The 144,179-nt window shown below is 29.0% G+C and overlaps 1 protein-coding gene across 4 annotated transcripts; it reads left to right on the top strand.

Moving 5' to 3' along the window:
• Positions 1-50,985: 50,985 nt before the first annotated feature.
• LOC129960662 (dendritic arbor reduction protein 1-like) lies at positions 50,986-124,248 on the top strand. Of its 4 annotated transcripts, none has more exons than XM_056074212.1 (4): positions 50,986-51,674; positions 93,805-95,320; positions 104,714-104,773; positions 120,342-124,248. In XM_056074212.1, exons 1-4 carry the CDS (start codon positions 51,537-51,539, stop codon positions 120,551-120,553), a joined length of 1,926 nt encoding a protein of 641 aa, XP_055930187.1. In that variant the 5' UTR covers positions 50,986-51,536; the 3' UTR covers positions 120,554-124,248. The 4 variants fall into 4 exon arrangements, with proteins under 4 accessions (XP_055930187.1, XP_055930188.1, XP_055930191.1 ...); XM_056074213.1 differs by lacking the exon at positions 50,986-51,674 and adding an exon at positions 69,281-69,340; XM_056074216.1 differs by lacking the exon at positions 50,986-51,674 and adding an exon at positions 80,913-80,981.
• Positions 124,249-144,179: the final 19,931 nt, after the last annotated feature.

Genomic DNA, 144,179 nt, shown 5'->3' with positions numbered 1-144,179 from the left:
ACATATACGTGGTTTAATTTTTTTTTTTTTTTAGTTTAGTTATATTACCGTCCCATTTTAAAGCAACGGACCTTTTTATTTTAGGACAGACCTCGTAATTTTGAACCGGGGTCAGATGACGAGGACGACACCTGAGCTGTCACGCCCTCACCAAGCTTCCACACCACACCAGCTGGAGGCTATTTGGCCACTATTGTTTTAAGGAGCACCAGACCCACTTACACGACGTTTCTTTGGTGGAATCGGGTCTGGAACTTGAACCTTCCGGCTCCGAAGCCGAGACCTTACCACCAGGCCACCGTGACCCTGCATATACGTGCCTCATTTTGTTCCAAATTCGTGAAAGGGAAGATTGCATATTTGTTTGTCTGTCTGTCTGTGCTTAAGTGAATACAGCAATTTAAAAAAATCATAAAAAGTAAGAAAAATGAAATCTGGTATCAAATTTCATGATATCTGGATATCTTGACAGCTAAATTGTACATTCATGTCAAATTTGAAATCACTCTGTTTAATGAAAGATGTACAAACTCATACTTCATTTTCAAATAGATTAGTTAACAAATTTTTTCTGGTGGGACTAAACAAACATCCTCTTTATTTCAATTACCGGTGTTCTGGTATTTCAATATCGATGTGATAAGCCTCTAAGAGATCTGGAGGGTATCCTCGCTCTCCTGAATAGCAGTACTGAAAGTAATATTTTTAGCTCCGCAGCAAGAAAACGTCCTTTACCTATATACATACATTCCGGAAATACGGAAAGTTGCATCAAAATGTACTATTAATTGAAATGTTTAAATTCCTTTTGAAAAAGAAGTGTACTATTAATTAGTTTAAAAGGTCTTTTATGCCCTTGACGCTTTACTTTTGTAGCATTTTCAAAGCGTTTTTAGATTGAAGTAATAACGTAACTGTATGTTTGTCCCTTTTTCATCTAAAACTATTATTATTTTTGAAAAATTTCTGTTTATTTTCAAGCTTTCTGATTTGCAATGTATTTTCTCAATATGTCCAAAATTTTATTCAGATTTATTTGAGAGTCAATGGCATGGTAAAATACCGAAAACTTTGTTGAATATTGCCCAAATGGATGCTGTGTAGCTTTATGAACCTTCTATGTATTATGAATATTTTGTATGTCATACAAATGGGAAAAGATTTATTGTATCCCAAACTTAATTTTGATGCCAAAAAAGAAAGATAAATAAACTGTCTATATTCAAGTAGTCCGTTCTCTTCCAGAGAAATAATATATTTTATTAATTTGCCTTCTGAATTATTTTTTCACGGTGGATGTATTAAATGTAAAGCAAATAAGGTGATTAAGTGTGAACTCTATTGTCTTGTATGAATGTTAAAATAACACAAAATTATTTAAAGACAGATTTCAATCTTTTATTCTTGTGGTATGAATATTTTAAGAGTCTCCACTTTCTGTCATCTTTTTATAATACAAAATAAAGAATTCATCATCCTTGAAAGAAAACATTTCCAACCTCCCTCGTTCATCCTTTTCCGCAAATAAAGAATTCATAATCCTAGAAAGAAAACATTTCCAACCTCCCTCGATCATTCTTTTCCGCCGTTGTGGCCTTTGTGTATTGAGGAGAGACATTTTCACACATGATTTCAGAAAGATTCACCTTGTATATGGACCTGGTGCACATTAAATCTATGGAAGAACAAACATCCTTCCCTTGGTACTATGAGGAGGATTCTAGATGGAGGTTCCTTCATCCCAGGATCGCCATCATGTAGTTTGAAAACGAGACATTAATCTAAATGAACGAAATCCTTAACACTTGTCTCTTTAATACCAACTACACTATGAATAACGAATTGCTGGACAGCGATAAACTAGAGGCAGAGTTTTAGCTACTTGGACGAATAATTGCCAGTTCAAGACCCTACTATGCACAAGATCAGTCACATATGTAGATCGAGGGTGCATTAAACCTGTTGAGTGGTGTGGAATCTTGGATAATAATTCCGAGTTTAGATGTGTTTCTTATCATCCGAGTGTAGTTCAAGCAGTACCATAAAAATACCTTGCTTAGCTTCAAGGCATCACATCAATTTATCAGGCTAAATCTCTAAGATGAGTATTGAAAATTTATGCTTGTTTTACAATAGTATGAAAATAGTTCGAAGATATCAAGTTTTAATTTGAAAATATTCTTTTGAAAGTTTTAGAGGACTGATTTGCACAGTTTTTAAGGAACAAGGTTTGTATGAATTACTACTATTTTTTTTTAGATTTCTTCTCTTGAGGCAGCGATTCCTTAAAAATTTTAACTGGCGTTTAACGAACACTTTTATTAAGCAAAATGATTTTGCTTTATAATCTTTATCAGAATCTAAAATTTTAAAACAGAGTGGAATTCCTGTTATTTTATAAATCTGTTATCATTTATTTGTTTAAATTCCATTTCAGAAAGTAAAATTATAGATTGCTTAATTTAAATAAATGTTCAGTTGTTTATTACTTACATCAAATTATATAAACATAAGTCTGCATTATTGCAAATTGAGTCTGCAATTTTACGTGTGGATTAATCCATTCTAGACATTTATAAAAGAATAAAGCAAAGATTAACGAGTCATATTAAGATACTATTCTATTGATATCTTGACTTGCTCTTTACAGGTATAATTTGTCCTTTTCCCACCTTTATAAAATTTATCCAATGCATTTAGTGAAATGTTATGAAATTTCAATCATTTTATATTTTCTCGTGAGGCAAAGAATGATAATAAAAGATATAGAGATAAGTTTAAATTAATTAAAAAATTTTTAAGGGTTTGTTAAGAGATATAAATAAAAAAAAAATGAAATGATAAAAAAAAAGTTGTAGTTTCTCAAAATGTGATTAAAAAAAAAGAATATAAAGCATTTATTTCCTTACGCAGTTAAAAGCTTCATCAATCTTTTAATGGAGAAGAATATTATGAGCCTTAATTTTAATAGGTGAAAATTTAAAATTATATATTGGATTACATCTTCACTTTTAAATATGAGCAGAAATTGAAAAAGAATTTGAAGAATAGAATATTATCTCAGTATTCTGTTCTTCAATTTTGAAAAATAGAGCTACTTAAATATTCTACTGAGTTGACAAGCAGGAGAGTCGCTTCAAATTCTTCTGAACTTTTTGAGAGACAAAATATAGCACCAGAATGAGTCTATCTGTCCTATACCTGATCAAAACGAGTTAGTGAAACTGAATAATTCATACCTGCATCAGGTGGAGAATGAAGGAATTTTCTTTATTTAAAAACATATTTAGATCAGCGTTAGGTTTTGCAATTAGCATTAAAGCATGACATTTTCACAGATTCTTGTCCCTAATAGAATATTAAATCAATTCAAATTTTTTCCCTGCATTTATTTTCGATTACTTTCTCGGAGGAATTATAAAAATAGCGACTAGAAAGAATATTTTTGTCACGGGCTGAGCTGTCATCAAAGAAGTGAAATATTCTCGTTCGAGTCGCAATTAAAGTTATGTTTCAAGACAATGTAAGGAATAGACTATACAAATCTGATTCGGGGTAGGATTTCTTTGACTTTCGTATGTTTTTTTCGTTCTTGGACTTCATATACTGGACTACGGTGAAAGAGTCGTTGCTTCAGGATCGAAAAAACCCGCGTTTAAGAACCTGTTCCACAAAAAAGAACCAGTATGTATATGAACTCGGTACTCTTTAAATTCATCGGAGATCGAGAAACACGGGAGTACGGTGGTAAGGTCTTTGCTTCATTGCTGGAGGGTGCAACGTTCGAAACCCTATTCTACATAAGACCCATCTTCTATATACTCTTGGTGTACATCAAATCTGATACCGAAAGTCTAAAGTCCTCTTTCAAGTCCAATTCATTTTCGTTACCTATACATGGTTCAAAATTATGAGGTTTGTCCTAATATAGCCCACGTGTTGCTAAAAGAAATGAATGTTAAAGCACCGTAAACTGAGACAACTTTGCCACGTGGGACTACTTTGCAAGTTTTTGAAAGAAAAAATGATGTTTGGTTTCCTATTAAGTTCCTGAACCAAGCAATAAAGATGGCAATGATTTAGGTTAGACAGAGCATTTTAACATACAAAGAAGGCATTTAACGATAGCGTTTTTGTCCGTTTTCACTCTTCTAAGTTGTTTAAAAGTTTCAATCAGCGTTTTTATTTTCAAATTAAGTGTTTCGAGCAATCCATTCATTCAAACGTAAGTAAAAACTACTTATTTTGATGAATTAATTCCATTTAATAATAAATAACTCCATTTAAGAATCACTTAAGTTTCAATTTCTATTAAATTCCACTCCATTTAAGTTACATTTATTTGTGTGGGGCTTTTCCGTTCAATAATATTATTTGATAAAGTTACGCCAGAAATCTGGGGAAATATGGGAGAATGCCATTCTAGGATTTTGTCTTTTTCTCAAATATTTGTATGCGTTTTATGACTCGTGTTTTTCATATTTTTTCACAAGAATTTCAAATGCCAAGACGGATTGAACTAAGTTGAGAAGCCGCAGGTATACAAATTATGCTGATGCTACACTGCAGTTTGTTGTCTCTACTAATGACCAGTAGAAATGCATCTGAAATTTGTATTAACAAAGAATCATTGGGTATAAATGTTATCTTCATCTGAAAAAGCTAAGACGTCAGTCTTTATTCAGTAGTGTTAAGGAAGAGGGAATCTTCATACAAGTCCTTAAGGCAGATTCCATAATTTTACTATTAATATGAAGAGCACATTCCCTTCCAAGTACTTCTACCGGAAATACAGTTGGGGGGGGGCAGGGGTCTCTTAAATAGAAGAACAGTTAGAGTACTGACTATAACCACAGAGATGAATCTAGCAGTGCATTTTCTTTATATGATACATCTGACGATCATGATGGAAAGTTGAAAGTCAAAGCGACCCAGGAGATTGAAGTATGGTTCTTTAAAATCAAAGCTTGGAATAATTATCATGACAAAGTTCTTGAGGAAAAGATTGTCAATCATATGTTGATAAACTCACGTAATTGTGTGAAGAAAGGGAATTTCAGATATCATTGTACAAACGACAGAAAGAAAGTCTTTTACTACCAAATGTGCAGGAGGAAGCTTTACTGAATGTACAAAGTTTCGTGTACATAATTGACTCTCCTTATAATGAAAATCGAGTAAAATTATCTTTTCTGATAAAATTAAAAACTCTTTTTTATGCCTTAAATTTATGAATTTTGAGTATTCCAATTTTTAATTTTTGAACATTTTCCCATATTTTCATTTATAATAAAGAGTTAATATTAATGCGTAAAGTTTCACTGTTTTTTTTAAACCTTTCTTACATTTATGGAGGATTTCAAATAGTTTCAACACAATTGGCAAAGTTACTGTTTTTCCAGGTAACTTTGTTGTTGTTTTCGTTTTATAAATTTTTTTAATATACATAATTTTTACTTAAATTTTCACGTTTCTTTAGAATGTAAAATTGGTGATCGAGACTAATGGTTTATGGGGGTTTTGAAATACTTTTACATATTGCTGGTTTATAAAACTGTTGAAAGAAAAGAAGGGGGAAACCCCCGACAAAGTGCTTCCAGTTTACGAAAGCTAAATTAAAATGTCTTGGCACAAATACCTTCAAGTTAATGTGGTATGGAAGTATAGTCTGTAGACCGGTCTGTCATCTAGTTAAAATTTAAAATTCTGAGATTCGTTCAGAAATTGAACTGCTTGAAAACTGATATTAATGAAATTCGGAGGAATAAAAACATCTTTGTGCGAAGTGCCCCGGTGAAAGCCGTTGCAACACTTGCTTTCTCATTTTGTTATTAATTTACTTGCAATTCTTGCTTATGTATTGAATAAAATAAAATAGCAAACATTATAAAAGTCGTTTAAAAATTTCCAAATCTTTTTGCAAAGACCATATATATGCTGTGAAGTTATATTGTATATTTAGGTGCAAAGAAAAGATTTGAATGCTATTATTGGTCGTGAAGTTGATCTTACATCGTTTCGGATAATACCCACTCCCAGATGTCTTGTCATCAGCGACTTGATCAGATGTCACAGTGCATTTAAATGCAGCATGTATTGCACAGTTGCCAAAAGATACTGAGTTACAAAAGTCGTGACACAAGCTGTCATCAAGATAGTCACTCTTTGGCGTGATTCGACAGGTGATCGCGAACCTCGGCAACCCTAGTCTCGATTGGCCAGTTCGATCCTAGTAAACTGTCTCACCACCAGAGGGAGTGGCCATTTTTACTATCCGTGTCGAAAAGCTTTTTCGTTCTCGTTTTTTAAGCTTACGGTGCAACCTAAAAGTTCAGGAACTTTTGGTTCTTTTTTTAACCTCCCCTATAATTTTTTTCTTTCTATTTTGACGAAATCTCTTTTAAGCATCTCAATGCTCATAACCTTTTTTTATGCATCTCTATATTAGCAGTAAATGTTACCAGGACCTTTTATCAAACTTTTCACGGCTATTAAGTCTAATAGGGGGATTCCGATATTCGTTTATTGTTGGAAAAGGAGGGAAAGCAGAGTTGGGAACCCTCCTGGTGCACAATAGGAATTGTTCAAGGTTAGTACTAAATATGAAAGTTAAACTTTACAACGTTGATTTTTTTAAGTGGGGAATCATTGAAGCGAGCTATCAGTTGAGCAGGTAACAATCTGAATTTGTCATCGGCATCAAGTTGTCTGCGTTCTACTTTAGTAGGCAAAAAATACCCGCAGTTCCTTTTCTGCGTATGATTCGACGTAGGAACTTTTTTTTTTTTGTCATGTCAGTCTATGCGTATTTAACATCGAGTTATATGGCACTAGAGGAAATTTGCTTATATCCTTGGGTGTAACAGGAAGACACGTTTATGGGTTTTACGCGTTTTGTGTTATAAGATATTTTATGAATAGATTTTAAGCTCGGAAACAAATACCCAGATGTATTGGAAAAGCTAGAGTTAAACGTCCAATACATAAAGACAGATCTCTTTATAAGAACATCCGGACATAAGACCAACCTGGTACGGCCGGTTTCTAAAAAATTCCCGCCAAAATTGTATGAATTCAAACTTATAGTTTAGTATGGTTAGGGTAAGTTACTAGAACTTAATAAAAAAATTATTAAAATGAATGAAAAACTTACATGAAATGTAAAAACAGAATTTTACAAAATAAATAAATAAATTTATGTTTACACTAATAAAATTAGTAAGTACTTCCACGTACTATTTTAGATTAATTTTAATTAATTTCTAAAATATTACTTTTTGAAATTAAAAAGTGTTTCTCCAAAAGTGAAAATATGAATTAAAATTTGACTTGCATTATTACTGCAAGAATATTAGCATTACAGTAATGAAGTAAACACATATTCAGAAGATTAATTTCTTCAATGAAAAACTTCAAATTTTGTTTGAAAGAGTTTTCTAATTGACAGATAAGTACTATTTAATAAGGGTATTAAAAAGTGTCTTATTCTTTCTAGAACTTCCGGCAGATTTTCGTTATACTCAGTGATTAAAAAAAACAACCCTCCAATTCAATTTTCATAGCAACTTAATTTGCAACGATTACCATATTTCATATAATCTATTTTTCTATTTTGAAAAATTCTGTGAAAGAGACATTTTTTCAAGTATTATTGACTATCCTGGACTTCAAATGGGAAAAAAATTTTTTACATCGACTACAACTTCAAATGGGGGAAAAAATAAAAATAAAAAAAATAACACATGTAGAAATTCATAATTTTATTGGTCTTAAAAGATGTAAAAACTAATTTTTTACCCATTTCTCAGACATTTTTCGATTCCAGTTCTTATAATTTTGATTTGGTTTCGTATTTAATAACAATACCGCGCCAAATCAATGCCTAAGCTATACTTTGAGATACTAAATTTAATATATAGGCTGTATCGTACCAAGCAGGTTCTATCTCTTCTCCAAGATTTAACAGAAAATAGTTTCAAGTAAAATTGGGCAAAGGTCTTTGATAAAGTAGCGATAAAAATACAAAAGTTAGTTTGAATTAAAGTTAAAATGAATCCGACAGATTTTAAAAAGTCAAAAAGATTAGCAAACAGGTCTTTGCCAGGCAACATTTACAATGCCTCTGCTGATGTTTGGAAGGGAAGCAAGTATAGGTCATTAAAATATGGACATTCAAGAAGGACGTGAAAAGCTGCTGTGCTACAAATTTAGATCACAGGCATTTGTTCATGAAGTAATGGATATTCATAGATGAATCTTGTGTGACAGATTCGTAGATGGGCTTAAATGGTCTAATGTTTCCGCTTATAAAGAAGGACAGTTTTCTATGTTAAGTTTACGTGTATGCTGTTTGAGTTTCCAAATCTCATTGGGTTTGCAATTAGACTCAAAAACTATTCTTTGTTTGTTTATTCAAATCAAATACAGGTATGGAAGTCTCTAGAAGAAAGGGGCTGATATTGCTTTCTTATCAGTCTGCTCATTTCCACTTATTCCCACATGAAAGAACAATAGATAAATATGTAAAATTCTAGAAGAAAAATCTATAATAAAATTCTAAAAGCTCAAGAATAATTTGATGATTACGCCAATGAAAAAAATTACACTTTAAAATGCTAAATGAATCAATGTAAATAATGCAGCATCCATCAAGTCTATTTAAAATCTCTAACAAAACTTGCAAAACTACGGTAATATCAGTTAGAAAAATAGAAGGAGAAGTAATACTTTGCTTTTGTTTGTACTGATGAATCTAAAGAACTGATAATGGGATAATCTAAAGAACTGATAATAGGATAATCTAAAGAAATGATTAATTGAAGTATTCAAAGGATTTTAAAAATATAATTGTGTTTATTCTGGTAATAAAAAAAAACTGCAAAAGATTTTCTAATTTCCTGAAAAAGGAATAGAAAATAGTGGAGTTTAAAGTCATAATATGATTTGTGAGTCATAATATATAATCTAAAATAATAATTCTGCAAGAACATTTGTCTTCTAATATTTAAATCTGACATGCCATTTAACATATAAACTCTTTGAGAGAAGTGTGAAAAGTTTCAAAATGTGCTCAAAGGCAAATGTAATGAACATGGTCTAATTTTTAGTGTATGCTCTTTTTGGCTGAGCCCTAAGCTATGGATTAATTATATAGGATTATCAATTTATCGTCGAAAATAATTCCAAGAAACGAATTTCATTAAGTAATGGAATTGGGTGATCATCTAACAAAGCTTCAGAGTCCAAATAAAGATTTTTTTTCGGAAAAAAAATGTACATCCTTTGATTTGATTGTTGGAAAATTGAGAAATTATTTCTCTATTAAACGCATATGTACAAAAAGGTGTACAGGTTGCCTGTATAAATATATCTTCTGACATATCGCGGAAGCTGGTTTAAAATATTGTTGACTTTTAAAATGCAAATTGGGGTACTTAAGATACTGTTGTACGGAATATCTTCGGAGATTCAGTCATATCACTGAATCTCCGACTCGCCCGAAGGCATACGGATAAATAATACTGAATGATCGGACCGCCGTAACAGCAACACTATCCGGAACTGTAGTTGAGTACTATGGGCTATCACCGGCCACGGTTCAACCGTTCCTTAAGGAAGTACGTCCCGTCATTGATGGGAGGAACCAGATCCCCACCTTTGCGTGTCCCCTCCAGGGTGGCGAGATCCAACCACCATGCTGGAAGCATATCATCCTCATTTCGCGGTACCCTCGGAGGAATCTTCTTGGGTAAAAAAAAAAAAAAAAGACGGAAAATTAAAGAATCCTAAGCGACTAGCAGTGCAATTCTACCTGAAATTCTATTACTGATATGATATTTGCAATGGGCAATATATTTTGGTATACGAATGTTATTGATGCTTTTTGATAGGTTTCTTGCAAACCGATGCAAGCAGATTTATAAGTATTGATGACGTTTTAGAAATCAGAAATTTTATCCTTTTAACCATGGCAATTCCAAGGTATTAAAGATGACATAATATAAAAAATTCACAAAAAAGGGAGGAACTTATAACTTCTTTAGAGAAAGTATCGAGATCTAAACCACTAAAATGCATATCGTCTTCGGGAGGGTGAGCACTCAACATAGGATCAGCATCAAAGTCTTTGTCTTTTTTGTATTTTCTTTTAAAAAATCTTCTCTCGTTAAAGAATGTTATGCGAAAGTGACGCATTCCGTTCTGAAGTGAGGCCTTGACCAGTCTCTTTGGCAGTTTCTTTTGGTCTGTGTGCTCAACAAACATCTCGCCAAGTTTATCAGTTTCAGAACCCTTAGTCTGCTATATTTGGCCACTTTTTTTTATTTTCAACTTTCAGTTTAGTATTTGGCTTAAATTTCAAAGATTCAGAAAATGCAGAAAAAGCTTCTCATGGAAAGCAGGCTCACTTGTCATCATGAGAAGGAAAAATTAATTAGAAAGCAGAATTTCAAGAAGAGAGTAAACTAGTACTTAGGGGTTTGTACATCCGAAATCACAAAAAGAAAGTAAATTCCTGAAAAATGTGACTCAAAATATTCCTTTATTGCAGTTTCTAGATCCTTCTCATTATTAATACTTTTGTCGCCAAAAAATATTGCAGCGATCTAAGCAGCACCAGACTGAACCGAGAATATTATATTTGGAAAAAATTGTGGACATGGAAAAAGTTGCAGTAGACACTTTTTAATCGTGCCTTACATTATCGAGAATTATTGTGCTAAAAGATTACCACCTATTGACTAATGAATAATTGTTTGGTGCCAGAAGCTTTTTCAATTTATCTAGCTGATGTCAAAGATATCTCCAGTAACATTATATATTTTCTAACAGTTTCTAACACACTATAACTTCCATATTCTATCATATATAGAAGCGAATGACTTTCCTGTTTTTCATATATAATACTCATTACAGAGGAAATATTTTCAATTTTGGACATGTTTATTGTCCTAATAATTTAACACGAACATGAAGAATCCATTTTTCATCATCAGTCAAAACTTTCTTTATAAGAAGTTATTTCGTTTTCTACAATGAATGAAATGTAAAGTTAAAATTGGTACAGATGGGTTTGAGCTCAGGGTTCATGCGAGTCTTATAAATCAGCACAAGAGGTGCCTATTTATTTCAAATGCTCCACCGTTGTTGATTGTACAGAACAGAGCCTCTTAACTTCTTCGATACTAATAGCATGTGGACCTGACTCGACCATTGTCCTCAATTCATCATCATCAATTTACCCAGGTCACCCAAATTTAGGCTTGTCTTCGAAGCTGAAGCTTCTCTCTTGAAGCTTTTTAAACATTAACGTTCTCTACTAGTGTTTGGACATGACGGGAAAATGTTTAAAGCCGCTTCTAAAACATTTCCATAAAGACAAGAATCATTTAGCCTCATATGGAGCATATGCAGTTTGCCCTTAGATATAATTTTCTGTATCTGTAAAAGGAATTACGTAAATGATAAGGTAAAAAGAGAAAAGGAATGAACTCACGAATATAACAATTATAAATTTTGGTAATAAAATCAGTTAAACGAATTGTTACACGCTTAAATTTTGCTAAGCTAAATCCTCATTACTACCTAATCAGCATCTTATTTAATATTAGAACCTTTTTCAGTCATTATTATTGTTATTGGATGTTTCAATGAGCAATTTATGTAGAATAGTTTGAATGCTTTTGAGATTAGTTATCAGAAACTCTAACTTAAGTTTGGAAATTTTTGCTTCGAGCTTTGGTGAAATTTGTGTGTAGAAGCTAATTCATCAGCCTTAATCTCAATCATCCCTTTCGAGGAATATATACTGTGTTAAAGAGATTTCGTCACCATGAGGTGTTTGTTTTAAGGCTTTAATGCAATGAAAGATTGTAGTTAAGGTGTAGTAGCTTTAGGTTTAGCATAAGAAGCCTATCTGTTCGAGAACTAATTTCATTGAGACTTGTATCGGAGACTAGCACTTATTTATCGTAGATCGAGATACTGTATTAAGTGTCGTCCTCGTTGTCTGATCATAGTTTAGAATTTAAAGCACCGTCCCAAACAGAATTTGTTTGGCTCCAAAATGAAATGTAAATGTAAAGAATCAAATTCCTCTTAGTGAATAAACGCGAATAATTAATCCGCCGCTGTTAAGCCTTTTATACTTTTATAGCTTAATTACTTGTTATTAATAATTTTACTTGTGTATTTTTACTTGTTAATTAAACTTATCAGTTGATTTGTTATTTATCGGTTTAGTTTTGATAAATTTCCTTGTAGAAATTCCTGTTTGTTTTTTTCTTCTGTAGTTTGTTAAATCGGCGTCCCAATTTGAAGCAACTGAAAAGCCTGTAATTTTAATTGATGATCAGATGACGAAGGCAGCAATCTGCTTCCCACTCTCCTTAAAAATACTCTCACTCAGCAAAATGAGAAAGCTCAAGACTCAGCAAATAGCAAAACTAAGATTATACCATCAATTAGATCTCCATAGGTATTTTAACCTATTCTAATATTCTATAGGAAATATAGAGTAAATTATACGTAAAACGCAATAAATTCACATGTAAAGAAAAAGAAATTATATTTTAATCAAATGCTCGCAAAATGGAGACTATTCCGCAATTACTTTTTTCATAAAAATGAATAATTATGAGGATGGTGTTAAAAATCAAACTATATTATAGATGAAGCAGAAACCGAAGAAAATTTCTGCTTTGCAATTTAGTTTTCCGTTTTACAGAATCTCATTTTATATTAATATATGCTTCTATATGTAGAATCAGAATAATATTTTTTGTAACTTTTTAAACAGCATTGGTTAATACAGCGGGAAGTATTTGATATTCCTTTTTCAAAATTCCTGATTTGCAGAGTAGTTTTTGCTTTTTCTTAGCCAAATGTCTGCTTATCCTTTGAACGATAACTCTATGATTAATGTAATTAATGCACTTACTAAAAGGTAATAAAAAGAATTCAGGGAATCCTGATTTCATTTTAGTAGAAACCATACTGATGTAGCACAGATATTAACATGTATGACAAAAAGGCTTATGAATGTTTTACGAACGTTCGGTTCGACAGAATCTGCAGCGCTGATTTGTTGGGAGATTTAAATATATATACGATGATGTGTTAAAAAAATGAAGGTTGTTCAAATAAATATTATTAAATGCTTAATATTTATTAACACAAAAACTATTAATATATCTTTTTGGTGCACATAATTATTTTATTTCTGTAATTTTGTTGAATTCCGTCTTAAACTTTAAAAAAGGTGATATAAAAAAATAAACGTACGCCCCCTTAAAAGCGATATTTATTATTTTTATTTAGACTTCCCACAGCTATGATAATTGACTCTCCTTCATAGAAAATCGTTTTCAATTCATAAAAAAGTAAAATTCAATTTACTCTAGTACGCATTTAATAAAACGTGGCGAAATGCGATGTGATGAGTTAGCAGCTCTATTCCGGAAAAAAAATCGGATGGATTTGACTTTAATAAAAAAAAAAAAAAAAATTCAAAATGGATCTAAAATGAGATTTCAAACGCATTAAAAAAAAATGTGGCGAAACGCGATGAGGTTGGTTAACAACTCTATTTCGGAGAAAATCGGATGAATTTGACTTGAATAAAAAGAAAATGGATCTAAAATGAGATTTCAGTTAATGCTTTTAACTTAATAATAATTTATTGCAAACATTATTAATTATTTTAAAATAGTGTTTACAAGGTGATAGATCAAAGATTGCAAATCAAGAAAGTTTCAATAAATATCCCGTAATTCCATCTATTGAAAAACAGAACATTTAGATTGAATCACAGTAATCCGATATATCCGACAAGAAATAGTGATAAATTTCTGTCAAACACGATGTCAACTAACTGTTAAATATCTTTTAAAAAGAAACATTTTAATTATCAGCTCATTTCCTATCAAAACAATAATTAAAAACATCACAAATGCAAGATACGACTGAGTCGTTTTTACAGATGCTTTGTTGTTTGAAAAGAACTTTACCTTTCAAGGTGTGGTCAGTCGTGTGATAAATAGTATGCTTCGTTTTTCCCCTCCGAATCCATCCAGGAGATGCGTCTATCGCTACTGAATACTAATAAGGCGAGCAGAAAAGAATTCTTGCACGTGTTATCTTTTCCTTTTATGGATAGTGTCAATATCTATCTTGGCATCCAATCTAATAAGAAAATCCTGATTTACAGTATTTGTAATTCAAGTAGTTAAAATTGTTGCCGACCTTCTTTATAAACATTCGAAACATTTGATGGATTTATGCATTCATTACTTCATTTCTTGTCATCTATTAATATAGATGGAATTGACAATTTTGAAATTCTGTAGCTATCGATTTACTTGAAAGCAATTTTGTCTTAGTAATACATTTTGAATATATGTGGAATCGAAAACACGAACTATGCAAAATTAATCATCAACGTTTTCTTTGAATTTGTCAACATTCAAAAGCAATTCAGAAAAATTTTTGATTGAAAAGATTTTGTTAAAATTTTCCGAATAAGTAAATTTAAGATAATTTATCTTTCATTTTTCATTCATTTATGTTTCTTTAATTTATTTGTTTTCCTAATATTAGAACTCCTTGAATCGCGAATATATATTTCATGCATGCAATTCCAGTAAATTTCTGTAAATGAAAAAGGATTCTGAAAACGAAAAGAGGTAAGAAATCTGAACTTAATATATATATTTAAGAAGCAAAATAAGAAAAAATGACATTTAGGTATTTTTCCCTAAATTACAAATAAAATATTCCTAAATCTCTCCATATATTCCAAAATTTTTCCTTAAATCATCAACGTTAATGATAGTTTTATTAACGTTGATGATTTAAGGAATAATTTTTCAATTACAATTTTTGCTTCATCAAAAGCCAGCCATATAAAAAAAAAGTTCTTCCTGACTGTTCAATATAGGCTAGCACATCTTGTGCTGAAAAATTATAACTGAAATTGATTTTTACTTGCCAAAAGTCACTTTTATTACATTTTAAGTCCTTATTTGGTATTTCCTTTTTAAATTTACTTTTAGAAAAGTTTTTTGCAATCAAAACTGTCAACTATTTGAACCCTATTTATGAATATCGTTTTCGAATATATTTATGTTTTTAAATTAATACGGCTGTTATGACCTAAAAATTGGATGGAAATTTATTTCCCCCTCTTACGCATAGCTGCACGTATTAAAAATTTCCTCTTTCGGACCTTTCATGTCTTGGGGTCTAAAATTGTTCAGTTTTGCTATCGTAATGTTTCATTGGTCAAATCTGTTTCCTTTACAAACTCCTTTTTCAGGGAAATCATTTTGTGAGAGCCACTCAATAATTTGAACCTGACTGTTTAAAAGGAGATTGGAAATTCTACTCTAATCGTTATAATTTGAAGCCTGACCCCTTCGACACCTGCATCTTGAGTATGATGTCGTAATTGTTAAACTGCGGTTGGATAAAGACAGTTTTTTTTTTCTGGTGACATTTTGACCTCTTCTTTCAATTAGCTTTTCATTAATTTTAGTGAACCAAACAGTTTCGACCTAAACCTGGCTAAGTTAGCGAAATTTAAGTTTTAGAGGAAGATTATTGACATTTCATGTGATGTTTGTGGCTAAATATGTTCGGTCGTTAACAATATTTTTTGACACACGGAAAGAAGGAGGTATTTTGACTGATTAAGACGATTTTCATGATTGTGAATGATAGAATGTAGTATCATGCTTCATGGAAAGAGAACTTTGGGACCTTAAAACTGAAAGAGAAGAGACAGTGACAAAAATTATAAAACTTCTAAAAGTTCTTAGGTCTTCTGCTGAGAAGTTACGCGTCCTCCGAATTATTGGGAGCTGATGGGAGAATAGGCAAGCCTTTAATGCAGCTGTTAATGATTCTTAACGCGATGATCAAGCCTCGGGAGCTAAATCTTTGTCTGTACTGACCAAAAAAAAAAAAAAAAAAAAAAAAAAAAACGTTGTCATCTTTGGCCTCACCATCTAAAACCTAAGAAAACTCCTGTCCAGTGTTGTGTACAAACAGAACTTCCATTCCACTCCAAGGAGATCCGCTATAAGAAATGCTGCTGAAGAAACTTTGCCAGTCAAACGGCTGTTTTCCATACACTGAGAATTTTCTTTGCGATCGACAACACTTCCAAGCCTGGGTTGTACCTTCATAAAGCTAAGTGTATCCAACGGTTTTAGATTTCTGCTTACCTGAAAAATGTAAAACTATACTTAAAATTTAAACTTAGTTTTACCCAACCTTATTTACGAATTTTTTATTTTATTTATTTATCACTTGGTTTCTTTAAAACATTTTCCTCATATTGCATATCTTTATAATGAATATTATGAAATTAGTAAAATACTTAAAAAATTTTCAAATATTGCAAGATAATAATAATACAGTGTCTTTCTTTTGGTTATTTGCACGTAATTGTGTAACTTCCATCATAAATATTTAATAAGTTATGTCGAACGATATTGTGTGCTTGTCAATAAGCTGTTTAAAAAATACCAGTTACCTAAATTAATTTCTAAAAATATTGAGGTATCAAGAAGGTTCAGGTATATAAATTTACACACGATTTAACATAGTAATGTCAGCTTAGAAATTCAATTTTTCCCCCTTTTTAAAAAAAAAAAAAAAATATAGTAGTTTAAGTGGCCAACAACAGGAGCCAAAAATGTCCTTGATGTTGTGTACGGAATAAATCACATTTGTAGTTATTTATATGGTATTCATTTTTCTGTTTGTGATGATCAACATTGTCTATCAAAATTAATGAAACTTAAAGATCCCACGTCTAGAATTTCTCGTTGGCTTTTAACCCCTCACAGTATTCGTACACAATTATATGTAATCCAGGTAGATTAAATCTAATGGCAGAAAACCTATCCAGAATTTCTATTGCATCATATAAACAGACAAAACACAAAAATATACAAGAAATATATAATCTAAATACAGAATATGATTTTTTTTTAATTTTGCTACTTTGCCTGTTTAAAAATTGATTGTTAAGTAAAATGTAGATCCATATTGTTTATCCATCCATATCCATCCACACTGTTACGTCAAGTCTAAGCTCCCCCCCCCCCCGCATTTGAGGATAAACTATTTGAATTTTTGGGTTTCACCACAATTATTGCCGTCTAGCGACATGTTTCAGACGTCCTATAACCATATCGTCTTCATCAAGTTTTATTGTTATATTTATCTATTTTTGAGGTCCGAAAATGTTATTTTTAGTTCTTAAAAGCTCTTAACTCCATGTTTTTTAGAGATTTCTCTGATGGCGTACCGCATGAGATTAAAACCGGTCTAGAACTTAGTGCTATGACAGTTCTCTATATTTCCAAACCCTATTTCGACTGAGAGAGGACGAGAATTTATCTATTCTTTTCCTTTCTTTTCATGTTTTCCGTTCCTCCCCCTTTCCCTTAAATCATTTTCAGCATTCTTGAGATTTTTTTTTGGCCCATTTTTGATTTCATCTTGCGGAAACAAAAGCGGGAACCGAAAAATCTACATTACAGGCTGATACATTTCTATTGTGATGATTCTAATTCGATGCATTTGTAATTTTAAAATAGAATCGTTTTATGCAATTTTTACGAAGCAAGTGACAAAGCTATGTTACTAGAAAAATTTTTAAAGTGATTTTGTCTACTTCATTTGAAACCACGAAAACTCTAAAGCCTCTTCTTTTTTTTCCCTCAATATATTTTAACATAAATGAATAAGATTTCATCTTGATTTAAAATATTAAATTGAAATTAGTTGCATTATCTTAAATCAGTTTATTACATTTACTATCGAATAATGCAAATCTTGTCATTAAATCAATTTTAGAGATAGCGACTAAGTCATTTCGACTAAAAGGAATTCTCGAAAATTCATCTTCACTTACAGTACACTCCGGAGTATCCAGTTCACGACTATCTGTCTTCTGTACTATTCGGCCTATTTTTCTTTTATCGGAATTAAATGAGGAAGGCAAGGCGACTATTAAGGATATCTATTAAGTCTTCTATTAAGGACTTTTTCAAAACCTAAAAACTGTAAGTTTTGACTCTTATCTTAGGGTTACGTTTTCATATCTGTGTAATCATTTATCATGGAAAAATAAAATCAATTTGTGCCAATTTTCTTAAGAACTAGGCCTATGATTTACGTTAATGTTTTGTTTATGCTTCCTACATTTAAGTTAGGCATTACAGAATTTATGTTAAAAGGTGAACCGTTTTTATGCTTTAACTTACTTTTTCTCTAATTCTTGGAACTTGCAGTGCAGTATATAAATATATATAAACTACCAGTACAGAGCCTTCTGTTTTAACTCAACAAGTTACTGGCAACTGCTTCTATGATTCACCGGGCCCCAGCCGTGTTCACATTCTACGTGGCTTAAGATAAGTGGAGGACATAGAACTCAATGAAAAGTGACAAAATACGTATTATAATAGTGAGCTTTCCTATAAAAACTTTGTTTTCTGGTATTGGTGGCCAAACAAATGAATTTAAAGAACTCCGGCCTATCCGGATTTTTTGTTATCCGGCGAGTCTTTTCGCCACATTAGACCCGATACTCGGGAGTGTACTGTATTACATTAAGTTTAATTGCATCATTCTAAATCCGTTTATTGCATTTACTATAGAATAATTCTGATCTTGTCATCAAATCTCTGTTTTAGAGGTAGCAACTAAGTCATTTGGTCAAAAATAAACTCTCGAAAAATCCTTTCTTCCCCCCCCCCCGAAAAAAAAACAAAGAAGATAAATGGAGGGCATAAATAAAGAATCGCGAATGGAAAAGTTTAAAATCTCTGCGCAAGACGTTTTTTCCCGCTTGGAAAGTTTCATTTATTGAAACTACTTAACTTCATAATATCAAATTTTTTCGTTTTGTTTATTCATATTCCCGTTTTGCATTCTATTTCTTCAAAATAAAATAAACATTTTAACTTATTGGGTAGCAAAAGAAATTATTTATGCAAATTGACATCGGCTTTGCGTTAACAAGCTTCATCTGCATCACTTTTAACAGCATGTATTCAAAAGAGAACTACTGCAGATTCTTTTTTTTAGAGTAGGCGTAGCTATCAATCAAAGCTTTAAAATTATTTATTTTTGGTGTCCATGAAAGATGAATAGATGTTATTGATATAGAAATTGTAATTGATGGAGGGGAAAAAAAAACTTTCATCAGTGTTTTAATATTGCTGGTAAGACTGGTTTTCATCACTCCTTGAAGTTGAGAAATACATCACTCCTTGATGTATACAAAATAGATTATTCATCCGACATTTACTGCAAATAATTAGCTATAAAATTAATGATTGATTAAATTTTTTACAATTTCTTACGTGTAGTGGAGTCAATTCACACCTACGAGATCGTACATTTCGTACAAATTCAATCTTAGAATCATTACATATATATATCAAGAAGAAAAAAGACGTGGCGATACGGCACAAAGTAAGACAACGTGAAGTTAAATGCTTGATAAAATACGCAGTCATATTTGCCATGTGACTGTGAGTCTTATGAATTGACTCCGTTTTCACTAAATTCGGAATTATCTCAAAAGGATTAAGTTTCATTATTTATTGAATTTGAATAGAAATGGCTAATTTTACAAGATAATATGCATTATAGAACCCATTACATTACTCGGATAAATTAACTGATATTAATAAGGGATAAAAGTATAACATTATTTCTACTGAGGCTATCTCGCAGTAAATTTCTTAAAGATAAATTCGTAAATGTATATACGTGATACATTCGTTGGTAAAAACTTTGCATAGTAAAAAAAAAAAACAAATTTTAATGTACTTTAAAATTTTGCTAAAAAATTCATCTGAAAACTTTTAGGTTTATTTTTGTTCAGTTATTGAAGCATAATTTAGTTTTAGAAATATGAACAGTCTTTTTGTGATTGCATAATCCAATAAAAAATTAAAACGATTTCAAATTTATAACACAGAGTAATGAGTAATAAACATTAGAAATTACTCATAAGAAAACCAATCAGTTTTATTTAACCTGACATAAAAGTTCCCTAAATGATATGGTGTAATGTGCGAAAACGTTACTTAACAGATCGTAACATCAATTTTTCAGATACATGCATAATTTTGGATGAAATCTATTGACAGGAATTCTATCTATCTGCCCGTTTATGTGTTATTTATGTGCTATGTTATGTTAAAATTTTGCTAAAAAACTCATCTGAAAACTTTTGTTTATTTTTGTTCAGTTGTTGAAGCAGAATTTAGTTTTAGAAATATGATAACTGTTTTCTTTTGTAAGTAATTGCGTAATCCAATAATAAAATTAAAACGTTTTCATATTTATGAAACTTATACAGAATAATGAGTAGTGATCATTAGAAATTATTCAGAGATAATTAAGATAGAAAGAGATTAAATAAGAGAATCAATCAGTTTTATTTAACCTGACATAACAATACTGAAACTATATGGTGTAATGTGCGAAAACGTTACTTTAACTCTCCAGCTGCGTATCCCGCTATTTACTCGGGTTGGCAATCAGTCCATTTTCTGTTGCATCCCGCGTTTAAATTGTTTATTTTTACGATTGCAGATTTTTATTATATTATACTATTATCGTGTAACATAGAGTATCAGTTCACTTTCTTTGAAAAAATATTTGAATTTTTTTTTCAAACATCGCATCTAAATAGTTATTTTAAAGAGTTACGCAGCCAGAGGGTTAACAGGTCTTAACATTAAACTTTCAGATACTTGTCAAATTCTGGATGAAATCCATCGACAGGAATTTTGTCTATCTGCCCGTTTATGTGCAAGTGAATACGATAACTCAAAAACACAACGATCTAAATGAATGAAATTAGACATACGATTTTGTATTACATCTAAAATTCTCTGTCAAGTTTTGGACTAAATCTCCCAAAGAGGTGAGTGCCAGTCCGGTTTTTTATTTTTTTATTCGGCATGCACGCACAAGAAATAACTCAAAAATATAATCACTTAGCATACTAAGTTTTCTTTTCCTGTTTTCTTACCAGAACTAGAACATGTGCCCTTTTAGACGGGCTACGATCCTGTTAACAGTTAAGTGCTTTCAACATCTATACACGTCAATATAAATCTTCATTTATTACTCAATAAAAATGAAATTTTATTCGCTTTATTATGAGTTTTTGCAAAATATGCAATGCTACCATTTGTATTCGTTCGACGTGAATATCGATTGACTTTAAAAAGGGGGTTTGAGGGACTTTAAAAAATAAATTTCAGAGCTAGCAATGCCTCAGGTATGATTGTCACAGATTAACAAAAGAAAGCTGTTGTAGAAAATATCATGCGCATTAGCAGAGAGCTTAAGAAATTAAGAAATATATATAATATAATCTACTGAACACTTTAAATGTAAATATATAATAACATTAGAAACTTAGTTTCGTTGCAATAGAATCGTCTCTACTCATAAAATTATTGAATTCTCAAGTCAAAACGAATCACTAAAATTGGGTTAAAACAAACTGATCCACTAGCAGAAAAAAAAAAAGTGTAATTGCCGAATACAATATAAAAAAAGTGCTAAGAGAATAAATTGCAATAAACTTCAGTTTAGTCCGTGAAGGGAGAATATAAAGAAACAGCATAAATTTAAAATAATAAAAATTCCAGAAGTCAGCTCTTCTACTTTTGCTATTTATTTATAATTCAAGTTTATTCGCATACCCATAAATCAGTGAATTTAAATATTAAAAAAAATCTGTTTCAGTTGCTAACCGTTAAAACAGAATTGGGTTTCCTATCAGATAATGATGCAAACCAAAATGACGGAGATATTTTAACTCCACCTAGAGTTACAGACAGCAGTGGACGATTATATGTATTGATTGCAAATCTGCGTAAATTTTTAAGAAATAATCAAATGGAAGACTTCAAAATGCATTCTCACTTTTCTTCACTATATTGGGAAGCACGAAACAATAATTATTGTGTATTATACGTGCTTAATAAATACGTGCAAATATGCAATGGCAATATTAGAAAAAAATTGCCTATGGTTAACACTTGAAATGAATATTTGACTTGAATGTGTTATTACACTTGAAATGTTGTGTTTTACACTTGAATGTTGAACACTTGAAATGTTTTATTTACATAAATATAATATGAAAAATGATAAAATTACACTTCTTTTTTAATGTGTAAATATCTTGTGCTTTATTATAACCTACACGCTCATTGAATTTCACGTATATATTTATGCTATAAAAATGTATTGCAAACAAAGCGAAATAATATTCTTACTCCATTTAATACCAAAAATACAATTTAAGGTTAGAAATAAATTCATTTACCTGTGTAATATGCTAAAATTTCGAAATTATATGACTAAATAAAAATACGTAGGTCTGCGAAAAATATTTTATTTGTATTATTTATTATCCTTATATTAACACATTAAATCCATTTTCATATAAACTGTCTTCAATCACCTTAACAAGGCATGAGACATATATGTAAAATAAATTGAAAACAATTTTTAAACAAAATAATTTTTACTTTTGATAGGAGTTAAATTATAAGAATTGAACTTTTCAGGATTTTTTTTCAGAAATTTTATTTATAGATAAAATTATATTTAATTCTTTTTTTATAAAATATTACTCTCAATCGAAATAACTGTAGATTTTCCAATCTCTCTTGATTGAAAATAGATATCGGATAATTTTTCATCATCTTCTGTTTTGAATAGTTTCCCGATGTATACGTAATAGTTTCCCGATGGTTCACGTAAAAACCATCGCAAAAACCACGTAGAGCTCTAGCATTAGTTATTTAATCTTATACTAATGCTAGAGTTCTAGAAATATGATCATACTTATTCTCAAAACTAGGATGAATTGCAATTTGTTCTTAATGACATAAGAAAAACGCTATATGAAAGCACTGTTTACAAAATACAAGCTCCATGTTCCTTGAGCTCGAGTAATACAATGCTCGAAAATTGTTTAATTTATTTAGTAAAATATTACACACATATCCTAGGGAAAAGATATATATTTGAGATTTTAATGATGCCAAGGTCTGTCATTTTTTAGCAATATTTGTAGTTATTTTGATAAATATTGCATTTTTCCTACTGATGTTCATTAAATTTTCCTGGAAAATCCTGTGTTCATAGTGGCTTAAATTTCTTAATAAACTTCCGCGTTCACTTAGGTCCATCCCAAAATAGCCCTCGTTTTTCTTTCAGATGAGAATTTAACGATAATCTCTCAACTAAGCAGAGAAATTGTACTTTGTTTCAAAACAGTTAAGAGTATTTATGCTTTTTCATAATAAAAGATGAGTTAATAAGTTACATTAATGAAATTCAAATTAAATCTTTTTATTGGCATTTTGTTAATATAAGTTTTTAGAACGATTTCTTAGAAAAAATTGTGGTGAGAATATATGTGAATTTTGAAAGAATACTCTTTATGATCGAGAAAGTTTCTGCTGATTTTGGTTTTAAAATTATTTATCCTTTTTTCAATTATTTAATGATAATTAAAGTTTTTATTTTATTAAAGATGAGAACATTCTGCTTTATTACATAATTTTGATGTAATAAAAGTAGCTTTATCTGTTTAATATCTCATTACTCATTATTATTCATTATTACTCATTAATGTGTCATTATTTATATGTTTAAATATTTTACAATATGCTTGATAATGTGGGAAGTAATTCATTTGTAATATAAAAAAGAACTGTAAGAAATTAAATAAAAAAAAGTATTTTTTTTGTGATTTGGAATTTTTATAAATAACTATATAATTATTAGCAAAAAATGCGCGAAATTTTTTTAATCAAACGTCAATCTATTAATCTAGATCATTTTTATTTGATAAATTAATAATCTATTGAAATTGATTTGTTAATCTCAACGTTCTATTAGCAGATATTTACTAATGGAGCACTCAGTTAATAATGAAGGGATTAATCAATAATATTAGATGGTTAGGATTTGGAAAATAGAAATGATAAGAGTCGAATGAAAAATAAAAAAAAGATAAATTAGGAAGCGAAAAAAAAAATCCAATTGCAGAAATTTAGTTTTTATACAAGTCAACGTCAGAACTTGACTGACTTACTTCGGAATCTTTATACTAAAAATATAATTCCGTAAAAAATGCGAGACACTATATTAATCAAAACATTGATCTATTAAACTAGTAATTTCATTTGACCTATTAACAATCTATTAAAATTTATCTATCAATATAAACGTTCTATCAGTAGACATTATCTACTAATGGAGTGCTTAGTTAATAATGCAATAATTAATTAGTAAAATTAAATGGTTAGGAGTTTGAAGCCAGAAAGGAAAGGAGTCGATTGAAAAAAAAAAAAAATAGAAGACGGGAAACCCAGTTACCGAAATTTAGTTTTTCTACAAGTCAACGTGAGAACTTGATTGACTAGACCGAGAACCTCACCTAACCTGTCTCCAACGGACAGCGAATATCGGCATTTACTTGACTGTAACCTTTGAAACCACAAATATTAATTTTGTATTTCTTCAAAACAGTCTTTAATATATGCTAATACAGATGCTTTTTTTTTCTTGACCTTACTAAGCAATGAAAAAAGGCATTTGATTTTTGAACAATATACATGCAAGAGTTTAATTATAATTTTCATTTTTTTAAAAAAATTTAATCCTGATTTACTTTCTGAAAGACAGAGAAAAAACTGAACCAAAATACGTTGCTTCAAAGTTAATTAGATTTCTGGTGATAATTTGAAGGTGAAAACCGAAGTTTAAACTTGAAAGTTCCTATAAAATCTTTGGCTGAACTTATTTTTGTAAGTATAAATATAAGATAAAATACTTTGCAATTTATGACATTTTCCTTCCCAGTGGGGTCATCTGGCATCACCTGAGTAATTTGCTTTTGATCATCAACGGATAGCGTCACTTGCACAAATGCCTAATGAAAAGATAATTTTAATTAATTGAAATAGATAACTTTAAACATAAAATATTTCTAAAATGTTTTTTTTTCCTATATTTAAAATTTTTTTACTTACAAATAATAGAGGCTGAAATTTGAAGAGAATATATATATTATAAGTCACAAAATTTTTATTTAAATCACATTTAAAAATTACAAGATTTATCAGATTTTAATTCCTATTGCAGTGAAGTATGATTTGTCATATGCAAATCATATCATGCTATCATGTTTTAGGTTGCTTGCTATCATGTTTTAGATTATAAAACTTAAATAATGGACTTGAATCTATTAAAAATCTATCATTTGGGTATTTCCAGTTAAATGTAGGCTAATAACTAGAAATTATAATATATTTGTTGGATTTAATGCATTACAGTGTTATAGCGCTTTTAAGTACACTTGATTTTTTTGAATATACTTCTTTTAGTATATAAATGAACTTTAAATTGTTTAAAGTCTTTCTTACTTTAAATTAAAAATTCTTTTATAAAATCATTTGTGTTAGAAAGCAAAAAAGGAAGACATTTTAAAATTTGAATGATGTAAATATTGGGAAGTAACAAATATTAATAGAAAAACTAGAGAGTTCTTTTAACTTTATTCTCTTGTTAGTGAAAATTTTTGAGACTGTACTTTATTACTCATAAAGAATAATTGTTTAATAATCAATCACGAAGACCCAATTTTATAGAACTTATGACACATTTTTAATGTTTCAAGCAATTGATTTAATATTTTTCTTTACTACCTAAACATATCTTTCTTAATTTTAAAATTTATAAGTTTGAATTTCTTTATTACTATTCCACAGTTTTTATTCCTAGCGTCACAATTGATTTGGAATGAGATATTGGCGTAGCAAGGATAAATGGCACTTGAGGCATACTATCTTTCATTCGCCCCTTCACATCGGATTTAGTAATAAAAATGCTTTTTCTTAACTACCATTTTACCCTGCAATGTCCGCAAAATTGCATCCGAGGCATTTGTATCCGTTGTCCTTTTCACCGCTATCACTTATCACTGGTTATCTGAGTGTGTACTGTTAAGAAATAAAAATTCAGATTATAACGAATACGCACTGAAATGAATAAACATTCGTACAAGTGAATAATAATTAAACAAAAAAAATAATAAATAAATCTATGAAGCTATGAGGGCTATAAAAGTATTTTTTTTCAGAGTCTAGTGTTCATATTTTGAATTCATTTTAAATGAAGAATTTAGAAAATTCATGAAGATAGCACACTAGATTTCATTTTCAACAAGTATTTTTTTTTAATTTAAGTTTTTTACGGAAAAAGTTTTCTTTTATTTATACTCCACCTTTTAATTATGTATCTGATTTGTAAATGAATGGATAAAAATTTGTTTTATGTATCTTATTAATGTTCACGATTGTAAGTACGTAACAATATCATTTTTTCATTATACTTACATAATGTTTTTTTTTTGTAATATTAGTTACTACGGCACATGATTAATTTTTCCTTAATTACCTTTTTTAACATTTAATTCTTTTTTTTTACACATAAAAAATTTGTGTTCACATTCCTTATTATTTGATACAGCCAAAAAACTAATTTTTTATTTGAGAATCTATTTTTATTAATGCTTTGTAAATTTTGTTTTAAAATATTTCTCAAAAATAATTTTTCCGTGAATATTGCTTCTAGGATTTTTCTGAGCAAAAAATTTGAAGAAAATTAAATTAAAACGAATGGATAACTTATCCATTTGTTTTCAGCACTTCATTCGTGTTCTTTTTCCTTCAGGGATGAAGAGAGAGTCATTTCAACTGAATTATCATGATGAGATTAGAGGTGATCACTTGTCTCAGCAGTTGAATGTTGTATAGCACTTTTTGCTTCAGATTTGCAATCAATTGATCTACTTATAAAACGTATTCATTGTTCAAATTGAAATTATTTAGCGTTTTCTATAATTAAAATGTCATATTTAATGTTACATGTTATGAAATATTCTCCTCATTAATATCCTAGCAATTAATATCAGCTCTCACAATTTCTCTCAATTCCCTGCAACTTAAATTATTATCTGTCATGAAAAAAATTAAAAATTAAAATTCCTTTATATTTAAAATGGCTTATTTCAGCAGTTTAATTAATTAAAATTATTCTATATTAATTTGCATCCAGATCTTGTCATCTAGGAGCATCTAAGTGCAATCTGAATGAATGCAATGACATCTTTGATTATTAAAAGCAAATTATTCCGGTGATGTATTATAACATCACTGGATAGGAAAGAGTAAATAGCACTTAGAAAAACATCATAAACGAGATAATGATCTAATAAGAGAGTCTGCTTATTTCGTGTGAACCTTTAGAAGGGAAATCCAAGCAATTCTTAATTAATATAGAAATCATATGGCTCAGCAAACCTACAATTTAAATTTCTTTATAAATCGTTTAATTGAAAGCTCATTCATTTAACGATTCATTTTATATTCTAAGAACATTCCAAAAAGGCATTTTTTGGCGTTTATTTATCATTTCTAGACTAACATTAAACTGAACATTACTCGAATCAGCCAATCAGCTCATTCCTCGTAGGTCCATAAGGAAGTATTTCAATACGTTTTTAATTTTGGCCTGAAATCTGATAGTTCTAGAATCCTATAATTCATATTTTTGTACTTTCCATTATTTAAAACTTATATATTGCATTTAAAATTCTTATTTTATCCTATAATTAAAATTTTTGCTCTATGCTATAAATGAAATTTCTATATTACGATTGTAATTTCTACTCTATAAATAAAATTTCTAATTTCTAATTCAATTTTCATGCATAAAATAATATAATAATTCATATTATTAAGAAATGTCGTATATTCTAAGATTGTTCCAAAATAATATTCCGGACGATCTGATGCTCACTTCTTTGATCACAAATCAGATATTGATCTAATAAGCAGTTATGCCCATTTCATGTAGACTTAAGAGAATATTTCAAGCAATTTTGAATTTGCCTAGAAATCTAAAATTTTTTGCAGTTCTAAAATTAAAATTCCTGCCCTATATTATTCTACAGTTAAAATATCATGCTTTTAATTATACATATTGTTAAATATACCACGTGCGTATTATGAAAGTACCAAATACATATTATGAAAAGTACCACATGCATTTTATGAATAGTAACACATGCATTTTATGAATCATTATGCATTTTATGCATCATTCAAATACATATAATGAAATGTACCACATACATATAATGAAATGTACCACACGCATATTACGAAATGTACCACATACGTATTACAAAATGTACCGCATACATATTACAAACTGTACCACATGCATATTACGAACTGTACACATACATATTACGAACTGTACTACATTCATATTATAAAATGTACCATATATTCTTAAAAAAATTAGAAATGAAATTATTTGCAATCTACTGTTCATTTCTTTTAATATCTGTAATACAGAATCTTTAACAAGAAGTTAATCTAATCAGCCAATCACCTCATTTCACATAGATTCGAATGAAATATTTCAATCATTTTTCAAATGTTTCGAAATCCTATTTTTTGCAATCATTTCCTAGTTGATGCTTAAGGGAGCCAAACTTAGTTTAATCCCAGGATTCACTCCGTTTCTTTTATCGTTGTTCCGAAGAACAAGACTTAGAGAGAGATAATAACTGTGTGCGACACGTGTAACTTACTGATAAAAATATTTCCTAGAACAGATAGAGACAGGAAATCCAGTGGTTTTTGATCGGACAAGCATTTGTCCAGTAGAGACACACAAACAGGACAGTCTGGAGATTCAAGCTTCAAAACAACACAACAAAACTGAATCGAGTATCTTCTCCAGGAAATTTACTAATTTTTCTTTAAGAATATGATGTATATGACAGCTTCTCCTTCATCCAAAAGGAAATTTCTTCCGTAAAGGAGTTTATCAGTTTCGGTCATGTATAATGAGATCTTGATTGATATTATAGTAGCATAAGGCACACGCAGTCAGACAATGTTCAAATGCCTCTTCGTATTTACCGTCCGTTATTACCATCAGGAAACAAAATTAGGAATAATGTTCAAAACCTGATAGTGTCGTTCAATTTCACACAATCATATTTATAGGAAAGTTGATATTAAGAAAATTGGATTTTGGATCTTTTGGACCGTTTTGGATCTTTTTCAGTAAGCTAATGCATACAAAATTCGATACAAATCTATAATTTTGATGTCAAGGCTGCATATCAAATTTCATTTAATATAGTTTGTGTTTTGCTGTTATTACGTTCACATACATGCGATAAACAAACGGATGATTCTTTGACGGATCTAGACCCAGGTTAAACACGGAATTTCAATTATGATGTAACACTCATATATATATATATTTATAGATTTACATAAGTTTACAATTCTTACAGTAAAACCATATGCCAAACTTCGCTTATCCAGCTAGTTGCGTTACAGAGTTGTCGTGTTCACATGCACACAGATGGACAGACGGATTTTATCCGGACAAATCTTTGGCGGATTTTGTCCAAAATTTGAAGTATGCAATATTTTCATAAGAACCACATTCTAAATTTCATCTATCTAGCTAGTTGCGTAAATGAATTATTGTATCCGCATACAGACCGGGGATACACATAATTTCAATATTTTTTCCGGACATTCGGAGCCCTAAAATCCAATTCAATAAAATCTAGAGCTCAAATTTCCTGATGATTACAACATTTTTTTTCGTATGTGAATCAAAATTACCCATCAAATTCTCATCAAGTAAGTTTTTAGGGGAATCACATAAGTAACTTATGTGATTCCCCTAACTGCTCCTTCTTAACAGCATTAAAAAAAAAGTTACCCATTTTCAATGTTTGCATCCTTAGAAAGATGGAATTCTGTAATCTATTTTTCACGCACTTCCTAATGCACTGCTCTGAAATTTTACCCATTTGTATTCTCTCGAAGACAAAAAATTGTTTTATATTTCAGAATTTGCATAACAATTAATTGGTTAGTTTTAAATTTACTTTCTTCCAATCCTAGAGGTTCCATTTGATAGTGAATTTAAGAAAAAATTATTTAGCAGATTCTTTAATAATTCTAATTATGAATTTTTAAATAAAGTAAACACTAAAAAGTAGAAATAAAAAACAGTTCAAGGTAAATCGCAATTTCAGAAATATTCTTAACATACAGAAATCATATTACTGCATGCTTTTTACATTTGGCAGAAATTCATATTTCGGCTTTCAATTTCACTTAATCTAGTAGACAGTTTAACTCCATACAACCTTAAAATTCCACATTAGTGCTTAACTCATTTGCAGTTAATGTTTCACATAAATATAATGTCCCTATTTCCTTACTTGGAAACAACGTCACAATAGATGGCGGATGTTCATTATCAGGTTATCATAATAATTCGTATCAATTTGTTCCTCATGCAGATGTGTTATGTCATAAAATAATAAAATTTATTTTTAATTTTCAACTGCAGATAATTTTTTTAACCAGTGAAAGTGGTTTTTCCAAAAGCTTCTTGCTTACTCTTTAATAAAAGTCTTATCTCTTCCTCCACATAAAATTGTGGACCTTGAATACGGCATCAAATACCTTGCATGACACTAACGAACGATGGTTATGAAACACAGAGGTTTGGCATGAATCGAGCATTTACGAAACATAGAGGTTTTGCATGAATCGAGCATTTACGAAACATAGAGGTTTGGCAAGAATCGAGCATTTACGAAACATAGAGGTTTGGCATGAATCGAGTATTTACGAAACATAAAGGTTTGGCATGAGTCAAGTATTTACGAAACATAAAGGTTTGGCATGAGTCGAGCATTTTTACAGAATCTGTCGCAAAATATGTATTTGGATATCTTTTAGCTGACCGATTGACATTAAACCTTAATACGAAACAATAATTGTAGTCAAAAGATGGCATATCTGATTTCTTCGATTTAAGCCATTGCGTTTACGTGCATGCGAAAATACAGACCGACAGATAGTCAGCTTTTTGCCGGATTTGGCTCAAAATTTACTAAGTATTTATTTTAGATACTAAATCGGTGTAACAAATTTTATATATCTAACTCTCTGGTTTTGTAGTTTTCGAATTGTATTCGAACACCCAGAATGACTTCCAGTGAATGGATTTCGTTCAAAATTTGATAGAAACCGACAAATTTGATTATAACTCCATATATTAATAAATTTCAACTGATTAACTCAAAGCGTGTTCACAATCAGACATAATTCCAGAAATGTGTTTGTCGGACTCAGAGAGGTCTAAAACGAAGAGATTCGTCAAAATAGAATTTTTTTACGATTACAATACTTTTTATGTACTTCGTATATGAGAAAATAAAAAATAATTTATTTAAAAATAATTTATCATACAAAATTAATGTGTGTTTCACTGATAAAAGTTTTCATTTTGTTTTTCCTTTCCAAATAAAAAGTTGAGGCTGTCATAACGGATTTTCTTCCGCAATCCAAGTCTTATCTAGCACATGCTCAAACAGATCTTAACTTCTGAATTACCTCCGTATTTTAGTTAATATAAAAAATATGCAACAATATCTGCTTAATGAATTTATAATTGAAGCATTTTAATAAAAGCGAAATATAGTTTAATTTACTGAGTCCAAACTTTGAGAAGCTTCGCAAATCTAAATCAATGACAGATCTTCTCGCAAGCATTCATTTCTTGCAAAGGATTTTTTGATTAATGCAATGCAAATAACTCTATAAATGCTAGATGCAAATGGCTCTATTATTTCTTGATAGATAATGCATGAAAATAATCTTGATGTGGAAATCAACTTAAAGAAGGGATTTACTGCCATTGTAAATAATTCTCATAGTGCTCAAAATGTAAATAATTTTACATCTGATTATCCAATACTGCTTTTTGCTCAAATGAAAATTTTAAAAAATATCCCCTCTAACATTGTTTTCTTAACGTTAGCTTCTAGTTCTCAACTGAACAAAGTTTAACGACGAATTTTGCGTTCCATACCCTTTTTTCACACTTTATAGAAGAGTAAAACGAAATTACAAATTTTTTCAAAAATTTTGTAATTAAATATTTTAATTTTATATATTTTTTCTTTTTGTAAATCTTAGGATGATAAATTAGTTATTGCAGACTCATAATTCTTCGAGAGAAAAATATCATTTTAAATCTCAGAACCGAAAATAATTATCTTTGGTATAGATTTTGACTTTTTCTTTCACAAAGATGAAAGCATGTTTTTTTTTTTTGTAAATCTACAATAATTGTAAACATGAAGAATATCACAAATGTTACCAGAACCCCTTGTTAAATTTACACTTCACAAACTAGATTTGTAGAAAATTTTTTAGGATAATTTATATGTTAGAAAATGTTATTCTAGTTAATATTTTGCAACTTGTGTTTGTCTTGATGCAAAATATATGAATATGAACGATGGAGTCATTTGTACATTATTCCTACTTTGTATGAATAACAAACAAAAATTAAAGATGCGTAACTGTTTCGCAACACTAAACAGTTAATTAACATGTTGACACAGCATGCGTCTAAATTTTATGTGGATTTTTTTTTTTTTTGTTGATGTTGGAAAAAGTCAAAAGTGCCTTTTAGCTTAAAACAGATTTGAATAATTAAAACTAGTATCTTAAAGCCGACGACGTTTTGAAAATGATAAAATGAAAAAAATTTCGACTTATAGTGATGTCAGATTCACTGGATCACCGTCACTAGAGTAAGATGGATGACTTTGTAGTAACACAACCTTCCGGAGAATTGCATCGAACAGAAAAAAAAATATATTCAAATCAGCCTTCTGTAGGCGTTTTTAAATTTTTATTCCAATTCCCAGTAGATGAGTAATTTCGAGTCGGAGAACTTGTGCAAAACATTTGCAAAATTTTTTAACATTGTTAAACTTAAATAATCAAAGACACTATACTGATTTAAAACACTGCTTTTAGTTTTGATAGATTAATATCCTGTTTTGAAGATACTCATGAGATATGTTGGACAAACCTTGCCTTTTAAAACGTGGTCAAATAAGGTCAACTTAGCTTCATTCCTTTTCAAAATTTATGCACAACTACAATTGGAGGACAGGTTTAACCCGCACCAGATTAGTCAACAAGTTGATCTCCCATGGAATTAATCGCGAACTCTTTGTCTTGAAACTTAATTTTGCGACTAAATCGTCATGGCAGAATTTAAACAGGAATTCTTAATGTATGGCCCAGTCTCTAAACAAGGTTTGAACGTGAAGATTTTATCTTCACGACACTCTTTCATATTAGGTTTAATTTAAAGAAGTGTGCAAAAACATTGTATAACATTTTGCAATTCAAGTTTTTGGTCCGTAAAGCAGCGACTACAGCACACACAGTCATCATAAACTGCTGCAAAAAAAAGAAAGAAAAGAAAATGTTTGCATAATTGGAGCAACAAACAAAATATGTTTTTTAATTTCTTTTCAAAGCACTAAATGACTAATGACCGATGACTTTCACGCTAAATGACTAATGCAGTCACTGGCAATGTATGTTAAAAAAAAGTTTCTTAATTTTTTACATTGTGAATGAGAGTGATGCAGCTTTCTGCACGCCGCTTTAATTTCTTCAATACTGCTTTAGAAGAATAATTACAAAAACACTTCTGAACTGCAAACATTTCATAAAAACTTATCAACTAACTGTTAAATAAAATTTCGTATTATTTTTCAGTAATCAGTTTATTTGTTTCTTATATTATTTGTTAAGGGTAGGTATATTTGAAATAGGATTATAAATGAAAAAAAGTTTAAGAGGTGCTACTGGGATAACATAATTCGTTTTATGCTTACGAAATCCATTCATATTTCTTACGCACATAGAACTAAAAATTCCGCACGATAGCTGTTTCTCTCAAAATAATATACTATACAGATACTCCTAACCTGCCTTGGCTTTATATTGGCTTGATCGTATTGATATTTGTCAGTACTGAATGCATATCATCGCCATGTGGATCCCCCCCCCCTCCACCTTTTCCGAAGGAGGTACTTCCAGTCATCAGAAAAGTGGCCCAAATAGCTACATTACTATTAATATATCCCCTAAGACCTCAACCTTATCGAATCATACCACTTCTTATCCACATACTTGGGCTGCCCTTCACAGGGAAAGGGGCAATATGCTGTAAATACGCCTGCCACCATCGAAGCTAAAAATAAAAAAAATTAAAAAAGATACTGATAACTGTCACTTGCCTTTCAAATATTTTTATTTTCCCCTTTACCAAAAGCATTTGAACAGTCATTTGTTCATTCTCTCATCTAAACAACAAAAACAGACCGCAAAGTACAATTTTCACTCGACAAATGTGACATCTTACAATCGTAGATGAAGTTCAGGATCAAGAAAACTTTAATAAAGCCTGCGTCTATGAGTTTTATTGTAAATATTTTTTACATCAAATAGCCATACTGATATAAAACGGGATTAAAATATGGTGAAGATTTTAAACAGTGATTACTAGGCAGATTCTGAAATCTCGAAAATTTTGACGAAAATGTACCAAATCACTGTGTTAAACTAATTTTTTAAAAAAATTTTAGTAATTAATCATTTATTTATGTTTTTTTTTAAAAATTTTCATGGATTAATTTATTTAGACCCTGAAGATAAGATAACTGCCGGAATAACTTAAATAAAACATATCAATTGAAATTTTTTACTTTCTCGTATAGAAAATACAGAAATCGTGGAAAAATTCAAACCCGAGATTTTGAAAAATCTCCGCGTTTTAGATCTTCCTGAATTCAAAAAACACATTTTAGGACAATGTAACTCAAAACGCTGTGAGATAGATGGTTGAAATCTGGTAAACAGTCTTTACACCCAATTTGAGGATTTTTACAAATAATTACAGAACGAAGAGAACTCGATAGATAAGATTCGGTACACAAATTAATTATATTGTAGACACGTATCAAAATTTGAGCCAAAACTAACAAAGAGTTGACTGTCTTTCGGTTTTTACTTTCAGAAAAATATAAACGCGATAATTCAAAAACGCACTGTCTTAAATATATCAAATTAGATATGGGATTTTGTGATTACAATTGTAGTAAAATATCAGCAATGTCAAATGTTTGTTTCGATCGGTTGAGAAAAACGCGTCTAAAACACAAATTCGATTCGTGAATACTATTAACCGCATGCCAGGGTTTAGTCGCCAAAATCTCGCCAAGGATGACACGATTAATTCAGTAAAAATGCGAAATTCATGCCAAAAGTTAATATTCGTAACTATTGTACACCAATGTCATGCAAGGCGTTCTCTGGCAAGGCAAGTTTATAAGAGAGTTTGAGAGAAATTTTTAGAGACCACTCCCGATGGTTTAAAAAGAAATAAATTTTTGCATACAGCAAAGAGATTTTAAGCGAATTTTGTTCTTGTCAAAATACTGTGACTATATCCTTCTCAGAAATGTCTGGGGCGTAAGAAAATATCGATAACATAACCCGCTTTTCTACTATTTATATTTTCATTTTGACCAAAAACGGCGCGCATTTAAGAGTTACTGGTTCATTCTCTCTTTCCAACAAAAAAACAGATAACAAAGAGTTGTAGGCCAAGCAATATTTCACTTCACAATTTGCGATTTCCCCAGATACGCCATGTAGGCGAAGGAGTTAAGTTGTAGATTGTTCGACAGATGTTTCTGACCAGGTGTTCTCATGATGGCCGTTGATGAAGCAACATTTTGGTTTTAGTGTCTTCCAATAAGTCGCACTGTATTTTTGGGAGTTCCAATTAATTCCAGTGGACTTTTCATTTATTTTTTCCTTTTATAAAACAGCCATTTATCCTCATCTCGGCATTATAGGAAGCAAATGTCAAAATACAAAATATTGGTTGGGAAGTAAGTGGTAAAGATTAATGAGAATTATTTAATTTAAAAAAACCACCCTTTTGTATTACAAGCAGCGTTATTTTCAAATAATCGTGTACTTATATTGTTTCTCTTTCTGAAAAAAAAATGTCGGGTAATGGTAAATAATTCAAAATAATATATTTTATCATGTCACGTGATTATTCTTACCTAATTCCCTTTTTCCAAGTCTGGTGTTTCGATACAGCTGTACTGAGGGTCAGAAACGGATTTAGACATTTTGAGGCTCTTGTCAGTGCGAAATTTGAGACCCATTCTTTAATAAACTGGCAAATTTATTTTTATTTAAATAATTCGTAAATTGGTATGTTAATAGTTTATTTCAAGTTAACTTATTATTTTAGTAATGTTATGAAAATTATTATGACTCTGTCAGCGCGAAATCCACAGTTGTACGTAATATTATATAAGTAGCTGTACGGTATTTATAAATACAGTAATAACTGCGATTAAGTTATGAAACAGATAAAAACTTGACAATTATACTTGAAAAATGCTCATTATTAAAGTATCGTCTTAATATTTTATAATTCACAGAATTTGTATTTTCGTACGAATTTATTTATTTGGCAACTAGGTCAATAAAATTTTTATCGATCTGGTTCACTCCCGCACCTTTAGCCCCAACGGCCCTAGATGACTGCCTTATTTGCATCGTCAGAAATACGTCAATGTTGAAGATACTCGAACAATTCCTTTAATATATTTAAAAAATAATTGTGATTGAAGCAGAATTTAAATCATATTTATTTTAAATAACTGAAAATTCTAGAATTCTTATTTCACTCTGGAATTTCATTTTTTTAAGTGGAAAATTGTAACCGGATCTATATTACTGATTCAGTGAAGATTATAGTTAAAATCTTAGAGCTATTTCAATGAAGAAGCAGTAATAAAAATCAAACGTATACATGACCTAAATTATATGAATCAGGGAGATGACGACTCGAAATTGATTAATATATGGTTAAAAATGGAAAAAAAAAAAAAAAAAAAACGTCCGTGTCGATTTAGTTTTGGAATCTACTATTTCGCAAATTTCAATAGGAAAAATGACATTATAGCTCACATAGGACAACGTGAAGTAAAACATGCGGGACCACGGTGGCCTGATAGTAAGGTCTGGGCTTCAGAACCGGAGGGTTTAGGTTCGAGAACCGTCGTGTAAGCAGGTCTGGCGCACATTAAATCCGTCGGGCCAAACGCTTCCTGCTGGTGTGGTGTGGGAGCTTGGTGAGAGGGAGGAGTGCCAGCTCAGGTGCCGTCCCCATCATCTGACCGAGGTTAAAATTCATAAGTTCCGTCCCAAAATAGCCTTAGTATTGTTTTAAAAAGGGACGTTAATGTAATTAAACTAAACTAAAACTTGCGATAACACTGGCTGCTCTAGTTATTTAACTGTGATGGCTCGTTAACTAATTCAATTTTTCTGCGTTTTTATTGGGTCCAGACAGAGTACTAGTAATAGCCTATATAATTATAGTCCATCAGAGCGACAAAAGAAATCTTTCCCTGTTCAAAGAGTGGCTTGCAAAATGATTAATTTTTAAATCAATTTAAAAAGTTTTTACTTTGACTTTCAAAATGATTTGCAAAGAATTATTTTAAGTCGTAAAAACTAATCATCTTGTTATGGCAGCTACAATGCTCTTCGGAAGTTACAGGAAATACAAAAGAAAATGATTCATAAAAACCCAAAACGAATTATACGCTGAAAATAGGAAAATATTAATAAAAATCATTTTTAAAACACACTTTTATTAATGCACTAAGAAAAATTTCTACTTTCAATTTTTTTTTTTTTTTTTTTTTTACCTTTTAAACTTTATATTTACTAGATTTAGATTTTTAACTAACCAGATGGTGCTACTCATATGGAATAAAAAATTAACTAAATGAATTGATTAAATGATAATTTATTCTGAAAAAAAATAAAATAATATATTTTCAGTGATAATTTGCAAGTACACAAAATTTAAAAACTCTAGAGCACCAAGAAATAAGCGAAAAATCCAATATAAAATGCCATTTTATGCCATTCGTATGGCATATCCAATATAATATGCCATATGAGAAAATCAAGTTAAATAAAAGAGTATAGTAAATAATATAAAAGCCAGATAAAAAATTTACTTATAATGGCAAATTCTATTTATTTAGTTATTTGGAGAAAAAAAATGAGGAAAATATTGCATTGAAAATCTTCCAGAAAACCAAAATTAATTTTTGACTCATGTATGAGAAGGTTATTATATTAGAAACAAATATATTTCGCAGTAAATTTATTTTTTGTATCATAGATGATGAAAATTGTTCCATTTCAAAATTGATTAATTATCAAAGCATAAATATCTAGATATGCAACAACAACAACAACAAAAAAAATGGTTTTTTTTCGTGTATTTTGACAAAAGAATGTCACTTCAAATATGCACTAAAAAATATTATTGTATATTTAAAATTCAATCAAATGCCGCGATTGATAAGAAAAACATCATAAAGTATATATAATTTAACTTCGTCAGCGATGGGTTGTCAACGTTGTTCTATAATCTTGTAATAACACTGTTTTCTACCGATAACTAGCGAAACCTTTATTTGAATAAGATATTTTTTAACACTATTTTAGAATCCAAAAAATTATTTAGTAATAAATAATAAATCCAACTTTAAAGACGATTTATTATTTTTTTTCTCAATATTGTCAAAAATTAATTTTTACTTTTACCCACAGCAGAACGTACAGAGCCAGTGGAAAAACCGAGTCAGGGACTCAGAGCCAGAAATTTCCTAATGAGGAGGAAAAAATATATCGATTTTTTAAATATGAAAAAGTAAATTTTGCTAACGATATTTATCTTTTCATTTTTCAAACTGAGAATTTATTTATTTAATTAGAAATAAAGTTAATAAAATGGTTAAATATAAAAAAAAACTATTCAGATTACGTCAATCTTGCTACAAATGATTCCCCGGTATAGACCAGTTTAGAAGAAAGGCTTCTAGGTGAATCTAAAGGTTACTAAAAAAAAATTAGTACTCAGGACAGTTTTCTGGTAGAATGCAAGTGAAAAAATAAAATATGCTGTGGATATATTTCATATAACGATCTGTATGGCGTCAAACAACTTCTAAAATCGTATTCTTCTTTTTGCTTACCAGGATTAAACTGGAAAAAAATAACAAAATTAAACCCATTTACGAAGCATATATTGAAAAACTTCACTCAATTTAAATATATAAGGCTAATTCAATTATTAAGAAAATGTTAAAACAATTTTTTAAAGGAGGAAAATGTTCTATCCGGAACATTTTCGTATACTGCCCACTAAAGGTATTATTATCCACTGTGTACTGTGTACCTTGAGCAAAGCCATAAATGCCATGAGGACTCAGATTTTTATTTTCAAAGTCCCACAGAAAATTCGTAGTATAAAAAAAAAAAAAAACTGGTACTTGTGTGTTAACTGAATGCCATTGGTGAGCGATAGTTACAAAAAAGTTAATAAGCGAGCATGTTTAGCATAATTTTTTGGTGATTCATCGCTGGCATGGAGTTGATGCACAAATATCAAAAAATCTAATATGTATATTGGACACCTTTTTTCCGACCTACTGAAAACAAAATTTGGCAATTGTAGTCACAAGATCACATAACAGATTTTGTTTATTTAAATCATTGCATTTTTCAGTTATTTTGTTCACAGGAATGCAAAAGTACAGATCGACAGACGGCGAACCCCTTAATGGGTTTTTTTCCAGATTTAATATGAATCTACGTTTTAGATGCTAAACTTGTATATAAATTTTATCTATCTTTACATTTCGTAGTTATCATGCTCTCTTGTACTCGGACAACTGGACGAACAGACTTCCTCTGAATGGATTTCGTTCAAAATTTGATAGAAATCTACAAATTTTGTGTAAAGGCTCTATACTAAAGTTCATCGTCCTAGTTCAAAGCATATTTAAACTATCATGTTCAGGGACAGACAGATATAATGCCAAAATATGTTTTATATTTCGTAGTTATCATGCTCTCTTGTACTCGGACAACTGGACGAACAGATTTCCTCTGAATGGATTTCGTTCAAAATTTGATAGAAATCTACAAATTTTGTGTAAACGCTCTATACTAAAGTTCATCGTCCTAGTTCAAAGCATATTTGAACTATCGTGTTCAGGGATACTAATACGTTCAGGGAACTGCCCGTTACTAATTACCCTAGTCAGATAGATATAATGCCAAAATGTGTTTTTCGGTCTCGGGGAGATTCGAAAAGTGAAGATTTGTCAAAATCTCGAGTTCATATTTCTGGACGATTACCATACATTCTCTTTGTATTCTTCTTATACAAGAAAGTAGAAAAGAGTTTAAGATCGAGAAAACTTAAAGAGGAGGGTTACATTACCATCTGTTGTTCATTGGTTACAAGTGTCTAGAAACAGCTTAGCAGATTTACATATATTTTTCATTTTAAATGCACTTGAATGCATTTTTTTTCAATCAGCATGAATGATAATGCATATACTAAAATAATCTTTGTAAACAAGGTATATATATATTTTCTTCTTTTGCAGAAAATCACAAAAAAAATCCAGTATTGTAAATCTATTTCTTCCTTCTGAGGGAATGACTGAAGTTTAAGTCAATCTGGTAACAAAGGCCGCGGTGTCCTGGTGGTAAGGTCTCGGCTTCGGAACCGGAGGGTTTCAGGTTCGAGACCCGATTCCACCGAAGAACCGTCGTGTAAGGGGTCTGTTGCACGTTAAATCCGTCATGACCAAACGTCCTCCCGCTGGTGTGGTGTGGTGTGGAGAGGGGGGTGCCAGCTCAGGTGTCGTCCTCGTCATGTGACCGCGGTTCAAAATTATGAGGTCTGTCCCAAAATAGCCCTAGTGTTGCTTCAAATGGGACGTTAATATAACTAAACTAAACTGGTAACAAAGTTTTGAGTTCGAGACTCAAAGGTGATAAATTCAATACCCGATTTTACCAACAATTCGTCATATAAACATTTCTGGCATAAACGGAATGCACTAGAGTCAATTGTTTTTTCACTAGTGAAGTGAAGGTATTTGAAAAGGAGAATACTAGTTTAGCTTTCTGGCTTGTCATCTTTTGACTTAATAATTAAAGATCAGAACAAATGTGATAACGGACTGAAGGCAAGGCCAAAAATGATCTTGTCTTCTGTTCATTACTAGGACTATTATTGGATCTTCTCTTCTGTCCATTACTAGAGTTATTATTAGACCTTGTCTTCTGTCCGTTATTAGGCCTTGCATTCTGCCCGTTATTAGGCTTTGTATTTTGCCCGTTATTAGGCCTTGTATTCTGCCCGTTACTAATTACCCTAGTAACCCAATAGATAATTTAATCGACTAATTACAATGAAAGGATCCAATTTTTTTTCTGGAAAGACTCCCTAATGATCAATTTTTGCTTTTGCTTTGCAATTTTATCAAAACTATTTTATATTGTTCCACAGAGTATAATTCCTTTGAGTAGATATATAAAATGAATGCGTCTATCTAACCAACTCTATCTAGCTGTAGCACTTGTTAGGAAATTATTATTAAGCCATTTTTAAAATAATAATTCTATTATTATGCTTAATGCTATTCATTATTAAACACCAATTACATTTTTTTTTTTTTTTTTTTTTTTTTACTTTCTTGAATTGTGTTATTCAAACAATTCGAATTCGAGATTTTAACGAATCGCCTCGCTAAAAATCTCCCCAAATCTAATGAATCTGTTAGTTTTGTTTCTGTCTATGAAAACAATTAAAAAAATGAAATAACGTATGCCGCCTTTATGCTCAAACTATGATTTTATTTTCAAATTTTTGACGAAATCTGCTAATACAAATAACTAAGCATTCATACATCCATGAGTATTTAAATTCAATAATTCAAAAACGCAACAAGCAAAATGAATGCGTCTTACTAACAAATTCTATCTATCTATAGCACTTGTTAGGGCCGCGGTGGCTTGGTGGTAAGGTCTCGGCTTCGGAACCGGAGGGTTTCAGGTTCGTGACCCGATTCCACCGATGAACCATCTTGTAAGGGGGTCTGTTGCACGTTAAATCCGTCATGACCAAACGTCCTTCCTCTGGTGTGGTGTGGAGAGGGGGGTGCCAGCTCAGGTGTCGTCCTCGTCATCTGACCGCGGTTCATAATTACGAGGTCCGTCCCTAAATAGCCCTAGTGTTGCTTCAAACGGGATGTTAATATAACCAAAAAACTATAGCACTTGTTAGGAAATTAAGTTACTATTAAGCTATTTCTAAAATAATAATTCTATTACTATGCTTAATGCCATTCATTATTAAACACCAATTACATTTTTTTTTTTTTTTTTTTTTTTACTTTCTTGAATACGAATTATACAAAGTATTGTGTTATTCAAACAATTCGAATTCGAGATTTTAACGAATCGCCTCGTTAAAAATCTCTCCAAATATAATGATATCTCTGTTAGTTTAGTTTCAGTTTGTGAAAACAATAAAAAAAAAAAAAAAAAAAAAATCAAATAACGTGTGCAGTCTTTATGCTCAAACTATGATTTTTTTTTCAAATTTTTCACGAAATCTGCTAATACAAATAACTAAGCATTCATACATCCATGAGTATTTAAATTCAATAATTCAAAAACGCAACAAGCAAAATGAATGCGTCTTACTAACAAATTCTATCTATCTATAGCACTTGTTAGGGCCGCGGTGGCTTGGTGGTAAGGTCTCGGCTTCGGAACCGGAGGGTTTCAGGTTCGTGACCCGATTCCACCGATGAACCGTCTTGTAAGGGGGTCTGTTGCACGTTAAATCCGTCATGACCAAACGTCCTTCCTCTGGTGTGGTGTGGAGAGGGGGGTGCCAGCTCAGGTGTCGTCCTCGTCATCTGATCGCGGTTCATAATTACGAGGTCCGTCCCTAAATAGCCCTAGTGTTGCTTCAAACGGGATGTTAATATAACCAAAAAACTATAGCACTTGTTAGGAAATTAAGTTACTATTAAGCTATTTCTAAAATAATAATTCTATTACTATGCTTAATGCCATTCATTATTAAACACCAATTACATTTTTTTTTTTTTTTTTACTTTCTTGAATACGAATTATACAAAGTATTGTGTTATTCAAACAATTCGAATTCGAGATTTTAACGAATCGCCTCGTTAAAAATCTCTCCAAATATAATGATATCTCTGTTAGTTTAGTTTCAGTTTGTGAAAACAATAAAAAAAAAAAAAAAAAAAAAAATCAAATAACGTGTGCAGTCTTTATGCTCAAACTATGATTTTTTTTTTCAAATTTTTCACGAAATCTGCTAATACAAATAACTATGCATTCATGCAACAAGCAAAATGAATGCAATTTTGCCTTTGGTTTTATTACCAGAATTGTAACAAATGTCAAATTTCACACAAAATCGGTTAACTGGTTAAAATATTCAATTTGGCTTTTCTTTGCTTGTGTGAGTGAAAATTAAAACGCACAAAAAAAAACCAAACAAATGAAATATAGTATATGATCTTGGAACCAAAATTATAGATCTCCAATAGGTTTTGGATCTTGTAGGTGAAAGAGTAGAGGTCCAAAATGCTTACTCAATTCTTTTCACTAAACGACAAATCTAGGCATAAAACGCACTCTATTTTGGAAATATACGAGCAAGTCAGGATACCAACATTTCCTCTGGTTCTTTGTCTTACTACGAATGAAAAAAAATCATGGGAAATTATAAATACTTTCTATATATGGTGTAATAATAATATACATAGCCAGCTTATCAAATAGATAATCGCTTAGGAGCCCGATAAAGATAGGAAACAACGAAGTTTCTATTTCTTATGATATCTTTCGAGAAATTTAATTCCTTGCTTTTCTTTGATTTGCCAGGATCGTATGCTCGAATTTATACAAATAAATATTAAGAATTATTTAAATTCCAGAATATTATTCTTATGATTTTTTTTCTTTTGAAACTTATTGATTCTTTAGTCAACAGTTCTTGGAAATATATATTTTTTTTTTATCAGAATGTTTGGATTACATTGAAAAAAAGTATAATTATTTTTTCATTTCGTTAAAAGTTGTATCCTTTTGTTAAAATTCCTTAAATTTTGATTTTCTTTTATGCCGGAGTTACTTAAATGAACTGTCTTGAAAATAACCTGCAATTAATTTTTTTTTATTTATCAGAATATCTATTAGTTAAAAATTGCTTATATAAATCTTAAAAACAATAAAAAACATTTGTTTTAGAAGTTAAGGAAGGGAAAGAGGGCTCCTAAAATTGTTTTGCACTCCTACAAGACTTAATCCACTCTCTTGATAATATTCTAAATGAAAGTCTTCAAATAATCACAATTGATTATTGTATAGCTTAAGGATTTTCAGTGAAAATAATAAGATTTACAAATTTAATGTTCATATTTTTACTCCAAAAATTATTATTCCTCACGAGAAAATAAATGATTATCATTGAAAATAATCCAGCTTAACCGTGAAGAACAAGTACATGGTGCTCTTATGATAAAGTTTTGGATTTGGAAAGCAGAATCGTGGAATCGAAATTCAATTTCATCAAACATCCATCATGCATGTGGATTTGGTGCAATTTAGATGTACCATTGTGGGTTATACTGACGATGGTACGGTATGGAAAGATAGAAGAGATGCCGGCTCTAGTATCTGAAATCCGTCAAGGCAAGTTTAGGTTATTTATATTAACATTCCGTTTTAAAGCATTTACGAGGGTAATTTTGGAAATGACATCTTACTTTTGAACCATAGTCAGATGATGAGGATTGTATCTGAGCTGGCAACCCCTCTCCAAACTGCCACACCATACCAACAGAATATGTTTGACCCAGACGGATTTAACATGCACCAGATGCGCTTACATGGTGGTTCTTCAGTGGAACCGTGTTTTGAATTTGGAAGTCTCCGACTCCGGAGCCCTTAGGCCGCCCTCATAATCTTATAAAATCCATAAAAAAACCCTAAGCTGGCTTGAAAACGGCGCATAAATCTAAGCATCCTAATCTGATGAAAATTTACTCATTGAAAAAGTAATCGCTTGTAAAGTACGTTATATGTTAAGGTATTTTACTTTATGTTGAAAAAGACCTCCTTTATGACCTTGAAATTTCATTTCATTTAAAAGCCGTGTTTCGGATTGAAAAGAAAACACTCACTAATACTTTTCCCGGTGAATGCTGTAAATGCACAAACACTACCAACAATAACTATGCAAATTTCCATATTTTAAGTCATTTCACAGACCTTCAGTGAAGCATTTCTGAAATTTACATAAATATAAAACAATACTATTAATGAAAAGTAGAAAATAAACTCAAAGATCTGATTAAAAATTAAATTTATATTAAAAAAAGTCTCATTCTGTATTTATTTTTTCTAAGAAAATTTGAAAATAATGTACGGAGATAACATCAATTACATGTTTGAAAACATCAAAATTTTCTTAAAATATGAAAATATCTTATTTTTTAAAGAAATACACGCATTAAAATGATAAGTACATTAAAACATATTGTTTCAAAATATCAATCAAGTCTTAATTCTGATACGTTTTAGAACTGATACATACAGTTTGAAGACACTTTAAATGTAACTAATGCTAACAGCTTCTGAATTCGATACTGACTTCCGAGAGTAAAAAAATTGCAAATAAATCATCCTGCCTTCCACGATCAATCATTAAAATGAATCATGCAAAATGTCAATAGATCATTTAATCATCATCAAGAGATCAATTTCATGAAAAGTTTATTTTGATGATCTCAGATAAAAATTAAAACAAAAGATAATTTAAGTATTAATCCTGTCCCGATTCAAAAACAACCCGATTCAAAGAGAAATATTTTAGAATGGACCTCAGCAGTAGTCGAACGACGAGGACGGTATCCCTTCTCCAAATTTCTGCGACACGCCAGCGGGAGGACCTTTGATGTTGGCGTGCACCAGGTCCATATTAAACCCTTTAACTTAACTTCACTTGTTTCATGTTTGTAAGAATTGATTTTTGTATTCCTGATTAGTTGCCAAAAAGTTAAGTGTGTAGTTGCAATATTTGCTGTTTTTCTTATTTGTTTATTTCATTGCACATAATGTAATTTTTCTGTGGCGCATTATTTAAGTTGGTGCAAAAATATTTCTGTTTCTTCTGAGAGTAAGAGCTCTAAGTTTAAAATAACGAATTAACTTTGATCAATGATATATTTTCCATTTTATTCTGTTATTACAACTTGGCAATTTTTTTACAACTTCATGTATCCATCTACATAAAACTTCTAATACTTATCTACAAAAAAACTGATCACGTGCATCCTCATTTTTTCACTGTCATTATGAGCTTTACCATTAAAGAGTTTTGTGGAAATATAAATGAATGATTATTTGATGGCAATAGGTGTGGACTTTGCGATAGATATAACATCACTTCTTAACTGAATTTTAAAATCAGTTCTCTAAAGATGATCATGACCTTTCAGTGTCCCGGAGAAACACGATTCCTTAACGATTTACAAATTCAAAATATTTTTACGATATTGGATTGGTTTAGTAGAATCTCTAGTTTTAATCATTTTTAACAGTACACAATGAAGGCAACTAAACCCAGTATCTTAATAAATCCATCAAACTAAAGGCAGAATATTCTTTTGGAGAATTTCAGCTTTCAATTTGATGCTCGCTTTGTGATTACGATTTCTCCGGAATAAATTGTTATGGCAAACAATTTAATGTTAACTTATTTCAAAAGTTAATAATTTTGATTACGTTATAAATGTAAATAGCAGATTTGGTACTCATTGCTCATTGAGTACTTTCAATTAATGTTCTCACGCACTGTAATATGACGATCCGATTCAATTATGGTAATTATTTAGTAATCCTCAACTTGAATTATCTACCCATCAACATGAATTGTCGATCATTAGTTACCTTTTAATGAAAATCATCAGAAAAATTAAGTTTTCTAAATTAGTTCTGAAAAATGAATCAATTTAATTATTAACATCTTAAACTCAATGTATTTCCTGATTATCAACAGCTTTTTTGCGTTTATAAAAATAGAAAAATAGATTAAAATTCCCTTTTTGTCGCTACTTATTAAGGACAGCATAAGCAATTTTAAATTAAATGAAGCACAATTTGCATTAAAAGTGTAGGATTGAATAATTAAAATCAAATAAATACAATAACCGACAGAAATTTTGCAAACAGTTAACTAAACTATCTTCGGCAAAATCCACAATTGTTCTTTGAACCAATCTCACATATAGAGCTTTTGCAGTTATCACGAGTATATAAAAAAAATTACACACTCATCTGTAAACTCGTAGAAAATTCGTATTTAAAAGAATAGCAATAGTAAATTTTTAATTAAAAATTCTTAGCCGGAAGGGAGATAAAATAGAATTGCACTCGGAACAAAAAACTCCTCGAATTTGGTCTCATTATATTACGTAAGAATCATTACTGAAACTTTTGTCATATACTTAAGCAAAATTGTAATAAAAGAACAATAGAAAATATCGTAAATGTTAAGTTGCAGTGATGCCTGATTGTACTCTGAACTTTTCAGTTAGTGGATCGGAGATCTACTTAAGCCATCAAACATTCATCGTGGATTTAGACTGATAATCTGTTTTCTTGTGTTAAATATCCTCATATTTGTGTGCCTGGAAATTGAGACACTGAATCAGATATAATCTTCATTATCAAATTACGACTGAAAATTATAAGGCTCGATCAAAATATTTTTATTACAGCTTAAAAACGGGATCAAGTTAAAACTGGGGCATGTATAGCAGGATTGTGCATTCCAGAAAGTATTAAATTTAAGATTTAAAAAAATCGGGCTTAGAGTTGAAGTGTTTTTTATAATTGAGGTATTTCCTACATTTGCATTGTTTCTTGGCGAAAGAATTCAGTACTTACGAATACATTCTTCATCACTTAAGGAATACCCTATCTCTAATTTCGCCTATATATTTAATTCCAAAAGTAAGTCCATAGATGAAGATAGACCATAAATTCCATGTATGATGAAGCATGCGTCCGTAGATGAAGACAGACTAAAGATAGTAAGTCCATGTAGATGAAACATTCGTCCTTAGATGAAGATAGACTACATAGTAAATCCATGTATTATGAAACATTCATCCCTAGATGAAGATAGACTATAGATAGTAAGTACATGTATGATGAAACATTATTCCTTAGATGAAGATAGACTATAGATGGTAAGTTCGTGTATGATGAAACTATAAGTATTCTCCCTTCAGTGTTTTGTGCTTCATAGTATATAGAAGGGGAAAAAAAAGATTCTTTGGATGGTCTTTTTTTCGTCTCCTATTGCAACCAAAAAGTGATACAAATCTACAATTTTGATAACAAAACCATATGTCAAATTTCATCTAAGTCTTCATAGACTCGACTATACCGATGGACAGTGCATTTGGTGAAGATCTACAATTATGAAGATAAAATTACATATTAAATTTCATGACCACATGTACCACCGCAAATGTGCATATGGTCATTATTCTTTTTACATGCACATGGACGCACAGACTGATAGACTTTTTTTTTACAAGGATCTCTTTCAAAATTTATTAGAATTATAAAATTTCGGTGTAAGGACTCCTTTCCAAATTTCATCTTTCTAGTTCGTAGGATTTTTGGGTTATTGTAGACGGACAGACATGATTCTAAATTGCTATATCGAAATTAAATAGTTCAAAACGGGAAGATTCGTCAAGATTTCTGGGTCACATTTTTAGAAGATTGCAATACTATCTCTTTATAAATTTCGTATACGAGAAATGAAAAATTATGCAAACTTTTCTGAATTGATTTGCAGGGTTGAAAAATATCTTGTTCCCCCCCCCCTCCTTTAGATTTCCTTGCAATTCTGCATACGATAAGAATGGATGCTAAAATATTTAAATATAAATGCATAAATGCCAAAGTAAGCACCAAACAAGGTGATATTTTTAATTTTTTTTTCTAAAACTTAAATTATTTATTTTACAAATATCAAACACAAATTAAAGTTTCAAATTTAAGAAGAAACGAAACAAATTTTTGAAACAAAAAGTTAAAGATGATGAGTATAATGCTAATAATAATAATAATAATTTAAAATAGAGAAAAGAACATCTGAATTTATTGTAATTTGGAATTTTAGAAAGCAATAGAATATAGATGTAAAACTATCTTAAAAAATCTTTTTCTGCGATAAATGAAACAATACTTTTTTTTTAAATGATGAAAGAAAAAAAAGTAACTTTAGAAATGTTAATGATTTGATAATACCTGATTTATACTGCTAGGAAATAATTATTTATTTTAATAACTTTCTTAAGTACGAGGTAAATTAATGTTTGCTTGAAGTTATTATTATTTTTTTTTCTTCTTCATCACGCACTTGTAATAGTAAAAGCCCATTATACTTTCTTTTCAATGGAATTTCAACAGAGTAAAATATTAATATTTTCCTAAAGTGAAAATCTTTTCATACCCACGAGGTCATCATAGCATATTGTAAAATTGAATGCGATTAAATGTATACGTAGCTACATTTGCAATTGATTATAACATCACGGCATTTTTTTCATAGATATTAAAATAAAAATATGCGATTGGTTCGAATTGAATAATCAAAACAATTTTTAAAAACGCAACATTATTAGTTTACTAAACAGTAAAATTTTCTGTTTTAATGTGTATTTTTAATCTTTTTGTCATTAATTTATAATTCGTCATTAAAAATTTGATTTAATCTTGCGATTAATTTTTCTCATTAATAAATTTAACAACTGATAGCTAAATTCTGAAAATATTAAATTAGTGTATTGTCATCGAGAACACGCAAGAGTACTTTAGTACATCAAGAAATGATCGAAGAATTGATAGTAAAATTCAGTTTCTAGAAGCCTAAAACAATCAAACTAAATAAAAGTGCATAAAAGTAAGTATTGCGTTTAAGTCATCTGATAAGTTATGACTTTTATAATTTTGTATCTTTCTTTTGTCTGAATAATATAAACTTAGTTGCACGTGATCTTGTTATATGTCAGATCTCAGTTTTTTATATACTAGGATTTTTCATTGCTTATTTAACTAAAAATTATTTTGCTTCATTCCTCTAGTTTTTCTTTTTTCTAACAGAGCACAAGTCGATGAGTACAGTTTTTCAACAAAGGTAAAATGATAATAATAATAATTAACAAAAGTGATTTTTATCGTCTTAGTTGATATTTTCAAGGTAAAGAATGCCTTTTTCTCTGACTGGTATTACAGACTCCAGCATTTTCTTTTCATCATCTTACTATGGCTTAAGCATCTTGTCATTCAATTTAGAAGAATAGAGCTTTTAAAAATCAGATTCACAGGTGCAATCATTGCATAAATTTTACTAATAGCATTAAATCCACAATTATTTTTTGTTGGTATAAACATTTAAAAATCTTAAAGTGTATATTTTTTTCCAATTAAATATAATTTAAGCACATAATTATGCTTTTATGCGAAGCTCTGAAATAATTATCACAAGTTTTCATTAAAAACAGAAAATTATTTGAATTTTATAAAACTTATCAGAAACTATAATAGATTTTATATTTTTATATTTTATGAGTCATTTTTTAAATATTGTCATTAATTCACTCTTCGAAAACTTAAAAAAACAACTCGAAAAAAGACTAAAGTTTTATGCTATTATAAATACAGTATCGCAATTTTAGTCGGTAAAGTTCTAACGAAAGAGAAAATTCCAGTACATTTGCAATTAAGCGCCAATTCCGCATAAACGAGCTAAACTAGTGGCCATCTGAGTAGCAACCCTAAATTAAAAGTTTTCGTTTCTCATCCAATGAACAGAGAGCATCAAGATACGTCACTGTCTACGTCACTATCAACCCACCCAGCCGCTGGGCCAAGCCATGATTCGATCCTCAAATCAGCCGCAGAAGAACGCGGTTTGAAGGAAAAGTTGTAAAACTTTTTTTTCTTCCATCCAAAAAATACCCCACCATTAGAAGTTCGAAAATCCCCAAATAGCCTAGTTCGGTATTCGTTACCAGAGGGCGAACATACCTTTTCGCCCATGCCGTACTGTAGCTCTACCACTGCCGAGGCAAATCATCAAGTTGTATTACAGGGCCCATGACGGCCTAGTCTTGGGGGGAATTGATTGCAAGTTTTTAGCGAACGGATCGGCATCAAGACGGCTTTTAACCGGCGTGTTGCTATTGACTTATCGCGGTGTTTGGATTGATTTGACATTACCCTTTCACCACTCGGAGCACATGCTAATGTTGGATTGTTGATTAATTGTGACAGTGGAACGGTGGTCGTCAATGGACACGATTTGTTTTAATTATAGACATTTATAAACATTTTATTAGGTATTCTGTTTCTGACAGACTGGAACCTGATGCCGAACTTTTCAGAATTTAAAAACGACCCTTTGACGGGGTCGTGGGATTGCATTTTGTAGAGCATCCAATAATGGATGCTAGCTTTTATTTTGTGCATCAAGACGACAGCAGTCAAGAATTAGATGACCAGATTGTGCCAAGCTCTAAACTTACTCTTTTCCATGATCAGAATGCAGCTTTGCCATTTATAACAGCCTCTGCAACGAAAGTAAGTAATTTTTGCTTTCATTTCATTTTTTCTAAATAGTGTTATTTTTCAATACAGAGAATAGTGTTTAGTTAATTTCATTTATAAATTATGTAAGATAATTAGAGAAAGCTTCACGAAATAGGAAATGCTGCTATTTAATGCCATTCAATTTGAATGGAAGTAAGATGAATTCGTGTATGTGATTTGCTAATAATTTATAAATAAAAAATCAAGAATCTCTTTTATTAATTCAGGAGAATTTTTTTACTGAATTTTGATAAATCCATTTTTTGGTTGATGTATTACCATTTTGTTTTACCTAAAATTTAAAAATATACATGAAAGTTTAAGAAACATTTTCATTGAATTTAAAGGATTCTAAAAATAGTGAAAAAAAAAAAATACTTTAAAAATTCTGAATAAAAAATTGTTTTTTTAAGAAATTTTTTGTTTGTATTGTTTTTTAAAAAATTTCGTTGCTTTTCTTTCTTTCTTTCTTTTTGTAACGTGATTTTCTGGATGGGTGATATACAAACAAAACAGTTAATCTCAGTTAACAGTTAAACAGCTCACAAATGGTTATCCATTGTTTACACAAAGTAATGAGAATAGCAGTTCAGTTTCAGAAGAATAGTCTCAACAATGCTGACAAAAATTTAAAAAAATGAAACGGAGAGTTGTAATAAAAATAATGAAACTAATGAAAACGAAACAGACAGCGATAATAATGTTGAAAAATATGTTAATGAATTATGTAGGCTTTTAGGTTGCGACTGATAAACTGAAAAAAATAAATAGAAATCTGGAAAAAAGTTAAGAATATGTTAGCTTTTTCTCCAAATTTCGATTTTCTTTTTGTGAACAAGAAATATATTTAGTTGAAGGTACTATTATATAATTGTTTTTCTCCTCTTACTCTCGTTCATTCTGCACAAAGCTATGCAATGATCGGAGAATTAAGAGAAATTTATTTTCCTACAGAAAAATTATTTCAGAATAGTTATCGTATAAAATAACAAAATGAATTCATGCCATTTTGAAAAGATATTTCTTCTTGCTTGAGTATATTATTTCTGATTCATCAGATATTTATTATACTTCATCAGATATTTATTATCATTTAGTTGATATTCCTTATGAAATGACTTTTGATGATGACTCAATGACTTGTCATTTATACTTATGACACTTTATCATATGTAACTTACAGTTTGTATAGATGCTTAAATCTGTGCATGGGAAGTATCAAAGTTATTTTAATGTTTCGTGAGAGGGAAGGGTGATAAATTTGTTCCATTTCTTTTTACAGTGTATATTCTTTTTCAGATAGTTTTATAATACATCAATTTTCAAACTGAGAATTTGATAAGTACTGTACTATAAGTTTAGTGTATACCATATATAATCTCCATTATACATATGAATATTGCCACCTTTCTTATGGTGTGGCTACACTTACTACAGATAAAAAGGGAATGATGTATGAGATATTATCGGTTGCATTCAGATTTCCTGTTTTAATTCCCATTGTGCTTCCAATTTTGTTTTCGAAATGTAATGTTATTACGTTAGCTGTAATCATAAACAATGTTCAACGGTTTGTGATATATAATAACGTTATCATGGAAATTATGTATAATGTTGTGAAAACGATACTGATTTTAATGAATTATTAACCATCTAGAAGGTTACGCATGTCTGGTCTTAGAAGAACAAATGTGAAAAAATTATCACATAGATAAATTTATTCATTTGTTTAGTATATATTAAGGAATTATGAAAATTAAAATGTCTAATGTTCATGTTGATTTATTTAAATTATAACGAAAACAAATAATTCCTTCCATCAGTTTTCCCCTCTCAACGTTTGTCTCTTGTTACCAATTTTAAAAATTTTTAATTGGGAAAAACGAGTAATTAATGATAACAAAATTGAGAAATTAATAATTAATAGACAATGATTGGAGGATTCATGGACATGGCTCCGATATGGAAGAGACAAATGACTTATTTCATTTGCCTTTTCTTTTCATTAGGATTTCTTTTTTTTTTTTTTTGTATATCTGTTATTGTATAATACAACGAACTAAAATTACGTTAATTTATATAATATGTAATAATATCATGCCAAAAAACATAAAATTTCTGTCAGTCATATATAACGAACAAAATTATATTGTAAAAACGATATAAAGTAAATGCCTGCTCTGAAATGAAAAAAAATATATACACTATGTAAAATATAACTGTAATCACCATAAAAAAATTATCGCCGAGTATATTGATTCTAGCTTGGAATTATCGTTGTATTGTTCTAATTTGTTATAAATGCTCCATAACTAGTTACAAGATGGCCGTTAGAAACGGTCTGTAGTCTGTTATCAATGAAAGACCTTGAAATATTTCATGTCAATTATAGTCATTTTTTTCATTGCTTATTTTTTATAAGAAGACTGCAAGCTGATATTTAGCTTTAGAAATCTATTACATTTAACCTCACTGCGAGTTGAGGTTAAAAAAAGGTAATTTTTAAAGAAATTGTAACAATAAATCCGTTTTATTCCACAGGAGAAATAAAATTTGTCTGTTATAAATTAAAGATGGCGCACATTTAAGTTCTTAACTTGTATCCAAAAGTTTTTCTCGAAAGATAAGAATCCTAATTAATGTCAATTTATTCTGAGATTATTCAGAAATAATAGTCTTTTATGAAAAAAATTATATTCTTCAGTTTGAAATCGCATAAATTAAATTTTAATCATACAATAATTCTAAAATTACCTTTCTTTTCCAAAACGATTTTTGAATTTTGATTACAGAATTAAAAATATAGATTTCATTTTAATTTTAAGTCATTCTTCTAAGTCGTAAGTGAAATATTGCTACAAAATAATGACATTTAATTTCGTATTAATATTTGCTAATTATTTTTTATAGCAAGTCCATCTTTTTGTATTAACATCATATTTAAAGTAGAAAAGGTTATGTATATATGTGTGTGTATATATATACATATTTCCCTACACCAGTCGTAAATTTTTAGACATTACAGAAGCTTTTTCTTATCTATAGCATACTTAAAAGTGAGCGTGTTGATGTATATAAATAAATCCATTGAATTAAATTTGATTCACAGAAAAGAAAATTTTAGGAATAACCTTACCTTATAAAATTACCTTTTTTACCTTATAAAATTTCTCTTTATTTTCTACAAATAAAAACTCGTCAAAATAATTTTTAACAATTTTTCTTTTACCGTTCAACAAAAATGTTCCAATATTATTCATAACTTTTATATCAAGCAGCTTATGTTTTGAAAACAGTTTGACGAAAACGAAAATTTTTTACTTCGAGCTTATGAACCAACACATTTTACATTATTTCAAATTCATGTTTAAAAGAAAGCATAGTCATCGATTTATTATAATTAGATTGTTTCTTTTTCATCAGAATTTGCGAATTCATTACAAGCATTTTTTAGTTATGAGCTGGAATTTATAACTATTTACTAATAAGAGTCTTTCAAGATGAATTATATTATTGGGATTAATCAATACATGTTTAATATTTTAAATTCCAAGTTTCAGTAAATGCTGTTGAATTTCCAAAGCATTATTTAAGCTTCATCTGAAACAATTTACTAAAATTTTACTATATATTAAGAATTAATGTTCATAAATATCATATATTATCATTAAATTGGCGATCAGTTATTAGATCGTACAGTATGAAATCGAATGATTTGAACGATTAAAAACGATTATTTTTAATGCTTTCGCATTAAAAATTTCTTTTCTATTTGAATAACCTTAAGGGTTTTACATTTTCAAAAGAAGGCAAATATAAAGTTAAAATAAAGAAAAATCCGTAACGGTAAATATTGTAGAGTATGCGTAATTTATTTTTATGCGTAAACCGATTAAATCTGTATCAACTGGCGCTATACAAAGAAATTAAACTTGTTTACGTTAATTCGACAATAATTGTATAACTATCTCTATTTCTTCGTATAAATCCAGAAAATTGGGTTATCTTGAAGCACTCATACTTTGTTATTCATTTAAGATTGAGTTTTATATACGAAGAAATTTAGCTTCAACATTAAGCACAGTTTCATCATCATTTAAAGAAATTTAAATTCGCCAGAAATTATATCGTGTTTTTATTCAAAATATTTTTTTATTTAAATTTTAGAATTTATTGAAATAACGCTTGTCAATAGATTTTAAAAATTATTTGAATCTCAATGGCTTTCTTGATACATGACTTTGTTAATTACTACACTTTAGAGATTAAGTTTCAAAATACAAATACGCCATCAGCAAATAATTTCTCAAAAGTATTGTTTGGAAAGGTGAATGCTTTTATCTGTATTAAATTTTAAAATAAAAAGAAACAGTTATTCAATGACAACTAATTTCCAACATTTAGTTTTTAGCAGTGAGCAGCTGTTTGGAGACGCTATGTATCTGGAGACCAGCAGCTGTTTCTGTTTTATTTACTTTAACATCAAATGATATCAATGATTACATTTTATTTAACAGATACAATCTTTATTTTTGTGCATGAGAGCTAGTTATGGGGTTTAAGAGTAATTTTGTTGTACTCCAAAGTTTAATTGTTATTTCTAGTGACTTTTTTAGTAAGATTTCCATGTTTAACTAGTATTTGTTCGTAAGCCTAGAAAACATTAAATAGCCACATTAAATATTTACACATTCTTTTTTCGCTAATATGCACGTTAATCAGTGCATTTTAACATTTAACAAAAATCGAAAATTAATTCTGTCATTTATTTAATTAAAAAATTATTTTTGGTTCTTAAAATAAATTTTACTCTTTATATAAGACTTTTTGAATTAAGTACTGCGAAATTGCTGTGCACTGTCAATATAACTAAGCGAAATATTATAATTTAATTTATTGTAGTGATATTTTAAATCGATAACAAATATTAAAAGACGTTTTTTGGTATTTTAATGATAATTTAACCTTTTTCTATTTCCCGTGAGCGATTAGCTTTCAAATTTGTCGTATTCTAATTTTTCTGTTATTTCTTCTTTCTTTTTTTCCTTTCTATATTTATTCTCTCTTGTGTTATAATTTAGTTTTCAATAATTCTCCTTTCGATACAGTCGATTGATTCTTGTTAGTTTTTTTACTATATTTTTGTAACGTTATTAAGAATAGGATTAAACCTCTTCAATAATTCACTTTTATGGTTAATAAACCATTTTTTACATTTAAGGTTTAATGCGAGAATATAGATTACTTACAATAGAAGATTATTCATTTCTTTTAAGTTTGAATTCATTGGTTAACCTTACGTTCACTGCTGTTTAGCATGTGATAAAAGATTTAATACCGCTCGTAACAAGATTATTAAAGTTTTTGATGTTTTTATACTATTGTTAAGCTTTAACACTTTCTTTTCAACAGAGATATGAGTTCTTGTAAAAAGTGCAACTAATGTTAGAATCATCGGGCTCATTTGTTAATTTTTTTCTTTTATTTTTCTATAAGAATGGATGGATCTTTTTTTTTCCCTCACTTATTGTTCATGTTCCTTCAAAGAGTATAATTTTTCCATTTAAATTAACTCGCAAAAGAGTAATAAAAATTAAGTTAAGCGTGTGTGTATTAAAAAGAAAGGCCTTTTGCTCATAATGCAACGGAAATTCTCATATTCTTTGGAAGACAGCAACTGAAAAAAGAAGGAATTTTTAAAATTATGATAAGTAAGAATGTTTAATTGAAATGAAGAAAGAATGATTATTTATATTGATGGTGTGATGAAATTAAATCTAAAAGTAGATATTTTAGGAAGAATTCTTTTTTTTTTACTGCCATAGTCGAAATGGACTTCTTGTTCTGATTTGAAGTTAGTTACACTCGTTGTTTTTTAGCTTTGCATTGTTGCTGATATGCTAAAAAACAGATGCTGCTTAATATAGACTCCCTAGTTATGCCTATTCAATTTTTAGACTGAGAATGATTCAAGTACGATCACATTAAGGTTTTTACTAATTATATTAAGCCGTAATCGTTTGTTTAATTTGAATACAATGCTCATTGTTTCTTAGATACTTCGAAGTTAAGAGACAATTTGCTACGGTGATCATTCTCTACAACTTTCTTTTATGTGATTTCTTTTATGTCACGGTTGAAAATGCAACTTATACTAAGAGACGTTTAAGTAAAAAATCATTCATTTGCGTGTGCTTGCTTCTTTAATTGAATAATACACGCTACCATAATGGTTCAAGACAGAGATGATGAATCATAAATGATCAGTTTTATTACTATCGTTAACGATAGGAAAAAATTGATAACTTTCATAGATAGTTCCTTGAAAAATGTATCACTTTGCGATTTATGATTTGAATCATTTTCATGATGATTTTTTTTCTCACATTCCTTTAAGATGAGTTCATTTTTTCAATATTTCAGTTGAAATAGTTTGCTTATAAAGTTTTGATTAAATAATATAGTAACCTAAACGTTTCTCAACATTTCATGTATAGAAAGTCATAAAGTGACAATTCTGAGTTTATTTCGTTTTTGTAGACCTTTTCAGTTTTATTTAACTTACAAATCACTGGTTTGTAATTAAAAATTTCAATTTATAAAATCTATCAAAAATGACTTTTTTGGAATCCGTTCAGTACTTAACCTTTTGTGCTATGAATTTATTTAACATCTTAATTAGATAACATATCCCATTTGGAACATTTATAGTTATTTCTGTTTTTTTTAACAGAAAAGACACTTGAGATGTAGAAGTTTTTCAAAGTAACTTTTGCGTTTTAAATTACTTAATACTTTCACTTAATTGCAGATTTAAATATTGGAAAAATCAATAATTCGTTGCACATGTCAGACACGTCATTATAGCGCAAGAAGGTAAGAGGACTAGAAAAAGATTTGTGCATTTTTTTTCCTTCTTAAATCGAGCATTAGCACAACGATTTAATGTTATAAATTATAACTATTTGCTCTCTGATTTTATTTATAATTGCATATGCAAGAATGGAGGCTCTAAGTGAAAACATAGGTAAATTATTGATTAGAATTCGGTTCTAGTTTTCCTTCAATGTTGCACTGAATTTATTTCTTTTACAATATTTCAGTAAAAGATAGTATCTGTGGAGTGCTTTTCGCGTAAAAGTACTTGCATTAAATGCCTTAAGAAAGTATTGCTTTATATTTTTCTCACTTTCGGCAGCTGTTTAAGAAGTCAGTGATTTTATAACATTTCATGAATATATATCTTATTAAGTATTTTAAGGAGTATTTATATCTTATAATTTTCTTGAGAAGGGTGAGATTAAATTAAAGGAACAGGACATTTTCAGGCATTGGAAAATAATTATCTTATTCATTATTACACTTATATTTTTGATAATTATATCGTAATTCTACATTTAAATATTTATTTTTACTTATTTTTCTTTCTATATTTTTTAAAACATTTTTCCATTCACAAACACTTTTTAGGATGCATATTTTATAAAAAATAATATTTATGACTATATAGATTATCTACTACCGATGATCTTCTGGAACGAATGTAAGACAGCTGTCATCGCATTTTCAAACCTGAAAGAATAAATGAATGTGTTCGTGAATTTTCTGTTACTGATTTTTTTCAGAAAAATGCCGTTATCGTAGATTATTCGCGTTTGTACCAAAATTATATATCTTTATGTCTGATTTTATTAAATAATAGATTTAAGGAATTCTAATTTTTATACGATTTGGATCCATAATTTGAAAAACACGTATAGATTTCTTATCTTTAATAAGTGAAGGGTGGTCCTTCTAGATATACAGACTGTTTTAAAATGACTTTAGGATAATTTTTTTTTATCGGGCATCATATTGATCTAAAATTCAATACTATCTATTAACTAAATTTGAAGGAAATAAAATTATCCAAAATTTCATTTACTTGCAGTTTTTGAAAAAAAAAATTTAAAGAAATACGTTGAGTTGTCTCAAATATTTTAAATGGATCGTACAAATAGGGCTCGATTGATAAAGATATCCTAAAATTTAGAAGGATACATTTAAATATCAAAGATGCGACTTAAAGGAAAATTTACTATAATCCTTTGTTTTGCATAAAGTTACACTGAAAGTGTTCCGAAATTAGTAAATAAATTCTGTAGAAGAACACTGCAAAAATATTCCTGTCCATTGTAGACGACATTGCTGATTTATTTTTCTTGCATTTACTGTAGATTTTTGCAAGAGTGTTGGACCTATTTGAAAAAAAAAAAGAAATCTGAAAACACAGTATGTCAGTGAATAATTGGTAGCAATTCAAGTACAATATACAAAAATATAAATGGCTTTAAAGGATTGTGCTCATTCTACCGTTCATTGTAGTCGAAAAACTGAATTAGATTCTCTGATGTTATATGCACAGATCAACAAATTCAAAAATTCAGCAAGAGTAATGGTCCTATTTGAGAAAAAAAAAATCTGAAAACACAGTATGTCAGTGAATAATTGGTAGCAATCCATGTACAATATACAAAAATATAAATGGCTTTAAAGGATTGTGCTCATTCTACCGTTCATTGTAGTCGAAAAACTGAATTAGATTCTCTGATGTTATATGCACAGATCAACAAATTCAAAAATTCAGCAAGAGTAATGGTCCTATTTGAGAAAAAAAAAAATCTGAAAACACAGTATGTCAGTGAATAATTGGTAGCAATCCATGTACAATATACAAAAATATAAATGGCTTTAAAGGATTGTGCTCATTCTACCGTTCATTGTAGTCGAAAAACTGAATTAGATTCTCTGATGTTATATGCACAGATCAACAAATTCAAAAATTCAGCAAGAGTGATGGTCCTATTTGAGAAAAAAAAATCTGAAAACGCAGTATGTCAGTGAATAATTGGTAGCAATCCATGTACAATATACGAAAATATAAATGGTTGAAAGGATTGCGCTCATTCTACCGTTCATTGTAGTCGGAAAACCGAATTAGATTCTCTGATGTTATATATACACAGATCAACAAATTCAAAAATTCAGCAAGAGTGTTAGTCCTATTTGAAAGAAAAATCTGGAAACACAGTATGTCAGTGAATAATTGGTACCAATCCATATACAATATACAAAATTATAAATGGCTTTAAAGGATTGCTGTCATTCTGTCGTTCATTGTAGTCGAAAAACTGAATTAGATTCTCTGATGTTATATGCACAGATCAACAAATTCAAAAATTCAGCAAGAGTGATGGTCCTATTTGAGAAAAAAAAAGAAATCTGAAAACACAGTATGTCAGTGAATAATTGGTAGCAATTCAAGTACAATATACAAAAATATAAATGGCTTTAAAGGATTGTGCTCATTCTACCGTTCATTGTAGTCGAAAAACTGAATTAGATTCTCTGATGTTATATGCACAGATCAACAAATTCAAAAATTCAGCAAGAGTAATGGTCCTATTTCAGAAAAAAAAAAATCTGAAAACACAGTATGTCAGTGAATAATTGGTAGCAATCCATGTACAATATACAAAAATATAAATGGCTTTAAAGGATTGTGCTCATTCTACCGTTCATTGTAGTCGAAAAACTGAATTAGATTCTCTGATGTTATATGCACAGATCAACAAATTCAAAAATTCAGCAAGAGTAATGGTCCTATTTGAGAAAAAAAAAATCTGAAAACACAGTATGTCAGTGAATAATTGGTAGCAATCCATGTACAATATACAAAAATATAAATGACTTTAAAGGATTGTGCTCATTCTACCGTTCATTGTAGTCGAAAAACTGAATTAGATTCTCTGATGTTATATGCACAGATCAACAAATTCAAAAATTCAGCAAGAGTGATGGTCCTATTTGAGAAAAAAAAAAGAAATCTGAAAACACAGTATGTCAGTGAATAATTGGTAGCAATCCATGTACAATATACGAAAATATAAATGGTTGAAAGGATTGCGCTCATTCTACCGTTCATTGTAGTCGGCAAACCGAATTAGATTCTCTGATGTTATATATACACAGATCAACAAATTCAAAAATTCAGCAGGAGTGTTAGTCCTATTTGAAAGAAAAATCTGGAAACACAGTATGTCAGTGAATAATTGGTACCAATCCATATACAATATACAAAATTATAAATGGCTTTAAAGGATTGCTGTCATTCTGTCGTTCATTGTAATCAAAAAACTAAATTAGATTCCCTGATGTTATATCTACACAGATCAACAAATTCAAAATTCTTCATGGGTAAACTCCAACTCTCAAAATAATTCTTTTGAAAATCATCAAGAACTTCAATTTCTTCACTTCATAATAGCCATTAGTTACCATCTGATTTTTTTTCCTCTTTTGAGATATTAATTTTGTTTTTATTTCCTTTTGTGGAGAATAATTATTATAATTATTTTTCATGTATACCATTTAGATTTAACATTAACTTGATCTTAAGTAACTTTTTATTTATTATTGAATCTATATGAATATCTACAGGACTCATTTTGTTCATTTCTTATCCTTACAAACTGTATAGACTATATTGATTTTAAAGCTAGATTTCCTGGACTTCTAGAACAGCTTATCGCTTTTAAAGTAATTTTGATCTTAAAGTAATAGTTGTAAAAGCTTGACCTTTTTATTTAAATGAGTTTCCTATATTTAAATGTTTCAAAATAGCTCTTAAAGTGCAGCATCAAAACAAATGTATCACTTACGTTATTTCGATGTCTCGCTCTCTTTATATGGCCAGTGAAAAATCTCCCGAGATTGCGACCTCTTTTAAAAGTAGTCCAGTGCAGACAGGTCAGGACGCCTTCCAATGTGAAATGTGCCCATCACATCTGTTTAACAAATTCAATTAAACCCTTTGATATCTCAATGCTTTCGCTACATTGGATGATTTCAAACGTCAATCTCTTATAATTGGAAAATTTAACTTGTTTACGATCAGCCTGTGCATTCATGCCAGCTCATGTAATTATTTGGCTTGGTAAATTATCATTTTAAGAAAAAATGAAATATGTAACAAGTGTCAAGTAGTCAGGCAGTTTATTATTATTACAAAGTTCACAAAGCTTTCTTTTGATGAAGAATGAAATATTTGAAGAAAATTACACACTACTATATGTAAAAATTGGATTTTTTTAAAAATATTTTTTCTTATTGAAGTCAATATGAATGCTTAACAAATTTCATTGAAGAATGTAATTGAAAATTAAAGTAATGATAGAAATCTTTGGAATTGGCCTAAAAACTAGCAAGAGCTAATATGGTATTCACATAAGTAAAAGCTAAATAAGAGACTGAATTTCAAAGATACTTTATAGTCTCTGTGATTAATTTTTCTTTCATAATTTCAAATAGAAAAATCATTTTTAATAATCTCTTTTGGGCGTATGTTTTAAAAGATACAACCTGAAATCACACTTAATATCAGATTTAAAAAAATTATCTTCTATTGTGAATTAGTTTACAAATTTGCCGTATTGATAGTAGATGAACTTGATGTAGTTCATTGATGGATATCATTTTATTTTGCATACAATTGATTTATCATCCAATTCATTTCAGAATAATTATGTTCTAAATCAATGGAAGTCCTTGAGCTTAACAATTTCGAAGCTTACGAAAAGGTCTTCGTTTATTTAACCTCTACGGAGTTAAGTATTGCATTGTAAAGTTTTTAACACGATAATAATTTTATTAATCTTATCTGCAAAGATCTGACATTTTGTTATAGTATTTGTAAAACTATAAATACTATAAATATAAAAAAAAACTATAAATATAAAAAATACTATTTCTTATGGGTGTCTTGAAAAACTTTTAAGTTATATGCAGTTGTAGCAGAGAGATTCTTAACTTTTACTTTTCGCAATATCTTTTCTATTCTTGCACTTTTTCTTTCATTTGACGGAGAAGAAGAAAGAAAAAACCCACACCATGATTTTTTTTGCGTAAATTTCAAAATTATCACAGAAATTTCATTATTCACATTACATTTTACACAAATTTACGCAATTATTTATTAACATATTATTATACTTTTATATAATGTTACGCAAATTATTTTTTAATGAAATCAAGATAAACTTAATCAAACAAAATTTAATTTAAACACGTACAGTAATTTTGAAAAATTATATATAAAAAAAAGAACGTATAATTAAAAATTTTCTTCATCCAGAAGAATTCTGCTCTATCTTATTCAAGACTGCAGTTCATAATTCACTGAAATGAGTAGAATTTATAACAAATATCACATTGAAAAAGCGGCAAAATAGTGGATTCACTAATCAATAATACTTGTCTGTTTACGTGGTATTACGAATTTGGTTACAATGATAAATGAGTTAAAATTTCGATACTAGTAATACTTGCACTGGAAAATGCAGCTCTACTTATAATCAAAAAACGAAAAATCGAGTAAAACGGTACTATTTTCTATTTATTTTTATTTCGGAGTTTCTTTTGGTATTTATTTATTTATTTATTCTTTTTAAAAGATCATTATAATTATTTATAGTGGATTCTGACCAATTTTGTTTCTTTAATTAAAATACTTTTAGTCATCTTTTAGTTAAAATATTTATTGCGAACAAATCATCATTTTAAAATTAAACACGAGTACAGAAATACCACATTCTAAAACGCGAAAGAATTGAAATATTTATTCCACGTGGTCTTTAATACCAGATATGCCAGTAATTAAACAACAGCAATGTAATTATCGTTTTAGACAACGGTTTTATAACTAGGGGAGATAGCTTTAAATGGACTGACACAAAATAATTTTGCAATCGGTGTAAATTAAACAGTATTTCAATCAATTTCTCATATGAATCATTGAATGCACATAAAAAAAAATCAATTTTTTTAAAGATAAGTTTAGATGATAATTTTTAACTCGTTTTTATTTAGCCTTAAAATTAAACTATCATTTGATGTTTTCCTTTCTAATACATATTTAAATGTAGGGATATGAAAAAAAATTCTGCAAAAAAATTTCCCAATTTTTTTTCTTAAAGGGCTGGCAGCAGTAAAATTCTGATCTAAAAAGAGAGACCCAAAATTAAAAATCACATTTTGTTTAAAATAATAAAACGTAGCATTTCACCTCAGACCTGCGATCTTTCAGCCATAAATCATTTGAAAACAACCGCAGATTCGAAAACCAGTGAGTTTATCTCCATTCCGACACGACATTAGTTTTGAAGGCGAAACCTATGCAGTGTTCCTGCCGCTGTTCAACAGAAGGTTAATGCGGTGATCAGTTCCCTCTGCCTGTCTCTCCACACGATGGTAGACATCGTTGAATTTTAACTTTGGCGCATGCGTTTTTGGCTTGAACTCAGTTGCTTACACTCGATCATTATGAATAGGGTAACGTCAAGAGCTGCAATATTTTTGCTTTAAAGGATAATAAACAAATAAATAAACTAAATACAAAAAAATATATCGCACATCGGGTGTTATAAATATTAAAAAAAAATACAACAATGGCTAGGTAAAAACAATTATGGCTAGATTTTCTTAACATCAGCGAGGGACACTGTAGGTATTGGAAATAATACAGTGTGTAGGGTTGAAGATTAAGCTAATTACCTTTCTTCATAAAAAAAAAAATCTCTGAAGAAAACTTTTAAAAAAATGAATATTGAATGGCAATGAGCAAATTGAATGATTAAAAATTCCCAAAAAGAGATGGATACAAAAATATAAGCATATTTTATAGAAACCTTTTCTTCAGATTTACACACATTTGTTAAATATATTATAAATTTCTTTAATTCATGGCATTGTTTTTAGATATTTTTTTTTTCCTTAAAGAAAATTTCTGGTACCCAGTATAAAAAAAAGACTATTTTTGTAATTAACGGTAATTACACTTAGCTGAGTCATTTTCAAGTTGGCCAAAACTTAAAATTTTTGATGCCACATAAGCGAGAGTAAAATTCCTCATTAAAAAAATTAATAAGGAAATTGTCTCATTAAATTTTATAAAATTAATTATTGTCATCGCACTTTATTTTTAATTAAAACTGAAAAGGAAATTCAGAGTTTATTTTTTAAAATACAGCTCTTGTTAATTTTTTGTAATATTTTAGTATGAATTATTTGCTTATAATTGAGAAATAAGACAGTTAGAGACATTTTTTCCCCGAGCTAAATATAAGTAATATACTTAATAATAAATATAAGTAATAATACTTATGATAGGTATAATTAATATAAATATATAAAAATATAAGTATATTTTATCGAAACGTTTTCGTCAGATTTACACACATTTAAAAAAAATTATCATACATTTTTTTGATTCATGACTTTGTTTTAGAAAAAAAAATTCTTAAAGAAAATTTTGGGACCCAGTATAAAAAAAGAGTATTTTTGTAATTAACGGTAATTACACCTAGCTTTCAAGACTAGCTAGAAGAGATTTTTCAAGTTGGCTGAAACTTTATCCTTTGGTTTCACATAAACGAGAGTAAAATTCCTCATTTAAAAAAATGAAATAAAGAAATCGTCTCATTAAATTTTATAAATTGACCATTGTGATCGCATTTTGTTTTTAATTAAAACTGAAAAGAAAGTTCAGAGTTTATTTTTTTAAATATAATTCTTTTCTAATATTTTATTATGAATTATTTGTTTATAATTGAGAAATAAGACAATTAGAGATATTTTTTTCCTGAGCTGGAATAAAGAGTGAAAAACCTCGGCTGTCCTGACTAATGCGGAGACATCTCGCCAATTTAAAATATTGATATTCTGTAATAGTTATTGTAAAATAGTCGAGATTTTTTTCTTTCAATATTTGTACATGAAAAGAACAACAAAAAGAAAAAATTAAAACAAGTGAATACTTTTCTAATTTTTACAATGTTATAATATGCAATTGCCTAAAAGTATATAGAGTTTGATTTGCTTTATAACTTTTAAAAATACATATTAGTGGAAATTCAAAATCAATCTTATTCTTATGATACAGTTTTTAAGAAATATGAGTCTGTTTGTGTATGTAGCACAGGCTGAAAATGTAATTGAAGTCTATCTAGATTACCGAATCTCAGAAAATGTTAAACACTAAAAATGAAATTTTCAAGCATTTAATGATATTTTAAGTTTTAATTTAAAGAAATAATTACATGTCTCTTCTCACGTTCCTATTTTTTCTTATAAAAATAGAATGCAACACTCAAAATTATGTTTTCAGATGAAATAAAGATAATTAATTTCAGACAGGTTCTTTAACGAATTTCCTTTAATGAATTGGAAATTAGAGAAGCGACGATTAACATTGCGAACTAATCATCACCGCAGCTTATTTATGTCCAGTAGATCATCAAAAAATGAGGATTTACCAATTGGAAAATCTTTTTTCATCAAAATATTTTAAGATAAAATTTAATCTCGCTGTTGTTCTTATTTTTGAGCAATCTTTGTTTTATTTTTTTTATTTAAAATTTTAGTATCTTGCATAGACATCTCCTTGAATACAATATGAGGCCAATTATTGTGCTGGCGAGTATCATTTCCTAAATAAAGCCACTTTTGTGAACTGATATTGTACTTTCTGTATAAATTCATTGCATTTGTTAAAATCCCTGGTAAGAAAAAATCTAATTTTCACTATAAAAACTTGATAAATGAAAATCATTAGCTAAAGTTCATTTTTACCGATTTCTAACGTTCTACTATAATATTTTACCTTTTTTCTAATCAAAAAGCAACGATACATATATTGAGATAAATAATATTATCTTCATCGGAAATATTTCCTGTCATTATCCCTATTGCACAATGATTAATTCTTTGATTAAATTTCTCGAACTAATATACAAAAACATTGGATTTAATGTTTTCAACACACTGTAAAAAGCGATGAATTAATAAGTGTAAACAACACCTTTGTTCATAAACGTTCTGTAGCGTGAAGCATATGCTTAATTTGATGACGTATGTTATGTCTAGAAGTGTCGTTGAATCAATCTGCTCTTCGTACTTTCACTCATTCGTTTTGGGTGTGGTATAAACAAGAAATTGTGTAGGAGTCAGTTCCATATAGTTTGGTAGAAAGGATAAAAAATAATATTGGCTGCGAGGAGCGCCTACCATTCTAACTTTATTTGCTTTTGTGCAAAAAAAAAAAAAGAAATCGAATTTACATTTGACCTTTCAGGATATGTTTAAAATGATCTGGAATTATTTTTATTAAAAAAAATAGATTACTCAGCAATGTGTTTCCAGATCCATACCGGTAGCTTCTGTTGAACCTGTAAGGTGGATTGAAAAACTGTCACGGATTGGCCATCTTTGGTAGGTAAACCAATACTCTTGCATTAATTTAAAATAAAAAGGGATATTTCATAATTATTTTTATTCTAATCTAATCTAATCTAATATCTAATATTCGCAACATTATATTTTGAACTCTTGATTCTTTCCGAATTCTGTGCTTTTCATTTGTTAGACTGACTTCCTTCATTCAATATGCCGTCTTTATTTATTTTCAATACTTTATTTTTATTGCTTTGTCAGATTAATATTTTTGGTTAATTGGAAAATAATGTTGAAATTGGAAGCATGAAGGTGAAGATGTAGATCAAGAGTCTAAATTGGCTAAAGTTCCTTAAATCAGAGACACCTTTATTTTGCAAAAATAGAAGGATCGTACTCTATTTTAGGATACATTCTTATTTTCAGATAAAGTCATTGTAAAGTGTTTAAAAAATCCTTGAACTTTTATTTGTAGCATCTGCTTACAAAGCGATGCATTGTTTTTGAAAGAATGAGGAAAAAGAGAGCCCTGTTAAATAAGTAACTTATAAACAAGTAATAATGTTATTTTAAATGGCATAAAGTTTTTATTTCTGAATATTTTACTATGATGAATTAAAAAAAAAAAGATTAATTTTTTTAAAAAGAGATCTTATATTTTTCCAATGATGTACAACATCTTTTTCTTTCGTTTTCACAAAGATAAAAATTTCACTCAAAAGCAGTATAATAATATGCCATATTTTTAGAAGCAGTTTCAAAATCGCCTAAATATCAGTATCGAAATTGTGCATCCATTAGGTTTCAAAACGTATTTATAATAAGTTTTATGTATCTGAAGTTTTTATTGCAAGTTTGAAATACATCATTAACGCTTTTAACTCGTAAGTGCGATGTTGTTAATTATATTACTATTAAAATTATTGTTAGATTACTTTTAAGTCATGGCTGATTAAATTCTAAACATGTATAGCAGAAAATGTGTGTTTTATCATGAAAATCTGAATGCACTTACAATTGTTGATTTTTGCATTGTTAAATTCTGTGCAAAAGAATTAAAGAATGAGAATTTTTTTCATAAAATGTTTTGCTAAAAGCAATGTCCTATTATATCTTTTAATAGTGTTGCTTTGCATGCAAAGAACATGCATTTATCTTTATGACAGTGTGCTCTGAAACTTAGCCCTTGTTATTTTTCTCGGCAGCATATTGATATTATTTACTTTTCTTATCAAGAAAAGTTGCTATATCGTACTTAAGCAATCAAGTGAAGATAAATAGTATGTTTCAATATCATAGAATAAATAGCTCCAAAAACAGAATTTCTGAGATCTTGGAGTTGTGTTATAGTTTTTTTGTTAAAGATGATTGTTACGATTCGCCCAGTATTTGTAAGTAACACATTTTAACGCAAATATTTAATAACTTCAATAAAGCGATGGTTTAAAAAAAATTAAGCATTATTTTATCAATACAATTTCTTATAAATTTAATTTCTTCTTAAAGTAAAATTGTTTACAGCAGTTTTTTTAATTACATTTTTATTATACATTCTGCTATAACAATAATTTTCTTTTATTTCATCCTGATTATATTTTGATTTATAAATAGATTTTCATCGTAAATGATTTTTAAAAATATCATTTACGCTTTTCAGCTGCAGATTCAGAAAACTCTGAGTTATACTGCGTAACATACACATTTAAAATCATCTGATATAAAACTTTTAAGAAATGAACTACTTCAGAATTTGTTTTACTGTTTTGTTTATAGCAATATTGTTGATTGGATTATAATATATTTTTAGAGAAATATTCTTGGGTTAAAAACAAATGAATAAATATCCATACTTACAATTACTAAATAACTGCTTTAAAAAATAAACTCTCTAAATAGCAAAAATGAATACAGCCATGAAATATTCAAAAAGGAAAATAATGAAAATTTCTTCAAGATTGTTTATTTTTGTATATTTTTCATTTAAAAAAATCTTACATATTTTTAAATGCTATTTAAAACATTTTTTAAAAATAATTTATTGGTTTACGCAAATATTTCTTTTTCCTCCAGTTAATATATCACATTTTCTCCTTTTAAAATTACTTATGAGTAGGTACCTCTTTAGATAACGCTACAAATTTTCGAAGATTTCTTATGTTGATAAGATTACTTTTCTGTATTTAAATATATGAAAAATAATACGTTCATAAAAATCAACTAAACCGTAATTTAGTATTTCAAGAAACTCTTTTTTGAAGTATCTTCCACTCACCCTTGTTTACCGTATATAGTCGGTTGCATAATAATATCACTAAGTAACAATATTGTTTTAATTGTGATCAACCGTCATAGATCTGTGATATTTGACATATATTTGGTTTCTAAAACTCACTTCTTTTAAACTATCGTTGCCATAAATCGTGAGAAATTAAATAAAGGTCTTTTTGTACCAATTCTGAATGATAAACATATTATTCAAGCCTCTTCACTGCATTTTTGTCAATAATATTCTTATGCAAGGCTAATTTTAACCAATTTATAAATTCGAACATGACTGGGCGAGAAAATTTACAAACGTCTGCATATATTCTACGAAAACATGATTTAAGATAAAATTCGAAAAACATAACATGTTAATTTCTTTTACACTAGAATTTTTACCAGTTAATTAGCTAAAGTGGGGGTTTCCTTGCGAAGAAATATATTGAAAAGTATATGTGTACTTTTATTAGCACAAATTTCAACGCGTTTGTCTATACGCGTTAACACGTTGTCTATACACTTTAACGCGTTTTGTCTATATGAGGGGGAAAAAGTGAATGCAGAGAAAGTTCATTGATAATTCTTTTATAGATTACAGCTAAATAATAGTTTGATAAACTTTAGATCGTTTTACTGGATATACTTATTATTTGTTCAACACAAAAATATACTAATAACTTAATGATTCATCTGCGAATACAGTTTGTATTGTCACTTCTTTAATTTTGCGCAAAACGTTTTTGAAAGTAATCTAAAGGCAAATATAAAAGATAGTTGTATGTAGTCATCACTTGTTTAGCTAATCAGTAAAATAACGCATCACTAAGTGATAAGCAGCAACATTAATCTGATCGCATTGCGCATTGAATTATTGTTTGCAAGTAAATAACTCAAGATAAAAAAAAATCTTGATAATTTGTGTAGAAGTCTGATTTTAAAGTTGTTAAATTTAAAGAATTAATTAATCGAACTTGAAAAAATTCCTTTTCTCTTCATGTGATTTTTATAATCTATCTATTGTTAAATATCGATTAATTTTGAAACTATTTAAATTGCCGTATTATCAGCACACTTGCAACCTTCTTAGCCGCATACGAATAATATATATATATATATATATATATATATATATATATATATATATATATATATATATATATATATATCAATCATATCCATAATAAGAATAAGTGTTCAGATTAGAATAGTTTTAAGAACTCTTGGTTCAGATTCAGCATATGCCTCTTCATGTATTTACTAAAATTTCGAAACCAGAAGTCTGGATATCTTTTGTAATGATAGACCAAACTATAGATTTAATAGTAACTGGTAGTAATTGAACTCGCCTTGTTACTGTCTGTAGCTTTAATAGAAGTATTGTTTAGCAACTTATTTAATCTGTGAATTTAATCAACATTAATTCTTTTATCTTGATTCATTTCATAACAAATCAAGATAAATTTCCACTGATAATCTTTCTCAATGTAGTTTCGGTAAAGCTTGCCATTTTTTGTCTTTACACGATAGTTTTCAAATATCTTTAGTACTTTTATTAGAACATGTATTATTTTAATGTACTTAATTCTATTTTAAGCATTTCTCGATCGAAGAAATGCTGTTTAAACTAAAAATTATATGTTGATATAAAATATCTCTTCTTCATGTAACGTATCTATATCAATGCTATTTTTGAAATCAATTTAAAAAATAGCATTTGCTTGTATGCCATGGGTTTGTATCTATAATTTTATGCATGAAATACATTTTATACAGTATGATAAAAATAATTTACATACTATACATTGTAAAATTTTCTCAAAGAAGTTTAATTACTTTGCTGCTGTATTTGGCCAGATACAAAACTAAATTGCCAAGTGGCTGAACTTTAAAACACATGAACATGTATTGAAATTGTGCAAAATAGTTCAAGATATTAATCAGATTGTTTGTATTTATTTAATATGCTGTCTTGATTCTTTTAATTTTTAGAAGACTTTAAATATTTCCCCTGCTTTCTTATTTCTACGGCCAAGTATTAGAACTTTTAATTTGTTTTAAAATAATATTCTTTGTTGTTTACTTTGTGCAGTTTAAAGAAAGATTAATACGGCTTCTACGCTGTACCTTCAACATTTTTTTTTTTATAAAACTAACAACTGAATGGTTAAAAAAACATTTTCTAAATTTATAGATTATATCTGGTCTCTGATTTGAATGCACTTTAAAAAGTCTGGAACTAGTTTATAAATGCTTTCTTAGTTAATTTTTTCGCACTGAATGTTACTTCAAGCGATATAATTTCTATTCGAATCATAATGTATTTGAAGATAACATATATGTACAACCAAAACCTTTAATCTGACATTCAGATCTAATATCTACTAACCCAACCTTCTCCTTGATTGCAACTTTGGATTAAGTTATAAACCCGTTCTTGACAGCTTTTTTCCCAACAAAAATCTCTAGATTATAATATCTTTATAAGTTCATCACTTGGTACATTTTAAAATAGATCTAGTGTCATCTTCGATTGCTTTCAGCGAGGCTTGGCCACTGATATGGATCAACTGTTCTTCAAACGACGGGTGTTTGAAATATACCTTATCAAAACCTGACCAATCCAAGTCTAAAGTGTCTGTTAGAAAAGTATATTACCTCAAAGGCATTGTCAGATTTGTCAATTATAATGTTTATTATAAAATCACAAACCCAAATTAAGAACAAATGCTCATTTTCCTCTTTTAAAGGGGAGGAGTCATGTCTGTTGCTTTGTCGGACTTTACACCGTCTGTGTTGATATGTAGCTTTAGAAGTCTGTTTTCAGTATTTTGTTTCTTTTTACATGACTATTTAATAAGTTAACAGATGAATAAAATAACCTTGGTTTCTGTGATTGAAAGTTGAAATTATTAATTGATTTCGTTTAATATTGTTTTTATTGATGATTGAGTCTTAATTATATCCTGATTATTTTAATTGTGAGAGTAAATGAAATTAGAGTTTTTCTCTTATCCGGTATTATATTTGTTCACAAGGAAAGAAATTCTTGGTGGGATACTTGGAGAAAAATATTTAAAATTCATTGCAGAATCGTATTATTTACACTGCATTTCTATTCAACGAAGAATAGTTCAGAGAAATATATTTTGATTAACTATAAAAATAATTTGCTCAAAAGAATAGATCAGAGAAATATATTTAGATTAAGTATAAAAATAATTTGCTCAAAAGGATAGTTCAGAGAAATATAATTAGATTAACTATAAAAATAATTTTTTCAAAGTTACATTTTTACGTTTAAGCGCACGTTTTACTTAAATTTGCGCATCGTTTGTTGGAATGCATTTTAGTTTTATTATATGTGATCTGTGGTGGATGAATAAATGTTAAATGAATAAAAGAAAAGAATAATAAAGAGATTTACCTCAAACAATATTGATGATTCATCGTTTTGCATCTTGTGTTTTCATTTATTTCCATCTACTTTTTTAAATACATGAGAAAGGTAGCATTTGTTTATTTCAATATACTTGATAAATTTTTGTTTAAATTCACCCAATAAATAAACTGACTAAATTTTTCAGAGAGTGAATAATATTTTACTTTATACGGATTTAACTACATCTTAATATAATGACGAATTTAAAAATTTGATGCATGAAGAAAGCGAAAAAGTGAGAATACCGTATCGTGAAGATTTCTTCGTTCTTATACGTGCGACCTATTTTAAGTCTTCCCGATTAAAGTACGATTAATCTTTTACGCAAACTTTGAGAGACGGAAGTAATTTTGTTTTTCACCCTCAATTTTCAGAAAAATATTTTCAATATCCGATATTATATCCTGTGGCAGCTTAATTTAAAGTTTCCCTCTCTTAAAACAATTTAGTGGCAATACTGAAATAATTTTATCCAGCATAACATTTTCAAAAAAAAAAAAAAAAAATTAACATTCGTTTATTATTTCTTTTCTTCAACTATTAAGAATAATACTTTTTTTTATCGTTGTCATTATTTTTATGTAGATTAAAAACGTGCATTATAATGTTCCGTTTAAGCTCGAAATACAATTTAGAAAACATTTTTTCTTTTATCAAAAATAGGCTGAAATATCATGATTCTCTCACAGAACTATACAAATCGCATATTCAGCCATTCTCTATAGTAGAGTCCCATATTTATGTGCACAAAGTAAAAAAAATATGTATCAAATACTTTACTTAAATGGAAATTAGTTTCATTTTGATGTGTTTTTTTTAATTTTTCCCTATTGCGATTGTTTATATTTGCTAATGACTTTAAAATAAAATATTAGATACTCACAACAATTCAAAACAATTTAATAAAAAATTGCGAAAGCATATTAGTAAATGATATTTACTCATTAGAATTTCAAACGCAAATTATTTTATTTTCTGGTATAAATAAGAATTAATATAATTTCAAAAGTTAATTTTTTGTACAGTCAACAAAACTTTAAATTAATCTGAAACACTTTGTCTTATAAATAAAAACAACAACAACAAAATTTTTCTATCATTCTGTTTTAACTTGCGAAAGTGATCTCATTTTACGCAATTTTTGATTTTTTTCTTCTTGTTTTCAAAATTAAGTTTACCTTATACGTAGTTTTTCTCAAGAACTGACATTTTTATGTCATTTTTAAAAAAAATTTAATGTTTTCAGTCTAAGGAATAGAATCAAATTATCTATTAATACAGAAACGATATAGATGGAAAATGATGAATATGTAGTATTGTAAGAAAAAGAAAAATACTGATATTGTTCAATGCAAGCACTTGATTTGGAAACTCTGGAAGAAAAATATTGTACAGAAAAGCTGTCACATTTCTAAAACAGTTTATTTTAAACGAAAGCAAATATGGAACTTTTCGTAATGTGAATGTTTTTTTAAGCTCTATTGTCAGAATTGTGTGAAAACAAATAACAGTTTTACTAAAACTACCTTCTCCAATAGTGGCCAATGCAGATTTCCTCACGAAAATTAACATTAGTCCTAACTTTCAATATCTGAATTTCAGCAAACTGTAAAAAGAACCTAACAGAGCATTATTAACTGTAAAAAGAACCCCAAAAAGCAGTACACAATGCATATATTTTGTTTTAATTTTTAATTAAAGTTAATAATATTTTGTCCGAGGTCTATGCCGTTACCTCTTTTTCTAATTGCTGTTTCGCTAATAACATCGTTGTTGAGACACCTTTATATGTTATCGTTCATTATTTGTTTGTTACTCAAATGGTCTATAGTAATGAATTCAAAAATTACTAAATTAAGCACTAAAACTAGAACCTATTGAATAGATTTTGGCCAACCAAAAGTCATTTTTTTTTTTAAAAGTCTGCAGCTTCTCTAAAGAAAATGTCAAGAATGGTCTACATTTCTGGCAACCATTCTGATTCAAACCATGTAATCAATGTTTTTATTTCATTTTCGAAAGTCTCCATTAGTCTTGAATGATCTTCTAAACCTTGCTTATCAAATTGATTAGTTGGGATCAGTCGAGGCTTTTTATTCTTTGGAAGTAACACCCTTTTTCTTCTTCAACTAGCGGGGTACTCATACTCTTCCGCCCATAGCATACAAACGACAGACATCACCTATTTGTGCTCAGAAGTTTCGATATAAAATAATGTATGGGGTTATATACGTTTCACGACTGAACTCATATTTCTGTCGAGACCACCTAACGCACGGGGCGCTGTGTTTTATGTTTCGTATGTACATTTAAGTTGTCCCGGTTGGGGGTACATCGGTAACCACGGGATACTTGTACTTGAAATGAAGGACTGCTTTCCCATGGCGTGAAACTTGTTTTCGTGGAATATTAATAAGAATATGGGGGCCCGATGAATTTTTTGAAAACTTATTTTAAGTACTGATCGTGTGTTTTGTATTTTTATGCGTGGGTGTTTTGGGGTTGCAGTATTTACTTTCTTGTGCTACCTTGTTTCCCAACGATAACTGTTTGCGTTACTTCTGAGTTCAGTGTTTGAGATGACATGTTTTTGTATCAAACTTTTTAACTTTCTGTTTTTCTTTAAAGTAAAATAAGGATTTGATTTTATGGCTGAAAATCAGTTTATTAAATAAAAAATTTCTTTTCTAGTTCCGAAATAATAATATGTTAAGTTTATCCATAAAAATAATTAATTTGGCTTTTATTTGTGTAAAAATCATATTTACATTTTATCGCTCTAAAACGATTTTTAATCGTAAAATTTACATATGTGTGATAAAAATGGTTCATATATTTTTCAAATAAAAAGGAGAAAAATAAAAGATAAAAAGCGAGAAAACTAAGAGAAAACTTTCAGATAAAACTAAGAGAACCATAGTGAATTTTCCATTTTGTCAGAATGCAGTATTTTTAAAAGAATGCACTTAGAAAAATTTCTGTAAACCATTTATATGATTTTATATAGCTGAATATTAAACGCTGTTTAATACGAAATAAAGAATAAATCTGCTTATAAACCATTGCTATATAAATCTGCTTATAAACCATTGCTATATAAATCTGCTTTATATAAAATATTGTGTGAAATTATATTTACAACCGATAATTTATCATTTTGCCCATTGTTTTCTTTGCGAAAGGAAAATGCATTTTTCAACATCTCCGCTTATTCATTAAATAGAAATTTATCTAGAATTCTGAGTACTCCAACTTATTTTGACTTTTTTTTTATTAGAACATTATCAATGAACAAGTAATAATGCGTATTTTGTTATCAGTGAAAATTTGTTTTTATTTATGAATTAATCAAAATAAGAATTTATATTTTGAAACTCATTTGGAAAAAGATTTATTTAGCTGTATATATTGAACGCACATCAACTTTTTTTTAGTATTTCTATTTCTACAGATGTATCATTGAAAGATACTGATGGATGAAGATGAAACTGTAAAAATTAGATTTCACAATTTCAAATTCTAAATCAGTCATTTAAAGGTTGAATTCATTCTTATTTTTTGTGTTATCGTGTTGGTAACTTCCTTTCATCGAAAAAGCTGTATGGAACATTACACTTCGAAATATTGATTAAAAAAGTATCCTACCCGTTTTCTTTGAAAATTTAGTGCCATTTCTAGCTTAGAAATCTACTACATAATGGTCTTGGACTTATTTCTAAAACGTCACTTAAATGTGCTTTTATGTTTGGCTTCAATCGAAGAAAAAAAGGAAATAATTTTCAAAAGACTTGTCGAAAAATAAGATATTGCAGTTTTTTATCGGCAGCTCTTCAGTTATTAATTAATGATGAAGATATTTTCTACCAGAACCTAACGAAATTCAACATGTATTATACTTAAATTTGATAATTTCTATTATGACCAAGCAGTAATTGACGAAATTTTCTTCTAATACTAGCAGATTAAGTTGCACGCAACTGCTATTCATTTTCTCAGCTTCGAAGACAATGGGAAATTTCGATACCACCTAATAACCCAGGAGCATCGGAAACCGTTGATATCTCGCAGATGAAGACAGATGCTTCAGTCTTTCTTTGCTGCTGGATGCTTCTTTGAGTGGAAGAAAAGTTTTTAATCCTGTTTAAGCAGGATGGATTCTATAAGAATTCCGAGCACAACATTGTCATCCGCTTTTAAACGTAACTATCGAGCATGGAGATAGAAATAAAAGGATATAAATATAATATTACCAAGTTACGTTACGAATCTGCTTGGTACATGACTGAAAACGTTTTAATAAATAAATTATTTTTGAAAAGCGTTTGTTTGACTGCTTATTTCGTTTCTTCATCTTATAAAAAAGTTCATAATTTATTTTTCAGACTTTAAGTAAATATTAACATGTTGACGCTGATCAAGGTAAGTTAGATTTGTCTGTGTCATTATATCTAAAATCCTGGTCCAATGATATTTGGATATGCCATCGCCGTACCTTTCTAAGGTAAGTGAAAGTAATAATTATTTTCTTTATGTTTAGACTTGTATTTTTGAGCTATTATTAATAGCTTTTGATTTTAACCACTTTTTAATCAAACTTATAGAAATAAAGTAACTGCGCATTGCTTGTCTTTTTAGTAAATCAGATGCATCGTTTTTTAAAAGGAAATAGGCTGTTTAGTCTACATTAATTTAGTATTTTTGCTAGGGTATCAAAGGCTAAGAACTGAAATTTCTTGTGGTTTTCTGAAACAGTGTTTTTCACAGGTGAAGGTTTTAATCAAATTGGAAAAACGTGCTTTCCTAATGCTATACAGGTGTTATTACGACTTTATTGATTTTTTATGCAAGGAATGCTACAAAAAGTACCACTTTATTAAGCTTGTGGTTTCTTCGAAACCAAATAATGATACCTCGAGTAATAAATTATAGACATTGTAATCAACATTACTGAGCATTAGAATTTATCTGGCTGATTATTCAGAATGGTGCGTTAATGCGCGCATAATTATTTGGTAAATTATCAGCCTACTCCAAAATGGCTGAAGTACCTGAAGGAGACTTTAAGTTTTATTTTTATGAGCAATACTTTTTCCACTGTTTAACAAAATATAACAATTTGATTATACAGTGGTTCAATAACAAGTCTGAATCAAGCATTTTGGTTTTTGGAGTGTTGCGTGTAGAATTTTCTGCTTCATAAATGAAACATTAAAGCAGAATTTTATCTTCATTAACGCCAATAGATTCTCAACAACACTAATTAATCTATACACATAATTCATGTATCCTTGTTTCTCAATTGCTTTTTGGAACTTTATATCGTATTGGGTTTTCTGTCTTGTTTTTCTCTTATTTCCAAGTAACAGACTTTCAGTTTTCCTTGAAGCCAATTAGCCCAAATTTTCCGTTTGCTGCTTTTTATGTTATAATCTCGGTAATTGTTTTTGTTTGCCCATTCAAGAATATTTATTGCTGGATAATTTCATTTGCCAAACTTTAATCCAGTTTTATGAGTTGGTATATTATCTTACCGTCAGGTGAGTCTATTTTTAAGATAATTAGTAATAGTTTCGAGCGGTTAATTTGGCCAATGGCTTAAATCAACTATTATGGAAAAATTAAAGGTTTGAAAATTAAGAACTGCTTTTAGTTGTCTTGTATTTAAACTTTGTTAGAGTTTATTTGTCAATTTGATTTAGCTTTTTTTAAAATGTAAAGTAATTTATGTATATTTGTTATTTCTATTTTTATATTTGATGGTTGAATTTATTTCAGGCATGTATTTTTAGAAATTTTAAAAGAAAAAAATCGCTTATTATATTGGATATTTTGAACTGTCATATCGAGAAATTTTAACATAAACATATTTAAAAGTTATTATTTAATTAAAGTAAAAGTGATTATTAATTAAAATAAAGTAATCATGAAGTATTAAAGAAATTATTATAAATTAATAATCAAATACAATACGTAATATTAAAGGAGAAAATTACAATATTTCGAAAATCTGAGCCATGTACCAAAAAAAATTGGAATGATTTTTGGGGAATAATTACTTAGTTAATTCTTATAGTTGTGTTAATTTTTTGATAGCTTTTTTGTATTATCAAAAGATCAATGTAATCAATGAAAATCAACATTTTTATTAATATTTTCTTAAGTAAATTTAATTAGTCAGTAGAGACTTAGGTTTTTTTTTTCTTCGTGAAAAAGACATTTAATAATTACTGCACGATGCATCTGTTTTTATCGCTATATTTATATAAATAATTTAATTCCAACGTATCTACTTTATCGCTTCAAACTGAAAAATTAGATCTGTTTTATACTATATTATATTGGTAATGACGCATTCGTTCACTGTGTATTTTAGAGTGAAATTGCGCTTAGGTTAGCTCAGAAGAGAGGAAGGAAAGGAGTAAAAACCAATTAGGTAAGTTTATTTTATTTTCTTACATTCATTCTTTTTCTAATTGCATGCTAATTGCAGATAATAAACAATGATATTCTTAATAAAACTGGGCCATCTAGTTACGAAACGATAAAAAAAAGCTAGGTGTTTATCATTATTTTTCTTAGAAAATAGAAATGTTTTCAGTTATATCGGCTACTTGATATTTGAAATCCATATGCATATTATTGCTACAAGTTGCAACTTACTTTTTTGTACTCAGTTTTAGATATTTTGAAGTTATATCAACTTCTTGTTTATTTAAATCATTTAAGAATTATAAACAATAAAAATGACAGTAAGCTTCTCAATGATTAATTTTAACTTATGGAGAAATTTTTAAAGATCTGTTATTTACATTTAACATTTAATTTTTTTCTTCTTCATAATTTATTTTCTATTTTAAAATTACAAATATTATATAAAATATTTTTTCCTTTTGTTTCAGGTAGTTCAAGATTCCCCAAAGTGGCATCTCAACGAAATGATCATTGCAAAGAGTTATCAAATTTTAACAATACTGCCTGAATTAAAATTAACTCCTTTACAAAAGAAATCACGTGATAAGTTTCATCTGGATTTTAAAATGTCTATCCATGGTTCTGTAAGAAATTATTCTTGTAATGGAATAAGGACTAGAATATTTTTGCGCTCTGAGACAAGAATTTTCCAAGACCATTTATGGAAAAGAATTTTGGACAAGCACAACTTACTCGAATACTTTATTACGTGAACAATGAAACTCGGAATAATCAGTATAGTATTTTTGAAGACATCTACTGGTTAGCGAAATGATTTATACTGATGGAAAGTGAAGGCCAGAAATTTTATTTTTAACTTGGAAGTTTTTTTATCCAGATGCTTGAAAATAAATTACAAAGTATGTAGAATTTGTATTAGGATGTTTGAAAGTGAAAAAAATATCGGTTGAAAGAATTGTTTCCAAAAGCATATTAAATCTCTATCAATTATGAAACAATTTTTGATTTTATTGTTCAGTTTCATGACATTTTGTTGAGTCAGTGCTTTTTCCTGTATCAAGAAACGAAATCATTATTTTAAATGAAAAGGTAACACTCCAGATGTATAACGTTAACCAGTTGACTAATTATGCTTTAATAGTTTCCCTCTTTTCGAGATCCTTCAAGAAAGTGTGGTGAAATTCTTAAATAAATGGTATGTTGAATGTAAAAAAATTAACTGGAAGTCGAATGTAGAAGCTATGAATTGAAAAAGAAATATTTTGAATATTTTAACCTTTATTTTAGTAATACAAAATTGGAATCTAAGAATTACGCACTTGTCTGCTTTTATTAAGATTTAATTCATATTTCACTGCTGTACCATTTGGTACTTGTAGTGTAATTCATATTTAATGAAACTTCAATATACTCTCGTTTTTACGAAACGCTGATTGGTGATTTTATATATATTTTGTTATTGTTAATTAATTCCTTTATAATTTTGTTTGCGAATTCATAAAAACAAAGAACAGTTATCATATAGTTTAGTTAGTTTATGTTTTTTGCCAAAATTCAGATAATTTAAGTATTTTAAATATTATTTGTTCATTGCTTTATTTTTTGCAACAAGTAACATCTGTCATTGATATTTTCTTAAATAATTCTATATTATTTAGTCGTATTCATATTATTTTATTTCATTTATTCGCAAGAAAGGGGTAAGTTTAAACAGTTTTACTATCTCAGACGCTTTTCTTAAATTAACAATCAATATCTTCCTAGTGTAGCTTTGCAGATCTATGCTAATGAGTGTAAAAAAAGTAAGACAAATTTTTGTGCTTCAATTTTGAAATAAAACTAACAGATAAAAAACAGTTATTGCTTAATTTCTATGTTAGAATGCTTACTTAAGTAAACTTAAGTAAAAAAATGTGTTTAGAAAATTATATAATTAATTATTAAATTATTCAAAATTGATTTAAAAAAACCCGATATAAATATGCATCACTGCGCAGTCCAGCATTAAAAATAGTTTGTGAATGTCTAAGCAAAAAGATAGTTCTGCGTTTACTCATAGCTGTTCAAAAAAAATGCGGGCTTCATTATTTACATTGATTTAAAATGCATAGAAAAGCACTGATGCATCAAGTGAATCTGAAAGAGGAAGATTTTTTACCCAACTTCAAATCTAGATTTAATTGTTACTGAAGAAAGTGTTTATACGCTTAAAACAATCGTCTAACTAAGTTGGTCGACACATCGTCAAGCTTCGTTGCATTTTGAGAGATGGGTGCATTAGCGATAAAATTATATAACAATAGTGTCTGCTGTGATTATTTTTGGTTCATCACTTGGTAGTATTTTTTTTTTTCTTTAACTCATTCGTATTTCTTAACGGAGAAAGTGGGTTTTCATGAAAAATGGTCCAGTAGACAATGAAAAAACTGGATGATATGAATATTCTTATCAATTAAGCTTGAAAATAATTCTTGTATACTGAAAAATAATTTTCTCAAAATGTCTTTGTTGTTTTGTAAATAACTTCATGAATATTACGCTTTTTTTTCAATACAAATTACGTTATTTTAGATTTTAATTCTTAATTTGTGAATTCTTATAATTATAAAATAATATTGCTTTTCATTTGAATTAATTTCTGTGTAGTAAGAACAGCAATCAAATCTTTTTTTTTCCTTGTGCAACAAATAAAGAAATACTCGGAAGACATTTTAAGTACTTTAGTATTACATACAGTACCTTTTTTTGTTGTACTTAAAATACGACTGCGACCAAGATAACATTAATTATTAATGACTTTTTAGCGTATATGGAAGGTTGGTAATATTTAGTTGACACACATATTGATAACTTCATAATCTTATGTTATTAATTCCGTTTCATTATGAAGGACTGATTTTTCAGCGATCAGGTGTTTATTAATTTTTCTTTCAATATTCTTTTGAGATTCACTCTAATTCAGCGCATTAGAGGACACATGGTATTCAGTATTTAAATATCAAATTTACGTATCTTCATATATTGACTATCACTTTTACATAAGGTTTTATTTGAAACATCTGCTGGAATTGTCCGTGTCCACCGTCTTTATGGATCTTGCATCCTGTCCGCGTATTTCCCTCACTAAAGTCCCTTGACTCGTCAGCATCTGCGTTTTGGATGGTCAGGTGCTGACGTAAGGCTTACACAAAGTGAGAAATACAATGAGGTAACGGCATAAACAAGCCCGGATGTTTTTCTACCGGTGGGCCTCCCCATCCTCTTCATTCAACAATACAGGCTTAGGTGAGAATGGAGACTATACTTTTAACACTCAAGATTATCGTTTTTGGCAACAATCAGGCGGTGAGGTTCCTAAAGTTCAAATAGCATATCTTTTTATTCTGTCTTTTTCCGATGTATAAAATCTGTTTTTGAAATGATTCATTAGTTTATCATGTTTTTGTTTTAGTATTTATTGTTCACACATAGAATTTGATTTCTGAAGTCGCAAGTTATTTTAATATAATATTTAATTTAAAATGGGTTCTGTTCTTCACTTTGACAAGTATGAAAGATTTTCTCATATTATGAAGAAATAAATGTACAAATGCATGAATCTGTAAATTATTATCTTTTACTCTGAGATTACGTTGTGCTAACATCTCTGAGATTATGTTGTGCAACATTCAGTTTGGATATGATCAATAAATATATATGTGTACTTTCCTTCAATCAAAATTACAATTAACTTTGAAATAAAATTTCAGAGATCGGATGTCAAGTTTTCCCTGTAAATAAGTGTGGTAAAGAATACTTTAAAAACTGACTTTTTAATTACAGCTAACAAACTTTTTTAAAATTTCTAAATAGTATCTTAAAGTTTCAGGAACTCATCTATAGATGCTTGCAAATTCTTTCAACGCATTTTGATAGTTAGTGTATAACGTTCTATCTTTTTCTAAAATTTCCTGTTTCAGAAATTTCATGAAATTTTACTTCAATCGTTGCATGTTTTTCTATGAAGTTTGTGTATCATAACTTATAATGATTAAAATATTCAAAATATATGAAAGTAATTAACATGATTTAAAACAATGAAGAGTTGAAGTTTTTAATAATCTGTATTCTTTTACTTTTACTTTGGAATGTTGAACTGTATTTCACATTCAAACTTATATAAGCAAGAATATGCACTCTTATAGACACAGTAATTATAATTTCTACAAAAGATGTTACATTGTAATTGAATTGATTTCAATTTCGGTATAAAGAAGAGATTGAAATTTGTTGTAAATGTGAAACTTACATTTTTTTCAATATTATTTTATTTTTCTATTCATTAAATATCAAATGCAATGGATTTCAAAAAGAAAATATCTGATTAAAAACTTGCATATTTGGCATTTACCATTTTTATGCCCTTTATTTCGCCCACGGCAGTCCGAAAACGGTCAGAGTCTGAAGCAAATATTTATTTAAAAACTTTATATAAGCTTAAAATTACGTGAAGATTCAATAAAATATATTTAATCTAAAATTAATGGCTACAATTCTCTTCAAAAATATCAACTCCAAAATTATTACATATATACTGTATGTAATCTATGCTGAGGATATTTTTGCAAACATGAATTTCAGTCATGTTAAAGCTTTCGTAAAAAATGAACGAAAGTGCTTCAGGAGAGTTTGAAAAAAAAATTGTGCATAAAAGTACTGCTTCTTGTGAAAGACCACATGCATTCATAAACCACGAACACGCGTGCAATATTTCCTTTATTCCACTGCATGAGCCGTTGTTAAAGGAACCTCTGTTGTCGTTTCGTTCATCACAAGCACCTGTCTGAACCGCTTGAAACCTGACCCTGACTAAACTATTTATAAATAGACAATAAAAATATCAAAAAAGGGCCCGAATCCCTTTCCCCCCACCCCCATCCCGAAATCCTAACACCTGAGCCCAAATCCATGTTGTAAAAGCACCCTGCACCAAATCCGCTGTAACGTTTTGCCGTATTATTTTTATAAAAAGCAAATTCTACCAAAGAAAAAAGAAGAAGCAATAAAAGAAAAAAAATATCTCCTGTCCTGTGGAGCTTCCTTTGTGGGGGTCTTTAAGCTCCCGCTGCGACCCCCCTCGACAACAAAACGCCCCCCAAATTACAATTGTGGGGATTTAACTGTATGAGGGCAAAGAGCAATTGAACCCATAGAAAAGTGCTGAAAAAATACGAAAAGATTGAAAGGTGGATTCACAAAATAATATTAAAAAATAGAAAGGTAAAATAAAATAGACAATGTATACGGCTTTAAAGTCGCCAACATGCCATGCCGGGTTGCTAGAAACATAACTTTTCGCTTAGAAATGAAGTTTTGACTACGTAATATAGCTGTGAAGTACAGGTACTTCTATGAAAAATTAATTTTCATGCTTCAAATAATTTTATATTTGTTCTGTTGGTTCTTTGATTGCGAAGTAGCTAAAATATAGAGTATAACATATTAAATTATAAATTAATTCTCTATATATGCATATTCATAAGTAATATTTAACAAATTTGCGTGGACAGATTTTTGGAAGAGCACCTATTTGTAGGTTTATACAAAATTTCATAATTTTTTATTTTTTAAATGAAAGATTCGTGATTTCTTGAATAAACCTGAATAATATGAAATAGATCTTTAATTCCAATTTCATATCATTAACATGACCGACTTTTTATACTGATATGAAGAGAAAATTAAAAAAAAAATTAAAAAGTTTATTCCTGAAAATTTTAATTTAATCTCACAAATTCATTACATTTTTCTGACCTTTCCTCGAAATTCAAATGAAAATCGAAAGCTATCCATCATATTCTCCCTGTGTATTAATTATTATTATTAATTATTGTTCTGTTTATTAATAATTTTCTTGAAAAATAATATTAATATATTATGTAATATTCGGATTAAGATTTCTTTTTTATATATTGGAGGTAATTTTTCAGAAAAATCAATACACACAAAAATTCTATTCTTTTCTGTGCATATTTTCATCACACAAAATTGTATTTCCAAAATAATAAATTTGTACGATGAAAAAAGTAATTATTTATAAATGGTTTATATAATATTATTCCTATAAAATTTTAGTAAAATATTTTAACTTTTAAGTGCAATATATTATTTTATAAAATATTTATTTTTTCGAATAAGTAATGAAAATTGCTATGAATATAAAACTATAAATTTCAAAGGTTTGCTATTATAGAATTTCCTTTTTGTTCCGTTCGGCTTTATTTATATAGAAGAACACCCATGTTTGTGTAATTTTGATCTTCTTGAGCAACTCTGTTTCTTTTCAATTCCTATTAAAATTTTTATTTGGTGTTAACATTAGTTTTTTTCCCTCAATTTATATTATCAGTTAGTTTTTTTATATAATTAATATCTTATGATTATTTTCTTTTTTATAATTTATATAAAAATTAAAACAAATTACAATATTATCAATAAAGAAAATAAAAAGTTCCTACTGTGCCGCTTAAGCATGAACCAATCTATTTGTTTTTTGATGCAGTGATACTTGAATAATTCGAAGCTGAAAATAAATGAAAACTCGATTTGTCTAGATGTTAAAATTGAGAACAATTGAGTCTATAAATGAGTACATAGAAAGAAAACGGGAAACTTTGTACTAAAAATGGCAGAAAAGTTATTTTTTTAACATCTATCTGTTTTTGTAAAATGTTCATAATAAATATATAAAATCGCAGTGGAACTGCTAAAAAGTTATTTCAATAAATAAGCAAATTAGTTTAATAAAGAAGCCACGTACAACATTTTGAATACAACAGTTTTCACATTAAAAATCCAAAATTCATTAAAAATAATCCAAAATAAATGCGCTTTTTTGCATCTAATGTATGCAAAGTTTTTAAAAAGTGAAATACTTTTATTATTTATTTTTCCTTTAATGTTTTACGTCATGGTTAATTTTTCGAGTGAATTAAGTAATATTCATTTACATGCGCTAAGAACGCAAGATACGAACTTATTTAACTAATAATAAATACAATTTTTTACTATTTTTTTACTGTAATCTTGAATTAATAAAATAAATTTGAATTATAGACAATAATTTAAGATTATATTAATAGAAAATACGAGGAAATTTAAGAATATTCAAATTAAAAACGTTAAATTAGTCAAGTTCCACAATTTTTCATTGCAGTAAAATAGGCTTTAATTTTTCTTTCAAAAGAATGCAGTGAACGTACTCTTTTCTTCCCGTTTCCATCAATCATGATTTCGCCAAAATCTGTCTTCAATTCTCATGGGCACGTTACAATAACCCTCGGACGAGGACAACGCTCAGCAGAGCAGAATCCGATTTAGTCGGGGTCTTTTACGTAATGTCCGCGATGAGTATAAGAATGGGGGGTGGGGAGGAAGAAAAATAAAGAAAGAAAAAGAAATCGGAAGAAAAATCTTCGATCAGAGTTCATGACCTTGGTGCTTTATCCCCCCCCCCTTTCCCAGAAATTCAGGAAGCCTAAAAGGCAGCACAAGAGTTTTTTTTCTTTTGTAGTTCAGATGACTTCACAGATTAATACTCGGTTCAGTTACTTTTTTAAATTTCAACATTCTTATTAACTAAAAGGGCCTGCAAAACATTCAATAGCTTGCAATCGTATGGAAAAAGCAGGCCAGAAGGCAGTCTTTTTTAAAGCAGGCCATTTGTATTTTCAAGAAAAGGTTATTCAGGAAGATACTGTAAGTTATTTTGCAAATATTCTGACGGCATTAATTTGATACATTGTATATTATGCAATTCCTCACCCCTCCTCTTTTATTCCATGAAAATAAAATCTAGTAACAAATAAAAAGGGGGTATTCCATGAATTAAACCATCCCCCCCCCTTGTACTCCACGAACTATTATTCAGGAAGATACTGTAAGTTATTTTGCAAATATTTTGTCGGTATTTCTTTGATATATTATGTATTTCGCAATTCCTTAACCCCCATTGCATTCTATGAATTAAAACCTAGTAACAAATAAAAGGGGAATATTTCATGAATAAACTCCCCCCCCCTGAACCATCCTAACCGTATCATTTACGAAAAACGAATCAGTGTGCTGAAAATTAAAAAAAAAAAAATGTAAATTCTGTCTTCTGGTTTTAAAAATCAGATATTTTTTAATATTGGCGGAAATGGAAATAGATCTGAGCTCGATTCTGAAAGATCTCTAGCTCGAAGAATATATATATTGATAAGTCATTGCTTTTATAATGCCAATAATTATTTTGAAGCAATATCGTGAATTAATTATTATTATTATTTGTTTTTGTATAGAGGTGATAACATAATACGCCCCGAAGATGTTTTATTTAAAAAAAAAAAAACTTTTTTCACAAAACTTAAAGGAAACATTATATAAGCACTATCAAATTCTGGTTTTATCAGCATAATTTTGTACGCGGTAATAAATTTGCTATATATGCTTTTATTTTTTTCAATACATTTTCATTGTTTTTTTAAATACAGCTTTTTTTGGCAATAGTTAGCTCACATATTTGTGAACTTTGGAAAGTAATTAAAAAGATATTTGAAAAATGCTTTTTATTTTTTACATAATTTCATGGCCCTGTGAATTCATGAATTCTTTGCTGTGAATTTGTTTCGGTATGAGGGTTAAATAATTGTTTCATATAAATCCTTAAAGATTAGAATTTTTCATTCTAGATACATCATTTCTATTCTAGTTTGCTGTTGTAAGGTAATTATAGAAAAGAAACTTTGGCTATGAAAGAAATATAGAAATTAGAAATATAGAATATAGAAAATTTATTGTTTTAAAACTTTATTTTATCGACAGATAAGTAACTATAGCAGATTCAAAAAGATAATAAAAAAAAGAGACAATTCCACACTTTTAGAGTTTTGTTAACTTTTTCCATTTAACTTTTTCGTGGCGATTTTTATTTTCTCGTATAACAAGTGTACAAAGAGAAAGTAAAGTAATCGCCAAAAAATTGAGCTCGTGATTTTGACGAATTTCGACGTTTCAAACCTGCTCGAGTCCGAAAAACACATTTTTGAAACAATGTTTATTAGAGAGTACTATTACTCAAAAATGCTTTAAGCTAGACGGATGAAATTTGGTATAGGATCTCCACACCAAAATTGTAGATTTCTGTTAAATTTTGAAAGAAATCCGTTTAGAGGAAATAAGTGTGTACGGCTGTCCGAATATAAATTAGCTCTATAACTGTAAAACGAAGAGAGTTAGATGGAAAAAATTTAGTGAGCAAATTTAACGTCTAAAATGCAGATATGAATAAAATTTAAAAACCAAATGCGTTAAGGATCTTCTGTACTTTCAAAAATATGTTAACGCGATAAATAAAAAACGCAATGATTTTTTTAAAAAAACACATATCAAATTTCATATATTTATTACAATTATAGTTCTGAATCAGATTTTGGTTTTAATCATTCGGAAAAAAAAAACGTTCAGAATTCACATTCTGTTTTCTGGTATTTATACATTAACCACATCCCAGCGATTAATCGTCAAATAGGCCCTTTCATTACTATTGATCGCCAATATCATACTCGAAACATTTATGAGAGAAAGTTTCGGGGAGACCATTTCCGCTGGTTCGATTATAGAAACTTTAACAATCCCATTTAAACATTTATTTTCTCACAATGTCTTCCAGTTTGCATTTAGGTTTAAAATATTCGATTGAAGCACTGATAAATAATTAAGAAAATAAATCCAGATTTTTAAAGGAATGTCTGTAATGTATAGCTTCCTGATTTATTTCAAAACTCAAACATTAAAAAATCCGATAAAGCTACTCACCTGTATTGTTTTCCCGATTCATGTGAAATCCGAACCCATAATTATCGATTTATTTCAACCTATTACCATCACACAGTCAAATAAAAACGCATTAGCAATGTTTTCGCGATTATTCTTGGAATCAGGACCAGTATAAGAATGTTTGAGCTATTTAAATAAGGCATTGACAGAGATGAACATTTTTCTTTACCTTCCTTGTAGAAGGAATAAAAAGTACTCCTATTCTTGGTTATTTTCTTTTTGCATTACATGTTGGAAAAGTTTTCTTCAAGTATCTTAGATTTGTTATGATAACCTTTCCTTTCTTTACTTGTTCACACATTCTCCTCAATGCTGTTTTTCACATGCAGTGAAGTAATTTAGGTAAAGCCACCACCGGTATCTGCTATAACTCAAATAAAATAAAATCAAATCAAAAGCACATATCTCATAATTACACTTTAGAATTTCTTTTACTGCTATAAAAGTTAAAATAGATGTATTCACTTATTATCTTTGTGCTTACTTATATCGTGGTGGATGATATTTAATTTGCATTCAATTCCTTGCACTTTTCGTAAAAGTTGGTCGCCTTTTCTCTTTCGATTATACATTGTAGGTTAAATATTTGCTATTTTTTTTAAATATGGAATTCTGGTTTAGCATGTCTTTATTTTCTGACGATCATTCTAAAAACGAATAAAAACTTTTTTCATTTAAAATTTAGTTTTTTCTAAGTTTTAATATGAAAAAATGCGTATATTATCGAAAATAATTGTATGGTATATGTTACGAATAAATTCATTGATAGATAGATATTGGATCAATTTTTCTGAACAGAATAGATCAAATTAATATTTTATTGAAATATACCACTATACCGTTTTCCAAGAATTGATAGAGGAATTCTGAAAATTATTTTCTTTTTGAAGTAATTATTTTTATAAATTTTCTTCAGATAATTATGAATTCAAAAAGAGAACTACAGAGAGATCCTTTATCTTATATAATTATTGTTAGCTAATGCATTTTTTTTAATGTTAGTATTTTAAATATATTGAGCAAAAATTGCAGAGTTGCTTATAGTGACATTATTTGCCACTGAAAGTTCCTACAATGCAAAATGCCATCATTATTCATTTTCTGTCTAGAAAGCTCTTTCCCGATGAAGTTACCTATTTTTAAATGTATGAATTCTTAATTTCGTGAAAATTTGAAAGTTAAATTTTGAATTCTGGGTATTTAAGTTCCGATAAAAATTTCAGATGTAAACATTGTTAATAGCGATGAAGGTTTTATTTCTGTTCAGAATTTTTCGAAAATTACTGCTTAGAAGAAAATAATTTTTTTTCCAAAATAATACTTATCTTTGGAAGAAAAAATTAGCAGAAATTTATTTTTCTCTATAGTGTATTCATTATGTATGTTCAGAAATGCATAAATTCTCGATTAGTGACGATTGAGTACTACATGCTTCGATTACAGATAGAAAGAAGATTTTACCCCCTACCTTTTTTGAAAACAAATAAATAAAATTTATGAATACAGAAATCTACTATTTATTAAATCGTAATCGTAAGTCCCCTTCTGTAAATAAAAATTAATTAAAATATTTCCGTCAATCATTCAGTGAATTAATTAAAGGATTTGGTTATTCGCAATTACAATTCCATCCACTTCTGCGAATCGTGAATTTACCATACTAGCCTAAAAAAGTGTCTACAACGTAACAGTTTAGAAATTTACTTGAGTGACAATGAAGTACAAATTCTAATAGGAAAAAAAAAATCGGCTTTATGATATCACAGCATATGTTTGTAACGAATACAACGCGAAATCAACAGATGGAGTTTTTTTACTTGTGGTTTTTCTTTAACCCCACGTCTTTACTTTCAATACCTGTATTAAGAATACTTGAATGTTCTTCAATGTGTTCACTGAAGTACTTACTTTATGTACCTGTGACTGAGGAGTGCATTACTTTCCCGTCTGAAAAATCGCTTCCTCGAATTCTAACGCCCATCAAACACGATGCACCTTCTTTTATAATGCCAATTCGAATAATTGTCAAACTCGCGTAGTTCTTTGCACCCTATTTTAAAAAAACAGTCCGTATGATTGTGAGGATGTTTTTCCCCATAGCTCCCCCCCTCCTCCCCATTCAGTCTTGCGCACAGACGATTGTCCACCTTATTGCGATGTCAGGCTTCCTTCCGGTTTCTCTTATCCACCCTTACTTCCGGTCTCATCTCCAGTGCTTCCGCTTTCTATCGTTTGCAGCTTCTGATGGCACTTTTGTATTTTTAATTTTTTTTCTAGATATTTTTTTCTTTCTTTTTAAGTATGGATCTGAGCATTGAAGTTACGACAAGTAGTGCTTTGTGGTTTGGGGGTATTATCAGTTAAACATCCCCCTCCCCTTCTGGTACACTGCGAAGGAATCTATCCTTTTCTTTTTCTCTTTTGATCATTTTTCTTTTTCAAGGGCTATTCTGTTATGAAGCAATATGGAAGCTCTTTTCCCGGTATAATTGGTTTTAGCGCTCATTTTTCCGGTATATTAATAAATTGACAATGCCCTCCTTTTTAAAAGTGATGTGTTTATGGATTATTTTCTGTGGATGGCTCTTTTTCGACTTCCAAAATTAGTTTAATAGAAATTTTAGAATTTCACTGCTATATGTCATATGAATATTTTATGAATTTGTATTTATAATTTCACTGTTATATGTCATATGAATATGTTATGAATTTGTATTTATAATTTCACTGTTATATGTCATATGAATATGTCATAAATTTGTATTTATAATTTCACTGTTATATGTCGTATGAATATGCTATAGGATATGTCGTATGAATTTTGCAAAGATGCAGTAATGGAATCTCCCAAAATATGTACTGAAATATTATATAAAGACAAAAAAGTATATGTCTGTGACCTAAAGATGGTAATTCAGGAAAAATGACATGTAGGGAAAAATTAAATGCAAATATTAGTGAATTCTTTTTGAAAATTCCTCATGTTTAATGATATTATTATATAATTTCATTAATGTTTTTTTTTGTTACTTTTAAGGGTTTTCTTATTAGCTTTAACATACATTGATGTGATATATTGATATTCATAGATTTTGTATTTAGAATTTAATTTTATAAATTTTTACTTTTTAAATAAATATTACCGTATAAATATTACACACTACATTAAAATTTAAAATAACAAAGAAATTAAAAAATTGAATTAATATCGCTTTCAAAATAAATCAACTGGTTTTATTGCCTTCTTCCTTTCAAGTTTGTTTCTGAAAAAATATATAACCCAATAGCATAAAGTGCCGAGTAATATTGTTACGATATTGAAAGGGACTCAGAGTATCGAATATCATAGAGATAACATAAAATATCTTGTATTAGTAGGTAATACTTCGATTTTTACTAAATAGTTTTATATATTGTATACAAAGCATTATCAAAATCTATTTGTCGATAGACATTTATGAGTGTCATGCATATGTTTTAATCTAAATGCAAATTATTCAACTGACTTAATATATTTTTAAAAAAGAGGGTTATTTGCACTGCAAAACATTTATCTTAGTAAAACTACTTCTTTTCCCATGATGAATGAGGCGTAATTTAGTTTATTTAGAGGAATAATTAGGATTTTTCTCAACTTCTGTAGTATATAAATCCTTAACATGTCGATATTATTAATCTCATTCCTTATTATAAAATCAAAACAGCATCTAGATATAGTGATTTTGCAAAGCATTTATAGAAAACTTATAGTTACGCAGTTCCAATATATTTTTGCGAACTATCCCAAATTAAACACTCATAATTATTTATTTAATACATTCTTCTATAAAATAGTAAAATAATGAATCTCTGTTTTATTTTTAGGTCCTCGAAAGGAACAGAACTTCTTACGTAGGGGATCTAGTCCAAGTTACCGTGGCGAAGTCTTCAGAAAAACTTCAGGGACTTGTCGGACACGAATTATCAACCGATTCTGTCAGTAACCAGTCTCTTGAAGGAGAAGAGAACATCAACAGTGACGAGCGTATCAGTGATTTTGTGAAAACCATTCAGAATTACCGTAAAAGCTTTAGTAGCCCTTACTTTAATGGTGATTCTGACGAATTCTTTGAAGATAACTCTAAAGAATCGACTGGATTTTCATGTAAAGAAATAATCGAGAACTTCGAAAATTCCAGAAGTGAAGATTTAGAACACAGTTCAGAATATTTGTCACCGAATAATAAATATTTGTATCAGGAACAATATAATTCTCGTAAAGAATATAATTTCACACCTGCATCTAAAATGTTTATGGCACAAAGTAGAATGAACAGTGGCCCACATGACAGTATGATAGGAGGTGGTTTAAATAACGGTTATGCTCAACCTGGACATTTTGGAAACCCAGGCTATTTTATGGGTCAGCCATCGGGCACCCAATCTATGTATAGTTACCCTGATACGTCTTGTCGGATGGCAGTTTCTGCAACCGAGCTTAGTCAGAACTTTAACAGAGCGGCTACTTACGAAAATGATCTCAGACTTAATTACCATAGCCCAAACACAGATTATAGTGCGAATTTTGCTAATCCTAATTCCGGGTCTTGTTATAACAGCCACTGCAACACGGACATGCGCATGAGTTATAATAACGCAAATGGCAACTCCATCGGTGATGTTAATTCAGTCAGTTACCCTGGAGGAGTAAATGGGTACCATCAAAGTGGTCATCTTAATAATACTCTGTATCATCAGCCACATCAGAATGCGAAATCTGATTGCTCGACTGATGTATTTGCCAAGCCCGCTGCATTTGCAGAACATTGTTCAAGTGTGCGCAGCAAGGTTGATATTTCCAGGCCTGTAATGCCATCCAGCCAAGATGCTGTCTCAGTAAAAACTGAATTAGTTCGTAATCACTGTCCATTTACTCTAAGTGGGAGTACCAATGGAGCTTATAATGCTCCTGATCAGCAACATATGTTTATGGGAAGTGTCCCATCATCGATAGCCAAAGACGATTGTTATAGATCTCGTATCCCATCCACCGCAGTGACTGCTTATCCATCATCAGGACCAGGTCTTCAGCACAACCACCCGGCTCCTCATCAACAATTCATTGATACATCAAGGCAGCCATGTTTCAAGGTAGGGAGCAATGCTTCATCAACGAACAATATCCCAAATGCCAATGGCTCTTACGAACCGCTAACTCCACCACCGTCAGAACCGAATACAAGCCCTCCATTAGAAAGCTTACCGAGGAAAACCCCTCCGCCTCCCTATCCGGCACCATTTTCCGCATCAAAAAATGGAGAACTTCCTACTCAGACAAAGTACAACAGAAGAAACAACCCCGATCTTGAGAAAAGACGAACGCACTTTTGTAACTTTCCAGGTAAGTTTCTTTCTTTTCCATTATAGAATAGTAAAGTGTAATTAATAAGAGAGGTAAAATTAAATACAGAATTGAAAAAATAATAAAATTTGCTGATCTCAAAATGCGTTACTGTACTAACAGACGAAAATTTGAAACATAAACACACCATAATTTATAAATTCATTAAATAAGGTATTTATTATTATAATATGAAACCTGAATAACTCATAGAAAAATTTTATAAGGTGATATTAATTTTAAAAGTTAAATAAAATCTGATAGTCACCAAACAACTTAATGACAGTCTAAGAAATAAAAACTCTCCAAAAAAGCATCTTTGCTTGTATTATAAGACACCTCAATGTTAAATGAAGAAAATGAATAAAAGTGTTCTATGAAATGCATATTGTAGAAAAGATAAGAATACAGTGTTATACTTTATATTTTACAACAAGACATCACGGTGTGGGCGAAAAACTCAAAAGATCATTCGTTTTAAGTGAGAGATTTGCATAATAACCTCATTATTTTAACTAAAATTTCTTTATTCTTTTATTAAAAAAACTACCCCGAAAACAAATCTTTAAAATGTTTGATGATACATTTCGATATTTTCTCTACAATGTCGATATCATTTTCTACGCCACTTTTAGCAAAGGGAGAGATATAGCAAAGTCATTTGTTTAATGTCCGATACTTGTTGGACAACTGATATTTTACCTTGCCAGACTATCAACTAATTTTTTTTAATTAAAAAAAATTAGAATTAAAAAAAATTATGTTAGTAATCAAAGTTTGTTTTTGCCGTTTTAGATCAGATTTGGGAGCTATGATTTGCGAAGTTAAGGGAAAAAAGGTTGTGAACTTTTAAGAAATGTGGTATTGTTTAAATTTCCATCGCTGTGATAAATACGTAACATTAATACATCAAAATCTCCCGTTAAGAGTTTTTAAGTTGTAAAGATGACAAAGGAAAAAGTGATTTCAGTTATAAAAGGCGAAATAAAGTGTATTTTAGATTAAATCAGTTGTATTCTGCCATAAATTTATACAAGAATAAACTATCTTGTAAGAGAAATCACAACAATGCTTAGTAATTCAGGATCGTTCTGATAGTTGATGAGTTAAAGAAAATTATATTTGGGGAAGATATCTTTCTATAAATTAGTCTAAACCGTTTGATATAATTAAAACAAAATTTTCATGGTTAAATTTAAATTTTCTTTAGTTTGAAAATGTATAGTCCGTGATATCTAATTTAAGAATTTTGTTCTGCTCTGGTTAACATTCACCCTATTTGTTTCAAAATAAATTAGATAAAATTCGTATTTTTGATACGCTTTTTGTAATGATAAGCGCTAGAAACTGGATGAACATTGATAAATATTATTAACTCAATACAAATTTTTTATACTTTTGTATTAAAAACATCATTTTAAAAGTTTGAATAAATAAGATCAATACTAAAAATGCAAGCTAAGCCACATAGCGGAATTTACTATAATTTATTTTAAATGCCTCTTTATGTGCATTTGCAACTCATTGCTTAGCCATTTTCTGAATGATTGAGAAAAAATTTATTCAAATAATATGTTAAAATTTAGATCCTTTATGATATGAAACGGAAGAAACCTTCGAGCATGAATTTTCCTGTAATCAACTCACTTTCTTTCTATGAACTGAATGTTAACCAATTCCAAAAATCACAGTCTTCAAATCTCAAATATTAGTTTTTAGGTAAAAAAAAAAAGCATAGTTTAATATTATTATTTTACACACTATTTTTTTAAATTAACTCATTTTTAAAGATCATAAAGATTTGCAAATGTCATTAATTCCACTTTATTTATCATGTATTAATCTATTTTCTAAGATTATCTTTCTATAATTATTTTCGTTTCTTGGAATCGCAAAACTTTTTTCGACAAAGTTGAGATTGTGAACTTTTTTTTCGATTCGAAACAGGCTGCTTTTAAATAAATATCTAAAATCCTACTTGCATATTTCCTCATAATAGAATAATCCGAATTCTTGTTTGTCAATATTGCTGTGAAAATGAGATACCTTATTCCAAAACTTTCATTTGTCACTCTCTAAGAATGACTTTATTTTTAAAAAAAGGTATGGCAATACCTTTCACGTTGTCTATGTAAAAAGAGATAAATACTCCTCTCTCTCTCTCTCTATGTGACCTAAATGCTAGATTGACTGATCATTTAATCGATTGCCAAATTCCGTGAATTATTTATGTGAAAAAATGATAATGACAATGATGAGAGATGTCGATTATGGAAATCGCAACTAAACATCGACGCCCTTCAAAACACGATCGGCTATTATTAGAATTAACAAAATCGGCGAATGACCGTGAATTAAACATTGTTAGTGACTGCATGGTACAGCATTATTTAGAACATGAATTATACGTTACCACACGAGCCAGTTTTACTGAGTGTGCGATTCAGAAGATTAGTGAGAACTTAATTACATTTTTTGCGTCCCAAGACTCTTTGAGTGGAACTTTTTATTGCTTTCTGTATTTTATCTGATCTTTTAATGATCAGTTAGAATGAGATGTGTCTTATTCACATGACGTCGTTGCTCAATTATAATAAAGCAAAAATATACGTTTACTGCGGTAAGGGCCACTTGTATGCGTTTTATCATGAAAAACAAATCTAGCGTTAATATTTCCCATTAATTGCTGTGGAGAAATTAGAAGGTCTTTTTTTTTTAGTTTGATAAAAATAAGTGGAAACAATATTAGATGGCGATAGTTTAATGTGATTGGATTTTCCTTGTATATCATTAAAGCCAATTTTTGAGATCCTTATCTTGTTTGAAATCATTAGGATATAACAATGATATTAAGTGTAATAGTTTGGTATAAATAATCTGAATAGTTAAAAAGAAAGGGGATTTCTTGTTCAAGTGCTTTGAAGGGAAAATTAATAACTACATCATTGGTTGTTTAAATTTTTAGTTTTGAATAAGTCTCGGTTAAATTTTTCGATTAATTGCCTTGAAAGAATTATAATAAACGTTCTAAGCTCGAAAAAAAATTGAATCGACATTACGGAGTTTAAGGGAATTAAGTTTTACAGTTATGCTTGTATTCAAATCATATAGGGGAGAGGAAATAACATAATTTTCAGTTAAATTCTGTTTTGTAGAAAACATTAAATTTATTAACAGTTAGTTTAAGCTTTCTATTTCACTTTAAGACAGAGAAACGTTGCCTATAATTATTGTAATACCAATTTCATTAAGAAAGAACGTTTCTTTGTTGTCAGTATTACTTTTTGAAGTGATGAAAATATTTTTGAATTAAATTTTTTTTAGTGGGCGAAATTTTTATTATTTTCTTAGATACAAACTAGTCTAACTCTGTAGAGACTGGAAGTTGTCGTTATCTTTATTAAATATAACGCATAAAACCAAGAAATCTAAGTTGGAACCTACTTTAGTATGACTGACCAAAATGGCTTAGCTGCAATACAGCAGAAAAACTAATTAATTTTACTTTTGTAAAATTATTCCCTAATTTTTGTATTTGCTGTAATTTTACAATACGCTACTTTATGTATTTTGAGGAATAAAGAAACATTTAAATAATTTTTTTATTTTATTTTTATACATTCTTAAAACTGCTATTTCTATATTATTTTATAACATTTTTTTCCTACTAGAAAGTGAATACTTTTTAATATGTAGCCCTGTATAGAAAAAAACAAGACATTCATTGTCATAATGTGAAAGCTAGAAACTAAGTAGTAAAACCCTGATTAATTGAACTCGGGTTATCCGAAATGTCTCTGAAATCGCAAATCCAAGATATTGCTGTATTACAGGGAAATAATCTTGAAAAATTTTGAAATTAAGTTTTTTGGATGAATCATATGCTATTTATTAAAATAAGTATATATTGATGTACCAACTGTAATCCTATAAATGTAATTTTAACTTTAATACAGAACCTACGTGTAGTCTATAAAGGCAATTTGGAATTCGTCTTACTCTTAAAACATTTCAAAATTACATATTGTAATTATATGCAAACTAGTAATATATATTCATGACTTAACCAAGAAAATATTTATCAAAACTGGCTCTCCTGTCCCATTTATAGTTCGGTTCACTGTTAGTACTGTACGTACATGGAAATCACGTACTAAAGCAATGTAATTTTTATGCATTTCTTAAATTTAAATAAGATATATTAAATAAATTTTTACTTTATGTACTCATAGCACGCTTCTTGTTACTTCTTATATATTAAATTATAAAACATTCGATTTTCTTTTCATTAGTAGTACCCTGATATAGCAATGCGAACGAATCGAAAAATGTGTCGGGTATTCTGACAGTACATACTTGTTGAATTATGACCAATTTTGAAATGATATGAAGCGAAGACGAATTCTGTTTACAAGAGATTTAACTGTTTGTCCTCTGCTCCCCCCCCCAAAAAAAAAATATAAAATTAATTTAGCTTAGTCATTTTTAATTCGTAGACAACTTAGTATGGCGGCAGTTAAACCCATGAAACTCGCATATGGAAATAGTATAATTCGTACAATATATTTTTATATTGAAATAAAAAAATCCTGAATTTTTATTAACATTTTTTTTAATATACTCACGACACAACTGCTTTCTGTTTCTTCTAATAACCAAAATGGGAAAATATTCGATTAAGTTTTATTGCCGCAGTGTTCTAAATTAGCACGGCAAGCGAAATGAAAAAAGAGCGGAATATTCTGATAGTCCATACTTGCTGAGTTACGACGCATTTTGGATTGTTATGAAACGAAAACGAACTGTTTCCTTCATTTTAGAAGAGTTGTTTCCTGTCTAGTCCTCTGTCCAAAATAACGAATCAATTTAGCCTAGTCATTTACTTCGTAGTCAACCCAGTATGCCACGAGTTAAGCGAACACCAAAATTGACTGTAGTTGAGACTCCCTACGTTTGCAAGCAACCGTAATATATGCTGCCTATCTTGAAGTAGGTTGCCTCTAGTTGATCAGAAAGTTAACCTTTTCTTAATGGGTTCTGGTCGCATAATGATTTCATCAACGGAAGATAGGACGTGCAACGCAGGAACTTCACGCTGTGGATATCAGCGGGTTGGTTGTATTTTTACGAGGATATTCGGCGTTCCCCAGCAGGCTGATGTTTAAGGAGTGGGGAAGGCCTTTACATCATGTAAGCCAATTTCAAAGCATTTAATTCTGTGGAGATCGAAAGCTATGATAGTCCGAACTGATTTAAATCTTTTCAGTAGTCGCACCATACCCTGAGCCGTCATATTTTAGTATGCAATATTTGAAAATAAAGTTTGGAAGGTTATGCTATGTGACATCCTGTGACATTTCTCACCCTCTGCAACGATTTATTTTGTGTAAAATTTAAGCCACTTCCTTTCTATAGCATTAATCGCCGAATATGAGTAAAGAGGTTTAAAAAAAATGTCCTTAGCATAATTATGTGAGTTTTTGCATTTAAAAAAAAAATATACTCGTGCTACTCATCAATACTTATCTTCCTGGTCTGTAAGATTTTTTATACTTTACATATATTCATTTATGTACGCACATCGAAATAAATTTAATTACTTATTTCAAAGTAGTATGGAGTGTTTTAAGCTTTCTAAATCGATATTTCAACATCAATTAGGTTCTGTATTCAGTTATTGTTTTATATATTTCCTTAATTTAAAGTATTTACTATTCCGTAATATATTTAGTAGCAATAAACTGATTTTCATTTCAGCTGTCATTCAGCCGGAAAATTTCATTCAGCCGGAAAAATAAGCTTACTAGTAGATAACTTTACAGCGTTGATATTTGTTGTTTGTTTGAATGAAAAGAAATGTTTAATGTTTCAGTAAAACATAAAGATTTGTGATTCATGTACTAAAATAATAAAAGCTGTTAGGTTTTATGGTTAGCTTGATAAGCTTTTGTTACTAACATAAATTTGTTTTTACTGTCGATCAACTATTATATCTGCAAAAGAATGCTTCTATATTTTCAAATAGCAACAAACTTAGTATAATATTGTTTATTATTTATTCATTTTTAAATTAAGAATACATGAGATTACGGATGGAATAGAAACATATATACAGTCTGATTCCAGAAAAATTCACAAATAACTTCAAAATTTTACAGCCGCATGAAAATTTCATTGATTTCGAAAATATATTGTATGCATTTGTGTATTTGCATATAACGAATCGTGTCGCAAGATTATCCTAAATTAAGGTTCTTGCGTATTTTAACTGAATTAAAAACATTCACTCATATCAAACAAAAATTCTATCAGAAATACAGACATTTAGCAAAAATTGTGAAAGGTTAAATTGAGCTCATTAAATAATATTCCTACATGCAGATCTTCATAAATTATATGCGATTTCTATGGCAACGTTAAGTAGTAAATCGCTTAGAACTTGCCAGCCTTGGAACTGATTAAAACATTCATTTGGAATTCTAAAGAAAGTCGATTTTCTCACTGATACTAATAAGGGCTATAAATAAGGTACATTAATCAAGCGTACCTCAGTTATAAATTCAGATATGTTTAGCTAAAACTATATACTACATTTTAATGCTCATTATAATCAAATCTGATTTAAAAGAAGAAATCAGGAGAGAGATTTACTCAAAAATCTCGTAAAACTATCAATTAAGGTTTGCCATTCTGATTCTCGTAATCAGTGATTAGAATTAAAATATGGTACACCCAATTCACATGTAATCGCCATTCTCGACTAAAATAAGCTATCTCCTTAATTAAAATCAAGTCATTCCATATATTGTCTGATACATTTGAAAAGAAAGTTAATAAAGAAAATGACTCTTTTCCATCAATCACTATCTAAAGTGACACAAACCTGTCGTCCTGATGCATCATTAATGTCAACTCTTGGAACAGGCTGTGACAAAGGAGACAGCTACTGAAGTGGAAAAGTGTTTGTCTGTTTAAAATACAGTAAGCGACACAATTACGATTGCGTATCTTGTGACATCTGGCTGGACATGTTCGGCGCATACTGATGGGCGTTTAACTTGACGCCAATGAAACAGTAGCTGAACGAAACAATTCTATTTCTTTCGTTTCTGTGAGTTTCCACGCCCTCTTGTTTACTATTCAGTCTTTGTTTGATTTAGTTACTCAACAAACACCTTTTTAAAACCTTTTGAGTTTTTATGATTAGTTTCGAGTGATTAATTTGTTTTATTGGATATACGTCGGAAAAGGAAAAAAGGTGTTGATTAAGTGATAGCCTATAATAGATTTACCTGTCTTGTAACATTTTGCATGACATGCTGAAAACATACTGATAGGCGTTTAACTTTTGATGCACGACAAGCGAATGAAACAATACTATTTCTTGCGTTTCATTTTCACGCCCACTTGTTTACTGTTTGTACTTACTTCGATGTGACAAGATATGAAAAACTGGTCTGCAATTTAGATTTGCTTTATTTTTTGGTAATTTCAGTATGTAAATAATTTATATTGATAGCGAAAAGCATATTTTTTCTTTATAATTTTCTGAAGTCCATGGATGTCCCAAATTGTTCTTGCTTTACATTATTCAAATATTCTTACTTTTGCATTATTTCGTTTCTATTCAATTTCGTGTTAGCCTTCCTGATTTAAAATTCACCATTCTTTTCTTCATAAAACTAATGGTAGGAAAGTATTTTTGGGCTTTTTTGCATTTAAAGACTCGGAATAATATCTGACCATCTGTACTTAAAACAATTTATTTCGGAAGGAGTATTAAAGCCACCTTGTAGTATTATTTTAGGTCTTACCTTGTTCAAAATTCTTCATATAATCCCTTGTGGTTTTTATGCCTAACGCGATTTAGTAAACTTACGATTAATGAAGAGAACTGCAGGTGGTTTTCAACGCTTTTACGAACACGCATAAAAACGCCAGTTCTTCTAGCATAATAATAATGTGTGTTACTATTAATCATACGGCTGTGTGTTTTTTATTTAAAGCTATGGTGGAAGGGAGCATTTTAGTTTTTTTGTTTATGTTCGTTGGATACTGGTAAAAGAAAATATGTAGGTAGATGAAATAGGGGTGGAAGATTGTGGGTTGAAAGAGGTTAAAAAGGGTAGCCGGTGGAGGAAAAATTGTTGGAAAGCTTAATGGATGGCTCGTTTTTACATATTTTTTTGATATACGGTCAGTGTAAAGTAAGTATTTCGCATCTATCATTCATCGAAAGACTATATTTTCATTAATAGAAATTCAGTTTTTCCTGTGTTTTTAAAACAATATTGGAGCAGGTTTTGTAGTCGGTTGTTTAATTAAAGATAAAAGAAAATGTGCTTATAAAACAAATATATATTATGTGAAATTATGGAATATGTATATTTGATTATTTATCTTCTATTTAGATAAATTGGAAATTTATCTGTTAATAACAGTGGCCCATTCTACTACTAATAAATTTCAGTGAAACTTTACATAAAATTTGCTTAAGCATATTAAGAAATGAGAAGTGTTTTTTCTGTCCTTTTTATAATTCCCAGTTGTATAAATTAAAATAATTAAAACTATATCATAATGTACTACTCAACTTGGTTTAAATTTTTTGTTAACAATTTGTTGCATACATTTACTGTTAAAATATCTAGACATATATGCATACAAAAATATAACCACATATTGTAGTATATTAGCTGGTACCCGGCGTGTTGCTACCGCAGTGGAAATAATTTTGGAAATACTGTTTGAAATTTGAAATAGCTATCTTGTTTAATCAGGAATGATAGAAAGAATTATATTTATTTCCTTCTCGACAATGAATACATTCACTGAAATTGAATGATATACACAGGAGAAGTATAAATAATATTTATTCTATTTTTTAAACTTTATTATTCAAGTATACTTTAGGGTAGACAATATTTGTTTTTCCGCCTTCAGCAAAAACAAATAAATTTCTTGACTGTCCGATTCGTGAGCATCCAAAGTAGAACTGGCTATGTGAAAAGCATGGATGTGCTAGGCAATAAGTTAGCAAAGTTTTGTCGCTATCGGATTAACAGTACAACAACGCATAAAATACGAACAAACAAAAATTCATTTTTATATATTAGGTATGTTTTGTGTGTTATAAGATATTTAATGAATTAATTGGAAAACAATCAATTTCGACTAATCTATTTTCATTAGAGCTTTATTATATTTTAAATAATCTATGAATAATTTATTTTCATTAATAATTTTGGACAGAAAATTATTAGACTGTAAATGCCAAATTCATAGTCACAATTATCCAAATTGTCGATTTCAGTGTGCATAACTTTCCTTTTATAATGTAAGTTATATTTATTTATTTATTTTTATGTTTTAATATGAGGTTTTTTTTTCTAGGTTGCAATAAAGTTTATACAAAGAGTTCTCATTTGAAAGCCCATCAACGGATACATACAGGTAAATTATCTTTTACAATAATGAATAAGTAATTCTTATATTGTACTTTAGTAAGCACTTTTTATCCTTTAATAATATTTTCTTTGGAAAAAGAATATTTGAAATAATTAATTGGTGTAGTTTGAATGTGCATCTTGTAATTCACGTAAAATAACTCAACTCAAACAAATATATTTGAGTTGAATATCAAATCATTTTTTTATATTTTAAGTAACTTAGTATAAGTGATAAATATTTTGATCCAAGGCCCTTAAAAATATTTTCATACATTAGATGATATTTAATACTTGATTCTTAAACGATATCAATCCTGTTTAGAAATGAAATAAATTAGAGTGGGAAATTTAAACTTCATCAACAGATGAGTATGTGAAAATATTCTTCAGTTATTTGTATTGAAATGCATATGATAAGATAATCTTTGCGTATAAAATTGGTATTTCAAAACCACTGTATTTTTAAAATTAAACTGATTTATATTTCAACTAAATAACTTCAGTTTTAACTTATAAGTCGCATTTATTATAATTTTTATTTTTCTTACGCCTCTCAAAATGCAATGACTTACCTTCATTGTCTAGAGATCTGTGCCGAATTTAAGTAGAAGCCACACTAGCTATAGTTAAGGAGCCCCACATTCTGAGGGGGGGGGAGGTCTTTAAAAAGATTTTTCCAGTGAGAAAGTATCATATACTAGCGTACTACTTAAATGGTCTTATAAAGCCCCCACACTTCAAATAGTGTAAGACCTCGTCAATCTAAATACAGAGCTGCTGGAGATAAAATATCTTACTTGTGTTAGTCTCAGAAGCCCCATCATTCTGAATTAATAAAAACTATGATAGCTCGCCAACTCTCTCTTTTCTGCTTTGGACACTCAACGGTAGTTACCTGTGCCGTGCACGAAATACTTCCATAATTGGAAAAACATAGTTAAATTTGGTAATGCGTGAACTAGCTATGGTAAATTTGTTAACTTTAAAATACTCCAATAATCTTTAATCGAATTAATTGTATATGAAAGTTGGAATAAAAATATTTCTGGATTTGACCATGACTGTAATCTTCAATCGAACGTCTCTACATTCCAACAACGGAATTTTTGCATGTATATATAAATCTCAGTCAAAAATATTAGCGTTATTAAAAGATAACTCTGGTTCCTTCGGATGTGATTGTCGTACCATTTAAAATACCGTGAGAAACTAATCTCTGCTGCTCCTCTTGTATAATTTATCCCGCTAAACGTCACTTAAAATGCCATTGTTATTATTAAACGAAGCAAAAAATACCTGTTATATATTCAAAACTGGGAATGTTAAGTTTGGACTAGTAGCTTGAAAAATGACTTTTAATACAAGAATCGCTGCTCAGTTCGATGAAAGGCTTGTCACATAAAATTAATGTACTGGAAGCACTTCACAATAAACACGACACGACATCGTTTTTTATCCCCTAATTTTTCTAGAACACGCCATCCATATAAGCGAAAACATAGGTGTGTTAGATACGCCTTTAAAAACCTGACTTACAGTTATCTTTTCATCACATTCTTAACGCTTCCTTTCAGTAATGGTGCTTAGCACATCTGAACTCATCTTAATGTTACAATACTGACAATGCCATAATGACCCACAGGTAAAAGCGCACAAGCATGGAGATTAACAGCGACGGAGCGGATTTTTTAATCCTTTTGTTACTGAAGAAGGGTGAAAGAAATTATGTTTTCATATCTTTTCTGAAACCGCTCAAAGCCTCCATTGTAAGATCCCGAAATTGCCGCAAAATGGGACTTAGCGGAGATTACACTAATCTCTGTGGAAATTCGCGTGCCGAGGAGTTTTTTTGTTAACAATATCCACTTTTTTACATATTATTGATAAAAAAAAAAGAGAGAGAGAGAGACGGTGCTGAGGTTGGAGCGGAGGGGGGCGCATTTGTGTATATGTGTATGAATGTCTCTGCATGTGGAACTTGGATATATACGTATATGTATAATATGCATGTGCAGGCCTAAAAGTCTCACGCCTCGATGTTTGGGGGCTTTGTGCTAAGCTTCCCCCTCTTGCTTTTTTTTTTTCATTATTTTTGGTCCTTTTTTTTTCGAAAGGAGGGGGGGGGGTAAGATGTCGTTCTACTTCCGAGTTGTCTAGGTCCTTTAAAGATTTCCTTGAAAATGTGACTTTTGGGTCTTTAAGGGACCTGCATAAATTACACTACTTCAGGACTTAGGTGGCATTCGTCGTGTGCTGTGCTATTTGAACTATGAATAGGCATTACAGAGATGATATAAAATGAGATGATTATCGGTGGATGCAGGGATTAGGAGATGGTTATCTCTTGGCGTTTACTGAGGTTTTTTCCCCCTAGTTTTGTAGGCTATGGTATAGTTACGCGGTTTTACCTTTTACGTTTTGTTGTATTCTATAGTTTCCGTATAAAAGATCGTTTTTATGGTTTTGTATAAAGTACAAGTTTCTTAAAATAACCTATTTTATTTTCCCGTGTAATGCATTGAGAAAGGAAAGCAAATACAAAAGTAACATTGACTTTTCCTTGTATCGTTTTAAAAATGATAAAATCTGTCAGGTAACGGAAATATTTTTTTATTTTACGGTTTAGAGAAGAATTACTGTAGTTTTGATAAAAAATGATACATATACGCATGTAAATATTAATTTTCATATTGAAGGGAATATCCAGACAGAAAATAAAATTACTGCCAAAAATAAATATTTGTTAAGCATTGTCTAAAATATTATGATTTTCATATGATCTGCATCCAAATTAAGATTTTAAGCCAAGAATTTATGTCAGAAGCTTGACTTCATTATTTAATGTTTTGTCAAAAAACAGTTTCATCTATAAAATCGTAGAAGGACAAATTACTTGAAAATGTCTGATCAGAATGTATTTTCCAGATTTTTTAACTTTAATACAAAATAAATGAAATGATGGTATTGTGCTCAAAAATATATGATGCAAAGCTTAAAAATCTACAAAAATCTACCAGTATAAAAATCCTTCTGCTTGCAAACAAAACATAAATATACAAAACATTTTGATCTTATAGCTTGCTATTTATTACTTTACTAAAGCGATAAATATTCATGAAAGTTATATATTTAATGTCTGACAAGAAGATAAAATGATCTTATCTTATTCTAAGCATTTAATAATTAAGACAGAAGAAACGTATTTTTTTCTCAGTATCATTTCATATCTGAAATACGAATGTTGCTTTTCGTTTTATTCAGATATGAATTTTTATTCAAACGATTTATTACATTTCCTTTCATAAAAATAAAAATAGATTATCACATAAATATATTTTAGTTGAATATTGCATCAGATGAAGAATTAAAAAAGTATCATAAATACTCTGAATGAGCCTCAGCATTCAAAATTTTAAGTAAATTTTGAAAAAAATAAAACCATGTTTTTAAACTAATGTTTTTTTTTTCAATTTTTTCCACAAACTTAAAGAAATTTTTTGTATAAATCTCATTTTTTTTTCTTCATCTCAAAATTGTAATTTTGACTAAGTATTTTAAAATACAATAAGCTTTGTAATAATTTTAATTGACAAATGATTAGTTTAATAGAAGTCACCGGTACTGTTAGTGTTTTTAGGTCTTACTTTTTTTCGAATTTGAATGTTCTTATACCATTTCACTTCAAATCACCACCCATAATTTTAAAAGTTCTTGATTTTAAGTCCTGAGTATTACTTAGCTGCTACAGTAGAATTTACAATATTTTAGATTTCTCACTTCGGCTCTATAAAAAGATATACCTATGTAGCTCTAAATTGTCTTTTGTTTATAATCTATTTAAACAAATTTTCCTTCTCTGACTTAAACAGCTATATGTTTAAAATGATGAAAATATTTCTATTAACAAATATCTAAATGATATTTTGTTTTTAGGAAAAAAAAAAGATTTAATTTTTGTGAAATCCAAGGCAGACAAATAAAGTGGTTATCTTCCAGGGAAAATGACACATATCGCAAGCTCAGTTAATACTTCTAAACAAGTCGCGTAAAATATTTATATAAAAAGATTTCATTATGTTAAATGTTATACACGAAATTGTGTTAAAGATGTCTGAGTTTTTCTATATTATTTCTAAACATTTGAAAAATATGTCAAGCATTAGATTCTAAATGAACTGATTAACATAAACCAGGTCGTTTTGCTTTTGCTACTCTCTTGAATTATTGAATAAATAAAATAAGGCAACTATATTGCACTAGTTTAATTTATTCCTACACATAATATATAATTCATTTTATTATATTCTCATACTTTCTTTGGTTAGTATATTAAGTTATATTTAAAATTTCTTACGCACCTAAGTATACAAAAAGTGTTGCAATCGACATTTTTTTTTAATTTTCTCATTTTTTACTTCCTTGGGCCTGAAAACATACTTTTGAAGACATGTCGATATGTGTGTCTGTACGTTTGTAAATACAGGAACGATATTAGAGAATGAAAAGAATTAGATAAGAAACGATATTACCTAGACGCATAAAATAACATACTTTTACACCAAAATCGGAGATCTGTGATAATTTTTTCTATGAAATTCTTCAATGGGAAAATTGTTTTTCAGAATTATTAATTTAGAAATACAGCTGGCTAAATGAATGTAATTGTACAGAAAGTTATATCAAAAATGTTGATATGTATTAAATTTTGCACCAAATCCGCGAATGATACACTATCTATTTATGAAGGCGATATCTTCTGACTACGATGGTCTAAACGAATAAAATTTGATATATGAACTTAACATTACATTTGTAGACTTTTGTTAAATTAACTAAGCTAAAGACAAAGGCTAAATTAGCTATGCTAACTAACCAAACTAAAAGTTAAATGGACTAAGCTAAAGACAATACTCGCCATGCTGTTGAAATACGGGAAATCGAGGGAATAATATTCCCAATTTTTAAAATTAATTTTCGTAGATCGTAGATGATACTTTTAAGAAATCTGATCGTTATTGATGCCATATGAAGAGATATAATTTTATTTTTAATTTAGAAAACCTTATCGTATTCCACTTTTTTATTGTATGTGTTCTCTTTTTTTATCATTATTGTCATAATCCTTCCACTTTTGTATGCTTTGTGAATGCTCATTTGGCAAAGTACCAGTTGTGCTAGATAATATTATAGTAAAAATATGATCTTGAAATTTGATGAAAGCGATGCGGCCTATTTATCTTAGCAGAATCAAATCTTTTCACACCAATAACTCACAATACGTGGGCACTATCGTAGAATGATCTAAATATATTCTAAGTTCGCAGTGATAATCTATTGACATGTTTACTTTATCTGACCATTCGCTTTAACATATCTTTATTTCCTGTCGTACTATCTTTAGAATCAAGTTTTATCAGTGTTTTTCTAGGTAATAAAGTATTTTTGTTAGTCTTTATCTATGATTTTATTTTATTATGACACGTATGCGGTCTGTGAGAAAACTGAATTAGGATTTCTTTGGCGTATATGAGTATGGCGGTGAATGCTATATCAGCGTTGGAAGTTATTTTGGTTATTTTATATTTGAGCGAAAATTAAATTCATTATATCCCTTTAGATCATTGATTGAACAACGCTGAATTTTGAGAATTCATTTACTGTTAATATAGGCTCTTTATTATGCATGTGTGTTTTTGTTTTTGAGTGGATTCTTCTTTCCTACGAATTAATGACTTATTGAAGTAAAAATTGCTCATCAATTTTTAGTTATCTGCGATTTAAAGATTTTTCAGTGAAATTTAGACTGTGGCTACTAGCTAACATGATTGAAAGCGCTAGTTTTGAATAGCATTTAGCTGTTATTATTTATTCATTTTTTTAAATGTTTTGAATTTTTTTCAATTATTGTCGATTGTTAGGAGCTCATTCCACAATTTGTAAAGAAAATTCTTTCAATTTTCTTTTCGTTTAAAGCGACTGATTTTCATAGGAAAGCTGGTACAGTTGTTACCTCTTTTAAATTGTTACAGTCATAATCGAAGAATTACAGATATAACATGCTGGATAATAAGAAATAACTGTAAGATTAGATAACTGAAATTTTTTTGGCAAACTGACATCCTAAAATATTGAAATAATTCAAATCTAAAAGCTGTTCTGCTTTCTATTGATGATTTGTTATTAGTAAATTTGTTTAAAAATGCTTGATGAGAAAAATGCATATCAGAACTTTTTATAAAACATAGTATGGAATTTTTATGCGCTGTGATTAATTGGAAATGCCCTTATAATTAATTCGTGCTGTTCCAGGTAAATTAAATTCAGATTGAATATTTTTTAACAAATAAATACTTTTTTTGATAATTTCTAGGAAAAATTCGTCACATCTTTGAGTTACGAAGATGTTGTACTTTTTCTACTGTTATATCCTGCTATTTTTTTTGTCTGGGCAAATATATACATTTCCAGTAGCATGATTCACAAAGGACAAATGTTTATATTTACAACAGCATGATTCATAAATTACTATCTTAAGTATTGATAGTGACTAGAAAATGAAATTTTTATGTGAAATTGGTTGTGTATTTGAAGCAAAATGAAATACAATTAATAAAATGAAACTAGGATTTAAAAATGACTTATAATTTTTAATTTGTAAAAACATGCTCGAGCTGTGTTTTATTGTACTACGTTGCAAAAGATAGTATCTGAAATGATCGGATCGGCTTTAATCTCACCCCTCCCGTTTCAGAATAAACTTAGAATTTGTAAAGAAAATTCTAAACAAAATTTTGTAAATGAAATCAGCGCTTTAGACAGTTTTTATCCTTAAAATGTCATAATATCGAAACTGCTATTATGCGGATTTTATTTGAATTAATGTTCACTTAACATATGGATGATCTTTTACGGTTGCAGCTAATTTGATATTGGTAGAGTTAAAGTCTGTGAGAATAATTAATGACTTACTCTCCTAATGTTTGAAATCTATCAATTCACTTACGAGATATTTGAAATTTTATATTTATTATATTCTGCATCTCTAAACGCAATTAAAAAAATTTCCCAACATGTGGAATGAAATATAGCAACAAACTTGAGCGCTACGAATGCACCATATTTGATATATATGGGCAGGTTTTCCGAATACGATAGCAAGCAGGTGAAACGCACTGAAGCAAAATATTCTCTTTTGGGGTAAACTCCGCGAGTCCGGAAACCGTGCGAGAATTTTCATCCAGTAGAAGACCCCTTATCAACATTAGAAGGCTCATTTCCTTTTCTTAAGTGACACTTATGGGAATATCGAATACAAATGATCGGATATATTGTGACCACTACTTTTACGGAGGAGATACTAAAAGCCCCAGAACGAAAAAATGAAAAGCACAGTTTTCGGGAACTAAATTCAGCAGGGGGAGGGAGGAAGCAGTAGTCAAAAAGTACTCGCGCCCATGTCTCAAACCCCCAACTTCTTTTCTATACATATATAAGAGCGTACACATCCCTTCTCCCCTAAAGCAATCAATTGTCCATTAATCTCGCGCTATAAAGCAGTGCACGTCGCCTTTTAGGACAAATAAGGGGGGGAGGCACAGGGGTCGCACAGAAAACGATTAATCAGTGGACTCTGTGGTGTCGAGTGAATCTTGTTTTTGGGTAGACCCTCAGGATTTTTTTCAGAGTATTTTTTTCACCTTTTTCCATGGGGAAGGGAAATGAGAAGCTATATTCTTGGGTTACCTGGTTTATACGAGTGAATTGCGAAACTATGGAATTTTCAGAAATCGCCAAGAGAAGAAATTCTTTTATATTGTTTAAATAATGAGTTCCGGAACTAGTGTGTAAGAAACTGAACTATGTTAAAAATATTTTTTGTTATTGAAATTTCATATCTTTTTAATAATTTAAAAATTAACTTTTCCTGTGAAGAATTCTATATATAATAGCATTCAGGACAAACAAACAAACTAACTAAAAAGAACATAGAAAAACTACTGGTTAAGCATAATTCATCTTAAATAATTTCGCATTGAAACTATTTCTTTGATGTAAAATGAGGAAAATGCAGAGAATTATTGGTGGTAATAATTAACATTTTCTTACATGTAATTTAGTACAGCATTTAGTTTCGACCACTTATATTAACTGGCATATACCATTCATCTTATAACATTCAAATTCAAATATGACACCAGTTCCGAGAGAGGGATGTGCTTAGTGCTTAACTTTCTTTTATTATTGTGGTTCGAATCTGAATTATATGGCTGCACAATTCTGCGATTTTCATGCTCAATTTTTAAACTGAGCATGAAATTTGAGGAATTTTCCGCAATATCTACAGTTTTACCTTCAATATTTTTTTTAAATACCTCAAATATTACCAAGCAATGAAATTATTATGCACTCTATGTACCTTTTATTTTATTAAATATTCTTAACATTTTAGGTCAAAACATTCAATTAAAAAAATATTTACTGAAGAAAATTTCGTAAAGATAGTGGTCATATAAGCAGTATATATATGAATGCTATGCAATTTTTTTTGTAATACTTGTTTTATTATTTATTTCCTCTCACTTTAAATACCTAAGTATTATTTTCTACAAGGGTGTAATTTTAAATGAAAAACGAAGTCAATTAACATTTCAATTAAAACTGGAAATCATTTGTTTCCTCTTTTGATAAAAGGTTTTAATCTATAAATTTCCCTAGTTATTTCTGACCAGAAACGTTGAATATTATAAAATACTCCTAATCAAACTCAATCGATTATTTATAATTCGGAATACTTGTTAGATCATTTACTCATTTATTGCCGTTAGCTCTCAGACTGAAGCCGATATCAAAGTTCCGCATTTTTTATTAAAGAAAATTCCAAAACTGCGAACACTCGCCAACTACTAGGCACCCCACAGAGATTCTTACCGACCTTTAAAAAGTAAAATATCCCCCCTCTCCCCACCGTACCCTAGAAATCCTGAAGTTTGCTGCCTCGCTTCCTGCCTGTTAGCCTTAAAATATTATCGAAGGCAAATTCCCAAAGTTTGTTTGGAAATTTGCTTTTCCGATCTGAATGAGACTTTTTAAAAGAAAAAAGGAGGACTTTTTCTGGATGGGGGGAAGGGAAGTTGGCCTAAGAGATTTACTGTCAATCTCAGGGTCTCTTCCGGGGATTCGTCGCATCTCCTCACACCAGTTCCCAGGAAAGGGGATGAGAAATTAGGCTGCTTTCAACGAATGTTTGCAGTTAGGCCACCTAAAATAACAACCCTAATTCATTCATCAATAAGGCATCAATGAGACCTGTCCAAATAGCCTGAAAATAATAAGCATTACCTTCGGAGAGAAAGGGGATTGTGCGATTTTCAAATGGATTACTGGTTTGGTGCTCTGGTTTTCGCAACCGCATTGGTTATTATTCAAAGATAATCAGGAAAATCTTTAAAAAATTTGAGTTCCTTGAACTAGAGTAATTTGATGGTCAATAAGAGTCTTAACTAGGAAATTGAGCGCTATAGCCCTACATTTTCTTTTATTAAAAAAAAAAATAATCGGCAGTTTTATACTGACAATTTATGGAGTATATATTATTTTATATAAAAAAACGCATCGAAATATTTCTGAAAATTACATGCACTCATAAATTTTTCAGTACTATAAAACAAACACATTGCAATTTTTACAGATGCAATACCTCATATTCTTTACAATATACCTCAATACCTCATATTCTTTACAATATACCTCAATACCTCATATTCTTTACAATATACCTCAATACCTCATATTCTTTACCTCAATACCTCATATCCGTTACAATATATTACTATATATTATGATTCAAGAACTAAATCTGATGCATTATGATGATATTAGCAATCAGCATACAGCTATATTTTGTATCACGGTTGATGTGAGTGATTTCTATTACACGCATAACTAAAGATTTTCTCATTCATTGTCACAATATGAATATTTTTAACAGATATACATGTTTATGTAGAATTTCAAAATTGATGGCAATCTAATACAAGCTCTTAGCATATTTTTTAACTTGTTTAAAATTATAAATAAATACATTTATTGTTAAAAATTATAATAAAACCACTATAGCAAATTTTTAGACGCCTTTGGATAATGGATGAAACTGGGCTACAGCCTAAGCAACCGTTTGGATAATGCGGTTCTGAAGATCATTTTAGACAGCTTGGTTGATAACTGAATTAGATTTATCCAAATGACATGAAAATAATAATGAGTCCTATCCAAATTGTCCGAAAATAATATTCTGAAGATTTTCCATCAGAAAGAAGGACGGTTTTTCTAATGGATTGCCAGCTTAATGTCCTGGTTTTGGGAACCATTTTATTTATTTATTATTCAAAGATCTTACAGAACGAGATTTCTTGATAAAGGCGGAACATTGCATATTCTAAAGCATTTATTTCGAGAGATAATCCTAAAATAGGCAATTTTCAAATGAATTGCTGGTTGAGTTTTGGTATTCGAAATTATTTACTCTTCAAAGATACTTCTTAAATTTTTACAGAACTTATTGACATAATAATAAATCTATTTAATGAGATGTCAACGAGAAAGCTAATTTTTAAATGAATTTTTTTATTAATTTTAAATTAACTGCTATAAAATTTTCTATCTCTAAAAATACAATGTAGGTTCAAAAAAAATTTTTTTTTTGTAATCAAAATTTTATAAGCCATAGTAGAACTTTAAAAGCTGATATTATTTTTTAATTATTGCAATCGCAAACAATTCTGAATATTCACCGAATTCATCACTGTTATGAAAGTCTGGTTAAATTCTGAATTCTGCATTAAGACAATGTTGATTTTTGCTTTAAGTAATGGTTTCATTTATAAAAATATTTACTGAATCTTTTTCTCAAGACAATACAAACATTTATTTCCGTACATTTATTAATTCTGATCAATTATTTTTTAAACCTTTTTGTTTTTTAACAAACAATATTAGAATAATTACTGATCAGTTTTTAATCATTTTTGAGACTCAAATTACTCAAGAAAGTTAAAAGTTATTTTTAAGGAATTTTCTATAAATTAATTTACTTACGTAAAGAAAGATTATTATTACCGATTACCTTTATGTCAAGAAGTCGCCATGATTTAAGAATCATGCTCTACTTTCCTTTAGATTAGGCATTTTTATTTTTCGATATTTGTAATTTGCCATGATTAGATGAATGAGAGTCTGTTCAACTCCACATAAAACTCTAATTTACTAATTTTTATGAGCAAATTGAAATGCATTTTGTCTTCTCGATGAGACTCATTTTAATTGCTTTCAAGGCTTCATGGTAATTTGACCTCATAAAAAGAATGTTTGTCCTCAGGAATGAAAAATAGAGAGCAACTCTGATTCATCCATGAATTCATTAGATATTAGATCTAATTTGATGAACCAATCTTTCATAAATTTAGTAAGAAAGCTTTCACCAAAAGAGCATACATACATATATAAAGTTGATCCAGTGGAATTTAAGCCAGTTTAATAATTGCATATTTAATATAAAATTATTTCAAATCTTAGCAGTACAATTTATGAAAAAATTTAACAAATACATTTTTAAATATAATCCGTTTTATTCTCAACATTAATGTCTTTAAACTTTTTGCAATGCTTTTGGATGTCAAAATTTTCTCTAATAATTTCTATTTAATAAAAATAAAATTAAAAAATTTAATCCTTGAAAATGATTTATTAAACGTATGCGTAATGCAAAATTATTACTTTCTCTTTAACGAAAAGAAAAACATTGTAATCGTCAAAAAATTCAAACTCGAAATTTTGACAAAAATCCACGTTTGAGACCTCTCTCAGTTCGAAGAATACATTTTTGGTATTATGTCTTTCTATCTTTCTCTCTACTTGTCTGTTGATGCGGTAACTCATTAACGCTTTGAGCCAGACGGATGAAAATTATTATATGGATTTTAAACCAAACTTGTAGATTTCTTTCAAATTTTGAAGGAAATCCTTCAGAGGAAGTTTATCTTGCTGTTCGAGTTCACTTGAACTCGATAGCTACAAAACGTAAAAAACTAGTTAAATAAAATTTATCACATATGTTTAGCATTTAAAGTTAGATTCTTATCAAATTTTGAACCAAATCCGTCAAACGATTGACCGTCTGTCGGTCGTATACATGTAAAGGCAATAACTTAAATCAATGAAAATTGGTATGTGGTCTTGTGAAAACAATTGTAGTTCCGGGTCAAATTTTGTTTTCAGTCTGTCCCAAAAAAGTTGCCCAAAATAAATATTCGCATTAAAGTTTCAGTAAAAATTCTAGATTCCCGCCAACAACGCATATTTTTTAACTGTTGTACGCCAATGCCATGCAAGGCATTCGTGGCCTTATTTAAAATCGATGATTTTATGCAAGGGAATAGGATAAGATCTTTATAAGAGTGTATGCGAGAATATTTCGGGGAAACCATTCCCTCTGAGTTTTAATGTAAATTACTGCAATGCATTTTTTTGCTAGATCGTACTCAAGATTGTAGCTCTTTTAATAGTTTCAAATGTGTGATAAAAACAAAGCAGTTCTTTTCCAAGGTGTTAATCAATCAGAAATTCCTTTTAAACAATGAAAAATGCTAAAAGATATATAACGATATTAATAACTAGAACAAATGCGATTTGTTATATAGCCGAAAAATAGTGACGATGTCTTGCATCATTTTATGGCCACAGCTGTTTGTTGTAAACTGATACGTTTAAACCAGAGCAACCCCGCTTGCCCATTGTTTCCATTATTATTACAAGAAACTTCTCTTTATAGTTTTTCATTCGGGTTATGATGAAACTCATTTTATGTTTTATGTTCCTTAAAACAAGTCCTATTTTCACCAGCTGGACCGATTAAAGCGTTTAATTCCTTTTATGATTGATTCTCGCGTCTTTTTCTTCCTCTTGTTGCGTCTATTTGTGTCCTGTATGATGAAACTATTACGAATGGTGCGGATCCACTCAAGGTGTAAATGCAATTTATTGTAGGATGCAATCCTTAGTTATAAGTATGATACATTATTTGTGGCAATTGAATGAAAGGGGTCAACTTCGAAAAAAAGAATTCTACAGACTCTGCAACTTGTACGGAAAGCAGTTTGAAAATGAAAAATGGGTTGTAATAGTGAACAAAAGAAATTAGGGCAGGGATTGATTGAAACAAATGCATCTTCGCAAAATAAGGTTTGTATTTTTTTTTTTTTTTCAAAACATGTTTTCGTCTTCGCAGTCTTTCTCGTAAAGCAACAAAGATCTGAAGATTTTTTCATCTAAAAGAAATGAATTTCGTCCATATATTAAAATACATAAACCAAAGATATTTATCGCAGTGTAAGTGTCAAAAAATTATTTCAGTTACTTTTTAATAATATCTATATTTCGTATCGATTTAGAAGCAATAGGGTCGTAGTTTATGCACAATAGATTGTTGTCGGGTGGATTTTTAATATGTACAAGTTTTACTTACAGTCCTGAGATTCGAATAATTTTCAGGCTTCTTTTTAAAGAATTCTTAAATTTAATTTTTTTATAGAGTTAAAATTTTAAAAAAATATCTAGTTCATAGAATATGCTTTGAATTATATATTGAGTCACATATTTCTAAAATTAAGATATTTTGTGAGTATCCAGCTTGCATGCAATTTGAGCTTTTTAAAGATCAATCACACATTTTAATTAAGCATTCTTACGAAATACTATTTAAGAATAACATATAGATGTTATAGCTATATTATCTATAAATATTTTAGATATTTATAAATAATATAGCTATAACATTTTAGATATTTATAGATAATATAGCTATAACATTTTAGATATTTATAGATAATATAGCTATAACATTGTTGATATTTATGGCTAATAAATATTGGTTCATGTATTTATAATACTGTGGAACTATTATATGGAAACATTATTAAATTATCTAATATATAAAGCTATTAATTATATTATATGAAACTATATGCGTACGTATCAAATGTTTCATTCTTCCTTTTCTATCATTATTATGATAATAATATTCTTTTATTAAACATGTTTTTACAATTTTTTACATATATTGTTTATTGGATAGCTTTGCAAACTTTTCGTACCGCCTTTTGCGCAAGGTTTATTACTTGTACTAGTTAACATTATGTTCAAAGGGAAGAAATTGGACCTTTATGATAAATGAAAATGTTGCTTGACCAGTCTTAAGCTTCGTTGAATTTGGTGCAAAATTTTCTATTTCTTGAAGATTAAATTATGCTATATTTCTTGCTACCATTGCGTATGAATTATTATTTAGAAATGTTTCCGCGTGTTTATGACATTTGTTGTCCTCTGATGGAATCAGATGAAAGAATGTGATTTGCCTTTTGGTTTTTGAGAATTCCTTTCATTATTCATTTTATAACGAAGTATTTTTTTTATCTGTATCAGAAAAGTTCCCCTTATTTTTCTGTTGTTGAATTGATGATACCAAATCAAATATTACTAAATCTCTTCTTTCTTAATATTTTGCAATGTATGATCACGGTTTAATCAATATTTATTTTATCTTCTTAATATTCAGACATACATTTTCATTCAGAAAAAAAAATCAAACCTTTTTTTTCCCGGTAGCCCTAAAATTTATCTTTTATTTTCACTGATACATGATGTTATCATTGATAAAAAACATGATAAAAATGCAATGAAACATTATCACCCCCCCTCGAAGTTATCCCGTAAAATTATCAATTATGTAATTATATTTTACTTTCCAATCAGCTTTTCTTTTGTATCTATGGTAATATGGAAGACCGATATCTGAAAAATGTCGATACTGGCTAATGAATGCCAACATTCTCATGGTCACTTGAAGAGTGTCTAAAATTCCTGGTAAACATCATTATTTCTCGCTCAACACGGACAAATGTCGACATTCAGAATGCAATAATGATGGATATTGAATAATTTTTGTGTGGCATTAACACAAAACTGCAGCTTCTTAAATCATACTTTATTATGATATACATATCAAACCATGGAGAAAGCTTAAGTAACAGCATATGTAAATAAAGTGTTGAATTTAAAACAAACAGAAGATTTTAAACATTAAAATAAAATAAAACCAATAATAAACTTACACGAAGATAGTATAATTTAAATTATACATTTTTATTTATTGAACATATTAAACTGTTTTGTTTATCTTATTGACTAGGCTTTATTGATTTTCCATTACGAAGTATTCAATCTTCCACCGGCCTATTTCGTATATTCTTTAGTATATATTCACATTCTCCAGTATCGGTCTTTCATCGTAACATGCAGGTATCATCATTGTTATATCAAAATGTCGTATGTCATATTTGCGAAAACCTTTTATTGATGCAAATTGTTGTAACAAAATGACATGTCGGTTATTTTTCGGTTATTAGGGATTTTAGTTGTTATATAATTATATCGTATCTGACAGCAACAATATTTGTTTTCTACTGAAAGACGATTCTAAAAACCAGATGAGTCTTAATTATATCATTTTATATTTTTAGGTGAAAAGCCGTACAAATGTTCATGGACTGAATGCGACTGGCGCTTTGCCCGGTCCGATGAATTGACCCGACATACGAGAAAACATACAGGTGATAAGCCCTTTAAATGCCGCGTCTGTGAGCGGGCATTCGCAAGGTCGGATCATCTGGCTCTGCACATGAAACGACACCAGCCCAAACTCAACCGGCCAGCTACCGCAGCTACAGCTTAAGAAGCTCAACTTCATAAGGATTGGTATCCGTAAAATTGCGTTCCATCGGTGAGAGCTGAACATATTGCTCATCTTCACCAAGAATGAGCTGATTTATCAGTGAAATGGATGCAAAACCGTCCAAATTATACAAATTTCACAAATCGAGATGTAGCGAAAAATTTTTGAAGCAGACTTTCTGCGTTTTCGCATGGAGTGTGTAGATACTTCACATAAAAACTGTATGGGTTGAAATGAGTCGTGTCTTTTTCCTTTGATTTTATTATTTCAGTGTGAAATCCATATTTATGGATACGTTGGATTTTGCGAGAACTTTTTGATTCTGAATTTTGGTGCACCGAATTCTATTATTTGTGCGATTCAGTTCGGACATCATATTATAACTGTTAAAATGAAGATTATGTGAAAAAAATAGTAAGTTGAATTTTTTGGTTGCCATGCTATGAAAATTAGTGTTTCCTTACATTTAAATATCAATTTATCCCTTGCAATAGTTAGTTCAAGGATTTGTTGTTGAAATTAATCAGTTTGGTTAAAATAGTTTTCAATTTTATTATTGACAATGTGTTTCGAAGTGCCTATTTTATTGTTATAATCGATTTTATATAAATGTTAATTGAAGCAAATTTTTGGTAGAAAATTCTTAGATGAGCACTTGATATTCCTGCGTATATAAAATACACACATTTTACTTTATTTTAATAGTCTGCAGCACAAATATTAAATACTTTCGCACTGATTTGCAATAATTTATATTCGTGAGTTCATTTTAAAAATACTCGCCACAACACTTTGACATTTTTCACGTAATTTAACGTTTTCAAGAATAACGTTTTAAGCATATTCTCTGTTTGTAATCATTATTCATAAGAGAATGCACAATGCATGATTAGTTAGTAAGCTTTCAGTTGTCTGAATAGTTATGTAGCAACTAGTTTGAACTAGTCAGATTGTTTTGAAGAGATCATCTTTATCTTCATTCAAATTACTGCAATCATAAATGTTGAATTATTTCATATAAAGTTAAATAAGTTTTCTTGCAATTTTAAGATTAGAAAAATATTTTGGAAAGCAAAATATTTTTTAAACAAATCTTATTTTATTGTTTTTATCACATATGATTTAACTTTATTTTACATAGTGCCGAAAGTTTAAAAATATATTTAATATCAAAAACTTCCAGTTTTTTTACGATGAAAAATTTAGGCGAAAGCTAGTAACATAGATAAGAGATTTTATATTTAATTACCTACAAAATTTTACGAGAAAAATGAGTTATTTTGATAGAAATTTCAAAATATTTTTAAATTGAAACCATTGAGTTTATTAATACCAGTTGTAAAAATGATTTTCTTAATGTTCTTATAGTATAGATTCCAACCTCTGTCTTTTGCTAGAATAATGCAAGATTCAGAAACAATTTATGGATTGCATTTAAAAAATTCATATATTTGTTTCATGAGAAGAAGGTTGTATTTTCATTCATTTTCAGTCCAATGCGCTTTGTAAAGAATTAAACATTTAAGTGAGGGAATAGATTTAATGCCTTAAAAAAATCTTTGGATTTTAAACATTGTATTTTAGTCCAGTCGAATTGGCATGAAAAGTTATCAAAATATAGAAAAAAGACAAAGCTATTTCATTGTTTCAAATCGAGTTGAGTTGGTTATCTGGTCATCCAAAACAGACCCCTAAGTGTGATTCGGATATCATGAAATCGTGGAAAAAATGGTGAAAATTAAATTTGAAAAAGAAAAAAATTCTTTGTGGTGATTTATTTACAAAAATTATTAAATACTAGTGTTCGCGAGCGAAACGATCGTCGGAAAATCAATTAATGTTTTATAATTGAGAAAAAATGTTAATTTCAAATTAAGTTCTCATTTTTTGAAATTGCCTAATATGATGCCTGTTGAAATCGTACAACAACACATTTTAAACAGAATTTATTTTGGTCTGCGAATTCTGACTGATAAGAAAGTACGTATAGGCATTTTTCGACAACTTTTTCGCCTACGAAGTTGAATTTTTTAAAAAATAATCCAGATATCGATCTGAAATTTTTAATAAATTCTTCCATCTTTGTAACTCGTACTCGTATTCCAAAAAATTTTCCACATTAAAGAAAAAAAAATCAAAGTAAAAAGCTATCATAAAATTTTTCATTTAAAAGATCTTTTTCACACCTACACCTTTTTGATTTAAATTTTTTCTCTCAGATACCGATAGGAATATCCGATCTTTCAACTCACCTCATATCCGATATCATCTCCTGATGAAAACTTAAAAGCCCCGTTTTAGATAACAAATTTTATCTATTTAAATCGATAAATCTGCTGTTTCGTATTTTTCTCGTGTAAAAGCAAAATGCGACCGGATTATTTTACGAAAACCAGTATATTGTCAAAAAATTATGCAAAGATACTTTGAAGAGTTTTCATAAATAATTTCGTTTTTAATTTTTAACCCTCTTGTCTCAGATCCTGTCGAAATCGTTTTTCTGTTATTCCATATAGTTTGATGCACGATGTTATTATAACGTCACATAAGTATAACAATTTGATTGCTTGTTGTAGAAGTATTTGAAATTATTTGCAAATGTTATACATAAATTGCGAATAAATATGAATACAGTACAGGTGAAAAGATCACAGGTAAGAGGGTATTTAAGATGAAGCTTAAAAAAGTTTAAAAATTTATTTCTACAAAATTCGTATTAATTGTAGTAAAAATTATATTGAACATCATCATTGTTGAATTATTGAATGGGATTCTCAAAAATATTTTTAAATATTCCCTCCCATTGTAATACCTTAATTATAAATATTTTGTATAAAGAAATCTATCAAATGTATTTTAGGTGATTATGTGAAATAATTAAATATATTAGTTTGAATTCAGAATCGCAAAGATAGGTCAAAAGTTACGGCAATATTGTAATTCATATTAAAAATTTTAAAATGGATCTTTTATAAATGATGTTAGTGACTTTTAAAGATATTAAAACTGAATCTTTTGTAAATGATGCTTCTAAATGGTACTAAGTAATATATATTTTAGATTAAACTATCATGTTCGAATTAATCTTGAGTCCTACAGAATCACGAATTTGTTCTGAATATCAGATCGAATCTGTAAAACCAAACTTAAAAAATATTTCCATTACTTTTATTTGATTATTTAATTAGTGTTTTTATTTCTATGATTAAAAATGTTTGAATTTTTAAGACATTTTTGTTAGTAATTCGTTGTCAGTGTTAACAAACACGATACGTTAGTGCAGTTGTGAATCTCTTGTGCAAAGTATTTATTCGTTAATTACTCGTCTCTTATTAATTACAGTTTTCATGTGTTAAAAGTTGTTTGTTGTATCAGTAATTTGTTTTGATCTAAAAACATCGTCAATGTTACAGTTTAGATTTGCTGTGTAAATTTATATTCACGTGTTTACAGGTTTTACATGCGAAAGCATGTTAAGTTGCACTAAAAAAAATGTCTTTCACACAATGTATAATTTTTCTATTGTGCCTTATTTTTTCACTCATGATCTTTTATTTAATAGTGCCTTATATATACATGTATTCATGAATGATTGGTTGTGAAATTTGTAACGCAGTTCTGCAAAGAATTCAGTTGTGTTTTTATTAAATGCTCATGAAGCAAAGTAAAAGCTGTATTGTTATGATTTTTCTAAAGTGCCATTAAACATGTTTTATTAATATTGAGTGACTTATGTTTTATTTATTCAGTGTCAATGTCAGAATAAACGATGAAAAATGTACAAAGTTCAGTATATTTGTGTTTTTATCACTAACTACAATCATTTAATGTTACAATTTCGGCGTTTCCTACTTCAATTTTTATGTTTAGTCATGGATTCTAGTCTAGAAGTTACTGGTGTTATGTGAGTTTGTAAGCACGAAAATGCTTTGTCTTAGTTGAAATTAAATTCTATAATGAATTGGGGAAAAGAAAATTTTAATAAAACATTGACATGACTTCGGCTTCAAAAAATGCGTAATACAAGTACAATGTTATCTCGTACTCACTAGCCAATTGTCTGAAACTGGCATTGGCGGTGATATATCAAATTCCGTTTGGGATGGTATTAAAAAAATTAGCAATGTTTATTTCATTATTATGCGCAATACTCCTCGTTGCAGAATACAGTAGAATTCGAAATAAATAAAAAATACTATATCACAAAAAAAACCTCAATTAAACCAATATACATACAAAATTGAAAGAATAAATGCTGATTTATTTTATTACTGCTTGAAATAAAACAGTAATGTTGCCTGCTTCTTCAATAATTTTCCCCCGATTTGTGTTGCGTAAATTCTCTGCAATTAAATTTTACAAATAATTGTTATTTTCGTGGGGTTCGAATTAAAATAACGTGTGTATTTGCGAGAAAATGTGACTTCTAGTATGAGACCCTTTTCTTTTGCAGAGGTTGATTCATTTTGCACTGTTGCGGTAATACCTTACACGCTTTTTTTTTGTCATTCAATATTTTATGACAGGCTAAATTATTTCTTCGTTTAACTATATACGCATTGTTGCCTCGTCAACATTGTCATATCCATCTAGTAAAAAATTTTAAAAGACATGCAGCTTTTCACCATTGCAGTATCTTCAAAATCTATAAATTCCTCATCATTTTTCAAAGCTATTTTCCATAATGATTATTTTAAATAGCAATCTTATTGATTTCCATAGAAAAAGTCGCAAAAAGTGGCTATTTCTTTAAATTTTGTAGCGGCGTTCTCCTCGATAACATGCTTCAAGTTTAATTCGTTTCCGGATAAACGAGAATCCACTGAATTCTATATTTATCACAAATTCACTATCTATGAATCTTAAACGGTGTATATTAATTACTCAAACATTTTCTTCAAACAATTTGGCCTTTAATGTGAACGGATTTTCAGATTTTTTTATTGGATCTTTCGGGTGGAATCGAACAAGGTTCATTTATTTATTTGCTTAAAAGAATGTACATTTATATTACTTTTTAATTGTTTATATAAAAAATATTAATACATTTCACTGTATACCTGGAGGTACATGTTGTTTATTGAAATCTTTTAATTTCTTAATGATTTTCTTTTGCTTTTTAAATTTTTAATTCTTTTAATACGTTTCTTGAGATGGAGGAGAGGAACTATTTTTCTGGCTGATGTTCTATATATCTTCTTTATGAAATAAGCCTTTAAGGTAAAAGTACAAGTTAAATCGAATTACTCTATGTAAAAAATATATTTAAGAATCACTCTAAAATATTATTTTAAAAAATACACATTGAATCATTATTCAATAATACATGTCAAATTGTAATTATTGAGTCTTATATCGCTAAGTGAATCGACTTAAAAATATTAGTTCCAAACTGGCCCTCAACTTTAGAATAACTTAATAGTCTTGGAAGGATTAAAAAGTTCTTCTTCAGTGAATTCAGATAACATAAAAACAGTGCAGTTGTGAAAACCAGACGTGTAAGATAATGCAATGCAAATACTAACTTCATAATAAAAAAATTTCATTGCTTAATTATATAAAATGAAGTTTCCAATAATTTCTTGGAATAATTTAATTTTATTTTGAACTTTAACTGAAATAAAGAATTAATTGTAACCAAAAATATCTGTTTCCGAATATTGCTGATTGAATTGATACTGAATTAAATATAGAGGATTGATTTGTTTTCGGAGCACAGAAGGCTTTAAATGGTTACAATGATTTCCTCAATAGGTTATTATTATTTATGATTTTACCAATAAGTTATTTACCTATTAGTTATTTAACATCTTGACTGCTGTGGGGGTCACTGACGACTGGTGGGACTATATAAATTACATTGTAAGAAATTCAGCGCGGCGGTCAACGCGTTAAACAAAGCATTAGATTCTGGAAAAAATATACTAAAAAAAAAAATGTGCAGAATATTATATCTATCTATGTTGCTGAATTTTTACCTTGATTTTCTCTTCCTTTATGGTTCATTTTATCAATCAATTCTCTCTATAAATATTTAGAATATATTTCATATTCAATATGTAAATTAAGAAAATACTTTAGTTAATTAGAAGACCAAACAGTGAAATGGAACTTATGTTGAAATAAAGCATTCATAACTAGGAAAGTTGAATGGAGATGTGATATTAAAATCAACATCATGTGTATCAAAAATTCTGAGGTATCAAATTTTTAACAATTTATTAATTGTTTATATTAGTCGTACATTTATTTGTTAGAGCAGTATCTAAATGACGAAAACTTTTTATCAAATATTATTTGTCAATAGAAAAAATATGTTCTTCTGATCACCTGTACCAAAATAATAATAATAATAATAATTTATGCTAACAACAATTAAATCTTTGAAGCTTTGAGAATTTTTTTCGTTAAAAACACGTGGAAAATTATTTATTATCAGAAAACAGGAAAACAATGAGTTTTTACATATTTTTTTAAAAATTTGTGAAAAAGATATGAAACTAAAAATTTAATGAATGAGAATTGTATTAATATTTTTCAACTAAATTAAAGAACATTCTTCGTTTTCATTCATTTCAGTGCTCATTCATAAGTTTTTGATAATTAGTATGGACGAATTCATATAATAAAGTGCAAATTTATTGACAGAATGGTGAAGAATTTACTTAGAACCATCGCATTTTTTTCCGATGCAATTTATTTTACAAAAGGATCTTGCTCCAATTACTCACAACATCACTCCTTTTGCTAATTTGAATCAAAATTTTAAATTCGTTTAGTACAAAATCTTGATTACTCTTTACAAATTATTTTTAATGAAGAATAAAAATCGGAGAACAGGTACTAAATTCTTTGAAAATTTGTTTTCCGAAAATGCTTAAGCATAAATTCCAATCAAATGTATTAGAAGCAAGGAAATAAAAGCATTAAGAGCAAAGTGATATACAACATAAATTTGTAAAGCGCATTCTTGAAAGAGATTCAGTAATTCATTCTTTTAAACGAAATCTCAAAGAGAAAACAACGTAAATTTAAAAATTCTACTTTTGAAATCATAGGATATGTCTAATTAATAAAAATTGCTCAGTTTTTAATCTTTAAATAATATACAAGGTATCTGAGATTAAACTAAAATTACTTCAAACTAAAATTATGATGTTTAAAGAAACATTAAAAAAATCCAAAAGTAATGGTTACTAGTACGATCTGTTATAGTTAAGTTTTTAAAAGAACTTTCATTTTTTACTTTTTATATTTCAATTTAAAATTTCACAGAACATTGAGGGTAGAAAAGCCATTGAATGCAATTTTGTCACCTTCCTATTTTTCTAAATAAATCCATTTCTGCTGAACTTTATCTGAATAAAGCAAAAAAAGAATTAAAAGGACACAATCTCGTTATTTTTATATAGATAAATTATTTATTTCTATTTTAAATCATTCGAATAAAAATGGAAAGTATCCCCTCGTAGAAAATAGTCAAAAACCTTTTCGATATATTTCAAAAATTCAAAAAGGTCAATAAGCTGAAAACCATTGCCAAAAAACCAAGAGACCGGGTAGAATAAATATTTATAAAAAAGTTTTTGAAATTTTGAAGAATAACAGCAAGCAGGTACTACAGCTGCTATTAGCCTTATTTTTCTGCAGCTCATGAATTATTTTGTAATTCATCTTGGAAACGCAAGTGTTTTGAGAAAATTCACATATTATTGTAAAGCTATAAGGTTCAAGAAAACATTATATCTCTTGAATTAAACTACACAAAAAAACTAACTTACATAGTCAAAGTAAGTGCAGTCTTTCTGAAACGCAAGTGTTTTGAGAAAATTCACATATTATTGTAAAGCTATAAGGTTCAAGAAAACATTATATCTCTTGAATTAAACTACACAAAAAAACTAAACTTACATAGTCAAAGTAAGTGCAGTCTCTCTGAAAAGCAAGCAACCACAGAATTCTTCATCAGCAGAAAATATTATTGGGCTAATCCAGCTCGGAGCAATACTAGAAATTTTTCCTAATTTTCTTTTAAATAAGGTTGAGCCTTTTTTGATAAAACTAATGCTACAACCACCAAAGATCATATTAATCTCAGATACTTAAAAAAGGTATACTGAGGATTGCTTGCACTTCCTATAAATATTCACTCTTTTCACTAAACTTTCTTTAAAATTCCAATAAAAAGTTCAGAATATTATTTTACTTTTAATTTATTTTTTCGTTCTCTAATATTTTATCGCTGGCAATCCATCTGGTAATATCTTTACTAGTGCTTTGTTTGCTATATCAAGCTATGAACTGATAATATATGTTAGTGTTGCATGTTGATGAAACTACTAAAAAATTTTCAAAGAAAAAGTTATTTGAATTGCCTTATACGAAGTTCATATTATCCTCGAAAATTGAATTTTCCGTCATAAATCAGTGTTACAAATTATTCAACAAGTCACTATTTGGGGCACTTTGTTACATTCTTATCGTCACGACAGCTCTTTTTGCTGCGATTCCGTGTCCTACTTGGATTCGCACGAAAGCGTTTTATTTTAAGCTAAAATTTCACGCAATCGTTTCGAATTAATGAATTATCTGCAATTATTATTCTAATGTTGGGAGAGAATTTGTATTAACAGTACAGTATTCTTTTTACAGTTACTCTTTTTAAATATTGTGTTAAGGGATTTAACCTATTTGCATTTTTTTCCTTCCAAATTTAAAAATATATGCAGGAATGAAACGAGTTGGGAAAATGTTTTCAATTATTCGAATGAGAATTTATGCCCAAAAGTGCAGTGCATTTTGATTTTTTTTAAAATTTCTCTGTATTTTCAAATTATTGAATTGAAATGCCAAGTGAGGAAAAACTCAGCATTTTGAAAACCATTTTTCTTTTGTCTTTATTTGAAATATTCAAACCATGAAATATGTGTTGTATATGGAGAAACAATAATTTACAAACAGCAGTTGGACTAATTTCATCATGAAACTCCGCATGAAAAGAGCGAAACATTTTTTTTTAATTATTAGTTTGAAAATTTAAAGTAAATTCCAAAAATGCACATTTTAAATTATTTCTCACTTCAATAGAAATCGGAGATTTTTGCTTACCTTGAATGCAATTTTCGTCTAATCGAATTATTTAGTAAAATATGCTAATATTATTGCTCCTTTGAATGTTAATGTTAAATGTCTTGCTATTTTTGAAATTACTTAAGGTGGTCTTAGAATTTGATCCAAAATCGAAGAAAACCACATACAAAAAAAATACAAACATTATCAAGATAAATAGTTTTAAATATAGTGAAATGCGTTTCCAAAAGTCATTTATTCTTAACGAATTGTGAGAAAAAAGTTCTTTTCGATCATTTGGCGAATTTTTTATTAATTTTCGAATATATTTTCCATAAAGTAGGATTAAAAATAAAATTTTTATACATTTATCTATTCCAATTTAAATAACGTGACATTTTAAAATGACACATTCAATTCTGTTTAAAACATGAACTCAGATTTTTTATGAAAGCATTGGTACATCTGACAAACAAAATTACAAAGAAAAAATAGACATCGAAGTTTTTTAAAAAATATTTAAAATGTGTGGTTGGTTGCGAAATATTGAGCGTTTCCAGCTAATGTTTCGAATTGCAAATATGTTTGAATTAAGATCAACTATTCAGGTGTATTTATACTGTATTTTTCAATGACGAGGTAAAAATTGAGAAAACACTGCTATTATCTTTTTGCTCATGTACTCATTTTACTTATGAGACCATCTTCACTAATAGTGAGACTAAATAAATTTTTAATCTAAAGTGATTAAAAGTTCTACCTTTTTATTTTCTTTTTAGCCATGACTCTTTTTTGATTCACTTGAAAAACTTGCAGCTATCTTTAATACACAATTCAATGTTTTTTAGATTTGAAACTCAGTTAGCAATATCTAAACTCAAAACAAAATATTCCATAAGTAAGAGGAAAAAAACAACGCAGACATAAAGAAAGGCTAAACGAAAAATATAAAACTATGCAAATGAATGCTCAAAATAAAACATATTAGATAGTTTTTAAAACTGACAGATTTCCAAAGTGTTTAATTCATTTTATCTTGATTTGTTTATTTTTTATTTATCCTCTCTTTTTCGACATTTTGAAATATATTTCAGGTTATATGTACCGTTTTTTTAATTTTATTTTTCATTCTTCTTGATAAGAATTAAGTAATATGCAGCATGTTTTTGTCTAAATTTAATCCTCAAAGAAGTAAAAGAATTTCAATTTGATTAAAAATGAATTAAAATTATTTGATTAAAAGTCAAAATACGAAAGTGGTTTGTTTAGTGTTGTTTTCTGAACTGGAAATATAAACTTGCAAGCAATATATAGTTGGAGATTTTCCCTTGGTATTTATATAGCTCTTAAATCTTTTTTTTTAATTTCATATACAAGATGTAATGCACTTCTGTTAACATGTTAATTGGCCTTTTTAAAAAACTATTAATGATTTTAATGATAATTAAATAAATCAGATTCAGAATCTTAAAAAGATCAGATTCAAAAAAGTGGCACAGGTCCCCCTTCTCCCCCCCCCCCCCTTTTGTTAAAAAGAATTGCAAAAAAATATGATGATTCAAATGAATTAAAAATGCGTTGAGAAGATGTAATATATTTTTGTTAATATGTTAATTGGCGTTTAAAAATATATTAATGATTTTGATAATAAATAAATCAGCTTCAAAATCTAGAAAATATCACAGATAGATTTAAAAAGTTGCACAGTTTAGTTTTTTTTCTCTCAATTTTGTTAAAAAGAAACTGCGGAAGAAATATAATTCAAATGAATCAAAATGCTTCGATATTGGAAGTATGCTGAAAACGAACTACATATTCTGCTGCTTCTCAGCTTTTGTATCGTGAACATTTTTACTATGCTTAAAAACCTACAAATAAAAAAAAAAAGAATAATAATAAAAAAAGTTTTTTTTCTCTCTCTTTTGAAAAATTGAGATACGCGAAAAGAGATATCTGCGCAAAATCTTAATCTGATCATAAACGCCAAGATAAGAAACAGTGAACATAAATTTTCTTACTCTGAAGAATCGGATTCCGCGTTCATCATCTTTCTTTCTACCTTAAAAATGAAGAAAGGTTCGGCTTCCTTGATGAACACTAGTTTCAAATTGCGCACAATAAAGAAAAAAGAAATCGCATTTTCTGTACTCCAATTTATTACCTTCTTTATGGCTGAATTATGATAACAGATATTTTCTCAGACTTCTAATTCATATTTTAAATTTGTATATAAATAAAAAAGGAAATAGCTACTTGCTTCCTCTTTTTACACTGTATTTCTTTACGAAATATAACATATTTCTCAAAAAATTCAGTCTTGAGATTTTGATGGATATCCGCATTTTAGAATTCCATATGTAAAAACCATCTTTGAAACATATCTGTCTCAACTGGAATACGATAATGGGCCAGATAGATGAAATTTAACATATTCTTTTTATTATTAGAAATTGTAAATCTGTACCATATTTTGGAAAAAATAAGTCAAATATTTGACTGGTTTTGTCCAAAATTGGCACATTTGCTTAAAGATGAATAGAGAAATTGTCTATCTTTCCATTTGAGTGTACGTGAATGTTGTAACTCAAAACGGAAACGCGTTATCTGGGTTGATTTTAGTACTTAATTTGATGCTTAATGGTGGTCAATATCAAATTTTGGACTCAATAATTAAACGTAATGATGTCAAAAATGCATAATAGATTCTCTTCATAAGACTATCAAATTAAAAATAAAATGCGCCATATAATACAAACATACCAAAACTATAAAGGAGCCATAGACAGTCTTATATTCGTATTCGGATTAATCTGGAAAACCGAGTTGCCATGAAAATTAAAACGGAGATAGTGATTAACGCATTGTAGTCCCTTATCACGGCGCGGTTCAAGAGTCCACCCGTCACACAAATGTAAGACCTGTCACTGGAGTGAAGGTAACTTGACACCACAGCATTATTTAACACACCAGTGAAGCGAGAACCAACTACCATGTAAGAAGCTTCTCGTAAGTATCTGAAAAAAATAGAGGAGCGAAAACACACCGCTGGTTTGGAAATAGTATCACTTTCACTTGCAAATTATGGTTCTATGCAAATTATTTTCTTTTTGATCTCTCATCTTTAAATCAAATAACAGCATTTGTTTCTGATTTAGTTTCTCTTGAAGCATCCATGAATATTTATTTTTCATGCAGTTAAAATTAAGGTGAACGAATTAACTTCTTGGCGTCATTTAGCGAAACAAACAGATCGAATTCTGTTTTTAAATTCATAAATCAAAATTAAATCCCCCGTGCTCATTATCATAAAAAAACTCAAATGCCGTCTTTAAATAGATAAAATAGTCTTAGCTGGATTAGAAAAACATTCCTAAACAAAATTGTGTCATCCCATGTGATAACAGAGAAAATTCGGATAGCAAAAGGGTAATTTTCAGCAAATTTTTGAAACAAATTCTGTACAAAATGAATTCTTGGTAAAGTGAAATGCCACAACTCTTCTTAGTATGTCTGTGTGAAGAATTTTTGTACACAGTATGATTGAAAAATAAATTTGCATGTTTTGTTTTTATGTTTTCTACTTTTTTCTAAAGTGGAAAATGAAAACTTTATTTTATCGTTTCTTAGAAGTTTAATTCTTATTTTAATTTTTAAAAAAATCTGATATTTATTCTGCGTATGATAATTCTTTGAATCTAGTCTTCGATTATTTTATTATATATGTAAACGTCAAATCTATACTTACAGTCTTTCCTTCTTTTAGTTTTAATAGGAAATAAAAGCAATTCTTTGAATTTCAAGAATTTTCGATTTATCAAAAAAGAAAAAGGAAAACAATTGTAGAACTCCATTTGTTCTATCTTGGGGATTAAGTATCTATAAAAACCAATCTTTTCTTATTCAGGCCTGTTCATATTCTGATAAGCAAAAATCGCTCTACATTGTTCGTCAATCCCGAGTGATTGTAGGTGGGAAATTGTTGTCTGACCTTTCATTTCCACGAAGTGCTTTTGTTCTGCCTCCTACAAGAATTCTATTTTTAAACGAAATGTATCTATTACAGGGTGACATTGACTTTAGTAGTAATAAATAAAGGTTGACACACGTTACAAATGTCAAAGATATGAAGTATTTGATGATGCTCGCTTCTTTAGAGGGTTTTGTTATACTATCACTAAAACAAAAAGGTTACATGTTGTTAAAGCAAGCTTGAAACCAAAGACAATGGTACCCATTTCATTGTCCAAATAAAAAATGCAAGTAAATATTTAGGCTGTTTCTCTTCTCTTAAATAACAGAAATATTAATTTTAATTAACTTTAAAATTTCATGCGTTGACCAAATACAACATATTTCAGGTCAGAATATTTGTTAAATATGCTGTATTAAAAACCAATTCCTGCAATTAATAGGTTGCTACTAACCTTTATTTTCTACAAAATGCATTTTTTCTTTCTCTTAGCAAAAATCTAATTTTATAAGAAACATGGCAAATAGAAGATTATATTGATTTCAGCAATAATAAATAAAGCTGACACATGCTATAAAGATTGGGTATATGAAACAATTGATTATTGTCATTCCTTTAAAATAGATTTATAAGATAACTTTTACAGTAAAAACTTTCGCTTGTGTTAAATTTAAGTAATTCAACAAGTAAATGTGTAAATCATTTTGTGGATTTAAAATGAGCTGAATAAATCTTAACCTAAAATAAGCTACTTTTAGCACATGCTGTTCCATCAATATGAGAGTTAACTAAAGTAACACACTTCATCATATTATTTCTTTAAAATTTATCAAAACATTTGATTAATTTAAAATTATCGTTATTTATCAGTTATTCTTAGAGGTTTGATTTATTTTGTGAGCACCCTTGATGATTTAAGAAAAATTAAGGATAAAGGGGGTAAGGAAGGGAGAAAATGTAAGAAATCTTAACCCAATACACAGATTTTTATTATGAAGAAACATAAAGTGCATGCATCGGTCAAAATTTCACACCTGAACTTCAATTCTTTGAATTCATAAAAATTAGAAAACAATTATTTATATATTTCAACGTGAATATTACTTGCAGTTCCAGTTTCGAAGTATAAAAAGGATAATAAAAAGTTTTATCAAGGCAATCATTTGTTACAATGTGTATGTGTGTACTACCTAACATGGCAAACTGTCAAATTAATTTCAGAACTTTAAAAGTGAGTCATGTGTTTCCAATCATAGCAAGCTAATACTGTTTTGTTTTTTTTAATTTGAAATTATTTGACATTTTCCATCGCATATTTTAGGACCTTCTTCCAGAATTCTCCTCTGACTCTCCCTATAAAGGATGACGAAGCATCGATGCTTTTTAAAATTTTGGTATGCTTTTCTCATTAAATACTTTTGTAATCTAAAACAAAGAACTCAAATGCCTATTTATTAACCATAAATCAACTTTCTTCTTCCTTAGCACATGCCTTTAGCATCAAATGCGTGGAATCCTCGCGACTCTATCGTCATACCATTATTGAAGTGGAAATGCAATTAACTACCCACTCTTACTATGCATATCCATACCTGTAGATCGTATTGGATGAAACCATCGTTATCATCCACCTCTTCCCCAACACAGCCACCGTCCAACGCAAGTTCATCTTGCGTCTCAACCAACTGCAAGAAAAAGGTTCCTCAACTCCAAAGAGTCCTGCTTGCTGCAAGTGGGCGTAGCAAAGCAAAGGAGCACCGGGAGCTAAATACTCGATCCTAGGGGTCATGCAGTAAATTGGAATTGGATTCAAATCTCATCCGGTACATAAATCAGTAAATTGCAGAGCTGAGGCGACCGGTTCTTTCCAGGCAGATGAGATTTCTTTCTTTGTTGCTGCTTTTTGTTTTGTTCGATACCCATGTTCGTTAATGCATCGGTATTTTGAAAGTCTTAAAGGTTATAGAAAGCATAAAATCTAATCTAAAGTGGGAATTGATGTTCACAAAAATAATCGTTTATTTTGTTTGCTTGCAAAGCGTGGTTACGAACCAATTAGTGGATGGCGACTTCTTAGACTGTGGCTTTACTTAGGAAGTTTTCAACTGCAACTATTAAATTAAAGCAAGGGATATAGTTTTGATAAATTGTAGCAATAGATTATTTTAGGAAAGGCGCATGATTCTAATCATAATGAACCAGAAAATCTCAAGGATTTCAAAGTATCAATTATTTGTCACAGAAGAAAGCGGAGATCAAATATTTATGCATATTGATTGCATGGTTTGAAAATTCTGTTTCTTCAGTCATTATGAGCTGAATCTTTAGAGTTCATGAAAATAATTGGTACCACACTACTCAATATCATTGTTTTTATATTCTGTTCTGCTGAATTACATAGTTTCAAAAGAAAAAAAACGGAATTTCTTACATTATTAAAAATTAAGGATTGAAGATACTATTTATTTTTTCATGTTCTTTGGCAATGCTGTAGTATTTTGTTTATTCATTTTTTTTTTTACATTACAAATTTTTTTGTTGAATCTATAAGCAATATCTTCAAAATAAATTATAAAATACATTCGGTACGTTGAATGACTATACTTGTTATTCGTAAAAATTTTATCGGCATGTTTCAATTCCTATGAATATTCTGTTGGGTTAAATGAGATTTAATTATTATCTTTTTTTCATTAACTTGCAATATTAAGTGAGTGATACTATAAACCTAGTTCCTAAAATAACACGTCCGATATGTGGTTCAAACATTCTCAGTTCAAGGAACCATGTAGAAAAGATAAATATAGATTTGATTGGAAAGAAATACAGTCATAATTCTCTACGAAGCCTTAATAAAAAAACAAGCAACTGCATGATTGTGTATATGTATGAACAAAGTTAATTTCAATTAGGTTAAAACATTATTTGAATTTTGAATCATTTTCCTTTTTTCATCAAAAGCCAAATTTTAGTAAATATCATAGAATGGTGTTTAGGCATAAGCATAGGTATAATAAAAACAACAGGAGCTTTTTAAAACAGTATTGGATTAAATATTACAATCACAAGTTTTATATAATTTAAATACGTTACTTAAGGGGGTTTGAGAATGCCAACAAAGATTTAAATGGGATAAAACAAATCAATATCTCTGGCTATTCCGATTAATTATAATTTTAAAATATTTCGAATAATCTAAGATTTTTAATCTTTAAAGCACATTTACGACTAAATGATAAAAAGAAGAAAAATACAAGAGGCAAAGAAAAAGAAAAAGAAAATTAATTATATTCCACGTCGTCATTTTTTTTTTTCAAAATAGACACACAACCACAAAATAATTCAGAATATTATTGTTCCATAAGAGAGTGAATATACCAATTTCTACTTCCTGTATATCATCATCTTGCATGCTTTTAAATATATTTTTAAATACATTGCGAAGATTTGTGTACTATCCATTGTTAAACGTTTGAAATCTAAAATTATGCATTAGAACACAAAGTTGTTCCGTTAAATGTGCATGCTTAAGCATTTCATATCTACGAATACATGAATATAATATCTAATTAATTTAAGCTCTAAATATAATTTCCTAATCCCTCGTGCTCTGTCTTCACTGTAACTTTAATTTATAAGTTCAGTGTTCTATTCTTGTTCCCATGAAATCAACAAGCTGCGTCTGCAAATTCCTTTAATAAAACTATTAAAGCTCAAACGCTTTCTTAAAATCTATCTTTCCTGCTTTCTGCCTTCCTATTCGGTACGTTGCACTGCTTTTCCCGTGGTTTAAACAAAGAAATATTGACATAGGATGAAAATTGGACTAATTCCTTGAAATTATCAATAATAAAACTCTTTTAAGAGCTCAAAGACTGCTTCTTCAAATCATATTGTTTATATTATATATATGTGCATTTTAAATACATTTGTACATTCCAATAAAAATGAGACGAATAAAAGGTATCAAAGCCTAACAATCCAATGCATTTAAAAGAAATTTCTTTATTTAGCTGATGCTGCAAATTAGACTTAACTTAGTTAGAAACTTAGCAGATTTGAAATGTTGAAACTTAGCAGAAACCGAAAATGACATAGAAGAAATTTCTTGAAAAAATAATCTTACCAAAAACATAATAACGTACTTTTAGTTCAAGAATTTCCTAAGTTGGATACAATATTTTAAGACATTTAGATGTGAATATAAATCAGTTCTGATGAGCCATTTTGAAACTCCTTCGTAAGCAAATAGAGAATCGAAACAAACAAAATATGATGTAATCGAAATGTTTAGATCACTGTGAAAAATAACTCCATGCATGTGCTAATTTCCGGCCACTCAGGAAACAGCGTAGGACTGAATTGTTGATTTGATTTTGACATCGACGGACATCTGTTGAGTTGCAAAAGGAAATAGTTTGGAGCTTTCTGGAGATAAATATTTTTGATAATATTTTGTGGGCTTTTTTTCTTCAGTTGACAACATCTGCCTTTGATTTCGCATTAATAAAATATAGCTGAAAGCTTAAGTTAGATTAAATGACTTCACATTTGATAATAAATGAAACTGTTTGAACTATTATTTATGTTATATTTTAGATTGCTTTTGGTTGAATAAACAACTTTCTTGAACTTAAAGCATGGCTTTTTAAACCTTTTCTATACGCTTTCATTTTCCAAAGAGAAAAAAAAATTCCACGACCTAACCTTTGAAAATAAATATTTCCACCTTTCTTAGTATGACCATATATATATAAAATAAAATTAACAGTTTAACATTGATCAATGATAAACTAAAAGCAACTTAGAGCAGTTCTTTGAAAATTTTTCGTGAAATCTTATTTCAATAAAAGAGGTTTTATAATTTCATTTTCTATAATTCACCTTTTCTCACTTATGAAGAAATCTTTCTCATAGAAAAGATTTTCCGCGACCAGCTGATTAACAGCTGTTTCCTGACCTCAAGCGTACATAAAAGTTTGAAATAAGAATAGGTAAATGAAGTTCTAATTTTTAATGTAGAATGCTAAATTTCATTTAGCAGGCATACACATAAAATATTCATAAAACGTTTTAAATTTTAATGATTTTCTCAAAAAATTTTTTCTTAGTAACATTGAAGGATCGTTTGAAGTAAATCTGTTCACATTATACATATAACAGACACTTATAACTTAATAAGGACTGACCTCAAACAATAGGAATGAAAAAAATATATATAATTTTTAAATAGGTTATTGAAAAATTTAGAGTAAAAGCAGTTTTCTTTATTTCATAAATTCCAGCAAGAAAAAAAATATTCCAAATTGAAATGAAATACCTATTTTTTGACTTCTTAATCTTAAGGTTTTATAATTTTTTTAGGTGATTAAAGACTTATATTAGCTTTTATTTTATTTTACTCTATTTGTTGAAAAAATTACTGTAGTGATTGGTATATAAATGGAATGAAACAGCTTGACAGTTGAGGTAGATTTAAAAAAGGCAATAAAAATATAAAAAACAAATATTATAAATAAATCAACAATGATTCCGTACACTTCTGGCTGTTTTAATTAAATCCTAACTCAACAATATAACTGACACAGAAACCCCAAAATTTTTAATACTCAGAAAGATATTTCTTCGAATATTTCATTATTGCATAAAACTAAGTATTGATTTACAATATTAATTTCTACATCGGTTTGGTTCCAATGTATAGTTAGCTAGTTAGTTAAAATACCGAATGTAGAAAATCATTAGGATAATATAAAAATGAAAAAATAAAAATCAATAAATAAAAAAGCAAATTAAAAGCATAATTTTATTGAATGCGAATTAATTTTTATTAATCTATTAAATATTTTAATATAATATATTTACGTAATGTATTATGTATTATATATATATTTATGTAATAAATAATTAGCTCACCACAGAGTCATTACAATTATCAACAATTTAAAATAACCGAAGAAAAGTTATTGCTCCACATCTGAATAATTTTGCATATGTCTGCTAAGATAAAAGTTTTTTTCTGTAATAAAGTATTTTCTGTAAACAGCCACTTTGGCACAAAACAAGGGTGCATAAAAATTCAAGATTAGTTGTCATTGCTATCATGAAAAAAAGATCTTTCTTATAATTACAGTAAAGAAAGAATATAAATAATTATGAAACATTTTTAGAATTAAAATATAATAGGTTTCTTCTGTGATTCCAAATTATGAGCTCCGTTAATAATAAATTACAGTAACGTAACATTAGAACGTTTTAAAACATACGCAATTTAAATCAATCAAACTGCTTAACATTAGAATGAAAATGTATTGACCTCCTAAACACTTGTCACACATTTCTAACATGGTTGCTTTTGAACAGAAAGCTTCAAAATGAATTAATATAAAGACCAATTAAGAATACGTTTCTTAATTGGCATTATTTTTAAGAATATCTTAAGCTTTCCTTAATTTCAAGCATAAAAAAAATAGTTTCTGCTGTCTGAAGTTTGAGTTGTATTACTTTTATAGACCAGAAAATTCTGAATTAATACCATAATTTGTTCGAATTTCTTCCAAGACCTAGGGAATCTCGATTATATTTCTTCTCCAATTTCAAAATTTGTTTGCATATGATTTGAATTATGCAACTATTACGCCTTATGAAGTTATTATAGTATGTATATGAAGTTATTATAGAGTAGTGCATGTTTTCCTTGAGGATTCTCTTGAAAATTCATGACTAAAAACTTTGTTGGTAGAACTGCCATTGAATATGTATTTTATATCCATTTCGTCTTTTTATTTTTCCTTTACTAAAACTCTTGTATTGTAAAGTTTCCTACCATAACTTATACTGGTTACTAATTTTTTCTTTTCTTTTCTGTAACAGATTCTGAAGGTGATAAACGAGTTATTCATATTTGCATTCAATGCTTTAGTAAATGATGTTAAGAATTCGGTAATTGAACCGCTTTGTTACTCTTTATCATATGGTGGAGGTAATTTATAACTGGAAACTGAATATTACGATTTCTTTCACAAGAAACCTTACAAACGAGAATGTGGTCATATTATGCTCGGTAACCAGTTAGATATATTGTTTTTTAGACTACTTTTCTTATAAACTTGGAAACTAGAACCATTATGTTGAAATGGAACTTCTTGTGGTCCACCATTTGGACCCTAATGATATAGTTCCCGAGTTGCAGAAAATGAAGCTAATATCTTTATATGATTTTTAAATGAGATTTTCCAGTTCCTGCAAAGGCATATTCATATTTAACCTATTTTTTGCCGTCAAAATATCTTTAAAAAAACAATTATTTCTATGATAAACACTGTGAAAAATTGCATTCAGTGATCTCTTATGAAGCTGATTTGCTCTCATTCTGCAAACGGTTACAAAGCAATTCAATTAGAAATTTAATATGGAAATTCATTTAGTTATATTTCAAAGTTGAAATACATTATAGTAAAAACTTTTTAGTACGTTATTTAAGCGACAACTGAAAAACAACGTATTAACGACAACGACGCACTTTGGAATCTTGGTTGGAAATGCGATAACTTAATTTATTGAACAATATAGTCTACTTTTAATAAGATTTCATGAAATTTTTTACAATCTTCATCTCATCTGTTCCATCATTTCACTTACATCGTAAGTGAATATGCTTATAATGCCATATATTATTTATTTATAATGACATATATTATTTTTTATAATGCCATATATATACTTATAATGACATATATTATTTTTTTATAATGCCATATATATACTTATAATGACATATATTATTTTTTTATAATGCCATATATATACTTATAATGACATATATTATTTATTTATATTTTTAATTTATTAGGTAAAAACTTTTAAAACTAATTGTATTAATATTTTTAAAATCCCAGCTAATTAATAACTAAACAACATTTAATGAACGATTATTACATCATTTTTGTTTCAATATCTCTTCTTGAGTAACCATATACATATCTTTTAGCTTTTATTTTTACATGATTTTTTTCACGGGACGTATAACAATAAAATGAATAATCATTATGGCATATAAAACGATATTTATTTCTCCAATATATATGCGTTCCATGCCATGTTCTAACAAAATTCCATCATTCAAACGTTTGAAATTTATTTTGTTCAAGATTGAAATGCTCGAGTCACCTGGTAAAAGTCACCCTTTGGCTATCCTTATTATTCAGAAGAAGAAAAAAAAATTAATAAATCCGTTTTTACTTCAGCTTGAAAATAAATGATCGATGTGTTGGAAATTCATAGAAAAAGACGTACTACTGAATACTGCTATAAGCTATGAAAATATTTTTAAAATTTGGATTAAATAGGAACTAATACAAAAAGATGCATAAACGAAATACTTTTAAACGAGCTACGCATTAAATAAATGTCAATTTATTTTAATATAAGTAAACATGCTGTGACGATTCTAATTATTTATTTTGTTATTTTTTGATTAAAATCAAACTTTAATAATAAGATGTATAAATTTCTGGAATAAAGTTTTCCATCAGCTGCCGGATGCGAGTATAAAATTTTCGGAATTTGGTGAGCCGCTCGCAAATATGCAAAGCACGAAATAATTAGTCTGATTTTTATTATTGCTGAAAATAAGAAGAATTACGAATAAAGCTGATTAAAACATGTTAGTATTCCTAACCAACAGTTTTTTCCCGAGAGATTTAATTAATGTACTAGTCTAAAAACAGCATCCTGCTTATTATTTTTTAAATTCCTGATTTGCTTTATTGATTTTAGAACTTAACTATCGTGTTCCTCGATTCTTTACGCAACAGCGACTCATTGTAATCACTTATTAAATAGTATTCAGTGACTGCTTGTTCATTATGACTGGAGAGCTGCAGCATCCCTTAAATTTATTTACAGACCTTCTGTTATCATAAACATATTTGGTTATTTTTTCAGACTGAAATCTTGATCAATGAGGAAAAACAAGAAATAAGACAGAAAGGGAAAGAAAATGGCTACACACAAAACAGCAATAAAATTCATTAGAATTCCCTCACATCATATATGTAAGTTATAAACCAAAAGGCAAATGGCATGTTTTCTCATCTTAGTGTGGACTGAGCTGAGATTTTCACAGCTCTGGTTTGGCATCCGGCCAACAGATACTTTTTTTCCCATTTTCCTTCCATCCAAAGTTCGTCTTCACTTTCTTAATTTCCTTTTCTTTCCTTTTTACCGCTCCTATTTCTTGATTTTAAATACTTTCGCACTTTGCCTCGTTAAAAATGTAACCAGTGCATATTCATTTTCTTTTGTTAGCAGCCACTCATCTTAAAAGGGTATGTCAATAATTTTCTAAAATAGAATTCATGTAATTATAGTGAAAAATGTCAGGCTACTTAGATGCAAATTTCCTTTTGTATGATCTTGAAAACTATTTCAATTGCATAATATTGCTATGTATTGCGCCATTGAATTAATATATTTCGTTCAAGTAGCACGAAATATATTAGCGAATATTTCAATAGTAGCAAATATTAGCGTTTCAAGTAGTAGCGTTCAAGTAGCTTATGATTTGATCCTCAATTTTTTCATTGAAGGTTATGAACTTTTATAATGTAACAACCGAAACGTGTAAATTCTCTTTCAACAACTTTATAAGATTAAAAATTATGAAGTAATGGTACATTTAAATAAATCAGAATTAGGGGTTCCTTTTTCGTTCTTTACTATAATTCGCGCTTAACATTTATGTCAAATGAACATTTGCAATTTTTTTAAATAAATCATGGTACTCTAGAAAAATCACAAAAATTGGGATTATTATGCGAAAAACAAGTCTATAAGGCCTTTTACAAAACTGTACAGCAAAATAGTAGTTTTTTTTCAATTTTGAACAAATGTAAATATCGTTTTCAATTTTTTTGTACAGATAAAAATAATATTTACATCTTTCAAACATATATAAATCTGAGAATCTGTAAAAGCTAATTTGTAGATTTCAGTTATAATTTTTCTTTAATAATTTTCTTCGGAACTTTATTTATTAAAATTAGTTTTTAAATTTTCCAATTTCTAGCAATTTTCTCTAAATTTTCTTATATACATATATCATTTAACTTAATTATAAACATAAAAAATATGTAAAATATAAGCAGTTTTTAAATCTAAAAGTGCTGTTAGAAATTAAGTTTGAGCTGTTTGTTTGAAAAGTATTCATGTGTGAATGAATACGTTCAGAATGAATGTTTGAAAAACGCTTTAAAATAGTTATTTTTTTTTCAATTTTTATATTAAAAAGATTGAAAAACTTTTATGTAAACAAAATATACTAGCTAAATCACAAAAGTTTTTTTTCTTAAATTGGAAAATAGCCTTTTTGTTTAAAAGGAAATGTACGTAAAAATTATTTAATTCAGAGATTTATTAAGAAAGCTATCTTATCTACTTCTTAAACTAAACTCTATGTCTCGATCCATTCTTTAAATATTGGAGTTCGTTTGATAAATAGCATGAATTTTTTAATTTTTCTTCGTATTGTGAAGCATTAAAACAACTATAGAATACTTCTAAATAAATAGTTGACTTATTCTCCAG

The sequence above is a fragment of the Argiope bruennichi genome, chromosome X2 (genome assembly GCF_947563725.1).
Source record: "Argiope bruennichi chromosome X2, qqArgBrue1.1, whole genome shotgun sequence".
Classification (NCBI taxonomy): domain Eukaryota; kingdom Metazoa; phylum Arthropoda; class Arachnida; order Araneae; family Araneidae; genus Argiope; species Argiope bruennichi.
The sequence above is the reverse complement of the archived record's forward strand: the minus strand, read 5'-3'. Positions and strand labels throughout refer to the sequence as shown.

Excerpts from the sequence above, each read along its gene's own strand:
- LOC129960662 (XM_056074212.1), top strand. The coding sequence starts at position 51,537 with ATGGATGCTAGCTTTTATTTTGTGCATCAAGACGACAGCAGTCAAGAA. Across the intron at positions 95,321-104,713 it reads GCACTTTTGTAACTTTCCAG|GTTGCAATAAAGTTTATACA; the intron begins GTAAGTTTCTTT and ends TTTTTTTTCTAG. Across the intron at positions 104,774-120,341 it reads CCATCAACGGATACATACAG|GTGAAAAGCCGTACAAATGT; the intron begins GTAAATTATCTT and ends TTATATTTTTAG.